This window comes from Mytilus californianus, unplaced genomic scaffold (assembly GCF_021869535.1).
Source record: "Mytilus californianus isolate M0D057914Y unplaced genomic scaffold, xbMytCali1.0.p SCAF_3, whole genome shotgun sequence".
In the NCBI taxonomy this organism is placed as follows: Eukaryota; Metazoa; Mollusca; class Bivalvia; order Mytilida; family Mytilidae; genus Mytilus; species Mytilus californianus.
Genome location: NW_026262679.1, coordinates 84424146 through 84568324, shown reverse-complemented (window position 1 = coordinate 84568324; position 144179 = coordinate 84424146). Strand labels below are relative to the sequence as shown.

Below are 144179 nucleotides of genomic sequence, written 5' to 3'. Positions count from 1 at the left end.
TCTAATATTAAATGTAATTATTATATATGTTAGCTGTTCGACTTTGATCTCTGTAGTGTTGATAAGCTATTTTTTGTCTAACACTCATTTTACCTTCATTGTTGTTATTAGTCGTGTCTCCCTATTGCGTGACCAGGTGTTGATTCCTCGGATGTTGAACAAATTGTTGTTGATGATTGAAGAAATAATATAAACGTAGTTTCAGATAGCGTAAATGAATTATAGCTAGGCTTTAAAATATTGTGATTTATTATTGCTTTTATTTTAACAAGCTATGAGTTGAAAAAAAAATCGTTTCTAGTGTATTTGTCTATTTGGTCAAAACTTTGTCTTCTTTTGATTTTTTTTTATCCTGATGTTATCATGTATAATTGTATTTTGTTTTACAATTCAATTTGCTTGAACTATATAGCAAATATCCTGACAAAAATAATATTTGTGTTTATATCATCAGAAGGGGAAAACGCTTCTCATTGCAAAATTATAACCAAATAAGCAAATAAACCTATGACAATTTTGTTTCTATTGGTACCAAGTTGCTTAAATTCCAGCCAGAATTGACCTCACAAGTTTTTTTTAAACGTAGTTTTATTGGAAATATATATGACGAAAAAAAACTGTATATATCCTTATCGTACCCTGCCCTTTATGAACATAAAATTACAGAAATGTATGTAATAAATTAACTAGGTGCCGAAACATTGACAAATTGTACTCCCGGGGACTAACAGTTCACCAGCAACGATATCGACCCTATGCTACAAAATATAAATAATACTTTAACTTTGGTGATTCCGAAGCACTTTTCTGGCTAAGAATCTTCCACCAGTTGTATCGATCGAGCACTACCCCCGCCCACTCCCCCGAAAAAAAAGAAAGCCAGCATTCTACATATATACAAGAAGCAAAATGACATAAAAGAATCTGAAGAGAATACATAAGCCTTAAACCACCTAAGATCAAGATTGAGTTGGAACCCAAGTTTCAAAATAATTTCTTAATTAATCTTAAACGGACAATTCAATAAATGCATATTATAAATCATATCTACATTCAGTGTCGAAACCCTGACAACTTGGGAAATAAAGTAATTTAATGACTGTGTGATTAATACCACAAATGTGTCTGTTTATGTCAATTATTCTGTTCTTTTTCACATTTTTGATTGAACATTTCATGCGGATTCCTTTGGTTTAACCATTATTGTCGTTGAGTACTTAAAATAAGTACAATGTCTATAGAAATCTTGGCAATCACATCTCTGTCTTTGTATTATATAGCGAAATGATTAATTCAGTAAAACTCGAGAATCCATAATATAAATTTTATTTCAGAATAAAAAAAAAGATAATAAACATCTCGTGCATATAACTCGCTTTTTATGACGCGTTATCACTAGATATATGACTCATCACGTTTTTTTAACAGGAGTAACACGGACGGTGTTGCCAGTGGAGTTTTTAAAACATCTGGGTGCATGAACGGAAGACATGTTTGTTTTTAAGTATGCCAGTGTCGACGTTCAAGCACTGACTACTTAGCTAATGATTCCTGCGGGGTCTAACATCCCTCCAGCAGTGAAATCGATTGTTATTTGGTGCGTTTGAAGTGCCTTTCTGGATTAACTTTTATTCGGAGAGATAAAAACCGCAAAATTTGAAAGCCAGTCTTGTTTAAATACCTAAAGAGCTAATTGACCAAAGTCCTGCAAAATCCTTCCAAGTTTCAACTTTTTTGAGAAAGTTTGAACTTTAGTTTCATAAAAATTTCTAACTTTATTAACTGACAATTCACGTCATGTACGTTATAAACTATTTCAGTGCCGAAACACTGACTAATGGTACCCGCGGTGACTTATAGTCCACCAGCAGCGGTATCGACCCAGTGCTTAAACATAGAAATAATACTTTTTGGTGCCTCCGAAGCTCTTTTCTAGCTTACCTTCATCAGGAACGCTCGAACCAACCTCAAACCCCCTCTTTCCTCCAAAATAAGGAGCTATAAAAAACCTTAAGAAATGCCAGATCCATCTATGATCAACTTTGACTGACGGAATTGTAACTTTAGCCTGATAATAATATATATAAATTAATTTACTGAAATTCAATAAATGCTTATAAGAAATCCCATCAGTGCCGAAGCACTTACAAGTAGCCAAAGGAATAATAAATGATTGTGTGATTTATACCGCAAAGTTGTCACTTTATCTTAATTATATTGTCACGCTTTTCAAGAACACTTTGTGCGAATTCATCTGGTTTTAACATTTCTTTCACACGTTTCTTTGTGTACTAAAAATAAGCGCAGTGTTTTTTTTTTTATAAAACTTGGACATCCGAGATCTCTGTCTGTGTTTAAGATTGAGAAATGTTGACAAAGATCAAATTACATAAAGTAAAGTGTTAAAAAAGGACATAAAATTCTGTAAAGACTGAGAAATAAGAATTTAAATGTCATTTAGCAAACAAAATAGCACATTATTTATGTCTAGAATTAACTTTATCATCCTCTTGATATGGTGCGTACTCACTAGTAATATGACTCATTTGCGTATTTGTACAGGATTAATACGGTCAGTGTCGTAGTGGAACTTTTGGATCACCTAGGTTCATTCATAGTTTTTAGTGGCGTTCGTGATGTCAATAATTTTTTTCTGTATTTTGATTGTATACTTTAGATTTGACTCTTCGTGTTCATTTCATTTTGTCTAGTGTTTTTATTTTTGTTAGAGTTGAAAATAATGAAAATAACACTATTCATTTGGTGCGTTCGAAGTCCTGTACCTTCTTGATCACAAAAGCCACAATAAAAAGAAATTGAAAACCAAGGAAAAATGAATAAATAATTCGTGGGGCGTTAAAAAGAGAAGCTGAAGATTCAAAAGGGATATTCAAACTCATATATCGCAAAACAAACTGGCAATGCCATGGCAAAGAATATAAACGATTAAAAGACAAACAGTATGCAAATCACAACATAGAAAAACTAAAGACTGAGTAACACGAACCACACCAAAAACCGGGGGGATATCAGGTGCTTTGGAAGGGTAAGCATATCCTGCTCCACATTAATGATGAATAGATACCTATAAAGAATATAAAAATTTACATAACTTCTACCTATTCTCTCTTAGAGTCTTTTCCCGTATGGGGAAAACAAAAATACAGCTTCTCTCAAATATGTATATGGTGAAATACCTTGAGCCATCAAAAAGAGAAAAATCGAGCTGTTAGCACAAAAAAAGAAAGAAAGAAGTAACTTTTCCTCCTATCCTATCCCTTTACAACTTAATGATTCTATTGGATCTCTGTAGGTTTTTTTATTCATTCAAAGATCCTGGAAGAATGATAGTTAGTCTCAATATATTACACAAAGAACACATTAGATAAAAATTAAAATGACAATAATTACCACGAAAGCTAATTTAAGAAAATCAATGCACATATATATGCAATTTCGTTATAATGCACATATGGGAAAAGAAGTTAAGTTGTACAATTATTTTTCTTTATTCTCAATGCATTTAAAATGTTTCTGACCAGTTTGATGAATTTTGATGAACCTAAAGTTGATAAAACTTGTCTCGTGTAATTTAGCCGCCAAATCCTCTCGATACATGGCACTCATAATTTTCCATTAAATCATTAAAAAACAGATTCTACCATTGGCTACAATATTTATCCGTTCTTGATAGCTAAATTTTAAAATTCACGGAGTTACATTCAGAACTACGTACCTTATTATTCGTACCGACTACCGATTATCAGGTTGTCTATTATATATTGATATTGTCAAATATCAGCTGCGAGTCACAATATGAAGCTTTTTGTCGAGTTACCTCAGCGAACGACTTCAAAAGGCTTCATACTGTGTGCGAGGAGCTGATATTTTACAATATAAATATGAAGACTCATTGGCAATCATACCACATCTTCTTATTTTTATAATCATAGGAACATCAAGATTGTGTAATGTATGTATTATGGGTTGTTTTCTGTATGACAGTCCGTATTTTCATATCTATACAAGACATTGGTCCGGGAACGTTTTTTTCCAACTTTTTGAAGCCCGAAATTTGTGTTAAAATTTTATGAAAAAATGAGGCAAAAGACACCTAATTTTCATTTGCTCATTTGGTAGATTAATGTCAATCGTTTAGAAAATGTATCACTCAAAGGGATGGAAATTTTATTTTGAATTCTAGTCACGAATTGGTTGATCTATACGATGTGTCTGTGTCTAAACTAACTAACGATATTTTTACCACGACTTAGATTGTGGTTTACCATCTACGTTGTCTGGTATGCTTAGTACTGAACGTGACCTATTCCCGAATATGACTGTTTTGCCGAGTGTAAATTCGCATTGCTATACGACGTGTCTCTGTATTTATACATTCAACTTTCATGTATTTAGTTATGATGTTTCTTTTGTAAGTCCTGTTAGATATTGTTTTATGTCTTATCGTTTGTGGTTTGAATACTGTATTTTCGGTACATTTCACATATGTCTTATTTGTCAGTATAGTCGATACTCGTGGTTCGTCTACAGTGTTTTTGTTTTATGTTGTTTTGTTTAAAGCAACTATATGCACAGGATTTTTTTGTTTATATACATTTTTGATGTAGAAGAAAAACCGACATGGTTAGAAAATACAAATAAATACACCATTACAAACACAATTCCATTTTAATATTCTTGTCATGGTTAGAAAATACATAAGATAAGACCATTACAAACTCAATCCCAATTTATATTATTGTATGTGTCTATGAATAAAACAAATCTATTTTATTTTTAGAAATTTACCTGTGTTAATATAGACGTCACAAAAAATACGTCACTCATTGCTGAGTGTTCTTGCGTTTGTTTGTACTGTACTCCTGTCACGTAGTGTTGTCATTTTAGCGGTATTTTTAACATTGCCATATAAGCGGGAGGTTTGACTAGCCATTAAACCAGGTTCAACCCACCATTTTTTCTTAAAATGTCCTGTACCAAGTCAGGAAGTTTGTTATCAATAGTCCGTTTCGTCGATGTTGGCGTTTGTTTTTGTTGCAGTTCAGTGTTTCTGTTGTTCCGTTGTTTTCCAATTATAGTTGATGTGTTTCCCTCGGTTTTAGCTTGTAACCAGGATTTGTTTTCGCTTAATCGATTTATGACTTTTGAACAGGGTATACTACTGTTGCCTTGATTTGAACCAAATTTTGCGGGAATATGTGACACTTTCATCCGCCTTTTTGCAATTGTTTTAGGTTAAATAAATGCAGAATGTTGCCATGGATACACACAAAATGAATTATTTTTCACCATTTCAACTTTTGAAAATCAAATCTTTGGAAGATACTGATTCCATACATATGCACATGTATGACACAAACAGTTGGCTTAATGTATTAGAAAGCCAGGAATAGAAGATGATTTAACATTTTGTGGTTCAATTTTATTTTAGTGCTATCTAAGGCCGGGTCAACGTATTTGACGCAACAAAGCCGTGATATGCAATTGTAATAAGGTGGATCATTGGTATATATTTTCTCAGATAGAATCTTTTTATACTTTGCCAGAATGTAGATTTTTCCATGCTTTTTTTCAAAAATATAATAAAAAGTATTGGTCAACGTGCTTTTTTTCAAGCTAAATTGCCCAAATTTGCATAGATTGTTCATGAAAAAAACTGTTTTGTCAATAAAAGGAAATCTATGAGATAGAATTTTGAAATTAAATATGAGAAGATAGGTTTTAGAATATGCTTTAAGAAAATATAAATAAAAAATGGTTTCACCGATCTTGTTTTCTTGCTACAAGTAAACATAGAAAAGTTTTTTATCATTCCTTTATAAAAAAATACTATTTAAGTTATCTCCCATTAAATGGCTAAGTTGACAATTTGATTCGAACAAACATCTGCATTTGGTATTTGATAAATCAGTCTGAATAATGCAATAAACCACTTATTTTACTATAGTCCGTTAAACAGTCTTACCCATTAATTGCCAATCTGTCTCAACATTTTCAGATTTAAGCAAAGAAGTAGACCTATTGAGAACTACTATTTTACAACCCAAAATGGCGGTATACAGATAATCTACCTTAAGAGCTGAGCAGAGTGATACGGACAGTTGGACGACCGATAATGACTGAACCATGATCCGCACAGATATTGATACGCTAGTAAATAAAATTATTGAAATGGTCTTTTTCACCCAAGGGTAAAAGAAAATCAGGACGATTTTGATAAAAAGTTTCGAAAATATGGGAGAAAATGTAAGTCGAAAACTGTCTATCATTCTCAGAAGACTGGGATCGAAAATTTTCTAGATCTGTAGATGAAAACATGAAATTTAGCCCCAACTATTCACAATATCACCAATACCGATAGTTAGGTAAGATGTTCTGTTCTATGACATTTTGATAGGAAACTGTATATCCATAACGCACCGAATAAGTATGATTAATAGTTATAATAGTTGTGTTGATCGTCTGTGTTAACTTTAAACCTAAGGGCATTAATATATCTGAAAATCTATAATAAATATCTATGTGGGCATAGCAGAAAAGAATTATCTTGTATCCATATAATACGGGGGAAAACTACACCATATTCGCCGTTTCTATGAATTTGATATATTACACTCAGATACGAGATAGGTGGGAACAGCTACAAGTAAAATTGTAGATCACGAATAATTCACAATATCGAATATGCAAGAGACAATTATAAATTTAATTATTTAAGTATGAACTGATAGTTTAATAAGTAATATTTGCACAATCTTGGGTTTCATATTAGAAAATAATGCAACATCTATAATATCTAAATCTAATTTGCTGTGAATAGTTTTCAGGCCTTTCCTATATATCTCTCTCGTTGGACCACCTCCGGGTACGGGATTTTCTCCCTGCGTTGAAGACCCATTTGGTGGCCTTCGGCTGTTGTCTGCTCTTTGGTCGGGTTGTTGTCTCTTTGACATATTCCCCATTTCCATTCTCAATTTTATCTCGTAAACAATTGGACTCATGTAATTCAAATTTGCTTTTGTTTTGATCATAGTTTCCTTTAGTCACAAAACAAGAAACTATTTATTCAGTCCTCGAACTTTTCTTCGATTTACTACTATATATGAATAAACAAAGGAGATGTGGGAGTACACGTAAAAAAACAGCAAACCAAAAAACAACAAAAAGACATATAGCCACTAGACATCTAGTGCAACATACATTCTTCAACAATAGACAGGTGTCTATACAATATGTCAAGTAGAATAGGGAATGGAAACGGGGAATGTGTGAAAGAGACAACAACCCGAACAAAGAGAGAATAACATAAGGCCACCAATGGCTCTTCAATGCAGCGGGAAAAAATCCCGCATCCGAGGCATCTAAATATAAAGCTCTATATAAAATCACGAAAACATGTCTCTTGTGAGTTGAGACATAGCTATATCGTATCGTTCTATCAATTCTCGATGATGTCGTATTACTTCTGTAGCGCCAGGGCTACACATCCTTAATGAGTCCGCATACTGTGAAACAAAACACAGTTCAATTAAGAAAGTATATTCTCGTTTGAAAAAAAAGAACATTATTCCTATTCACCAGATTCCTCTCTAAATTTAAAACATAATGGACTATCACAGGATGCGAATATGTCTGTGTGATTGCTTTAAACAATCCCCACGTGTCTATTACAGATATGAGTTGAGTGGGAATGAATACTATCGGTCAATAAATTGTATCACCAAAATAAGGCAAACATATTTATATGAATACCCCCTTATTTTTTTCAAATGGCTGTTAAACGAGGAATCATATGATAACTTATTTTAAGACACAGGATTGTTGTTTCAGTATAGACAAGTACAGTGTATTTTTGTTGAAGGTTGAAATAAACAAATCAAAATTAACTGAATTAGTATTTTTAGTGGGTTGTTTACGTTACATTGTTGTACTACATATTGTTCAATTTTTGAACATTTCTGTCAATCATTTGTTTATTATTTGTTTAATTTATCATTCGAACATTATACAAGGTTTTTATGCATCCCCGGGCATAGATTGCATTAGCCGCATTTGGCACAATTGTTTGAAATTTTTGTTTTTTAATGCTCTTAACCCACAGACACTTGTCTGTGAAAACAATTTCATATACCTTAATATTGATACATGAAATGTTATTCAGAGACAAGTGCCTGTGTTTTAAACTTCGTATTTGATCTGGCATTCCATCTGATTTGATTCGATCACCACTAACGAGTCTGATGTAGACAAAATGCGCGTCTGTCATTTCAAATTGTAATTCTAGTATCTTTGATGAGTTTTTGCCATTGATTATTTGTTTAAGATGTTTCAAAGTTTTTAACTAATTGTCACAAAGTGAAAACAACACAAAATAATATCTCTGATAAAGAAATAACCCGAATTCATATTACAGGTCAACGTTTCTGAGAAAGTTGGAACCTTAGTTTCTTAATTCATGAACGTGGATTTTTAAATAAGTAAAAGTTACAAATCATGTCAGGACCAAAGCACGGTAATCCGAACCGATGATACCTTCGGGAATCAACAGTACACCAGCAGCAGTATCAACCAATTGCTAGTAAACTAGATAAACACTATCAATTTCGTGCTTCCGAGGCACTTTTCTGGATTTGCCTTTAACAGTTACGCTTAACCCTTTGCTTTTGGAATCCTTAAGGTTGACCTTTTATAAAAAGTTAAGTATTTTGTAATGAATTGAACACCGTTCTTATTTACAATCTATTTGAAGCAAATAAAACTTGTTCGAGCAGTTACAAAAAAATGTATCAAGATTTTTTATTATATTAATCATGTATATAAATTGGACATGTGAATATTCCAATTAATTTTTGATGCATATTTTTACATCCCACACATCCAAACGGACGCCCTTTCAGCATCGGTTTTATTACGGTACGAGAGAATTTCAAGTGATTATATTTCTGTACTCCTTGTAATTAATGGGACATGTTTATTTAAACTGAGATTTTTGGTTAAATAACAAATTATAACGATTATGTTCAGTCATTACTATGAATAGAGATAGAAGCGATTTAACAAATGTTCTTTTCCTTCCATTCTTTTAGCACAACTAAATATCCTGTAAGAAAACTGAAAAACTGAATTATCCATTTGCTTAATTTTGGTCAGTAATTTGTTGAATATCGTTGCTACATGTATGAATTGTATTTAATAACTGTGTATTTTTTTCAAATAAACTATAATTTCAATGCTGAAGCAAGAATACTGACACAAAACATCATAAGGGGTGAACTTTTATTGTCTTATGGATAGTATTCATCGATATAGAAAATTAACCATCGAAATTAATCGACCCCTAAACATTGCCTGGGGTACAGAAATTTCGCCACATAGCTATATATAGACATCTGCCATCCGGCAGTATACACCATGCGAAAGAGGGTCATCCGTTTGGCTTTTAGGGATACATATATACACTGCCACGAGAAGGTCGTTAAATCCGATGCATCTTGCAGGGATTGTCACGATCTCTGCTAGTCAAAAAACCTTTGCAGCAAAATCCACGGTGGTCTGAAGATTATCGGTTGCAAAGCAAAACTTCTGGCCTTCTTCTACAAACTATCTTTTCTAGAGGCCGTTTAAATAAAGTTTCCATCCCTTTTCTCTGTTGATCCACTTTAAAGATCCTATCTATTGAATTTAATATTAATTTTTTCACGTCCTGAATACCGATATACATGACAAATATTTCCCATTTAACTCTAAGCTAACCGCATTTATTTAATCGAACGTCAATAGTTAAGAACCACATTATTGAACAATAACAATTTTGCATGGTTTTTGTCGTTTCAATTTCTATGACGTATTTACGATTCAAACTTGTTTATGGTTTTTAAATTATTATTGTATTACTATTATTTTAAAATTTAACAAAAATATAATGCTATTTATACAACTCCACGAACTGTATTTAAATAATTTAACTATATAGAGTGAATAGAAGTATACCAGTCCTACTACAAGTATAATAATACGACTTAGGTTTTGCATTCTGAAAAAAATTATAAAAGTGTTTTTAAGTACAAGGTTAATATGACTTTGGTGAACGAACCTCCAAACAAATATCGTGACTATTTGATTTTATCCAAATGCTATTGATATTAGTTCGCACGTCTCTGTTTCGATTTTTTTTTCTATCGAATACACTTTACAGAAATATTTCTTCTTTATTATTCCATCAGCGAATGTGATTTATAATAAGTGTTTACGATAAATAATACAACAGGTGTCTCTATTGAAGCAGAAACTGTCGATTACCCCCAGTACATATGTTTTTTTTCCGCTGTTGGTTTTTGTTCCTGTTTCTAAATTATAAGTTGACGTTGTATTATTTTTTTAACAGTCATTTGTATAAGATTTTGTTTTGTATGACCATGCTGTTGCCACTTCATGATACGTGACAATTTCCAAATGTGTTTTGCTTCTATCACATTTTGACCTTTGCTTACTCTCCCCTGTTTGATATGTGAGTACGTTCCTCATTATCCAGAAACCTAAGAGAATAATATGAAATAAGTAGGTGATAAATAGGTTGTGTCCTGTAACTGAACTCGGTCATAATTGTTATGGTAATTTTGAACTGATGTAAATGCCAGAAATACAAAACGTGAACATAATGTCGGTTTCCACAGCTGATAGATCCGAACGACATTAGAAGACAAAAATACAGATCATTAGAGCTAATTGTTTAAAAATCATATATATCAGATGTTTCGATCATTATAGCTAATTATTTCAAAGTCCTGTCATGTAGAGGAAAATTTCAGACTTGTCAACATTGTTATTCCTTTTTCAACTAATTATGTAAAAGGAAAAGAAAACTATGTTCAAAGTAGTTAGTAAAGGTTCTTCCTTATAACATCAATATTAAATGACATGGTGATGAACTGAAAACAGCAGCAATACACTCAGTACATGTGATTAATATTCATCTTTTCTTGATGCCTAATGTTAAAATTGACTAAATGTGATTTTGAGGAATTATCACTAACGGGTCCAGGGAACTGTAATTTCAGATATTGAAAAAAAATTAATTGTTTACTTCTTTAAATGTATTTAATTAAATGTAGTAACAGTTGAATAAATAATGATTCTGGTCGATATTTGTGCCTTGTCGTTAAAATTGTTTTATCATTTCAATTTCCAGTTGTATTTCGTAACTAATGTCTAAGGGCAATAAGTTAACAATGCGCTAATAAGTTTTGACAGGTTAAACTTGACTGAAAATCAGTACAGAAGATGTATAAACGTAACCTTTACGATCTTGTCTAATCCTTAAGTTGGTTAATTCTTTATTTAATTCAAAATTTTCGTTTCAAAAATATTTGTAGGACTATGGAATTCGTATTTGGTCTGTAAATTTATGGTGCAGTTCTGAGGGAACAATTAAAAAGAACGTTGAAGTGTGTATAACGTTGAATTGATTTGAATTCGAAAGTACTGATTATCAGTTTGTCTGCATATTGATATGGTAAAATATCAGCTGCGAGTCACAATATGAAGTTTTTTTGTCTGATGAGCGCTTCAAACGAGTTCAAAAAGGCTTCATATTGTGTCGAGCAGATACTTTACAATATCAATATGAAGACAAACTGATAATCGATTTATCGGGTTTTATTTGTGTATTTGCATGATAGAAACAAGTGTTTTTCTTTGTTTCACCAACAAACCAGAAGAGGACGTGATAAGTTCGGGTCAAACTTACCAATGTCGGTTCATTCATTATGACCTCGGTGATATGTCCGGGTCAAAGTTATTAAGGCCAGGTCAACGTATTTGACGTCATAAAGTCGTGATATGCAATTTTACGAAGAGCTGAGCAGAGTGATACAGACAGTTGGAACACCGATATAACGCAATCTTTTTACGACAAACGATATTATAGGCGAAACAATATGATTTAATTTCCGAGAAGTAGGTTGCTGTTTTGTTAACCTTCCTTACGTTGATGTATCATTCGGAACACTGTGAAAACAAGTTTACATATCTTTCCAAGTCAAAAATGAATCGAGTGACGGAAGAATAAACAAAAATACCTACAAGTTAATATTTTTTATGCTATCTTCCTACAACCGTAACAAACCATCTGATATGATGTAAGTGTCAGAATTCGACGAAAAGTTCTTTTTGATATCGTATGGGCAATGTATAAATGAATGGAGAAACTAGAAAGTAAATTGCAAAATTTTTACTTATTCGTAAAAAATTCTTTCATATAAAAATATACAATATATATACATCTGTACAACACGATAATAATGAATGAAAATACATAAAAACACTAATAACATATTACATAACATATTACATAATACAATAGCTTGGCCTAAAAAAGTGGTCAACTAAGCCAAGCCAAGAATGTCATAGTTAGACAGAACAAAAAATTTCTAAGTTAAGAAAAGGAGTTGAAAAAAGGGGACGGAGGGAGGGAAAATTGATAAAATCCCAAATAAAATCTTGTTTACATCAATATCGATCGTGTTGATTATCAAGAGTATGTAAAACTGTGACGTGTAGTGTAAATATTGCAACAAAAGATCTAGTGCAGGGCTCCCCAAAGGGAAAGGCAAAATTAAATTAGAATAAAACTAAAGATTTCCGTCATCTGCATAAAATAAGTTATTAAAATAACTTGCCTTTATGCAATCTTCTTACAACCGTAACAAACCATCTGATATGATGTAAGTGTCAGAATTCGACGAAAAGTTCTTTTTGATATCGTATGGGCAATGTATAAATGAATGGAGAAACTAGAAAGTAAATTGCAAAATTTTTACTTATTCGTAAAAAATTCTTTCATATCACAATACACAATATATATTCATCTGTACAACACGATAATAGTGAATGAAAATACATAAAAACACCAATAACATATTACATAATACAATAGCTTGGCCTAGAAAAGGGGTCAACTAAGCCACCAGGAAAGATGCAATAAAATAAGTCTTTCCTGCCCCACAAAGCCAAGCACTTGGTAGAAAAAAAACTTTGAGCTTAATGCCTGATCATAATTAGTTCCAATTGAACCATACAAGTATAAATACAATACCGGCCCAAGCAAGTACTGTTATGTTAATATAAAAAGTCCTTGTAAGCAAATAATGACAATAAACACTTCCACAACAATCTATCGTGCATAACTAAATAGATATTAGAGACACAAACAATCATCTATGTATTAATGTTAATGTATGCATTATAGTTAAGTATGCATAAATATAACATGCAATTGGCATTGAAAACTTAACGGCCCAAGCTGTTAAGTATTGTTAAAATAACATAGCTTCATGCGTTGAAACCTTTTATCTTTTATAATTGCTATTGCATAAAATGATATGTTTATTATATGATGACACACTAACTGGAGATTTACCAAAAATAAAATTCGTATTGAGTGCCAATTAACAGCCAAAGCAAGTCACGCAGAGATGCTGAAAAATTTGTATATATTCCTATAAAAATAATTGTACCGGCCCAAGCAGGTACCAAAAATGTCTATCAATTTAAATGGGATCTTATGTATTTTTGAAATGCGTTAGACTTCCAACGTCCTATAGAGCGTATTTGTGAATCGGATAAGCCTCTCTCTCGACAGCATCAGTTGCTGCTCCTATGCGGAAACTGCGTCCTTTGTATCTCGAACTATCCAGACCACAATATGTTAGGCATTTATGTAAAATTATGTCAAAGTATGGACGATGTAATGGAGTGGCATCAACAGAACAAAACAATGGTTCTGTGGGTACGGAATAGGGTCTCACTTTAAGGTACTCAACCATAGCTCCATAGCTACGACTGCTGATTCCATTGCGGTACCATGTGAAAACGAAATAGTCTTTTGCATTCCTCTAACGTTATGCTTAAATTTTCGGAAGCAAACCTGAACTTCTGCAGCATTGCCCTGTACATAAGACAATGAAACATCGTGCAATAGCAGAACATTATCATTTGGGGCATTTTTTATTGTCACCAACTCTCCAACTCTAGAGAAAGTTGAAAAAGCAAATAAGAAAATTGCCTTGAACAAAACTTGATCATATGTTCACTTGATAACTAATGTTATACTATGTAACAACTTGTTTAAAATAGGAATTGTAATTGGGAGGCGGCTATCAAATGTTTTTGATAATCTATATGTGCCTGTAACTAATTTTTCAACTAAAAACGACCGAGTAAATATCGATCGTGTTGATTATAAAGAATGTGTAAAACTCTGACGTGTAGTGTAAATACTGCAACACAAGATCTAGTGCAGGGGCTCCCCAAAGGGAAAGGCAAAAATTAAAGTAGAATAAAACTAAAGATTTCCGTCATCTGTATAAAATAAGTTATTAAAATAACTTGCCTATATGTTTGTATATTTACTGCATGTACACATTTTTAAAGCTGTTTTAGGCACAAGTAGTCTTAGGTTTGTAAGAAAAATGTCATTGTGCATGTTTTACAAATAGTTCTGAATATTATAATGAAATTGCTGCAATTAACATTATTGTATATTGTATGTCCTTGTTTCGTAGATTCCTGTAAAAATGTGTTAAGATAAGATTCTTTTCAACGTTTATCGACATGGTCTTGAAAATACTATTGTTGAACTTATAGAATGCTTCTTACATCATAATGAAGTAGAACTTATTGATATCTAATATGCATTCCGTTGGTTTTGATAAAATCTAACGTTTGATTTTGTCAGTTATTATAGACTTCCCGTTTTTGAATTTTGCATTGGAGTTCGGTATTTTTGTTAATACTTCTATCGACGAAACTTAGTCCGGTTCATGTAACAACATAGTTTTAAGGAAAAACAGCTCTTGGGTCATTTGGGGAATATGATTGTACAAAGACTATTCCATGGAGCAGAATTTGAAGTGATAATGATAATGAAGAATACGATAAAAGAAAAGGTATATCAGGACTTTAATATAGAAGTACGAGGTAGTCATTTTAGGTTTACTGTCATTATAATGAAAATCTTTCGTTACGTTAAATTAAAATAATAATTTCTTTGAAAATGAAAATAATACTTTATAAATTTGGTTGCAGTCGAAGTGCTTTTCTTGATTTATCTTCATCAGAAGCGATCTATAATAAGAAAAAAATCGATGGATGCATAAAATGTGATTACTTGTAGAGATACATGAACAAAAGAGACATCAAATGAGTTGCCAAATCCACATTAGAGTTACTTTTACGTGAAATAAGTGTTACAATAGATTTTTATAGTTATTAGAAACTCACTTCAATGTGGCACACATGTATTTTTGCAATAGTATTACACGAAATCTAAATAGATATATAGATGTTTGGAAAAGTACAATAAGATTATTTGGAATAGCCAGTTCTGGTAGTTTACAAATGTATTCAAAGAGATATTGGCAGTATAAACAAATTTAAATAGCATTTAAATTCATTTCAAGCCATCGTACTTTATACAGTTATTATGCATAGTTTCTTTAAAAAATATGGAGAAAACAATTACATTGGGTTTGAATATAACAAGTCTGTCTGTTTCCGTGAACAATCATCGAAGACTTAATAAGAATGGACTTAAGAACATATCAAATACTTTTGAAGTATTCTATTGATTTAGTAATTGGTGTCTTGTATCATCGCCCCTCTATCTGCCAATTTGAAATTATTAAATCGTTTAAAAAACAGTTTTATTTAAAAAAAAATCAAAAGATCAAAGTTGCATATCAGTGATCACCACCTTTGGATATAAATGATTTTTGTTTATTCAAAAGACAATAATTTCTGTTAAAATCTACGACGCCTACATTTCGTAGTCTAAAGCCCAATGGTTGTACAATTATAAAAAAACACACAGAAACCATTATATACAAACAAAAGAAGATGTGGTATGATTGCCAATGAGGTAACCGTCCACCAGAGACCATATGACATAGAAGATAACAATTATAGGTCACCGTACGGCCTTCAAAATGAGCATAACCCATACGCATAGTCAGCTATAAAAGGCCCCGAAATGACAAACTTTAATGTAAAAAAATATGTAGCACATATATAATATGGTTGTCATTTTATAGTATATGAGGAAAACTACTAAAGGGAATCTAAATGGTCTGACTGGCAGACTTTGTTGCAGAAATTACTATATGGAAGGATATTGATTGATTGATTGTTGGTTGCTAAACGAGGGGTTGCGAATATTTCATAATTGTTCAGGACGTTAAAAGGAAGGAAAGATCATACATACACGTGCACATATCATGTGTTGGAAACATATTTAGCGTAATATTTTAGGTATCGAAGTAGGAAGGAATACTAAAGTAGTAATTTGCAAAAAACTCCACCCAACCGTTTTGTTTCATTTGTTTTTCACATTGATTCATTAATAATATTAGCACAATCGAAATGCAAAAACAAGTAAACTATCTTGGACGAAGTTATTTCACATGTATGATTAACGTAGTCAATTTGAATTAGAATATAACCATATAAAACAACAAAATTTTCAACCTACTCTCTAAATGAGTAGAAAAAAAAAATACGCAAGGTAAAGCAGCATATTTTCTAAATTCAACACTAAAATAGGTTTCTGCTCACTAGTATAGTAGTTTTTTTAATTGTTATCATTAATTTTACAGAAATTAAATTTTCCTCCATTTTTTATATGTTCTATACTATTAATCATGCCAATGAATCATAAAATTTCACAACAATCACATTGTTGTTATCAATTTACAATTTTAAAAACCTTTCAGTAGGAATATAATGTTTTAACGATATTCCGAGTGAAGACATCATTTTCCTTCCTCTGCTTCCGTTGTAATTATTGTATAGAAATTTCGTAGCTATTACATCTCCTTGATAATTGAAATGACGCGATATAAAATTGAAAAAAATAAGTGAAATATGACAATTTTATGATGGCTTTTGGCATCGTTATTTTATGAAACTTCTTTTTGTAAAGATACTCACGTACACATACTAGTTTATTTATGGAATACTGTCTAGATAGGAGTAATCTCTGTTTATGTACAATGAATAAATTCTTATTTGTCTGAAGAAAGATTTCCAGACAAGTGTTCCATTGTTTTTTTCAATTCGTTCTTTGTATGTGGCTGTTTTTGGTTATCGTTTTTTGCAGTTGCAATATATATCTAAATATTGAATGAAACTTCGTGTTTCTGAAGCAATGTCAGAGTCCCTTATTAATCATTCTTATCTAAAATTTCCAATTGATAAATTAAAAACAAAGACATATATAGAAACTAGGGTTCTAACTCCTTCAGATAAAGCCGACCTTTGATGACTTTTGTTTTTCCTTTTTTACTGTCTTTTTTGTCCCTTTTGGTCTTAAAGCTTCTAAATTTTCTACGTACTTTTACATCCTTTTCTTTCAAATGTTAAAATTTGAGCGTTCCTGATAATAATCCAGAAATGCACATTTATTTGGTGTTATTTGAATAAATTACATTGTACTTGGAGAGTTTAGCATGACCCAATAATATGCACTAACAGGGTATTATTGTAGAAAAAGACCGACAAAAAAAAAACATTACCAACAATATGAACGTTATCATAAAAAAAAAGTATAAAAACAAAAATAAAATGACTTGTCCGGTTATACCACTAAATAATGTCCTTAAATAATACGTATAATACAGGTAAACATTTCTCATTTTCTCATTTAAATTGTTGTATTAAATCATTTCTTGATAAAGAATCTTATATAAGATTCGATCATTGTGTAACAACACTGGACATTAATTCTTTTCCGAATGTGTATTGGTAGAAAAGGAGGACACTAAACAGAAAATACAAAACTAGTTAATGGCAGAAAAGCAGAGAATACCATGACAAAAAAGAAAAACGACGAATCCATAAAACACCATTTGCTTTCAAAACGCTTGGGGTTGAGCGCTCCGGATGAAGGTAAATCCAGAAAAGCGCTTCGGATTCACGAAATGTATAAAGTGTATCTATAATTACACAGAATGCTAAAGTGGTAGTCAGACGAACCCCATCTTGCATCACCAGATTACCCAGTATTGTATTGATGTGTATGTTTTTGTTTGAAAACAATGCACTTTTAGAATTAAATTGACGTTGCAATTATTGTCATCAACTGGATATACAAAAAGTAGTTCCATTCGTAAAAGAGAGGCGAAAGATACCAAAGGGACATTCAAACTCATAAGTCGCAAATATTTCTTTTAACGCCATTGCAAAAACACAAAATAGAACAAAAGACAGACAACAGTATATAATATATAACATAGAAAACTAAAGAATATAACTGTTTATTGTGTAACTTCAGCTCCTAAGTGGCTGATATGTTCACCTTGTTCACGTTAAAAACCAATTTTAACAAGATTAAATGACACAACGACCTAATATCTGGTTTAAGTAGGTCTAAAAACGGATAATATTTGTAAAGCTAGACAGTAATGTTAGTGAGATGCCCACTAAAGTCGAATTATTTTTATTTCAAATCCCGCATCGATTTGTTATAAAAAAGATAACTGTAGATAATAAACCTGCTCAACTTCCTAACCATAATCTTACAAACGATAGGTCGGGTAACAGGTAATTAATGTAGGGCAGATTATACGGATAATATTTCTAAAGCTAGACGGTAACAAGAGCTTAATGTAACTTTATATTATTCTCTTAAACATTTATTTTCTTTTGATGTTTTGTACGAGATTTTAGTCAAATATGATATAAGTCTCCAAGTGCACTAAAAAAAATTATTAGGCACCGTCTTTCTTTAAAAATAATAGAAACAATATCGAGTCGTCGACTACCGCTAGGGAACGATAACGGTAGATAATTAACCTGCTCAACTCCCTGACATTATCTTACTTACGATAGGTCGTGTAACAGGTCATTACTGTAGGGCAGATAATACGGATAATTTTTCTATAGCTAGACGGTAACGCTAGTGAGTAGCCCGCTAGAGTCGAATCATTCCTATTTTAAATCACGCATAAAATGTTAGCATAAATAAACCAGACCCAACCGATGCGTATTTTTCAAAAGGCGTAAAAATTGTTATGATGGAAATCTAAGAAATTGATTGGAAAGTCATCTTTGTAAATATTATTTTATATTGACAGCTTTGCCTTCTTAAGTCAAGCATAAAGCACCAAAGCTGCCAATAAGTGTTTGTCATCATGGAATTATTGCCATAAGTTTTGATGGCTTTATAATGTAACGATAATATATATCAGTTAAAATTGATCCTTTCAACTACAAAAACTTTTTTGTAGGCGTCCTTGTCAAATATACTATCAACTACAACTTTTTGTTGGCGCCTTTGTTAGGTATGTTTGTTTGTTTGAATTTTTTTTTCAGTTGTGTTGTTTTTTTGTGGTGTATGTTTACACAGTTTTGGCTGCTGGATCCCAATTACTGTCACATTAAATTATTATCTCTGTGTTGGTTGTTCACCCAATTTTGTCAATATAACGGAATTATAAACAATTGTCATACAAATAAGAGGATTAGTTAGCTATAAAACCAGGTTTAACACACCATTTACTTCGGAAAATGCCTGTATCAAGTTTTGTCAGTTTTTATGGACTTCCACTTTTTTTTTATTTACCTTGGAGTTTGGTATTTTTGTTATACCAAGTATCAACCAACAATTTTTTTCTGTTTTATGATAACCAGTACTAGTTAAACAAATACATTTTGTTGAATTTAGCGTAAACATTTGACTGATTTACCTGGTACAAAAGTACTCCTAATTCTAAACTTAAATTTAAATTTCTATAGTTAGTTATAACAAAAATACAGAACTACAAGGCAAATTCAAAAAACGGAAGTTGATAAAAACTGACAAAATCAAACGTTATCAATTAACGTAACAAGTGAAAAACAACTGAGTATGGTCGGATAACCGAAAACTATTTTTTATCTACTTTCGGCTCACTTATACGTACCACTGTCGCGTTTGTCAGTGTTCGTCTTCGTGTAAATATAGCTTCTTTTTTACTGTCATTGAAACGTTTGGTGCCTCTGTATGATTCATAAACGGAGAAAAAAGTCATCTGATCACTAAATTTCTGAAAACTGACGTTTGACTGGCACACTCAAATGTGATAAAATTTGGTTACTGGAGTTTGTTTGGTACCAGCTGCCTCATTGACATCAACCCAAAAATTCCTTTTTTCCGTAAACAGGTTTCTTTTCGTTCATATTATATAGTTTGTTACATTTTCACTGCTTCTTTTTACAAAATAAAGGAGTAGGTATGCTAAGGTCCATTTGTTGCCTAAAAATTGAAGGACTACAACTTGAGATGATTGTTTCGTAAAAGTTATTGATATACGTATGTGCAAAGTTAAAACTGTAAGGGATTTCTCGTGCGGGAAGAAACAATATGATAATGAAAGGCAAATCTTTAGCAAGATGAAAGAGTGATACTTTCTCTTGAACTGTAAATGCAATTTTAAGATTTATAAAAAGAAAGTAAAGGCATTAAAAAGCCCATGTTACTCACCATGATCTTTGCGCATCTTCAACAATGGCCACTCAACAACATTATAGACGAGCATATCATTAATGATCCAATATTTTTTGTTTTGTTTGATCTTGTATTGCTGATCATTCTATATTTACAGTTACTGTATATCATCTGTAAATTTTGCCCTTAACGTAATAAATGAGAAAAAAAAGATAATAACATTTTAAGGAGTCATCCAATGATTTGGTCAAAAGGGTAATTTTGTATATCTGATCATCTTTGCAGTTTCTACTTTCTACCTATCTGTAATAGTTTTTAAGATAATTGGCAGAATGATACAAAATATTCAATAATTGTAATGTAAAGTCAATAACTCATATGAAGGGTCATCCAACGGTTTCAGCTATAACGTCATATTTGTAAATTTGTAGTGCATTGTTTTTTTTTATAGTTTTTACGTATATATTTTAGTTTTTCAAAATATTTAGCTAACACACACTAATCCTTCAGTAATCGCCAGTTAAGGGTGAATCTTCAAAATAGGTCATCCAATTGTTTTAGTCTTTTGACATTTTTGACGATGTTGTATGGCTGATCATTTTTGCTGTTTAAAGTTTCTACCTTTCTACCATACTTTTCGAGAAAACATAGAATTTGTCAAAGAAACAGGTACGTAAATAGGCTTCATCACGGATGTGTATGAAATTTTAAAATTAAGTAGATCATTAAAAACTGCAGAAAAAAATGATGAGATATATCAATATGAATATTCCGTAGAAAAGTACAATTGTTAAGAATGTATGTAAATATTGCAAAAATTGACTTTAAATTGGATTTTCTCAATAAAAATGTTAGAATTTTGTTTAATACATGTTTGTTATTGCCACAAAAGTTTCCATTTCACCCCCCCCCCCCCCTTTTGAGCACCTCGGTGCGGGGGACTTAGAAATAACGGGCGTGCGTCCGTCCTGTCTTTTAGGAGATCTAACCCGTACAATTCTTGCCTGATTTATATAAAACATATATCATATGCTTGACAATCAGTAATGACTCAGAGATTTTAAAAAATCAGTGCAAAAGAATTTTTTTTAAAGGAGTTGTGCCTTTTGGAAATATATGTTATATAGAAATTGCATTGTAAGTGCTCTCAAGCTTACATTTCCTGTAGGAAATAAAATCTATATCAATGTTTTAAATCAACAAAGTTTGAGAAGAGTTCGTAAATCAGTTCTAATAAGCTATTTTCTCAGGAGGTATGTCTATCAGCAATGTTTCGGACAAGTTCATAAATCAGTGCAGGACACTTATGTTCTCAGTAGTTACGTCCCTTGGAACTTGTATTGATTATTAGCGCTCTCGAATGTACAATTCGTGCTGGAGTTTTATGAAATGTTTATCAAAGTTTTATATCAGTAATGTCTGGGATCAGTTCGAAAATCAGCTCTGATCAATTATTTATATGGAGTTATTCCCCTTGGAAATATAAATCATATGGAAAACTGCATTGTAAGCATTCTAACTACTACATTTCTTGCAGAATAGTTATAAAATTTGCATGAAAGATTTATATTAGCAATGTCTGGGATCAGTTCGAAAATCAGCGCTGATCAATCATTTTTACAGGAGGTTTGACCATTTGAAATGTAATTGATATGAAGCATAGCATTGGAAGCACCCTCATGCCAACATTTCTTGTCGGATTTTTATGAAATGTATATCAAAGATTTATACCAGCAAGAATTATGAACAGTCACGACCAATTATTTTACACGAGTTATGCCCTGGAAATAGAGATTGTATGGAAAAAACAATGTTAGCAATAGCATGTCTATATGAAAAAGTAAAATAACAAAAATACCGAACTCGAATAAAAATTCAAAACGGAAAGTCCCTTATCAAATGGCAAAATCAAAAGCTCAAACACATGAAACTAATGGAAAACAAATGTCATATTCCGAATTGCGACAGGCATTTCCGTATGTCGAAAATGGTGGATTAAACCTGGCTTTATAGCTAGCTTAACCTCTCACTTGTATGACCGTCGCATAGAAGTCCATTATATTAACAACAAAGTGTGAGCAAAAAACACAGCTTCTTAATCACAATAAAAACAAACAACTATGCCAGCAAAGAAAAACCGAAAGTTTAAAAGACCCAAAATATATTTTTTTAATTATTGCCCTTGAGCAGATAAAATGTGTGCAATAGCAGGTGAATTCTACTATTTAATTGATAAAAATCAAAAGGGTCACCGAACTCGCTTGTTTTGAATTTCTTAATTAAAGGATACGGGATTCTACGGTTAAAGGGATTCATAGTATCTTCAATTCTTTTTTTGGAATATAGAGCAGTTCAAAGTATTTCCTGTTATGTCCTATTTCATGGGATAAAGGATGCAGAGCACACCCCTCCACCAACAAGGCTAAGATGCAACTTTTATACTGATTTTTAGAAGAACGTCTAAATAAAGATGCTAGACGAGTCTATGTAATTCCATAACCTGGTCTATCATTTTTTGGAATATACCCAGAAGGATGCTTTTAAAGAATTTCTATCAACGCCTAGGTTCAGTTATTTAATCGAATCTTCATTTGTTTTACAGTAATATCTGGAAATTTCAAAAGGAAATCAAAATTTATAATCTGCATATATTCGACAGTTTTAGAAAAAAGTAGTAAATTCAAACTACATTTTGTAATTAAGGATATTAATTTTTCCATACAGCTGTGTTCCTCTATCAGCCAAAAAAAAAAGTTGTTTTGTTTTACTTTCGTTTGTTTTTGGTAGATTTTAATTATAATTGCTTACATCTACTTCATTTGAACTTTGGTGGATTGTTGTCTCATTGGCTATCATACCACATCTCCTTATTACATAATCCGAATCTAAATTATAACATAAAGTTTTCTCTGAATACTTCTGTGGATAACCGGTGTGTAAAGACTATACATCCTTCAAGTTTCCGAATGACATGAGTTACTTCAGCTTGCATTTTGCTTTCGCAAGTTTTTTCACGTGATTGAATCGAACCTATGAAGGAGTAACACAGATTGGAATAGTCCTGCATGTCCAGGAATTAGTTTAAGAGTAAAGAGGTGGTTTTGAAACGTGTGGTACATTTTGGTATAATTTTTTTTTATATTTTGTTTTATTTTATGAAAGGTTTACGTAGGCAATTATATCCTTTTGGCTTATTTTAGTTAAGGATGTCGATAGTATACCACAAACTGATTGTCAGCATACAACTATTCATGCTAACGTTAATATATGATAGAAATTACGAAATACCAAAAACAAATAATTGAAAATACAATAATTGAAAAATACATACCCGCTAACCTAGACAATGTGATATAACTAAATCAAGTGTTCTTCAGCTTTCATGCTGTCAGTCTGATGCGATATTAGATGTAATTATCCAGAGCAACAGTCAGACAATATCTTAATAGATGTCTATAAATTGAGACAATGTGAGAATTCGATTTCAGGTAAGTGGCAATAGTCACTTCCTTTGTCCTTATGGTAAACTTGGATTGATATGGCAGCTTGTTTTGCAGTTTAGATATTTTGACATATGTGGTTCAACTGTTAAGGTACCATATGTACGGTTCATTTTTTTTTTTTGCAATTTAGAGAATCACGAAGAGGTCTTTGTGAAACGTTTTCTCGGAGTAAAATATCCAATTTTTCCACAATGAAATTCTTTTAAGATTCGATTCTTTGCAAACATTTGCAAACAAATCTTTCTAATTTTGGGGTCCTCAATGCTCTTCAATCCTGTACTATATTTGGCTTTTTAAACTTATTTTAGTTTCAAGCGTCCCTGATTAGTCGTTTGTCTACAAAATAAAACTCGTCTGGCGTACACAATTTTAAGCCTTGTATCAATGATGAGTTTATTTACAACCACTGGGTCGATGATATTGCTGGTGGATTTTTCCTCCACGAGGGTATAACCAGCCTAGTAGGTAGCACTTTTGTGCTTACATATATTATCATTGATATGGGCATTATTATAAATTAACTATTATAAACTATTCTACCCCAGGAATAGATTACTCTAGCTGGCTGCATTTGGCAAAACCTTCCTGAATTTTGTGTTCTCAATGCTTTTCAAATTCATAATTTATTTGGCCTTTTTAACTTTTGGTGTTTCTGAGCATCACTGATGAGTCTTTTGTTGACGAAATTTTTCGAGCGTCTGGCTGCGTACAACATTTTTAACCTGGTATCTATGATGAGTTTATTTACTAAAGTTTAGTCATTATTTTAAAAAGCAAAATTTACATAATTTTCAATATCATAGCGGAGAGGTGTAATTATTTTCAGATGATATTTGTGTTCCTCACATTGATGCCTATTAAATATAAAAAAAATGTGTTTTTATGTTTTGTATATTGATTTGTATAACAGTAAATAAAGAAGATTAGTACTTGTCATTTAAAAAAAAAGTACAAATTCTCCGGGAAGTACTAATTTTATAAATTTCCCGTTGTACAAATCACAAAACAAAAGATAAAACTTAAAATTTGCGGTGGTACAGATGAACACAGTTCTTATCTGAATATTTTGACGGCTTTTTTTTTAAAAAATTTTAGGCGAGTTTTTTGTAGACAAACGACTAATCAGGGACGCTTAAATCTAAAATAAGTTTAAATGTATTTGACATTTGAATCATTCAAGCGCATTTTTTGGTCACAGTCTAGTACTAAGTATGTATTGTTCGATCTTCACGTTTCTTATTTTTTTTTTTGAGTACTATGTTTGTAATTAAGTCGTTTTTCCTTTCGTATTGTGATGTCTCTTTTTCAGCGGCTCAAGCTGATTGATATTTTTGCTCCCTTTTAAGCCGTCCACATAATTTGACATCCAACGATTCGAAGTATAGATACACGAGAAGCTAATCTTATATCATTGCACGTCTTACACCTAAGTTCATAAAATATTCAAAGATCAGGAACACGAGAAGTAAATCATTACTCATTTCATGTCTTACAGCTGAACTAACTTTTTATATATATTTTTTTTGCACAACAAATAAATATATCTTTCACTTAAATCAAATGCAAATATTTTACTATTGTATTTCTATTTGCTGTTGAATATGCTAGTAAACAACCGAGAAAAGAATGAAACAAATTCTTAAAAAAAAACTTCTAGCTCATTTCAATAGTTCATAATTTAAAAAAGAATGTTCAATATATTGTTTAAGCTGGCTCACTTGATCTGCTTGTGTTCTAGAATGGAATGGATAATATTTGTATTGAAATTCACGCAGGTGAAAGAAGTTGTGATTTATACGACCCTTGTCCAACCAAACTTTCGTACAAATTATCATGTCTTCTGTGTAGCAATGTAAAATAAATATTATGATAATAAAACATTTGTTAAAATATATACGTTAAATGCCATAATGAAATTTAATGATATTTTTATACTGGTATCAAAATAAATATACTTGTTCATATCCATATGAAGCATGGGTTCCTTCTCCTTCTTGAAAAAAAACCACAATATGTGTATGGTAATATCTTTTGAAATAGGGTTTTGTTTTATTTATAGCCAGATAGAATGCAAAACAAATCATTGTCGAACTCATATCATATTGTGCATATATACATTAGTTTCAATTGATATTACGGACGTGTTGACGTGTTGCTAAATACTTAATAAAAACGTATGTTATTGGCGTAGACTATAACAATGGGCAATAATGAACTAATATTGTTATTGGTACACCTTATTGTAGCTAATTGGATACTTAAATTCCTGTTTCGCCAGCTGATTCTGATCGTACAAAAGTCTAGTGATGCAATTTGAAACACAAATACGAAGATAATATGTGAACTGGGCAATTATAAGGCCATTGTCAATGTCATGGTCATGGTCACAGTTTATGAGATAAGTATTAAATATAGCAGTTCTGTTTTTGACAGATGTTTGAAATTAAACTAAATGTATATTAAATATTGCTACAATAGTATTTATTTTGTTCTTTATGGTTTCTTGCTGAATAATAGCAAGTAACATCAGGTGATTAGGATAACCTATAGTCTTGCTTTGTCAAAATAAGTGGATAACATATCACCATAAGTAAAGGTAATAACTCAACCATTTACCGTACTGTTTCATACTTTATCACTATTAGCAAATAGCAGCGATTTATACTTAATATCAGTAAAAATAAAAACAGACAAAGTAACTTACTCTATAAAACCTGAATATAAGATATAAAAACACTTAACATATGTGAACAAGCACATCAAAATCAAAATATCATATCAAAGAATCCTTGAAATTGTTCAAAGAAACTTCTAAATTCTTAAGCCGGCTTTTTAAAATTTTAATCCTGGTATCTAGGATGAGTTCTCAATGCTTTTCAAATTCATAATTTATTTGGCCTTTTTAACTTTTGGTGTTTCTGAGCATCACTGATGAGTCTTTTGTTGACGAAATTTTTCGAGCGTCTGGCTGCGTACAACATTTTTAACCTGGTATCTATGATGAGTTTATTTACTAAAGTTTAGTCATTATTTTAAAAAGCAAAATTTACATAATTTTCAATATCATAGCGGAGAGGTATAATTATTTTCAGATGATATTTGTGTTCCTCACATTGATGCCTATTAAATATAAAAAAAATGTGTTTTTATGTTTTTTATATTGATTTGTATAACAGTAAATAAAGAAGATTAGTACTTGTCATTTAAAAAAAAGTACAAATTCTCCGGGAAGTACTAATTTTATAAATTTCCCGTTGTACAAATCACAAAACAAAAGATAAAACTTAAAATTTGCGGTGGTACAGATGAACACAGTACTTATCTGAATATTTTGACGGCTTTTTTAAAAAAAAAATGTTAGGCGAGTTTTTTGTAGACAAACGACTAATCAGGGACGCTTAAATCTAAAATAAGTTTAAATGTATTTGACATTTGAATCATTCAAGCGCATTTTTTGGTCACAGTCTAGTACTAAGTATGTATTGTTCGATCTTCACGTTTCTTTTTTTTTTTTTTTGAGCACTATGTTTGTAATTAAGTCGTTTTTCCTTTCGTATTGTGATGTCTCTTTTTCTGCGGCTCAAGCTGTTTGATATTTTTGCTCCCTTTTAAGCCGGCCACATAATTTGACATCCAAAGATTCGAAGTATAGATACGAGAGAAGCTAATCTTATATCATTGCACGTCTTACACCTAAGTTCATAAAATATTCAAAGATCAGGAACAAGAGAAGTAAATCATTACTCATTTCACGTCTTACAGCTGAACTAACTTTTTATATATATTTTTTTTGCACAACAAATAAATATATCTTTCACTTAAATCAAATGCAAATATTTTACTATTTTATTTCTATTTGCTTTTGAATATGCTAGTAAACAACCGAGAAAAGAATGAACAAAATTCTTAAAAAAAAACTTCTAGCTCATTTCAATAGTTCATAATTTAAAAAAGAATGTTCAATATATTGTTTAAGCTGGCTCACTAGATCTGCTTGTGTTCGAGAATGGAATGGATAATATTTGTATTGAAATTCACGCAGGTGAAAGAAGTTGTGATTTATACGACCCTTGTCCAACCAAACTTTCGTACAAATTATCATGTCTTCTGTGTAGCAATGTAAAATAAATATTATGATAATAAAACATTTGTTAAAATATATACGTTAAATGCCATAATGAAATTTAATGATATTATTATACTGGTATCAAAATAAATATACTTGTCCATATCCATATGAAGCATGGGTTCCTTCCTTCTTGAAAAAAAAAACACAATATGTGTATGGTAATATCTTTTGAAATAGGGTTTTGTTTTATTTATAGCCAGATAGAATGCAAAACAAATCATTGTCGAACTCATATCATATTGTGCATATATACATTAGTTTCAATTGATATTACGGACGTGTTGACGTGTTGCTAAATACTTAATAAAAACGTATGTTATTGGCGTAGACTATAACAATGGGCAATAATGAACTAATATTGTTATTGGTACACATTATTGTAGCTAATTGGATACTTAAATTCCTGTTTCGCCAGCTGATTCTGATCGTACAAAAGTCTAGTGATGCAATTTGAAACACAAATACGAAGATAATATGTGAACTGGGCAATTATAAGGCCATTGTCAATGTCATGGTCATGGTCACAGTTTATGAGATAAGTATTAAATATAGCAGTTCTGTTTTTGACAGATGTTTGAAATTAAACTAAATGTATATTAAATATTGCTACAATAGTATTTATTTTGTTCTTTATGGTTTCTTGCTGAATAATAGCAAGTAAAATCAGGTGATTAGGATAACCTATAGTCTTGCTTTGTCAAAATAAGTGGATAACATATCACCATAAGTAAAGGTAATAACTCAACCATTTACCGTACTGTTTCATACTTTATCACTATTAGCAAATAGCAGCGATTTATACTTAATATCCAAACTTAGTTTATAATCAAAATTAGATAATATCAGTTTGTTTATAGAAAAACATTTGTTAGTTGACACTAAATTAATTATGTGACTAACATAACAACTTCAACTTATGGAAAAAGAATAATGTAATTTGATGACTATTTTACTCTATACTTGTTTGAAACGAATAGGACTGAATTCAACATAAAACGGAAAAAAATCATTTCAAAAAGTAATAATCGAATTCGCATAATATTTGCAGGACCAAGTTTTGCATTTACGATTATTAGTAACGCACAGTAAATTGAAGAAAACAAATAATAATAAAAGAAACACCTTGTATAAAGAATTTTGCTGCTTTAAATAAACGTCTTACACCACATTTCTAATAAAGGTCGAGATGCTAAGCATTACACACGTTTAATGCGATAATGTATGAAATTCTTTGTTTTCAGATCGGACCACTTTTGTAATTTTGAACATTTGCATTATTGAATTGATAACAACGGAACAATTAGTTGCCCTAGATGTCGTACGCAGTATTCGTATCTCGTTATAAGACATAGTTGACAAGTGTAATGCTCGATGGGTACATTAACACTTCAAGGTATTATCAAATATGAAGAGACTGCCTGGCAGGTCTTAATATTCCTTATACAGTTTAACTTAACATATAAATTTCTGATCAAATATCAAATCATTCCTCAATACAAAAGCTAAAAATTATGAACGAAAAATTCCATTTTCAGTAGGTAGTATGTATATATCATGAACCGTCAAACAGGATTTGTCTGCTAGCTAAATCTGAAAATAGTGAAACATCACATCATTTCAACATATATATCTTAGTATTATGTTATGGAAATAAAAGACGAATGAACGTGAGCGTCAGGACAACGGCATCGCAGTTACCACACATCTAAAAATGGGGTATATTAAACAATTTCTTAAGAAACTCTTTGATTAATGTCATGTGTTTGTAGTCATTACTTTTCTGTCGATATATGACAATAAATTTATCAATAAATGCAATCCTTAATTTTCTGCTCAGTGATTTCTTAACTGTTAGTTTGTGTTTTCATCGAATTTCTTTTCACCATTTTGTTTTTTGTTTTCTGATTGTCCCATTTGGTATTTAATGTCTTTTTCAAATTTAAGTTATGTAGATATACTTGAGCCATCTATTCTTTAAGGAACGTCTGTTTGTCTGTAGATGTTTACAGATCGGTAACGTGGTGTTTTTTAATTACAGTTTTATTCATGACGTTGATCTGCAGTTTTATGTTTTTATTTCGTCACCATTTACAAGGATAAGCCGTTGTTTATGAAGGAAAATGATTAACAATTATGTATTTGATGTTTATTGTTTAACAAGATGAAGTAATGTCTATTGATTTATGAAGTATGAATGGATTTATGAGTTTTCTAAAGACGAGGAAATGGAAAACCTGTCTTTGTTATTATAAAATATTTCTGTAATTATTGAAATGTAGCAGATTGTCGATGATTTTTCTTTTAAAAACTCTAAAAAATATAATGAACTGTCATATATAGAAACTTTTTACAAATAAAGCTGACGTTGAAAATTTAAGAATGAAAAGTTTACTTGAAAGTCATTTTGAAACAAATTTAGATGAAGAACAGCTGCCTCTGCCCTTGCACAATGATGACTTACAAACATTTAACGTTTCTTGGTAAAAACATTTACGTTTCATAGTAAACACTTTTACTTTCTAAGTAAACATTTTACGGATGCGTCTGGTTAGCTGTAATGTCGTTTTAAAAGTCAATGTAAAGGCAGTCACATTGCTTGTTGCTTGTACTTGATATTTCTGAACAATTTTTGTTTTAAACTGATGTAGGTTTTTCAAAGAAATGTCATATAAGAATTAAGAAAAAGCTTTTTTTTAATTTTCTATTCCCAGGTACATTACTTCGTTTCAAAGATCATAATTTGTAATCAAATGTATTTACCTTTCCTGTTTGTAGCATTAATATTATGTTGCTTTCATGAGTTATTAGTACTTAGATATTATAAATCAGTATAATTCCAATAAGTATAGATATCAAAATCGCAAAAATGATTCCTACTGTGAATTCAATTGATTTTCTTCCAGACTTGAATCTGCCTACAAGTTTACTCCCTTATAGTTTATTTACTGACTATTAAACTGGATGAAATATTTTAAAAAGTAGTTATATGAATAATATGATAAGTGGGTATTTTTTAATATCGTTTAAAAGAATCACAATAGACTCACAATAGACCATACAGTAAAAATAAGAACAGACAAAGTAACTTACTCTATAAAACCGGAATATAAGATATAAAAACACTTAACATATGTGAACAAGCACATCAAAATCAAAATATCATATCAAAGAATCCTTGAAATTGTTCAAAGAAACTTCTAAATTCTTAAGCCGGCTTTTCAAAATTTTAATCCTGGTATCTAGGATGAGTTTATTTGTATGAAATCATGCCGTCCGATTTTATTATATACTTGGGAGTAGATTCCATACATCATTGTCATAAACAGGAAGACAGAAACTGCGCAATGTCTTGAGTAAAGCTCCAAATAATCCTAATGCAGAAAAATCTAAAAAAAAAAACAAAAAAAAACAGAAACATATCGTCCCATCTCAAACTATGAATCATCGTATTGTTTTAACTAAGGAAACCTTATATAAACACCATACAGGATGAATAAAACTTCCCAACTATAATCTTTATATATTTACACATATGTATAATAATGTTGACTGCTGTACCCCAATTTTTGACATTTTTACCTTTTCTGTCTGTTTCTTTTGCTCACACATTGTTGTCAATATAATGGAAATCTATGCGACTGTCATACAAGTGAGAGGTTTAGTTACCTATAAAACCAGGTGTAATCCACCATTTTCTTCATACGGAAATACCTGTACCAAGTCAGGAATATGACAGTTGTTTTCCATTCGCTTGATGTGTTTAAGCTTTTAATTTTGCCATTTGATAAAAGACTTTTCGTTTTGAATTTTCCTTGGATTTCGGTATTTTTGTTATTTTACTTTTTAATGAAAAACATACACATGTATAATGATATATAGTTGTATAATAAACAACATATAATTAAATAGAAGCGTATAGTCTTCAATTATTTATGGCAGTAAACTTGGTAAAAGAATCATATTAACACAAAGAGAAAGTGCCCATGTTTCGCATATTTTTTATTCTGCTTAAGAAATCGTCAAAATTGAATACGCCAATCAAAACACACTTAAAGTAACAATCAAGTACATATCCGCAAAATATATACTAAACTAAAGATAGGAAACATGCCGAGTTGCATAGTAATATTAAATTTCAAATTAAATAAACAAGCTTTCATTGCTATTTTACCATATGTGCACTCAAAGGACCAAAAACCATTTAATTTTAATTTATCAAATACTGCTTTTGAAACGCATTTGACTTCAATCCTTGAATTACGGATACGATAAATCCATCCATGAGCTGGAGCAGAAGTCTTTTCCTAAAATTAGGTGCTGTATAGTACCGAGAGTCCAAAACAATTAACGACAGAGTCAACTTCAAAGGAATAGTGGAATAAGAGCGTGCAAATGATGCCTCAGAATTTCATAGGAACTAAGGTTCAGTTGTGTATCCAAATGCTGATCGAAGACGTCTTTTGTAAATTAGTATTTATAAAACAGTCAAAGTAGGCTTTGGCCAGTCGAGGATTTTTGTTGATACGACTCGCACGTCTGGATCAAAATTCTAATCTCGAATTAAGTATGTGTCATAAATGTCAGTGAAACAGCAACCCATCAACATTCGTATGTTTGTATTATCGGAACTATGACATACCACTGATATATAAAAGTATATGTACGTTGTTGATATCACGCTTTATTGCATATTTCCTTCAATTGGCGAAAGTTCTTACGTAGATGAATACCAGACTCAGCGCTCTTCGTCCATAGTTTAAACATGAAATAAACAAAATTAGAATGTAAAATAATGAAAACTTAAATTGTCATTAAAAACAAACTCGATCTAACTCTAGAACAACAAATATAACACATGTTAAGGAAAAAACGCGATAATTTGATTATCATTTCTTTCTTTTTCCATCAATCAACCATTAAACATATATATCATGTATTAAATGGAGAGTATGAACTTTAAAATATTAGCAGTGTATTGATAAAGTATGTCTTGTCCATTGTTATTTTTAATAATAAATCTAGTATAAAGTAAACGCAAACGACCTTACAATGCTTAGTATTGGTATAAAAAGTATAAATTAAGTTCATCGCAACCCAACTATATGAATTATACTATAGTAAACATAATTTAACTAGTAAATACATTAGAAACATGTATCAAAATACTGACGAACATGTGAAACTAGCTACATGTCTTAAAATACTGGCAACTATATATGAAGCGAAAGGATTAATTACAAAATATTTATTCCAAACCAATCACCATGACGAAATAACAAAGTAGCATGAGTTTCATGACGAAGCATAACACAGTGCCCAATACATAATAACATATTTACAAAAGCAAATACACAGAGGTCATAAGTCCAAGCTACCACAACCTCTGCAAAAACAAACACACAGAGGACATAAGTACAAGCAATTACGCCCTCTGCAACAATTAAAATATCGTCCACATTACCCAAACAGGCAAATACAGGCAAATTGGTTTGTAATAAATAAGATAAGCATTCGGTTGCAATACAGGTAAGAGACATATCATTTTTATACCGTTCACATAAAGCAAACAAAGTACTCGTGCATACATGTACATTAAAATACTGATAATTATAGCGTATAGGCTAACTTTCAAAATTATGTGCTTCAAACCAAGCATCGTGACGAGATTGACGAAAGTAGCATAAGTTTCGTGACAAAGCATAAAACAATGAACATTACACAAAATCATATTTGCAAAAAGAAATACACAGAGGTCATAAGTACAAGCAACCTCGTCCTCTGCACCAATTGAAATATCGTCATCCTTACCCAAAACAAGTAAGGCAAATTGGTTTGTAACACAATAAACACTAGCTTAGCCTTAAAACTTAAACTGTCTGCCTCTTTCACATTAGAGTGTTTAATTGAATGGAATCGTTAATAATATCATATATAAGTATGTAACTTTTCATTCTATCATGTATATAATATATGAAATAGGTCTTAACCATTCATTGTTAATGAGCGTATGCCAATAAAATTTTGTATTTGTATTAAAATGAAGCATGTCTCATACAGATACATAAGGTGGATCTCATACGATCTGCAAATTTGGATTCCTATTGCATTTAAACGACAACGTCATATACTATTAAGGATTCAGTAACTTGTAAAAATTCAACATCGGATTTATCATCAGCTATCATTTTCCATAAGTATGGTAAATAAGTACATTTTGATCGCAAACGCACAGTGTCACCACCAACACCAAGATTGATTTTCCCCCAATATCTCTTTCACAAAGAGATACATTTGACCAACTGCTAAGTGTAATGCATAAAACAAAATCGTGTAATCTATCCGAATCGAAGCATGGTCAAAGAGTAACTGTACGTTTGTTCAGAATGTAAGCAAAAAATAGCTAAAACATAAAAGTATAGTTCGATTTTTCCTCAAATTGCAAAAAGGAAATCACTCCAGTCCAAAATTATCCATAAAATTAAAATTTTCACAAATAATTCTCCACCAATTGTTTGATAAGAATTACAAGTTAACACGCAAAACGCTGATGATTAAAGGAAGTGACCACAACGCACTTACACGTGAACTCGTGCTGACCCCGCAAGATCATTGACCAATAAGAAAGATGTAATCCAATCATGCACTGGTCATAAGTGAAATTTCTCAGCACGTGAAAACATGTTATCTAATTTCAACAGTTTATCGTTTAATTAAGTAGGACAACTGTGACCCATTGACCAGACTAGAGACATCATATCTTTACAGTATAAATAGCTCACTCTTAATTTAAGACTTAGTAATAAACAATTTATATAGAATTATCTTCTCTGCTGTCTGAAATGATTTTATTCAGCTTAATTTTCAATTAGCAAATAAAATTGGTTTTATGAGTTCTTCGTGATCTACTGATAATGATATTGTGTACATCTATGATATAATACACAGATGCAAAAATTCATACCTTATACAATCATGTATTTCCATTTTTTTTCTTCCTATAAACTGGTATGACTTACGCCAGTTTAAATAAAGATGTAAAAATACGTTTTTTAATACTTAAGTTAAAAATGTGACAAAATGGTAGTGAAATAATATGAGAAGACATCTTTAAAAACTTTGCACTTATGGTATCAAGACCTGTTGCTTTTGATTCATCTAGTGCTTTTAGTTGTAAAAACACAAAGTCATAACTTGTGGTAAAGAAAAATACACGTTATCTGGTACATGACCCGGTATGAAATCATCAAGTTTGTTAAAACAACAATGGTTGATGTTTGGATTTATATTATGGAATTTTACAGGACATAAAGGATTAAGTTAGTAACAGAATTTTATGCTTTAACTGTTTCGGGCCAATATTGCCTGACAAAAAAATATGATCTTTATTTCATACAATTACAACTATTATGTTTTGGGTCAGCATTGCCTGCCAAAACGTTTTATGATCTTTATTTCATACATTTACAACTATCTTGTTTAGGGTCAGCATTGCCTGCCAAAATGTTTTATGATCTTTATTTCATACATTTACAACTATCTTGTTTTGGGTCAGCATTGCCTGCCAAAACGTTTCTGATCTTTATTTCTTACAATTACAACTATCTTGTTTTGGGTCAACATTGCCTGCCAAAACGTTTATATGATCTTAAGTAATAAAATGCTATGCTTCTGTTTTTGGTCAGTATTGCCTGCCAATTTATGATCTTTATTTCATACAATTACAACTTTTTTGTTTTGGGTCAGCATTGCCTGCCAAAACGTCTATGATCTTTATTTCATACAATTACAACTATCTTGTTTTGGGTCAGTATTGCCTGCCAAAACGTTTATGATCTTTGATGTAATCGGATGAGGTCATTATTGCCTGCTCTCCTGATGTCTCTGCACATTATTAAGACTGTCAATGAGGAAATGTGATAGGCTACTATTTCATTGCTTTTGTTTAATTTTATGGCTCAGTTTAACTTCCTGTATATATACATGAATTGTTATGTTTATCAGCGTTGCCTATTAAATTTAAATTTGCAATTATTCAAATTATATATATATATGAAACGACATGATGGTTTGTTCAAATTATGTACTAAATGCTATGGTCTTTAGAGGTCAATATATCAAAAACCAAAGTTATAATATTTACCTAAACTGCTTATTATTTAAAAGAATATTTCTCTTTCGAGAAAGATATTAGAGTATATGTTAATAGTTAAAAATATTTACTAGGTTAAAAATTTACATCTCATGGACTTTTAACGCACCAGGTAAAGAAAAATTATACAAGAAATCACTAAAAGCTGTATTTGGATTTCAAAGATATTTTTCATTTTTCAACTTAATTACGACCGTACAATATAAACCTTTCTTTAATGTATGGCATTGAAATTACAGGTATGTTCAAAACAAGCTCTGTAGCATACCAGAAAGAAAATGAATATGAATATTTATTTCAATAACTTATAGGAAATCATTATGATATTTGTTATAATTCTTTTAAATCATATTTTTTTAAATTCTTTGTTTTAATGAAAAGTCAAATTTCCGATATATAAATATGCAGTGTATTTTAAGTGTAAGTTAAAAGTCCGCATCTTAGCTCTGCTTAGTAAGATTGGTAGCTTCCCGTTATTTTTTATAATAGTATTATTGATATGAAATATTACTATTAATATCGGATGCAGCATGCTGGTATTCACCCCTTCATTAAATTTCCAAAAGGCTGAATATTCAAAATTATAATTAAAGCTTAACTTTTTTTATCGAGTCACGAGTTAAGCAAAATATTTGGTTAAAGTCTCATATCAATTTGGAACACAACAAAAAATAAACTGAGAGTAAAACAATTCTAAATTAGATACTTATTTACTTATTTCAATTTAAAAACTTGTTATCCTTAAGAAAAAAGTTAAATCACATAAATACTGAATTCCGAGGAAAATTCAAAACGGAAAGTCCCTAACCAAATGGCAAAATCAAAAGCACAAACACATCAAACGAATGGACAACAACTGTCATATTCCTGACTTGGTACAGGCATTTTCTTATGTAGAAAATGGTGGATTGAACCTGGTTTTATATCGCTAAACCTCTCACTTGTATGACAGTCGCATCAAATTCAATTATATTGACAACGATGCGTGAATAAAACAAACAGACACAATAGGTAAAAATGTCAAAATGTATCTACCTTTATACAATTTCGATTGAAAAATGCCAAATGTAAAATAGAAAATGTCCGATATAAAACTTCATATTTAGAAAGAAGTCAGAGCTTTGTAAAAATGTTCTTTTACTTTATTTGAAGATGAAAGACGAACAACATTTTATTATTAGTTGTCCAGTATTCAATGATTATGGAGAAATATTTCAGATCTGTCAAATGAGACAATCAATGTTTTTAGTTAATTACTGTACTAATACTAATTGTCTGTACTTTAATATTTAGGGGATAATGTTATAAGGTGGGGTTCGTGTTGCTTAGTCTTTAGTTTTCTATGTTGTGTCATCTGTACTATTATTTGTCTGTTTGTCTTTTTATTTTTGGCCATGGCGTTGTCAGTTTGTTTTCGATCTATGAGTTTGACTGTCCCTCTGGTATCTTTCGTCCCTCTTTTATTAGATGTCTAGATGTAAGACGAAATATGAATACATACACTTAATAACGATGATTATTGTAACTTTATTGCTGTGGTCCTGTCCGGAATAAAATTTACACCTTTAATCATGTTTATCAGCAAGAGATAATTTAAAAGTAGGTTTATGATTAAATGAACTTTTAATATTTCACCTCAATGTGGAAACGTTTTACAAAAATATAGTGTTATTCTTGGTGAATGTGAATGTCATGCTTCCAAATTCTAGCAAGTAATATATAAATTGTATTCATGCCGCCAGAGCCCTCGGGTGGGGGATCCACTCTTTTAACCTCAGAGTGGATTTGTGGCAGATGTTTCTTCCCACCTTTGCTATTCTTTGTCATTTATTCAATTGATATGATTTTAGTTGATGTAATTTCGTATTGATTATGTATTATAATTTCATATTAAATATGTACTTTTATGTCAAATGTTTTATTTGCAAAATGTATTTTTTTGCATTTTATGATTTTGAATAGTGACCTTTTTTCGTCAATTTAGTTTTATATCATATAGCAAAACAACTCTGGCCTGTGTATACGTAGTATGTTTATGGTATCTAGCTGTCTGTCTTAAAACCAATTTTATTTGATAATTGAAATTTAAGCTGAATAAAATCATTTAAGACAGCAGAGAAGATAATTATTAAGGTATTAATTGTGTATTACTAAGTCTTAAATAAAGAGTGAGCTATTTATACTGTTAATTTATGATGTCTCTAGTCGGGTCAATGGGTCAGAGTTGTCCTACTAAATTAAACGATAAATTGTTGAAATTAGATAATATGTTTTCACGTGCTGAGAAATTTCACTTATGACCAGTGCATGATTGGATTACATCTTTCTTCTTGGTCAATGATCTTGCGGGTTCAGCACGAGTTCACGTGTAAGTGCGTTGTGATCACTTCCTTTTATCATCAGCCTTTAGCGTGTTAACTTGTAATTCTTATCAAACAATTTGTGGAAAATTCCCACCCACATACCTCCCTTAATGTTATCTTTATAATTAGATATGAATATATGTTTATTAGTGGGGCAGATTTTTCTCCCCACCTTTGCTATTCTTTGTCATCTATTCAATTGATATGATTTTAGTTGATGTAATTTCGTATCAATTATGTATTATAATTTCATATTAAATATGAACTTTTATGTCAAATGTTTTATTTGCAAAATGTATTTTTTGCATTTTATGATTTTGAGTAAATGACCTTTTTTCGTCAATTTAGTTTTGATATCATATAGCAAAACAAGCTCAGACTCTGGCCTGTGTATACGTGTGTTTATGGTATCTAGCTGTCTGTCTTAAAAACAATCTGAACTGAAAAAAAATCATTCACACTTAATACAGAAACAGCAAGCATTAAGAAAGAAAAGAAAGTCATAATTGGACTGTTAATAGTGAATAGTCAAGAATGAGTTTTAAAGTTTTTACAATAAAATTCTTTTGAAATTCAGATGTTTGCAAACAATTACTTACTTCAAAGTTTTACATATCTTTTTTATGTTCTTCTGCACTTCAAAACCTCAAAAATGTTAGTCATTGTTTTTAATAGGAACATGTTAAATCTTAAGCATGTTAAGGACGGAAAGTTTTATTGTTTACAGATCAGACCTCTAAAGATAAATGCTCATTAATCCCACGTAGGTTCGATCTTATAAACATCATTTTGTCCGCTTAGACAAACGTAACGTAATAGTTTCCTCTGTATTGTTTATTAATGGACCGAAAACTACTACATTTTGTTTCACATAAGCCGTTGTTGGATCTCTTATTTTAACTTTTTTGATTGATTAAATGTTGGTGTTTAACGCTACTTTCAGCACATTTGCCTATATCATTGCGGCCAGTGTTTATTAGCAAAAGAAATCGGAGTATCTGTAGAGAAACAAATAATTTCGGCAGGAAAACAGGCCGTCTAAGCAAATTAATATCAGAGTCGAACCTTGCCGAAGCAATTTCGAACTCACAATCTCAGTGACGATAAGCTAGCGATCACTGTAGATGACCTCCTTAATCTAATCGTCCACAAAACACCTATGTTATTACTTGGCTGTTAACGGAGGAGGGGGCTGGGGATTGCACGGTAAATTAGAGACAATAGTTGTGGCATTGTCTTTCTCTTTAACTAAAACATAATATCAAAATCATTTCACGGTTGTACCTCGAGATGTTTTGTTTTGTGTTACATTACTACGGGAATGCACATTTCAAAAAAGAAATATCGGAGAGAATTATTACTTTTTTAAATAGTAAGTACTAATTTTATGTATGTCCCGTTATCATATCAAAATACAAACGATAAAAACTGAAAACGAGTAGTGTTTATAATTACGGATGGACACAGTCAAAATTTGAATATTTTAACGGCTTTGTTAGTACATTTAACATTGGGAGCAGTAAAGCGCCATTGTTGGTCATAGTCTAGTACTAAGTATGTTTTCTGTGTTGTGTTTTGTTGACTGTTATTTGTATTTTTCTTCGGCTAAAGTCTTTTGGTATGTTTGTCCCCTTTTTAGCCGACAAGTTAACACTCAAACATTCGAAGTAAAGATACGCGACAGGTCACATCTTAATCGTTTGACGTCTTACAGCTAAGATATCATTAACTAATTTTGTAGAGGAATTCATTTTAAACGATAAATTCATATTTCTTTTCCTTAAATCAAATGCAACTGGTTTACTCCTTTTATTTTACTTGCTGGATACGCTCAGAAACAACCGAGAACAGATTGGATAAATTTCTTCAAAAACATTTCTAGCTGATTTCAATAGCCAAAAGTGAAAAACAGGAAACTGTTCAAATTATTGTTAACGATGATTCGAATTTTTTTTTTTTATTCCTTGAAGATAAGTATCTTTTAAAAAAAAGACGATGAAATAAAAAGTCACACATCTATATTTTGGCTCTCATCAGCTTTTCCTGTGTTCTAGAATGGAATGGAAATCATTTGTATCGAAGTTCACAAAGATGAAAGAAGCTAAGCAGTAATTTAAAGGACTTTTGTACAACCATACTTTCGTCCAAAGTATCACGTTTTCTGTGTTACAATCCAAAAGAAATACTTATGATAATGAACTATTCGTTAAATAACAAACGCATTCACTAATTTTAGATGTCATAATGCAATTTAATGATAATTATATACTGTGTGTTTTGCTGTGTGTTTGTTAATTCCTCATTGGCTAGAGGTATTAGGGGAGGGTTGAGATTTCACAAAACATTTTCAACCCCGCCGCATGTTTGCGCCTGTCCCGTCAGGAACCCTTAGACTTTATTAGTCTTGTGTGTTTTTTTTCTTCAAATTTTGGTTCATTTGTATGTTTCGGAATTTAGTTTGGTATTCAGTTCGCTGAACTAGTATACATTATTGTTTAGGGGCCAGCTGAAACGCCTCCGGATGCGGGATTTTCTCGCTGCATTGAAGACCCATTGTTGGCCTTGGGCTGTTTTCTGCATTTTCGTCGGGTTGTTGCGTCTTTGACACATTACCCGTTTCCGTTCACTACTCTATGTATTAAAATAAATGTACTTGCCCATATTCGTATGAAGCATGAGAACCTTCCCTGTTTTGAAAATAAAACACAATATGTACAAGGTGAAAAACATCATAGTCGATCTCTTATCAAATTGTTCATATATCGTTTTCAATAGATCTTATTGACGTTTTGCTTACACAATGTACGCTATCGGCGTAGACTATTTTAAAATAACGATGAAAGTAAGCGATACATAGAAAAAAATATTAATGGTACCTGAATATAGCTAATTGGCCTCTAAAATTTCCTGTTTCGCCAGCTGACTCCGGTTGGACAAAAGTCTAATGATGCCATTTAAAATACAAATACGATGATAATGATAAGGCCATGGTCGTGATCATAGTCACCATTTAAGTGAAAAGTATAGAATAAAACAGTTCTGTTATTTACAGATGTTGGACATTAAACTTTATGTATTTTTTATATTGCAACAGTAGTATTTATTTTTTTTACTTCATGGTTTCTTGCTGAATAATTGATGATTATATTGGCAAAACATTTGTGATTAAGTGATTACTTTAATGGGGACACCACCATGAGAGGCCTCAACAGTTTGTTTATATAAATAAAGGCAACAGTAGTATACCGCTGTTCAATAGTCATGATTCGATTAAGCAAAAACAAATACGGGTAACAAACTAAAACCGAGGGAAACAAATCAACTATAAGAGGAAAACAACGGAACAACAGAAACACTGAAAAGCAAACGCCAACAAATATTGATACGGACTGTCTGATAACAACTGCAGTATTCCTGACTTGGTACAGGAATGGTGGGTTGAACCTGGTTTTAATCTACCCAAACCTCCCGCTAATAGGGCAATGTTAAAAATGTCGCTAAAATGACAACACTACGTGACAGGAATACAAAACATTCGTTATTTGACACCATACGTGACACCATATTTTATCATACTCTCCAGACACCTAAGTATTATTTTAACGCAATTTAGATATTCAGCTACATTCCTCAATTTCGATCACTTTGAAATAAAGATTGTATAAAATCAATCTTGCCGTTGTAGGTTTCCCCATGACAATTCTTATCATTTTTTCTTTAAATGTCCTTTATATACATATTTACGTCATTTTCTTAGGAATAGTCTTAATTAATTACCATATGACCTTGTGTTGGGTCTAGAGGTTATACCATCTTGTAGTAGCAATCTGACAAAGGAACAAAAAAGGCCAAAAGGTTCCTTGTTTCATCCTGTATATAATCTGAATATAGTAAACCACACACACAAACATATGCATATTTTTTCTCTTCCTTTTCTTACTATCTTGTTTGTTTATACGTTTCTTAAATTACAGGTATTTGATTTGAATAATGTTAATATTTTTATGCTATGAAATTTATTAATTAAAGTTGTATATTAGAAGAAGACGATCTAAGTTAAACTAACTTGTGTCTAATACTTTTTGCGAAATTTTCGGAAATAAAATAGGTTTAAAGTGAGTAACGCAAAGATTATTGAAGAAAACGAAAACAAAAACAGATAATATAAAGAATTTTGTTGGCATAAATTAACGTCTAAAACCACATTTTAAATAAAGGTTGAGGTGATAAAAAATACATTTGTTAAATGCGATAATGTATGCAATTCATTTGTTTTCAGATCAAACTACATTTGTATTTTAAAAATATTTGCATTAATGAATTGGTAATAACGGAACAAAATGTTGCATTCGGTGTCCTAACCAGTTAACCTTACTCGTCATAAAACATAGTTGACAAAGTCAATGCACAGCGGGTACAATAACACTTTAAAGTATGATCCCTTATGAAGAGAGTGCCTGGTAGGTCTAAATATCCCTTCCACAGTTTATTTAAACATTACAATTTTTTGATCAAATTATTTTTTCAATATAAAGGCTAAATAATATGAGCGAAAAATTCCATTATCAGTGGGTAGTATGAATATATCATGAATCGTCAAACAGGATGTGTCTGCTAGACAAATCTGAAAATAGTGTACAGACCAAATAATTTCTTCATATGTATCTTAGTAATATGTTATGGAAATAGCAGACGGATGAACGTGAGGACAACGGCATCGCAGTATACCACCCACTCTAAAAATTGGGTATATCAAACAAAAGACACTACTTTATTGATGTCAGGTCATCAATAATATCTCTGTCGATATATGATAGTGAATTTATTAACAACTGCACAATCCTTAGTTTTCTGTTCAGTGATTTCTTAACTGTTAGTTTGTGTTTCGTAGAATTTCATTCAGCCATTATGTTCTGTGTCTGTTTTTCTTATTATCCCATTTGGTATATAATCCTGTTTTTTAAATTGAAGTTATGCACACATTTTCTTGGTAATGACGGCATACAAAGCTTGTAATCTAGGTTGGATTCATTTGAACTATCCATAACGTATGTTTGTCTATAGATGTTTACAGCTCGATAACATGATGTTATCTAATTTCTGTTTTATTCATGACGGATTCAGTCACATTGCACTGGTAGGACCTTTGATTTATCTTCAATTTTATGTTTTTACGTTCTTCATCATTTACAAGCTTTAGCCGTTGTTTATGAAGGAAAATAATTAAAAATTAAGTATTTTGTTTTCTTTTTTTAACAAGAAGAAGAAGTTATGTCTATTGATTTAAGAAATATGAATGACTTCATGGACGTTTCACTGGTAGTACCTTTTAACTTATCTACATTTTTATGTTTTGATTGACGAATTATTTTGTTTTTATTTTTAAACAAAAAAAAGTAATGTCTTCTGATTTAAGAAGGATTAATGAATTTATGAGTTTTCCAAGGACAAGGACATAGAAAACAATTCTTTTGTTATTATAAAATGTTTTTGTAATTAATGAAGTTTCTCAGATGGTTGATAGTTTGTCTTTCAAGTCTAAAATTCATATAATTATCTGTTATAGAAACCTTTACAGGTTAAACAATAAAAATCTAGAGAGAATCATTTCCCAGAATATTTTCAATGGCTTATAACTCGAAATCAAGGACAAGACCTTTTAATTTTTTCTGATATTTTAGTTCTGTTATTTATACATTATCAATTTATAACAATCTTTTAAAAAGCTTGTTATTTTGAAATTTTGAAACAAAGTAGCGAACATTCTTGACTGCCAATAAATATCTAGATGAACATATATGAATAACATGATCAGGGGATATTTTTTGGAATAACGTTAAGCAGAATCACAAGCGACACACACGACAATGTACAATGAAAATAAAAACAAACAAAGCAATAAACTCATCATCAATACTAGGATTACAATTTTGTACGCTAGACGAGCGTTTCGTCTACATAAGATAGCAACCACACACCAATCAGCAAAAAGTCCATATTCCCAATGATTTAGCAAATAATTTGAAGCCGTTTCCAATGGAATCAACTTACTCTCATATACCGGAATACAAGATATATATAAAAACACATATGCGAACAAGCACAACAAGAATCAAAATACAATATAAAAGAATCCTTGTATTGTCGAAATAAACGTCTAAATTCTTAACCCGGTTCAATATAAAATAATGCCTTCCTGTATTGTTCTATCGGCGTCGTACTTCAGAGTAGATCTCACACATTATTGACATCTACAGTAAAGGAAGATACAAACACAAAGCAAAAAAGAAACATTTAGTCACATCTCAAACCATACATTATCGTTTTGTTTTAACTAAAAAAAATCGCATGTAAACACCATACTGATTGAAGAAATCATTCCACCTAAAATATTTTAAAGAATACATATATGTATATTTATAAAATACATACACATGTATAATGATATAAAGATGTATGATAAACATATAACTTACATGGTTATAGAGTCATATCAACAGAACAAAAAAGTGTAACAATAAAACTTGCAATCAATATACCGTATATCGGTTTTTTTTCGCGTCGGCTTTTTTTCACGATTTGATAGTAAAATGGGCAGGTTAAATTTTCACTGTGTATTATTTTCGCTAAATGGGAAAATACACGCGAAAAAAACACTGTATATAGTATTGTTAGAGATGTAAACAACATATATCTTATTAATTGACAGATAATCGAATTTCAAATTTTACAATCTAAAATACACATAATTTCAAGGAAAGTAAATTATGTACATTGCGCCATGCTAAAATTGATGGCATATTAGAACATTTTTAAAGAATATTTGTGTAAATACCCATGTAAATGTGATTTATTTTAATTTAATGTTTACATTATTTGCAAAATGTTCGGGTAATCACAACAATGAAAAGATCGTCGCTAATTAATATTTTTGAACATGTCATTGATCAATGTGTTGTCAAAAGGTATGACATGTATGATTAGCCAATTTAATCATTATGAAAACAGACTTCTGAATCAAATATGCAAATTCTTGTGATCTATCGGTTAAGACAAAAGACGTATTTTATGCATAAAGTTATTTCATCTTCAGTGTGAAAACAGTTTACATATCAATTTCGTGTAAACTCGATAATTTACAGTATAATGTCTGCAACGTTTAAACAAAGATAAATCTTGGAATATGCAGGGAAATTTACGCGGGGTCAAATTTTCGCTTTCTTTAGCTGCCGCGAACAAAGCGAAAATTAGACACACGCGAAAACAACCCGATATACGGTATCAATATGTCAACATTATCATTCAGCGAATGACGTCCTTTCGAAAAGGAAATGAACGAGATTTGTTCTTTAATACTCAAAACAATCGTTTCACAGACGAACAGCCGAAATTCCCAACCTGATGCCAGAGATATCTAACGACACGAATATTTGAACAATATTTTATTGTTTTAGATCATCGCGATCGACAAATGTTATTGTTATTAAGAAATATCGGAGGAGCCTGTCCCCGCCTAGTACTATTTGGTTCTTCATTAGGATTCGGCAAAATTTTTTAACTCTCTCTCCCTCCCTCCGAAGCATAGCAAAGCACAAAAAGAAGCCTATTTTGAATTTTAAATCTTACTTATGTGCTAGTTCTCTTTTATATTGAAAGCATACTTAATTGTATTATAATAAATTTCAAATGAAATAAACTGGCTTTGAATGTTATTTTACCTGATGTGCACGCAAAGGACCAAATAAAGGCAACAGTAGTATACCGCTATTCGAAATTCATAAATCGATTGAGAAAAAAACAAATCCGGGTTACAAACTAAAGCTGAGGGAAACACATCAAATATAAGAGGAGAACAACGACACAACAGAAACACAACACTAAAATGCAACACACACAGAAACGAACTATAAAATAACAATGACCATTTTCCTGACTTGGTATAGGACATTTTAAGAAAAAATAGTGGGTTGAACCTGGTTTTGTGGCTAGCCAAACCTTCCACTTTTATGGCAATGTTAAATATTACATTAAAATGACAAGATTACATGACAGGACTACAATACAAATAAATGGGAGAACATACAGGACAGAGACACACACAAATAATAGCTATCAAAAGGTACCAGGCTTATAATTTAATACGCCAGACGCGCGTTTCGTCTACATAAGACCCATCAGTGACACTCAGATCAAAAAAGTTCGAAAGCCAAAACAAGTACAAAGTTGAAGAGCATTGAGGACCAAAAACCAGTTAACCTTAAGTTATCAAACACTGATTTCGGAATAGAAACAAGATAGCAATAAAGGCTTGTTTAGGGTATGACAAGTTTGCTTCTGTGTATCAGATCATAGATCTACAGAATATCATTATCCTCAAATTATCGACATCATTAATGAACTGAGCAGGTAATGAAACTCAATTTTAACAAAAACATATGTTAGCATTCAATACAGAAACTAGCAAGCATTTAGAGAAATGAAAGATAGTCATAATTGGACTGTGGAAAAGAGAATTGAAAAGAATCAATTTTAAAGTTTAGACGGAAGATCAAAAGTCCACCATATTAACAGCCGACATGTATATGTATCGAAATTGCAACGATTTTTTAAGCCTTTTTTTTTTTAGCTTTTAACGGCAAACAATATACATCTCTTTTACAAGTTCATATGTTGCACCATTCTTATTGAAAAATTGCCTTCATAAGCATGTATCATCCAGTTGAGCTGTTAAACCAAACGAAATGCCACAAAGGAATCATTGAGTTTTATCGATCCCAGTAGTAATTTTAAACAGTCGTAGAATTTAAACTCGTTATGTCCAAACTATAAATATAAGAATGATAAAATTTCTAAAATATATGACTGTGTAAACGCTCATTTTGTCTGCTCATTACTGATATATGGCACTCAAATCAAAACAGCCTCATTATTGATCTTTCCTGGCCATAGCAATATGTTCTAGCTAGACCGGAACCCCCCTTTTTTTAGGGCGGGGTCGGACATTTTGAAAACTAGTTTGTTGTGACTGAAGCAAAAGGCCACATTGGTTATAAGTTGATGATAATTGCTTAATCTGGCCATAAAGATCTATGTCTGGGGTAGAAAAAACTTAGTATTTCACAGGACGCGAGTGCTGACTGCTAGACTGAAGTTCAATTGGGCCGAAACGTCAACTAGGAGTGGCATCGATCCAGTCGTTATAAAAACGCATAAAAAAACAAGGCATATAGTTTAGTCCGACAGACGTGCCTTTGATCAACTCTTGACTCATCGGTGGCGCATACATAAAATCAGTAGGAAGGCCAAATTAATTAGGAAGTTTAAGCGTATTGAAAACGAAACATTGCAGCTACAAAAGAAGTACTGTTCATTTCATATATGTATGTAGTTCTAGGAGATAGTATTATATATATATATATATATATATATATCTAAATGGAACATGCTGATAGAACAAAATATAAGAAAGAAAAAATGTGAGAGAATCTTTGCATCAAATTAAATTAACTTGCTGATGGCTTGTCACTATGAATAAAAAGAATTATTAAAATAAATATGCAAGTCAGCGACTGTCCTGGTTTTAATAATTGTACACACATTTAGAATATCATTTCATAATCACCCGGAGTCATTTGTCTGCAGATTAAACACTGAAGGATTATTTATTATGGAATTAAGTAATTGATAAGACAGAAATGAAATCCCGTGGTGCATGTTTTTACATTAACTCTACGTAGATATATATTTATACAAATAATTTTACTTATCCATCTTGCATTTCTGTGATTTTTAACCTTTATGCACTTGCATTTAATCTTTCATATGAGAACAAAATGGTTAAAATATATGTTGTAAATAATATTATTTTACATAAATATCAACGGCATAATGAAAGTCGAAGCGCTTATATAAACTAGCAGCATTAAGTTGCAGTTAAAGAGGCGGTACGATTTTGGGCCAATTTAAACCTAAAACAATATTCGATATTTAACTCTTACCCCTATAATCCGTATTCGGATCGTAAGTATTTTGTTCTGCTTAAATTTGATTCAAACCTCAAGTTCATGGATGACTTATTTCAAAAAGTTCGGAATTAAAACGTTAATCTCAGCTACTCTTAAAAATTTCTTATTTTTTTTTGTATCAAAACTATGTTGTTTTTTTTCTTCAAAAATACGACTTTATTTCTAAAGTCAAAATTAGGAGTTATGAAATTATTTAGATTGGTCAAAGAAACTTGACAATATATCGTGATTTATTCTGTGGTGTATTTGCCTTAAAAATTAATATTATTTATGTTTACTTTCCCCTCAACACTTCTAACAACTAAGACAAATAGTAAACATAGTTAATTGTAAGTCTGTTTCGGTGGCTTAAAACTACTTCTCATACAGACAAAAATTAGCAAATTGAATCCCAGAGATCAAAAAGCTTATATAGAAGCCTTCCTTTTTACCTATTGAAACAGCGTTTGGCAATTAAATTGTCTTTATCCCAGGATTATGCAAGCGAAAATATTTCTTTACCGTATTAAATGTCATGATTTCACTAAAGGTCGTGTCAGAGTTGTTTACTTCATTTCGTTACAAATCGATTTGGTAGAAAAACGACATCACCGAAAGACAAAAAGCAATAGTTACTCGGTCTGTCAGGTAATTTTAGGGATAAAAAATGTCAAATGATTTCACCTTTTCTATCGAAAAGCTCGAAAGTATCTATTTTTTTTCAAAAACACCGTTTAATGGGATGGGTTAATGAAATACAGTTTTTATTTATATTAATAGACCATTCAAGCATCAAGTTGTATAGAAAGAATATACACAATTTTTTGTATACTTTTCTGACACTATTTCCATATAAAATGTTCAAATTATGACCTCTTCGTGAAAATTTTATAATCTTTTGTTACTTTTTCTCGTGTTAAGTGATATTTATTCAACAATATTGAAAATATAAAATGGGAAACTGGTGTTTTTAAAACATTTAGTCATTAAGTCTAGATAGAGTCATAGTAAGGAATTTACAAACAAAAAACAAAAGAGATATTATTTTGGGCTTTGTTTGTGGGTACAACTGCACATTTGTCATGGAGGAAGGACAAGTACCAGGAAGCATAAGGGTAAATGAAGGTAGATGTGTAGATGTTGCACTATTGTGAATAGCCCCGTTCAGTGTTTTTGATTCTCATTTTTTCCATTGATCTTACAGACTAAACCCATTCGGAAAAAGTACACATGTCTTCTTTTAACGTTTTTCCAATCATCTGGTATAGTCCTCGACTTATTAGCATCTTAAAGTTTTGTTTTCAGTTTGTGAACTTTGGCGGTATTTTGGTATTTCTATCCTTAGCCTAAAAACAGTTTCCGTTAAGAAGTGTTACTATTGTTAATGTCATAAGATAATTGATAACGTAAGCAGCCGTATTATTAGTGAATGGAGAACTAGCTCGGTTGAAATTAGGTGGTGTAATCTAGATTTAATTCCCTATTATATAATTGAATTTTCTGTGTTTATCCAAAAATATCACTAATATCAAATATTACAGAATGGGATTTTCAGATCTGCAAACACCTATATATTTATTTTCATTAATATTGTATCTTTCTTTACCTCAACCATTTCAAAAACATAAACGCACACTTTTCCAGTTTTAAACTTGTTGTTAAGTGCCTATATAATACCAATAATAACGTTCTGTTTTTCAATGTCGGTATCTTTTTTGTTTGTTTGTTATAATGTAAAATTGCCAGGACCATGTTAGGGTTTGTTCATTAGTAATCAATTATGTCATCATTTTCATCCCATCGTCAATTTTGTACGTTGTATGCATTTGTAAATTTGTTAGAATTGTGAATTTCAATTTTGACCCCTTTCCTCAAAATTTGCAACAGTGTAGCTGTCTGAAATGCTACGAACATGACTGTAGTATTTGTGAATACACAAATGATTGAATATTAAGTAAACACAAATTTGAAAGATAAATCGGAATTGTTTTTAACTTTATTTTCAGTCTGAAGTTGTGTTGCTAACCGTTTTGTGAGAAGTATATATCAGTGTACATGGACTTATATTAGTGTGCATGAACTGTAGGAAATAAAGTAAGTTTACTATGAGTGACGAGCCCCAAAGATATAATAGAATATTGTTCAAATATATTCGTATTTCAAGTATATGTTTTATGTGGTTTTGATTTACTTTGTCCAGTAACTGTATCGTGATAAAAGGTACATATATAAACACATCAAAGACTCCAGACTTATAATTAAAAACGACAGATGCGTGATTCGTTATCACAAGACTAATCATTGCTGCTCAAATCAAAAAGGTTGAAAGGGTAAATCAAATACAATGTTAAAAAGCACTTAAAACAAAAACCATTCAATTTCAGGCGAAAATTATCTTTTTGATGTCATAAGTAGTTTTGTATGTTGCTGGAATGCAATGTTTGTTCTTGTTCAGGGCATAATATTGCCCCGGGCCGACAAACACAAAAAGTAAAATCACAAAAATACTGAACTCCGAGGAAAATTCAAAAAGGAAAGTCCCTAATCAAATGGCAAATTCAAAAGCTCAAACACATCAAACGAATGGATAACAACTGTCATAATCCTGACTTGGTACAGGCATTTTCTTATGTAGAAAATGATGGATTGAACCTGGTTGTATAGCTAGCTAAACCTCTCACTTGTATGACAGTCGCATCAAATTTCATTATATTGACAACGATGCGTGAACAAAACAAACAGACACGTACAATAGGTAAAAATGTCAAAAATAGGGGTACAGCAGTCATCATTGTGTTATCATCTCAATCACTATAAAAAAAAACAAATGTAACGAAGAAGCACAAAAAGGCATACATGAAATTTAACATCCTCATTTTGCTTTATTATTATACGATTTTATTTATCTATGTAAAATTGCGCGTTTGAAATTCGCACAAGTAGACATAAAATAATTTTGTCGTTCAAAGTATGACGGGATACATAAGTACAGAGTCACGTAAAATGGATATCACAAAAAACAGACTTAACAGTAAAAGTAATATTAATAAATAAAAGAATATTGTTGTTCAAAGTATGACGGGATACATAAGTACAGAGTAACGTCAAATGTATATCACAAAAACAGACTTAACAATTAAAGTAATATTAATAAATAAAATAATTTTGTCGTTCAAAGTATGACGAGATACATAAATACAGAGTCACGTCAAATGGATATCTCAAAAACAGACTTAACAGTAAAAGAATATTAATAAAGACAAAAAAAGGATACTATAACACGTTATTAAGATGATAAACAACGTCAGTACGCAGAATCTATACTTCAAGACCATCGTGTATTATTTGTGAAGTTGATTCGGAATATTTATCAACAAGGTCTTTGTACCTTTCGATGAACGTTTTTAGAAAAAGGACGAGACGTTCTTTGACATACCCCTGGTTCATCAACTATCTGCTCAGATACTGGTGTCTTAATTTTACAATGACTTGGAAACAGATTTTTCTTTGTTTTCAAGAATTGATATTTTATTTCATTTGTTATATATTTTATTCACTAAATTACAGAATACACTTGTACAATAATTATTTGTGTTATTGCGAACCCAATGAAAGTTTTCCACAGTGCCATCTCTATCTTGACCAGGTATTTAAACTTTTGTAAGTTCACCTGTCCTATTGAATGAATACAATAGCTATTTTTCTCCATGTAGTTTATTCACTGGTACCTTTAAATTTCTTCTAAGAGAAATCTATCACTCATTGATTAATTTACCTGAGTGAAAAAATTTTTTTATTTATAGACAAAAATACTTTTTTTATACTCATTAACTGCGTGTGATGATATATTTATTCAATATTAATAATATATTTTCATTCAGTTTAATATAAACATTGATTCAATCATAAAAAGTTGATTTCAAACAAAAGTTTTATCAATGTTTCTATTGAAATTTGATTTTTTTTTGTCTAGTTATAGAATACATTTAAGAAGATCTTAATTTGAACATCATAATTTTCAAGTTTTTATTCATGTCAAACAAATTTTTTTTTAAAAGGAACAATATTGAAAGTTTTGTCAGAAATCAACTTTTTATGAGTGAATCAATGTTTATATTAAACTGAATGAAAATATATTATTAATAATAAAGGAGCCTGTAATTTAGTGATTGATGTTTGTTTATGTGTTACATATTTGTTTTTCATTCATTTTTTGTACATAAATAAGGCCGTTAGTTTTCTCGTTTGAATTGTTTTACATTGTCATTTCGGGGCCTTTTATAGCTGACTGTGCGGTATGTGCTTTGCTCATTGTTGAAGGCCGTACGGTGACCTATACATGCTATAGTTGTTAATTTCTGTGTCATTTGGTCTCTTGTGGAGAGTTGTCTCATTGGCAATCATACCACATCTTCTTTTTTATATTTTATTAATGTTTCAACTTTGCATCACTGTTTACATTCAACCGATTGAAAATATATTATCAATATTGAATAAATATAACATCACATGCAGTTTTGAGTATAAAACATGTATTTTCCACTATTTACAAGATTTTTTTTTTACTCAGATAAATTAATCAATGAGTGATAGATTTCTATTAGAAGACATTTAAAGGTCCAAGTGAAAAAACTACATGGAGAACAATTGCTATTGTATTTATTCAATAGGACAGGTGAACTTACAAAAGTTTAAATACCTGGTCAAGATAGAGATGGCACTGTGGAAAACTTTCATTGGGTTCGCAATAACAAACGAAATACATATGTTGTATGTACATCATGTGATGTACTACTTTTTGATCATTCACACAACTCCACAGAACTCCACATTATTTGATTGTACGTAATGTCAGTTTGCTCTAGCAGCCAAACACATCAAATCTGAAGGGAGACATTTTTTGTTATTGCTTTTAAACTGATGTTTAAACAGATTTTACGATTAACAAATTCTTACTCACACACAATCGTGTACATTTATTTGCTCTTACAACAATCAATCAATATGTAAAAACAATGGACCAGTTGAAAAAAACCTCTTCTCAAGGTTATCATTCAATACGACGCACTTCCATTTTGCTAACATTAGACTGATCAGTGGCTCTCCAATCAAAACAATAGGGAGGTCAAATAAACAACGAAGTTGAAGAGCACTGAAAACAAAAAACATCCAAACAATATTGTGCCAAATCAGGTTATCTATACTTCGAAGGTTTGATAGATTTAAACGTGTTATTTAAATTTTCAGAAGATTACCGTACTATTGATATGTTATGTCAGCAAAACAGTTCGTCGTGTAGTGTGTGCGTCACTCTCTTTGCACGTCAAGAAACAGTGTGCGAACAGTGTAGCTGTCTGAAATGTGACGAATATAACTGCAGTATTTTTGAATACACAAATTATTGAACATTAAGTAAACACAAACTTGAAAGATAAATCGAGATTGTTTTAACTTTATTTTCAGTCAAAAGTTGTGTTGCATAACTTTTTTTGAGTATATGTCAGTGTGCATGGACTTATATAAGTGTGCATGAACTGTGGGAAATAAAGGTAATTTACTTCAAGTGACGAGCCCCAAAGATATAATAGAATATTGTTCAAATATATTCGTATATCAAAGATAGCTGTCACGTTAATATGTTCTCTATTTTGTTTGGTTTTGATTGACATTGACCAGTAGCATTATCGTGATAAAAGGTACAGATATATAAACACATCAAAGACACCAGACTTATAATTAAGAACGAAAGATGCGTGATTTGTCAACAAAAGACTAATCAGTGCTGCTCTAATTAAAACTGTTGAAAGATAAAATCAAATACGAAGTTAAAGAGCACTGAAAATAAAAAAAAAAAATCCACTTCGGGCGAAAATGCTCTTTTTGATGTTATTAGTAGTTTTGTATCTGGCTGGAATACAATGTTCGTACTTTTCAAGGCATAATATTGCCTCAGGCCGAAAGGCACAAACTGAATTTCACAATGACGTTTTTATTCCCTGAGGGTATCACTAGCCCAGTAGTCAGCACTTCTGTGTTGACATGAATTATCATTGATATGGTAATAACTATGAATTAACTGTTTACAAAACTTTACATTTTTGAAATACTAAGGCTTTTCTACCTCAGGAATAGATTACCTTAGCTGTATTTGGCAAAACTTTTAGGAATTTTTGGTCCTCAATGCTCTTCAACTTCGTACTGTATTTGGCCTTTTTAAATTTTTTTTATTCGAGCGTCACTGATGAGTCTTTTGTAGACGAAACGCGCATCTGGCGCAAATACAAAATTCAATCCTGGTATCTATGATGAGATTATTGGAAACAGGATATTTCTTTGATTTCATGAATTGATATTTTTTGTTATTACATTTGCTGTATATTTTTTTTCACTAGCATACCAAAGACACATATATAAGAATTAGTTGTTGTGTTTACAAACGTAATACATATGTTGTATGCACATTATGTGATTGGCTTCTTTGTAATCATTCACACAACTCAACACAACTATTTGATTGCACGTAGTGTCAGTTTGCCCTAACAACCACATACATCATATCTGAGAGGAGCCATTTTTTGGTATTGCTTTTAGACTGATTTTAAAACAGATTTTACGATTAATTAATGCTTGTACACACACAAACATGTGCATTTATTTGTCTTAGCCTGAACACGTCAGCTTTCGCGGTAAATAAATATGTAGAATAGGACTAATTGACAGTTTTATTTGACTGGAATACCTTAAGAAAAATCATTGGAGCTATAGTCAGCAACGTTTGAAAAATTTACTCATTTGAAACAATCCTCCTGAAAATACATTGAATATTTACCACAAGGTATAAACAGAACCAGCAATCAATCAACATGTAAAAACAAAGGACCGTTTGGGAAAAACCTTGATCACCTTATAATTCAATACGACGGACTTGCGTTTTGTCTACATAAGACTGACCAGTGGCTCTCCAATCAAACCAATTGAAGGAAAAATAAATAACGAGGCTGAAGAGCACTGAAAGTAAAAAAATAACATCTAAACATTTATGTCAAATCAAGCTATCTATACTTTGGGGTTAAAAAAACTTTGGGAACCAACTGTGATCCTCTTCTTGTCGATTTTATCCTTTATTCATATATATTTATATATATATATATTTACGTATGAGGCTGACTTCATGCAGAAGCTTCTTAGGAAGAAAGAAGAGAATATAGCATTATCCTTTAACTTCACTTTCCGCTATAAAGATGATGTAATCTCACTAAATAATTCAAAGTTTGGTGACTATGTTGGACGCATCTATCCCATCGAACTTGAGATAAAGGATACAACAGATACAGTAAATTCTGCCTCATATCTTGACTTACATATAGAAATTGACAATGAGGGTCGGTTGAAAACAAAACCTTACGACGAAAGAGATGATTTCAGCTCCCCAATTGTGAACTTTTCATTTCTATGTAGCGCTTGCATATGGAGTATATATCTCCAAGTTGATACGATATTCCAGGGCTTGTATTTTGTATCATGATTTACGTAATAGAGGGTTGCTGGTCACATGTAAGATATTAAACCAAGAGTTCTAAGTAGTTAAGTTGAAATATGCCTTCAAAATTTTACGGACGCCATCACGAGTTGGTTGACCGTTATGGAATATCTGTTTCACAGATGAAAACTAATATGTTCAAATTGTGTGAGGTGTGTGTCACTCTCTCAAGGAACCTTAGCAACAATTGTCTAACGTTTTCGTGAGTGGCATGTAGCTAGGAAAATCCCCTTATTCAACATTCATAACTTGTATTCCATTTTCAGTTCAAATGTCCCGCCCTTCATCACAGTGGACCTTCCTTGCTAGACCAACTAATGGTATTAGTTGTTAATGTTTTTTTCTTCTCCTAAATATTTATGAAATACTTGTTATTTGACGTTAGGCAATCAATCATCACAGGAGTCCAGACTACCGGGATAGTTATACTTTTGTTCATGAAACGTTCTCTAGCAATGACATCTACCATTCGGTTGTGAAAAATAATCAAAGAGAACAGGCTTACAATTAAATATGATAGAACTGCGTTATGTCTATATAAGACTTATAAGTGGTGCTTAAACCAAAATAATTCGAAGGCCAAATGAATAACGAAGTTGATGAGCAGTAAAAGAAATATTTGCAAAAAAACTGTGCCAAATCAGGCCAATGTCATCTATTCCTAATGTTTAGTAATAGTAAATGTACAGAAAATGACCAAATCATTGATATGTCATGTTACCACATGCGCATTGACAACGTGGTCGGGTATACCCACATAGACGAAACAAAGAGCTTTCCCGCTATTTCTGGTGTTTCCACAACAAGCAAGCAGGAATATCATACATTTGACAAATGTGTACTGTATATAAAATGTAAAATATTTACAGACCTGCCTGCCATTCAAATCATTGAATATAAATTTTGTATTTTCATCGTTCTGTTACCGTATTTCAACCTTATTATTCATAGATTTACCACTGCAAATATTGAACTTTTTTGCATTGAATAAATAAATGATATATAAAAATAAGATGGGGTATAAATGCCAATAAGACAACTCTCCACCAGAGACCAAATGAAATAGAAGTTAACAACTATAGGTCACCGTACGGTCTTCAAGAATGAGCAAAACCCATACTATACATATACATAGTCAGTTATGAAAGGCCCCAATGACAATTCAAACGAGAAAACTAACGGCCTAATTTATGTACAAAACAATGAACGAAAAGCAAAAATATATACAGCATCAAATGACAACCACTGAATTACAGGCTCCTGAATTAGGACAGGCACATACAGAATGTGGCGGGGTTAAACATGTTTGGCGGTTACCAAACCCTCCCCCTAACCTGGGACAGTGGTGCAACAGCACAATATAGGACAATCTGTACAAAACAATAAACGAGCAACAAATATGATACACAGATACGAAAAAAGAACCACTGAATTACTGGTTCCTGACATGGGACAGCCACATATAGAGTGTGTCGGGGTAAAACATATGTACTGCAACCCAACCCTCCAGATAACCCGGAAAAGTGGTGTAACAGCTCAACATATGACCAAACTATAAAAATCAGTTGGAAAAGGCTTAACTCATCAAATCGATACAAAGCAGAAAACAAGTAACAAAAACACAGACCAGACGTGGCATGGGTATTTATACATCCTCACAACAAAAAAGACACGAAGTACAGATCTGAGAGTACTCTCAGTTACTGACAGCTAGTTCATCGCCAATATGAATTGCGAAATAAACTTGTATTATTGCTTTGAACTCTGGTAGATAGTTGTCTCATTGGCAATCATGCCACATCTCCTATTTTCAAAAGTGTAGTATGATATTGATTTCATTGTAAAAAATCCGTTTTTTTTTTCAAATTACTTTCATCGGATCATAAAAACCACAAATGCTTGCATATTAGTCAAAGTCATACAACGTCAACTTTGCCTGATTGAGTTTTTGCATAATAATTGATAAAATAAAAATCAATAATACAAATTCCTCAACCAAGTCATGTAAGTAACGAAATACTGACTAATGTACAAATGGGTACCGTAGGACTGACGTTTTTGAGCACAAACACCGATCCAGTGAAAGTACAATTTAAACTTTGTTGGTGCTAACAAGTCGCCATGTTTTCAAAAGCTTATCAAACTGTAACAAATTTAAGTTTAACCAACCAGTATCTTCAATTCTTATTAAAAGACGACAACTGAAAAATTTAATTCGGCATTATGCTTATACGTAAATATACCATCATACTCAATTAGTCCTTTCTCTTCTGATGTTTATCAGTTTACTGCGTATGATGAAAGGTCATACCATTGCATACCATCATCTGGTGTTTAAGTTCAACAATACTTCAGAGCTTGACAGTTTCAACACTATACGCATTTACTGCACGTCTTCGTTGTTAACACATTTTAATCTCAGTTTATATAATGGCTACAACCTATGCAAGACAGTTTTGTCAAAAACATTGTTATTCGACAAATCTGCTACCATTTTAATGCACATGTCACCTTAGATTTATAGAAATCATAGGGTTAATCTTTTGAAATAAAATAGTCGTCTATCATATAGAAATAAAAGAATTTAATTTAGTTTTGTAACTTTTCAGCGTTGGAAAAGCAACCAACTGTTTTCAAGCAAGTTGCGCTTCTACTCTTCAACTGTTTCGGTTTTTATAGATCAGTGGCTCTCAAATACTTGGCTTTGAGCGTGCCTGATGAAAATTTATCAATTAAAGCGCTTCGGACGCATGAAATTTATAAAGTGCTATTATTTCATTTTTTTTGGGGGGATCTTTGCAAATGTGTTACTTCATTTGTATTCATAATCCATAAACCTAAGAAAGCATTCAGTTTTTGATTTTGTTTTTTAATGCGCCAGTGACGTGTTATTATCATACATATCTCGTTATTCATTTAAATTGCTATTGTCTTAGACATTAATATAGACTGCTGATTATTAAATGGAACCAATAAAATAATCGATATAATGTTTATATCAAAATAAACAATTATACTATTTGACCTTGAAAAATAGATTCTGGGGTGCAATTTATTTTAAATGAAAACTTTTACGAACATAAATGGGTCAAACTTATTGACAATGTTTGAACGAAACACGCAAGACATTAATCAAACTGAATTTTTTTTATTATCTTTGAGAAGGAATTTATATAAACGTTCATGATTTTCTGTACTGGTTGATGGTGTATTTGAAAAATCACCATCTTCGTCTACTGTCACAATGTCTGTAGCTTTTGCGTTCTTATGAAGCGGACTTGGCCCATCACATACATTCAAAGGAAAACTGTTTAACACTCTAGGAGCATGGCGATTAATTTTTTTAAAGCAGTTAAAATGTAATAGAAGAGCAGTTTTTACCGCCCTGTTTTTAGAAATATAAATACATGGATGATATATGACAGATGATTTTGCAATCAAAGCAGGAATAGTTGCTACAAACGGAGACATTCCTTTTGTCCAACCAATCATGGATGCTACACAGTGAATGGCATAAGGTGACCAGGCTAAACTAAAAACACCTACAATAAAGTAAATTGTGGGATTACAAATGCTAGTGCATAAATATCTAAATCATCAGCCTATAAGTACTATAAACGATGCTGATATTTTAGTTTTAGATGCATAATTTGTTTTATTAGTTGTTATTGGCTTTGAACTATAGCTGTCAGTAACTGCGAGTACTCTCAGATCTTTAATTAGTGTCATTTTGTTGTGGGGATCTATAAGTACCCGTCCACGTCCACTATGTGTGTTTGTTAGATGTATTTCTATCTGTATCCATCAGATGTGTTAAGCCTTTTTCAACTGATTTTTATAGTTTATACTTCTTATGTTGTACTGTTACACCACTGTTTCAGTTTAGGGGAGGGTTGACGCCTTCAAACGAGTTTAACCCCGCCACATTCTGTATGTGCCTATCCCAAGTCAGGAGCCTTTTAATTCAGTTGTTGTCGTTTTTTGCTGTGTATAGATATTTGAAGATGTGGTATGAGTGCCAATGAGACAACTCTCCATCCAAGTCAAAATTTATAAAAGTAAACCATTATAGGTCACAGTACGGTCTTCAACACGGAGCCTTGGCTCACACCGAACAGTAAGCTATAAAGGGCCCCCAAAATTACTAGAGTAAAACCATTCAAACGGGAAAACCAACTGTCTAATCTATATAAAAAACGAGAAACGAGAAACACTTATGAACCACATCAACAAACGACATCTGAACATCAGATTCCTAATATTTGTTTTTTTCATTTTTTTGTACATAAATTAGGCTATTAGTTTTCTAGTTTAAATTGTTTTACATTTGTCATTTGGGTCCTTTTATAGCTGACTATGCGTTGCAGGCTTTTACTTATTGTTGAAGGCTGTACGGTGACCTATAGTTGTTAATTTCTGTGTCATTTGATCTCTTGTGGAGAGTTGTCTCATTGGCAATCATACCACATCTTCTTATTTTTATATATGTGTAGTTTGAAGAAACATATTATTCACTCCCCAAGTCGTACTTTTTTAGTATTTGATATGGAGAAGAGGTAGCATCTCTGCCTTTGTAAGCTATGTCCTAAATATTTCATATTCAAAATGGTACGAAACTGAAAAGTGAAAATCGGCAACAAAGCGAAAGAGATGTGTTGTTTTTTATTTATCATGATATTTGTCTTATATTTGTTTACTTGCTTAATAAGCGGTTCTTTCATTTAATGATATAATCTGAGCCATTTGTTTTCGGAACAAAAAAATCAATAATTAGTGATTAAAATAGTGTGGTAAACAAAGATTCAAATATCTGAAACAATGGCTTTAACTGTTTTAACAATACCTATCATTAACAGGATTGTCTTTGTTACTGCCATTTCTCTCTTTAATATTGTCTTTCGATGAGAACTGTATGTGTTGAAGTTCATTGATCTGTGCTTTTCTTTCATCTAAAAAATAAAAGAAGAAAAAATTAATTGACAGATAAATCTTTTTTCAATCTCACTTAAACTATAAAATGTATTAGTAGTTTGATTTGTATATATCTTTCAGTAATCACGAAGGGCATTCACCTTCGTTGTGTCAAAGTACCTCCCATGCTGTTCGTAACAGTATGAGAAACTTATTTTCAAATTCAATATGCTTAGAAAAGGAAGTAATAAGACAGTCAAGATGAAAAATAATGACGTAAACAAGTTTTTGATTACAACTAAATGTTCTGCTTATGTTGGGTAAAAAACGGAACAGTTGTCTCTGAAGTGCCAGCTATTGAAATAACTGTTTACACAACTTTGAATTAATCGAAATCCTAAGGATTTTCTACCCCAGGAATAGATTTCAGAAGTTGTATTTGGCGAAACCTTTGGAATTTTGAGTCCTTAATACTCTTCAATTTCGTACTTTATTTTGCCTTTTTATCATGTTTATTAATCCTGGTAAATAGGATGAGTTTATTTATATATTTATCAATAGAATTAATATTAAACAAAATTTTCTTGAAGTTTTTCGTAATTAAAACACGAATATCAACTTAGGTAAATTCGCGTAAACGTCAACCCATTTGTTCTATACCTGTCGCGAAAGCAAAAGAAGGTCTTCCATGTTGTACTAGAGAGTACCTACACTTTATATCAGAGAACATATGGTTTCATCAAATTGGTATATGTGTATAAGATATCATAGCATGAAGAATATTTTTTTTTTTAATGTATATATATTTCAAACATAATATCAGGCGCGCAGCTACGTTTACGTCAAAACGCCCGGGCGTGCACATGAATTTTGGAGAAAATATATTTTAATCCAAATAAATAAGAAGAACTGGTTAAAAGCACAGGAGTTTTATAATGCTTTCTTCAATGACTTGTAATTGAAGACAAAAGTGACGAAATTTACTTTTTACTCAAATGGTATCATATTACATATTTGTTCATTTTATGTCAAAGTCTGTATCTACTGTAAATTCTATTCAGTTTACTCTTGTTTGAAGCAATTCATTATCTGTTGAAATACGATAAGTGGCTTGCATTTTTATGTTACACCTGACCATCAATGAAAATTGATTATTTCAAATTTGCGCGTAAAAGGGTGAGAAAATTAGATAGATTAGATAAAGTCCAAATAATTAATAGAACGACAACATTGAGATGGAGACTTGCTTTTTATACTATCTCTACAAAGTTTTGAATATTTTGTCGATTGTTTTACCCCACATCTCCTTTTAAACATATTTTAAAGTATCTGGTTTGGATTTTTTTTTTCTCTAAAACAAATGGCCATTAAATTCTAAATCCACACAATGAAATTTGTTTCCAAAAAAACCAAACTGGACTATAAAAGTGAGACGAAAGATACCAAAGGGATATTTAAATTCATCAGTCCAAAAAAAAAAACTGACAATACCATGACAAAAATAAAAAACGATGAAAAGACAAACAACAGTACAAAACACAACGTCGAAGACTTAAGACTGAGTAACACAAACCCCAAACAAAAACCGGAGGTTATCTTAGATGCTCCGGAAGGGTAGACAGATTTTGCTCCACATGATTCACCCGTCGTGTTGCTCATGTAAGTACGAACCCTCTAATAATTCTAATTCGGTAGGTCACATTGGAGGAAAAGATGACGGGATAGTGGTTACAGCAAATTGGAACATATCCGTCGTCACCTGTAAAACAGAAGCCCACCTCCGGGTGCGGGATTTTCTCGCTGTATTGAAGATCCATTGGTTGGGCTGTTTTCTGCTCTTTGGTCGGGTTGTTGGCTCTTTGACGCATTCCCCGTTTCCATTCAAAATGTTATTCCATAACGGTCAACCAACTCGTGATGACGGCCGTAAATATTTTGAATGAAAGATTTCAACTTCACTATTAGGACCTTTGGTTCAATAGCTTCCTTGTAAGCAGCAACCCACCATCAAGGAAATCACGATAGGAAACGCAAGCTCTGGAATTTCGTATCAGCTAGGAGATATATACTCAATATGCAGTTGCTGCTGGTATGTTGCTACATAGAAATGGAAATTTCACAATTGGGAAGATGAAATCATCGTAAAGTTGTTGATTTTGATGAGTTTTTAATAATAGAAATTGTATCTCTTTCTCGATAACGCGTGATCATCAGAGGGTTTCGTACCTCACTAGGGTGTCCTCTGTCCTGGACCCGCTGGGGCCCCCAGACCCCTCCTCGAGGTTCGGGCGTGAACGTAAAAATGGCCTAGCTACGCAACTGTAATTTATGTCTATTACGATTGTATAAGTACGCGGCCATCGCATAATGTAGTCTGATTTTGAAAATAAGAAATAATTTTGATTTGGCAGATGTAGGGATGTAAAAATGGCAGTAGTAGCCTACACAAAAACGATAAAAATTGATAAATGATTAAAGTATCTATTTCACACATATGCCATTATCAAATTTTTGCCTCACTTTCAGATTCAATTTAAATTGAAGTAGTTGTTATATCACTGTACATAACAGAAGGCAACATAATATGAATGAAAGAGGGACGAAAGATACCAGAGGGACCGTCAAACTCATAGATCGAAAACGAACTGGCAACGCCATGGCCAAAAATAAAAAGACAAACAGACAAATAATAGTACATATGACACAACATAGAAAACTAAAGACTAAGCAACACGAACCCCACCAAAAACTGGGGGTGATCTCAGGTGCTCCGGAAGGGTAAGCAGATCCTGCTCCACATGTGGTACCCGTTAAGTCTTCAAAGTCAAATGATTAAATCGGTTTTGTAAATTTCTTTGTTTATTTCGCACTGTAACTTTATCTATGTTGTTTGCGAACTCGTACAATCATTTATCTTCAATTTTTTTTTAATTTTTTTTTTTTTTTTTTTTGGCAGAGGTAACTAAAAGGTCCATTGGGTATTATGTTCAAATTTGCTATCAAAATAAAATGAAAAAATAGGAAAGAGAAGGAAATAAATTGATAAAAATCACTGTAACAACTGGTCAGGAGTTGTTTTTTTATAATTCTGCACAACATAATTGCAAATTCAAAAATATTGATTATGGTCGAGGATCGGTCATTGTATTTCACGCTACTATGCTTATAGTGTTGCGGACAGTTGAATGGTGGTTGTGTTAATAAAACAACTTCTCTTGTATGAGTTTGATAATGACATATTTTACTATTAAAGAGACCTACTGGCCAAATTTTTATATTATTGTTCGTATAACAACAAGAAAAAGATAGGATACAGATTCATCAACCAACTGTGTTATTTGGTTTTATAATAATCTATTTTTGAAGAAAAAGGCAGCGATACACATGTAACTACTGTATGAGGTAGCGACACATATGTGACTACTGAAGGAGGTAACGACACATATGTAACCACTGAAGGAGGTAGCGATACATATGTAACTACTGAAGGAGGTAGCGATACATATGTAACCACTAGAGGAGGTAGGATAAAGGTTAGCGTACTGCAGACTACAATCCTATATGTATGTACAAGATAAAAACAGAGATGTGGTACAATTGCTAATGAGACAACAGAGTCCAAATGTCGTTTAAATTAAGCAATTATAGGTCACCGTACGGCCTTTAATTATGAGCAAAACCCATAGCTAATAGTCAGCTATGAAAGGTCCCGACATGACAAAATTTGAAACAACCTAAAAGAAATAAAACACAACGGTATGATTTATAGTATGAAAATAAACGAAAAACAAATATGACCAATAGCAACCAACGGCAACCACTGAATTACAGGCTCTCGGTTTAGAAGAGGTGCATATAGAATGCGGTGGTGTTAAACATGTTTGCGAGAGTTCAAACCTCCCGTACCTTGAACAAGTTCATTTTTGCATTGATATCCTTCAATAAGTATGATATCATCATATATTTAGTTGTTTCAGTTTATAACAACTTTTATGTAGAGAAAATCAGTATTGCTTTTTTTTCTTTCGTCAAAAACGAACTGTTATCTATAGTCCCCATACACAAAATATGAGTTGAGCAAAATTAAGTTCCCTAAATACATTCTCTGTGTATTTATTTTGTACTGTGGAATAAGTAACATTCACTAAACCCTGAGCCTTATGCACAATCTTTATGGAATGCCGTACTTTGACTTATAATTGTTTACTTTTTACACATTGTATAGAGAGTTGTCGCATTGGCACTCATACCACATCTTCTTATTCATATTTAACGAAACTATAAACAACTACCATACTAGTGGAAGGATAAGCTAGCTATAAAACCAGGTCTAATCCACCATTTTCTTCGGAAAATGCCTGTAAAAAGTCAGGAATATGGCAATTGTTTTTCACTTGTTCCGTTGGTTGATAGCGTTTGATTGATGTCAGTTTTTATGGAGTTCAACTTATTGAATTTGTCTTGGAGTTCGGCATTTTTGTTATACAGTTTTTTTCTTATTTGTTCTAATCGATAAATAGATTGAACTTAAATGAAATGAGATAAGGAACAAACATTATTTTGATAGTTATGACAATGCAAGAAATAAAATAAGCCTTGAGGAAATTCAGACAACTGTCATACACGTGGGAGGTTTAGCAAGCTATGGTTTCACCCCCCATTTCCTTTAGGAAATGCCTATACCAAGTCAGGAATATGACAGATGTTTCCATTTGTTCCGTTGGTTGATATAGTCTAAAGTTTGATTTTGACAGGTTTTATGGACTTTACCTTTTTTGAATTTGCTTTAAAGTTCGGTATTTTTGTTAATTTTTTTTCCAGACTGTTTGTGTTAATTTGTTCTTGTCTTGAATATGCATGAAATGGTAGCTATTGGACGTTACGCAAGCAAAATCAATAAATCAAATTTAATATCTCTTAGATTCCTTAACAACCTAATTTTCAGGAAGACAATACGGAGGGAAGCATTAGTCTACTGAATTTAAAATATGCGTTTAACAGGTGCAAATACATTGATTGGATCTAACGAGTCGCTTATTAGACAATATACTTACTGAAAGCTCAATTACTTGGGCATAGCTGACTAGCATTATGTTTTATATTCTAAATAAAGCTAAATAAAGCAAGTCAATGTACTTGAATAGAAACATCAATACACATTATTACGCAAGATAAGATTAGTGATCTAATATCTCAGAAGAATGTCAACGCGGAAAAAAAGTTTACCTTTAAAACACGACAGGATATTTATGAACAGCATAAAAAAAGCTTAACAGTTTGAAGGAAAAGAATGTTTGATAAATAATATCGCACTAGTTTCTACAATTAACAATAAGTGATAACTTGCACAGCCGATCTCGTGACCAATTGTCTGATCTTGAACTTGTCGAAATTCAAGTACGCCTTAGTGATACCAAACGCATTGCATCACATACGCTTCACGTCAAGCAGATAAATAAATTTAAACGTTATGGTGTGCAAAATAACCACCCTTTAAACAGACCTTCAAATTCAACTAAAAAGTCTTGCAATCGTAGATTTCATAGAAAAGGTCAATTCAGGTCAATGCCAACAACACGGTTGTCAATTTGTCAACAGTCTCTTTAACTGAGGATGAAATTAAAGTTTTATCTGAGGATTTGAATGTTTGCCCTTCGCCCAGTAACATAGATAATATGAAACTGGAGGATAACCTGAATAAATTTGTCAGAACCCTCAGAATTAAAGAATACTTTGGTGACAAAACAAAGGACACCGATGAAGACTCCGACAGTTCTGACTCGGAGGAAGAAATCAGAATTCCGCGCTTTAAAAAGAAGAGTTCATGGATTCAAAAAACCAAGCAAATCTTCTACACTGGAAGAAGCTATCGACAAAATCAAATCGGATGTTGTTCATCTAGCTAAAAACAAGAAATCGTCGTTTTATAACACCTCTTCTGACGAGACAATCTTTGAGAAACCGAGATGATATTGTGATAAAACCAGCAGACAAGGCAACATTTTAGAACCACCCAACGAATGTTTAGTCCCGCTGCTTTCTCTGTTTCTGAAATGCAACAATTTCACTTTCAATGGTGAACATTATCTTCAGATAAACGGGACAGCGATGGGGACGAAAATGGCACTATCTTACGCTAATATTTTCATGGACAAATTAGAGAAACAAATCATTTCAACATCTTTATCTAAACCTCTGTCTTGGTTCCGTTTCATCGATGATGTTGACATGAGATGGATTGAATCTCAACAAAAACTGATTTTATCAAACATGCAAACAACGCCCACCAGTCAATTAAATTCACACATGCAATTTCCGACTCTAAAATATCTTTCTTGGGCACAACTACATCTATATAGGACAGTGTCACGTCAACAGACCTCTACTGTAAACCTACAGATTAACATCAGTACCTTTCTTCCCAAATCTATACAATTTGTTTTTTGTTTTTGTTTTTAGAATTGTCAAAGGATCCTATATCTAATTTTAAAGCTGTATAATTTATGATCTCAATGTATCATTACTTATGGTTACAATATCATTTATTATGAGTGATTATAAGTGATTGCTGAGTGAATTGCTGAAGTTGAACAAGTAACGTAGCAGAAAAAAAAAACATTTTGTGACTAACCAAGGTGGAATGTTTTAATTGCATACCTATTTATGATATCATGTAATTTACTTCGCGTTTGAACTGTTTCTCCTGACTATACTAGATTTCTCATTGCTAATAAAGTTGACCTTTATTCATCATTCACCGTATTGTACCGAACTCCAAAGTAAATTCATAAATGTGAAGTCCATTAAACAAAATTAAAAAACTATATCAACCAACAGAAGACTGAATCAATAAAAAAAATAAAAGTCAGCACCTGGTAGTCTTACATGGTATTTCTTTCGGTCACACCTACTGGATTAAGCCTTCACATGTACACTTACATTCCCGATGATATCACCAGCTCAGTTTCTCTGTACTGACATGATTCATGACAAAACTTTTCATTAATTCTATGTTGATAAATTAAAAGATTATTGAGAACATAAGGTTCCAACTCCCTTGGGTAAAGTTCACCTTTGTTTAATATATTACTAGTTTTAGGTCCCTGTTGGCCATGTAGCTTTTCATGATGCAGGAAAATCCAGAAAAGCGCTTGGACGCATGAAATAGATAAAGAGTTTTCTTTTCTCATTTTCGTTGTTATAAATAAATGATATCAGGTTCCTATTCTTTTTTTGTTGTCCATATAACCCAAAATTCAAACAGGAATAATTCGAGTATTTCTCAACATTCATTACCATCATATAACTTTTTCATCCTGTTGTTTCATTTGCTGTTAAATGACAATCAATGACATATATTTTAGATGATGATCCTTCAACATATTTTTAATGTTGATCCTTGATCATATGTTCAATGCTGATCATTGGAACACTTATTCATTAATACATGTATGTATTATCCATTATTTTAAAGGTATGGGCAAAAAGTCACATTATATTGAATATAAGAATTCTTCCAAAAATAACCTTGAACTTCAACACCTTTCTTGATTTAAATATAGACAATAATAGCACAAACAGGACCACCTTCAAAACATGAAGACTGTTACTTTATATTGTCAGATGAAATAATGTGTAATCGTTTTAATCTAATTTTAAATGATGAATATAAATCCAGAAAGCGCCTTAGCTTGAGGATAAAACTTATAAGGTAATAATGTGTAATTGTTCTAATCTAATTTTAAATGATGAATGTAAATCCAGAAAGCGTTTGGACGCATAAAATTTATAAAGTGTTTTTACAGCACTGAATTGATACTGCTGCTGATGGAATATCAGTCCCTGTGGGTATCTCCAGCTCAGTATTCAGTACTTCTGTACTTACATGATTTAGAAACAAACCTTTCTTTAATCAAACCTTTCTTAAATTGTCCGTTTATAAATTTCGAAATTATTAAGAAACTAAGATATCAACTGCCGCCTCAGGCAAAGGTGACCTTAGATGGATTTGGTTATTACATGTATTTTTTGTCCTTTTTGATCATATAGCTCTTCAACTGTTCCGGGTCAATCATTTAATTAAAGTTCAATATTATCAAAGACCAAATAAACAAACAAAAACAAGAAGGTATAATTACTTGATTAATAAAAAAAAATAAGTATAGGTTTTATGACGAGTGAGAATTTGGTATCGTTTGATATCAACTCGAGTCATTTAGTTTCAAGGTAATAATTAGAAAAAAAATATTTTTTTAGTTCATTATTATTTTTGAAATTTAAACAAGAGGCTCACAGGGGCCTGTATCGCTCAACACCCTTTTGTCAAAAATAAATTGATACAATGCAATAAGATTTTTTGGTGGAAATGTGAGGTAGGTATTTCTTGACAATCTGAACAGTTTTGCTCCAGTCAGATTTTCTCTATCTAATATGGTTTTCAAGATATAAGAACATTGTACCCTAACTTACTATCTTTAGCCATGGCGGGCATGTTTGCTGACTGTGAGCAAAAGAGAATACAAAAAAACTTTATATTTAATTCCTAAAAAGATTATTCACCTAAAATTTTGTTGTAATTGGTTAAGTAGTTTTAGAAAAAATCTTTGAAAAGGTATATGACGGACACAAAAATTAGTCAAAAGTTGTTGTTAAAGGCTAATTGTTGAAGGTCGTACGGTCACCTATAGTTGTTAATTTCTGTGTCATTTGGTCTCTTGTGGAAATTTTTCTTATTGGCAATTATACCACATCTTCTTTTAATAATACTCCTTAAGGAAGTATTCAATTGTTTAAATGTTATTAAAACTTTTGTAGATCTTGATTTTCTGATTATTTTTGTTGTTTACAGTTTATACCTTTCTGTTATAGTTTTCGAGATAATGGGTAAAAGCACTAATTTTTGTAAAACAAAAATCGCCATTTACAGGCAATAATTTCTTACGGATTTGATAGATAATTTCTTGTATGTTGACATTTTTGTAGATCATGTATTGCTGATCATTTTTTACAGTTTCTGACTATTATTACAGCTTTTGAGACAAGAGGTAAATCAGGAAAATGAGCCAAAACTTGTCTTTTAATGGTTTTAACCATGATTAAAGCTTAAGGTGTCATCAGATATTTTAAGTGACAATAGGAAGTAGATATCTATATCTATATATTGTGGTTTTCAAGATATAAGACAATTAATGTCTTTTACCTCCTGTGTTCTAGTTGTAGCCACTGTAGTCGTGTTTGTTGATTGAATAGAATTACAAAAATGTACAAAATGATCTTAGGATCATTCACCCCAAGTTTGGTTGAAATTGGTAAAGTAGTTTTAGAGATGAATTTATTTGAAACGTTAACAACGGACGACAGACGGACGCCAAGTGATGGCAAAAGGTCGTATTGTATTTTAGGCTACATGAGCGAAAATAAGCATATGCAACTATTCCAGTCATAGTTACGTTCGATAACTCTGCATGTTACTGGTTTAATAAGAATTATGTTAAATTTACTGGTTACCCGTGTGATGATTAGAAAATTGAAAAATATAGATATTTCACCTCGGTTACCATCCATTCTAGATTTTCTTTTATTGATATAAAATAATAGCATAAATTAATTTCATTAAAAGTCGATCAATACTAATCTACATGTACACAGGTCTTGTCAAAACTTACATCGTGATTAGGTGCCATGTTTGTTTTCTTTGATCACGTTGATGACTTAATATCTCCTTAATCTAGCTATGTCCTTGGGTATTATTAAAGTGACAATAACGTGTCATACTTAATTGCAATATCAACAGTGAAATCAAATTGAATCATTTGCATGGGTAAAATTAGTGTCGAACATCTTCTACGTTTGAAAATTATTTGGTCGCCATTGTTACGTAGCTTCAAAATTTCATCAAAACAAACAGCATGTATCCACTTTAACAAAGAAAAACAATGTTTGATTCTATGCTGCTTTAAGGTAAGACAATTACTAAAAACGCAAGCATCCAACATTTAAAATATTCGATTTTCATCGTAAATATCTTACAAAATATATCTTCACAAGTCGGCCCAAGCTGTCAATGTAAACTGCATGGTTAATGCATATAAATCTTTATTTTGAGTGCGAGAGACTGTTTCTAATAAATATATTAAAGAAAAGGTGAAATAAGAAATTTCTTAAATACAATAAGACAAACTTTAATAAAAATTTGAAATATTACTTTTTGATAAATAAGTAAATGAATACCGGCATGTCGTTACGTTGTTCACTTCCAACAGCGGCCGCCATGTTTAAAATATTGCTAACGAATGCCAAAATGTCAACTTTTCAATCAAATTTTAAAGCAAAAAGTTTGATACCTAAACTGATATGGTTTACGAATTCATTTATATGAATCTGTTGTTGATCTTTTTAGGGGTTGGAAGGATATTAGTAATAATAAATAAGTTGAGAAAATTGATTATATAATAAGGTCCCATTGCAATTTTATCGAGTTTTAACGGAGGCTGTGTGGTTATGTCACCTCAATTTTCAAACTTATTTTGAAGCAAGAAATCATATATCTGAACTGAAACTTAAACCATTTTTAATTGTAAAAGTGAATGTACTGTAAAACGCGGGGTTGGGAGGTAAAATACACAATGCAACAAAAAAGTTATGACCGTTTAATCTATGTACCCCGTTCATTTTCATTGATAATCAATCGGCCATTAATGATATACAACTGAAGTGTAAAAGTCACGTGATGACCGCGATAGTTGGATATGGAGAGTATATATCAAGTGATGTTCAATTTTCTCGAGTTATCAAACATACTTCTTTTATGGTAAATATCTTTGCATTTTCAGAAGCTTCACTTCCAATGTAAGACCGCTTACGGTATTAAGAATAAAGTGTCAGTACCCAATACTATTATCAACATGGGGCGTTTCCATGTGAAACATTTGAGTGTTTTGTGTTATTGAAGAACTCCGTTGCCAAGGAGGAGATGAAACCTTTGAAAAGTAAAATCACAAAAATACTGAACTCCGAGGAAAATTCAAAAAGGAAAGCCATAATTGATCAAACAAATATCCAATGAAAATGATGCAATTTCGTAAATGATTGCAGCATAGACCAACCGAACTAACGCATTTTCGTATCGCTTTTTGTGTGATACGAGAAATATCTTTCATGCAGCAAATAGATAATAGACCACAACCATATGAGATTATAAATGAGCATTACAGAGACTTCAAAATATTTTATAATATGATGCATTTTCATCAATTGTGTTATATATTTAACGCCATGGCGTAAGCTTCTGAAATATTGAAGTATTGAAGTATTTATACATCAATGGCTTAAAAATTTTGAGTCGGAACGTTCAGGATGGGAATTCCGCAATGGAATTATTTTAATCAGAAAATTCCAAAGCAGGGACGTCTCATTTACACAATAAAACAATCGATGACAATTCAACGGTTATGCGATAATTTAACAGTAGTAACCTGTATTAAACTTTATAATTGAACTTTCCCAAGTAAACGGAGAACCTCAATTAACGTGTTGTCCCCAATCAAAACAAAAACCAAACAAAATTGTTTACTTAATTAAGCACATGCGTAGTCTTCTCAAACTTATGTAATAAGTTATTAGACGCATATTTTTGTGCTATTTTATAACCTGGGCGTCCGTGGGACATGGCCTTATTACAGTTGCTGCGTCTTGTCATTATCAAAATTATCAGCTGTCAATAATTATCCTAAATCGTGCTTTTTGTCAATATTTTTAACCGGAGATTGACTTCCGTTTCATTCGTTTCTTTGCCTAATGGTAAATCGTGAGAGGGCCGAAAAGAAATTATGCAATAAGGGTCATGTGAATGATACGCTAATGAGATGAGACCCGAAGAGATCAAAAATTGTTTAGATAAGCAGATGTTTATCTGGTTACAACACTAAATTTTCAAAGAAGCCAATTAACTATCAAATTAATCGCGTGTCAATAGATTTGAACCGGTAGTTACATCATGTAAACCACTGGAAACTACTTGTATGCAGACAATTGAAGGTGAACAAGGTTCGATGCCCTTGTCAGGAAAATTATTTGGTTGACATGAGACTGTACTATAGTAGTCTTAAAGTTGAAAGAAAACAGAGTGAACCTAGAGAAACTAGAAAAAAGACGAAGTTATATAACAGGTTGCACTGTATTTATTCTATACGAAACAGAATTTTTACATCTTATTACTTTGGATTCTGAGTATTTGTCATTGTAATAAAACGACATGATTTCATATATGTATACGTACTTTTCAAGAAATGTACTGTCTAATACTATAAAGATAATATATATAAATTTGTCATTTGTGGAATGAATGCCAATGAGAAAACTATCGACCAAGGAGCTAGGTAAAATGATGGTAACAACTACAGTTAGCTGTACAGGTCTTATGAGGTAAACCCACGTAGTTATATATACTATGTTTAGATGGAGAAGGTACACCGATTGTTTATTGTATATTATGTACTTATAAATTATAAGGACGCCATCACGAGTTGGTTGACCGTTATGGAATATCTGTTTCACATGTACAGATCCAATGGATATGTTCAAATTGTCGTAACCACAATCCCGTCCTCTTTTCACCGAATTAGACTTATCACCAGGTCTGTACTTACATGAGCAACACGACGGGTGCCACATGTAGAGCAGGATCTGCTTACCCTTCCGGAGTACCTGAGATCTTCCCCAGTTTCTGGTGGGGTTTGTGTTGCTCATTCTTTAGTTTTGTGTTTTGTGTACTGTTGTTTGTCTTTCGGTCTTTTTCTTTTTTAGCCCTGGCGTTGTCCTGGCGTTGTCAGTTTATTTTCAACTAATGAGTTTGAATGTCCCTTTCGTATCTTTCTCCTCTCTTGTAATACCCTTACTCGAGACATGTTCATATAAGAATGACAATCGTTCTCCTTGTATGAACTGCAAGTACATAAAAAAAGAGATGTGTGAAGAAATATTCAATCTATTCGAAAAAGGATACTTTAATTGGAACACATACTAATAAGTAACTATGCAAAAAAGAAAATCAATACTATTATACCCACGTGCGTCATAAAATCATGTTTACACAATTTTAATGTAATCACGTCCTGATTCAACTCTTAATGACAACATTGTAAACAATGATATCGGATTGTTTGTGAATTTTGGATTGTGTGTTACAGCTATGAAAATCTTGATCATAGTTGATTAATTTTCGTATTCAAAATTGTCAACATGTAGGTTCAGTCTGTTATTAACAGATTTCTTTTGTAACATCAATACTTTGATCCTTCATGGAATATTCTTAGACAGAACCTTTGTTATGGTCAAAAGAAAGTATGAAGAGCAGGATTTAATTTTTTGGGTCATTTTTACTTATAAATGGACTTTTATTTATTTTTGCAGTTAACATTTATATACCGTCAATGTTTTTTCAGTCAACAATACTTTTGTCCATTCTTCATTGATTATTTTGGAAATTTTCTCATAGTTGAGGCCCAGACGGTGTCCTATATTTGCATACATCTAATTCATTTGAACTCTATATGATAGTTGTCTTATTGGCAATCGTACCACATCTCCTTATTTCTATAATGGTTAGGACAGATGCTTCATCATAATCAAAAGACAAAGTTTAGAGAAAATTAAGAAATATCAATTTTAAATGTTGAACCGGTAGTTACATCATGTAAACCACTGGAAACTACTGGTATGCAGACAATTGAAGGTGAACAAGGTTCGATGCCCTTGTCAGGAAAAATTATGTTGTTGACATGAGACTGTACTATAGTAGTCTTAAAGTTGAAAGAAAACAGAGTGAACCTAGAGAAACTAGAAAAAAATACGAAGTTATATAACAGGTTGCACTGTATTTATTCTATACGAAACAGAATTTTTACATCTCATTACTTTGGATTCTGAGTATTTGTCATTGTAATAAAACGACATAGTTTCATATATGTATACGTACTTTTCAAGAAATGTACTGTCTAATACTATAAAGATAATATATATAAATTTGTCATTTGTGGAATGAATGCCAATGAGAAAACTATCGACCAAGGAGCTAGGTAAAAGGATGTTAACAACTATAGTTAACTGTACAGGTCAAATGAGGTAAACCCACATAGTTATGTATACTATGTTTAGATGGAGAAGGTACAACGATTGTTTATTGTATATTATGTACTTATAAATTATAAGGACGCCATCACGAGTTGGTTGACCGTTATGGAATATCTGTTTCACATGTACAGATCCAATGGATATATGTTCCAATTGTCGTAACCACAATCCCGTCCTCTTTTCACCGAATTAGACTTATCACCTGTCCAGGTCTGTACTTACATGAGTAACACGACGGGTTCCACATGTAGAGCAGGATCTGCTTACCCTTCCGGAGCACCTGAGATTTTCCCCAGTTTCTGGTGGGGTTTTTGTTGCTCATTCTTTAGTTTTGTGTTTTGTATACTGTTGTTTGTCTTTCGGTCTTTTTCTTTTTTAGCCCTGGCGTTGTCATTTTATTTTCAACTAATGAGTTTGAATGTCCCTTTCGTATCTTTCTCCTCTCTATTAATACCCTTACTCGAGACATGTTCATATAAGAATGACAATCGTTCTCCTTTTATGAACTGCAAGTACATAAAAAAGAGATGTGTGAAGAAATATTCAATCTATTCGAAAAAGGATACTTTAATTGGAACACATACTAATAAGTAACTATGCAAAAAAAAAAAAAAAAATCAATAGTATTATACCCACGTGTTGTGTCTTAAAATCATGTTTACACACTTTTAATGTAATCACGTCCTGATTCAACTCTTAATGACAACATTGTAAACAATGATATCGGATTGTTTGTGAATTTTGGATTGTGTGTTACAGCTATGAAAATCTTGATCATAGTTGATTCATTTTCGTATTCAAAATTGTCAACATGTAGGTTCAGTCTGTTATTAACAGTTTTCTTTTGTAACATCAATACTTTGATCCTTCACGGAATATTCTTAGACAGAACCTTTGTTATGGTCAAAAGAAAGTATGGATAGCAGGATTTAATTGTTTGGGTCATTTTTACTTCTAAATGGACTTATTTTATTTTTGCAGTTAACATTTATACACCGTCAATGCTTTTTCAGTCAACAATACTTTTGTCCATTCTTCATTGATTATTTTGGAAATTTTCTCATAGTTGAGGCCCAGACGGTGTCCTATATTTGCATACATCTAATTCATTTGAACTCTATATGATAGTTGTCTTATTGGCAATCATACCACATCTCCTTATTTCTATAATGGTTAGGACAGATGCTTCATCATAATCAAAAGACAAAATTTAGAGAAAATTTAGAAATATCAATTTTAAATGTTGAATTTAAATATTTTTTTTTTTTTTTTTTTTTTTTTTTTTTTTGGAGTTACTACTTAGATACATGTAAAGCCTAAGGTTAAAGTTTGCATGCATCAATAACGTATAGGCATCAATGAGTTTGTCCATATTTTAAAGAAGTTTATAAAACTTGGACAGAAGCTGCTTCACAATCAAGAAATAGCATTTGAAGAAACAATTTTTATTTTTGTTTTGTTTTCCGTATTCGGCTGATAAATGGCTAAAGTTTTGGACAGTCACAAATACATAAAAAAATAAGATATCGAGGTAATCTATTTTGTACCATCAAATCATTTGAAAAAGCAAATAAAATACCAACAAGTATAGAAAAGAAAGGTTCACAAGGTCATTATCAAGGTCAAGGATAAATTTTACAGTCCCCATTTCCCAAGAGACTTAATTTTATACTTGGTAGAATTTATTTAGCATCATATCTTTTTGACCACACACTATAGCGTCATTTAAATTTCTTGATTTTTGGAAGAGTTTCCTGGACTTGGATCATTTACAACAAAGCAGTCTTGTAACTTTTTTGGTCATATACCCCTAAAGCCAAAGAGATATCAGATTGACCAGTGATTTTAGCCTTATAGAAATGTATGCTTGTCACTGAATTTGTGGGATTGGTAAGAACATTCAAGTTAAATTGTGTACTTAATTTGGTCTTTTAATTTTTTATTCGAGCGTCACTGACGTGTCGTTTGTTAAACAAAACGCGCATTTGACGTAGAAATTATAAGCTTTGTGTTTTTTATGAGTTTTTTTTTGTTTTTTTTTGTTTTTCACAAGGACTACTTTTGAAATGATTGCATTTAAATTTCCAATAATGAGGTAAACGTAGAACACAAACTTAAGCACTACAATTATATTGTTCATCTATATCTATACTGTACCAGACATCCTGGCAATTTTATATTACTTTCATAGCTGAAAAAAACTATATCAGTATTTAGATTAAATCAAATAGCAAGTACATGTGCAGTGTAAATATCGTTTGAGGAAGACTATTAAGTTATAAATATTAAAGGAAACAATGGCTATTTCTCCACTCAGAGCTACCAGCTCTTTGATTATATTCATTTTCAGAACTATGATAATGTAGTCTAAGTCTTTAGGCTATATACTTTGGTCTAGAGATCGTCATTAAATTTTACATAAACAAGATAAGTTTTTTTCACTTCTATATCGGTTATTTGCAACAAAAATATACGTTGCATCCACCGATTTACCTTCGATGGCAAAAAGAGGTTTATTCCCTTCAACTATCCATTTCGTCGGCATACTTTTATTTTTGATTGTAGCGAGACTACGTTATTTATAACCTTCATACATGTACATCTGAAGCGAAAAACTAGAAAAGAACGTTCGGATCCTTCGTATCGTTTAAGTCAATACACATGAAATTAACTAATTCCAACAATTCCGCATTTCCTTTTGAAATCCAATTAAGTAACTCAGAGAGTGTCATCAAAATGGAATTATGGAACGGAATAAACGGATTACAAATTTTCGGTGTAGTATCATTAAATATATACTGATTGACAAATTATGAAGGTTAAGGGTGATTCACTTCCATAAAAAGTGTCTGTCTATTCAAGAAAATCCCAGATGTCGTTGGACTAAAATTATATGGCTGTAATAAACATGACCTATTATGGTTTACCATTATCCGTTTGTCGGATGGTATCGTGGTTGCATTATCGCCATGACTGCGGGAGTTCGTGTTTCCGAACCCTGGACAGGTCAAAACAAAGGCTTGAAATTTGGTATTTGCTGTTTCTCTGCTAAGCAAGCAATATGTAGGAGTAAGCCTCGGAATCAGAAAAAAAAAATGCATCGATTAAATAATGAGTATGGTGTTTAATAAATTTTTCTGAAGACTGTAAAGATCAGGCTCAGTTTGTCGGTCCAGTACAAATAAGTGTTCATATTCATATCACTTCGACAGGTTCTCGTCCTGAATATGCCTGCAATATTTGCCACTAGATATTACACACTAATCCATCAGTCCATCTATCGATATATTGGTCCGTCCACATGTCGTACAAAAGATATAGAAGGTTTTCAATAAATTTCTTGAAATTTTATGTGATTTTGAAATGGTAGCAGAAAGCTTCCCCTCATAATAATACACATGTCACCCCAAATACAACTAACATCAAACGATGAGTTAAAAAGTTAATATCCAAACAAAAATTGCAATGATGATTAGTTATTAAAAGCACAAAAATAACATGAAGTTAGACGAGATTTTTAATTTCCCATGAAACGGAAATAGTAATCTTTACGTCGTTCCATATACGATATTACAATGCTTAAATGCATTACTGTCGAGGTTTTTGTCGATGTCATATCGTTTGAAGGGTTTGAAAATCGACCGATTGATACACTTTTGGTATTTTATAATTAAAAGATTATACATTTTGTACCTATCTAATCTATGTTATATCTATCAACAAAATTAATGTTGCGTATACTAACCAGTTTATATAATAACATCAGAAAAGGTACCAATACTAAATATGATACATACAGACTAATATATCGGCTTCTCCATATTGGGTCGGGTTTCATCCCGAGACCCCAAATCAGTCAGAGACGTTAGTCGACGGCTGAAATGAGTCGAGGGATGATACCCAGGCCGATATGGAAAAAGCCATGTATTAATCATTTTATCAAATACTACCGATGTACGAACGCACTCAGACTAATAACCCCATATTAGCCCGACCACGTTACGTCAAATAAGGCTGATATAGGTTATCAGCCTGGGTGTGTATTTATGGCTAGTTTACTTCCGCTCGTTACACATATACAAAACAATCATATAAATGCTAAGTATATGATAAAAATGATAATTAATCTCAATGGATATAAGAATTATCATGAAATGCTTTATTTTATGGAATTTATTATAAAAGAAGTCCAATAGTTTCAATAAGAACGAATGTTGCACTACAACATCCATAAATCTTACCCCATCACAATAAAACGAAGAATTCTAGTTTGTAGTATTCTCCAAATTACAGATCCTGTAAAATTAAGACGATCATGCATTATAGCTTTAAAAAGGAAAGAACATTTAAAAATAGACCGATCAAAATCAAAAACTTACTGTAGTCCCTATGTTTTTAATCAATCGGAACACTCTGCGATTTTTTTTTTAATGAAAAGCTAATTTCCAGACATTACTGTTGCATATTACAGTTCAGACCTATCATATAGTTTAAAAAAAAAACACAATCAAAATGTGATTGTTTATAAAGTTCAATGGAAGCAAATGTTGCATACCGGGGGTAATTGCGATAATATACAGTATGTAAAAACTCATCAAATATACAAGTCTTATAATTTATAACGCCAGACGCGCGTTTCGACTACCTCCGACTCATCAGTGGTTCTCGAACCATAACAGATAGAAGGCCAAATCAATAATGAAGTTGAAGAGCTTTGAAAACCGCCCAAAAATGGTAATCATGTATCAATTGCCCGTAAGCAAAGTTCTGTGGAATTCTAGACCTCAGATCTCTGTGCGCATAGAGAAGATGCTATGTTTCATTTGTACTTGTATGCAGGAAAATGTGTTTCATATTAAAAAAATGTTTTGCATCATTCTCCCCGCAATGCTCGTAATGCATTCTGTTTGACACTGAGAAGCAATCAATCATACATCGATCTTTTTATATATTAACTAAGTAGGATTAATACTAATGAAAATATAATTTTGAATAATTTTATATTGTGACAGTATTCTAGTCAAGTATGTAACCCGATCTACGTGAAATGTGAATTTTTTGAAAATTCTCAGTTTTTATATTAATTTATAAACTTTGTAAACATTCATTTTATCCAATGTTTCGCACCCAGTCAGATTAATATCAAATAACATGAAAACGACAAGTAAAGAGAAAAAGAAACATAATTTACATTTCGACTCAGGCAAAATTAATGAAAACCAAAGTATGAGGTGTTTAAGCATAGCAACACATTAAAAAAAGTATATAAATGGTAGATCAGAATTTGGGCAATGGAAAAGAAGGCAGAATTGAAGTACACTGTGAAACTATTTGCTGCTTAATAAGCTACGTATTTAACGTTCTTGTAAGATGAACATCTAGTGAACTCGAGTCTGTGTGTGTATCAAAAGTCAAGTGTACAATATATTATACTAGTAACAGACTGAAATTGGGGAAAATGTCATCATATAAACCCTCTCTCTGTATCCAACTATTATAAATGTATTAGAAAAACAAAAGATATGGGGTATCCATCCATGACACGAAATCAGTACATACATAAATACACAAAAAGCAAACGAACAACGCCTTTATTGCTGTTCTTCATCTTAAAGTCACAGTGAGGCCTTCAGCACGGAAAAGGTCATCATTGAAACCATCAGTCTGTATCAAACTATTATATATGTATTTCTGTAATACTCTTTGCCTTCAATGTGTTATATTGGTTGGATTTCGGTTGCTTTGATTAAACTTTTTGTATTTAATTCATTCTATTTTTATGAAAATAAGGAAATGTGGCATGATTGCCAATGAGACAACTATCCATTCAAATGACGAAGACAAAGGCAATCATAGGTCATCGCATCAAGTTTACTCTATCTAATTACATAGTGTTTAACAAAAAATATATTTAATATTACAAACTTCCCACTAGGCCTTTCTTTACTAGAGAATATACTTTTGAGTGACTTTGATATTTTTGTTAATTAAAAGTTGACATTTACTTTAATGGATTTTTCTATGTTAAATTTCCGATGCATAATTCAAACCTTTATATAGCAGGATTAGTTTGATGTGAATTTATGATGGATGTACAATTTTGAAACATATGGACAGAATATGCTGCTAAATAAATGCCCAAAATGAAACGCCCTTTTAATATTAAAGATCCTTAAGTGAATAAGCTCACACCCACTCCCCCATCCAAAATATAACTAGAAAGAGCTAAACGTGACGTGCTGATATGATTTTTTCTGCACGTGTTTATTTATAGTATGCTACTTTTTTTGTTATGATTTCAGACAAAATCAACAAGGAATTTCTTCCCATCATTTGCGATCCAATTCCAAGTTAACGAGAAACGACAGATACCAAAAGAACATTCAAACTCATTAGTCGAAAACAAGCTGATCCTGCCATGGCAAAAAAAAAAGAAAAACGAACAAAAGACAAACAACATTATACAAGCCGCAGTTAACATAGAAAACCAAAGACTGAGCAACCGGTAAGGTTTCATTCAAATAAGAAATATTTGATTTAGCACTTTCCAGTACAAATTTCGTTTCTTTTTGGTAATATCTATGACCTAGACCTTAAAAGGTAGTATATTCATCTCATTGCATAGATATAGAACTATATATCCATGTACAAGGTTGCAATTTGATTTAAAAAAAATGAATTATCATTCAGAAACTTTTTTTTTGCACAAAAATCGGTCTAATTTTAGTTATTTTGACCTTGAACGTTAGACACAGTGAACCCAACATAAATACGGATCTTCTATCATCATATGGGACCATTTATCCGAGTAGGGATGCAATCCCGTCTAAAGTATTTGATTCAGCATTCGGAAATCACTGACCTGCTCAAATTTTGATGTTTTTTTTGTCATTATGATCTGACATAAGGCCTAGTGACTTCAATTTTTTTTATCCTATGTGACGATATATCAATATAAGATTGTAATCGGATTTAAAGCACTTGCGTTAGTACCATAAAATCGAAATTACTGGCGGACTGACTGACTGAATGCACAATGACGGACAAAGGGGCCAAAAGCCACACATGCGCTTTACTTGGTAACATGTTCATAATAAATATTCAGCTTGAACAGATTGTTTTTTATCGAAAGGTAACAGTCGACATCACAGTGTTAAAAAAACAACCTTGCTTTAAAAAAAATCTGTGTATTACTATTATTATTTAGACTATCTGCCAAAATATGCAAATAATTGAATTTTTCGAGCTTAAATTAAAGCCTAATTGTAGGGATAAGATGAAATATAAAAATAAGGAGATATGATGTGGAATAATTGCAATGAGACAACTAACCGTTTTAGACCAAAGGACAGATGCGAACCTTACAACCTTTAACAATGAGCACTTATTATATCATTATGCAATTTACTTTAATGGATTCTTCTTAATTCCTTTTTATGATATATCAATAATGACATTTCTGTTTAGGTAGAAAAATGAAGTTGCTAGTTTGCCTACTAATTCAAGAAGCATGTAATATTCTATAACAAACGGAAAGCAATTTTAGAACCTTTCAATTCATATATCGTGATTACCAGTTCTAAAATTCAATTACACAAATACAATATCTACTGTTTTTAATAACTAATTCTGGATACATGCTAACATAGTCATAGAATAATAGCCAATCTACTAAATCACCTTTATTTGTAACAACTGATTACGAATTCGTTCTAACAAACTGCATTCGTTATTTTCTAAAAAGAAAAGTTATACAAACTGAAAGTTTATATTTAAAATTCTAAAGTCGTTTACGTGTAATATCAAATATTGAAATTAGATGTTAGATAAACAGCGGTGTGTGATCGTGTCCGTCGGGTTTTGAACAAAATGATTCAGGTCAGTTTTACAGTTTGAAGAACAAAATTTAAAGGTATCATATAACACTGTGCGGGACAAATTTGCCATTCCAGAATTGGCAAATTTAATTTTGCTGTTTTACAAGATAACAAAAATATTTATTAGCCAAGTGATAGATAATTAAAAACAATAAATTTCCCCATATGTCCCAACATGTCACTGTTGTCACTGTTGTCACAGCTGATTAAAAGTACATTTCCCATTGGAAATTTAAGAATTTCTATAAGAAATATTAAAAGTTCTCTTGGGAAAATTTAAAGTTTCCAAGGGGACACATTTTTCCCATGGGAACATTTCTTTTTCCCATGGGAACATATAATTTTTTGCCATGGGAACATTTATTTTTTCTTTTATCATTTTTCGGAATTTGTAAAATAGCTATGAAATAACGAACGAACTGACGTATAGACAGGTTTTTCCGATGATCTGCCTTAGTTTGTGACGAGACTCCCAGGCGTCGTCGTAGTAGCGGTTGCTGGCTTACAACCGTGAAAAAATATCAACAAGATTTTACACTTAGAAAATGATAACTGAGGTATAATAAATACATATATTTCCGCATATAATTAACATAAACACAAGAATGTGAAGGCATACTTGACCTCGACAAAATTATAAATGCTGTAAATAATAAAGTAATTAGATAAGGAATGGACATTAGAATTATAAGTGTATTGCAGACCAGGTGTCTTGTCCTTAAAATATAACTGTATTTGGTACGTTACACCCGGGGCATAATATATACGAATACTAATCCCAGGTTACATATCGATTATAATCATTTGGTAATCATAACATTGATTATTATAACACATACATAATTAAAAATAAATTGTCTTGCCGGGTCGAATGTGATATATTAGAAAAACCAGTTGCAATTTTATCAAATCCTAGAAATTTCGGTGGTCAGACCGATAATGAGACAGTCCTAAAATTCAACAATCCTCTAATCCGACCGTCCTATCATTCGACAGCCCGTTTTCCCCGACGCGCAGTTACTTGTCTCTGCTGATGTTAATAAACTTTTTAACAGAGACGAGAGTTTTGCGCTTGTGGTCGGTAGGTTCTAGTAAACTATTTGATTACCAAGACCTTTGAAAAATCCTTTTTAATGTTAAACAAAAACCAATTTATAATTCATGCACAGAATAATCTACTGATGAGGAAAGTTCAAATTAAGTTTAAACAGAAGTTACTGTATACGTCGTATAAAGAAAGTAAAGTGAATATACTTTAAACACACGTACAGGCCTACATATATCATATATATTGACCATTAAGATGAGGCTTATAGGGAACGGCCATTAATAGTAAGTTTTGCTAGGATTTGTTTATGGGTGCAGCTGTTTGTAAAACCTTTAAGGTTTTCAGCAAGAACTGGCACCCAGGAATAAAATATTTTACAAGCCTTACTTTTCGAAATATGAAAGCGCCGTCCAAAATAACCAAATATCAAACTAACGTTAAGTGTTAACCTCATCAATACGATCGAGCAACAGCTAATCTGCCAAATCGTAAAAATTAAATTTGTGTAGTAATTCCACTAAAGAAAAGAAAACTTAGTTACATAAGTATACAATAAGGCGTTACTGTCATTCATAATATTTCTATACGCTGACGTGGTTCCCCCCTTTTATTTAATTTTGAACTCCTTACTCCTCTGTTAACAATATTTTTGTCTGAGTTGATGTTGTCGAAATTAATGTCTGTCCATTTTGCAGCATAAAAATAGTCGTCATGAATAAAAAAATTCGTCTCTTCATACTGGGTTGATTTGCTTACAATTAAAATTACATGTAGCCTGGGGTAGGTTTCCCTTATGGCGCTTCATTTATGGTTAATCCAGACTTTTTACCGCTTCCACTACAAATTTTGTCTAGTTTGGGGGCCCGCGACCCCTTCCCCCTTTTCAAAATCCTGGATCCGCATCTGAAGTGTGGATGTTCTATACAAAAAAGAGACAGATGCACTGTAGTCATCGGATTAATTTTCATAGATTTATTTAAGTTTTTTTACAGTAGTTTCACGACGTGTCAACATTCGTCTGCCAGTGTAATTTTAATTTCAAAACAAGTTTTATTTAAAAAAAAAACGGATTGTGTGCAGTCGGTGCACCATCCAAAAAAAATGTCCGGACCATACAAAACCCTGTTTATGCAAAGTTTTTCTGTTTATAACTTTGATCCACTCAAGTTTTGTTGGCTCGTCAGAAGGCATCAAATGAGACTTATACATGTTATATGGAATCAAACAAAGGCAGTCATTGTGCAACTCGTTATGTAATTCAAATATTGATTTATTTTCCACATCTACGATTATTTGTACAACTATCAACTGCACAAGAAATGCCTCCACCTTTTTTATATTTTTCGGTATCCATAGTTTATAAAATTTTCGTTTCGATAAAATAAAAATACACTAAATTAAAGGCATTTGTATCATACTTTTATATTCAAAAGTCTTTTTCTGTAAGTAAATGATTGATAGAAATATATTGATTGTATTGTATCATCGTAGATTGGTTGGTTACTGTTTAACGTCCAGCAGTAAGTATTACACATCGATGACCTCTTAGATGATCAACTGATTCAACAGAACATTTAAATTTGAGTCAGTGAAAATGCAGTTCATTATGCTACAATTGTAACCTTTAATTCAAATCTTTAAACATATGTGTCGAAGAACATATAAAAGGCATTGCTTTGTTCTAAAATGAAACAGTGAGCGTATGACGGCAATAGATTATGTCTACCAGATTGCATTATTGTAAATTCGAGCCAAATTAATCTATTCTTCCAACTTTACTCATTAATACTGCGTTCTTGTGGAAAAGAAGAAAATGCCAATTCCGATTGATCTTTTTAGGTTGTTGAACAAAAAAAAACCATCCCGAACTCGTGGAGAGCCAGCTGTATTGACTACATTGCTAATTGTTAAGTACATCAGTAGTATTCTTAAATCAAAACATGTATGCTGCTGTTTTCCAAAATAATAATTTGAATGTTAAATTTAAGGAAAGCTCTGATTTTACAATTAAATCTTTCTCTTTCGCTTTCTATTGCTATCATCCTGCATTTCATGTAATATTGTTCGCTGAACGGACAACGATCAGAGCTATGTCTACCTTCGTTTTCTATCTACAACCCTTGAATTTATGAATTTATGAAATTGACATTATAATTATTATTGATATAATTATTCTTTTTCATCGACGTAACTCAATTTGTGTGTACTTTTGCCACTTTATTAAAAAAGATTTTTTTGAAGTTTATTTCATTCATTCGATCAAATTTCCTTATTCAATTTGTTACTTGACTAAAAAAGAAATTTCATTTTGTTTCATTTTCGCAAACACCTTTGAAAGTCTTTGTTACATTCGTCTTTTATGATCTCTCAATTAAATATAAAAAACGAATCCAGATTTGCATGTACAATTACGGGTGTGAATTAAAGATTAATAATATACAGTTTGAAGGAGCATTATCGTCTTTTTCATTGTATATCACCAGAAAGTTGAAAAAAGGAAAAATATACAGTCACTGCTATTTCTCATATTGCGAGATAAGATCAAATTATTCTTGTTTGAACATTTTTTTTTATATAATTATCAAGCCTTCTACATTTTCGGCTATGGATAAATTGTTTCCCTATAAGAATAAATTAATAAGTTCAACCTCAACATATCTTTATGGTCCTGTCCCCAAACTGGAACTTTGCCAGCGGTAATCAGGGTTATCATTTGCCACGTATTAATGATTATGTTTTTATTTTTTTAAAGTGAATTTATTGTTGATGGTTAATTTGTCATAATCTCCATTTAAACTATTGGTGATTCTTAAAATGACTACATCAGCTATTTTGTGTTGTTGGATTGTCGTCTCGTTGATTTATACCTTTATCTCCTCTTATTCATATCTATTTCCAAACAATGTTGGTGACAGACTATTTGTCAGTTTTTTTTTATAGGAATTTCATACAGGCCGAGGCAAATAATATATTTGAAATCCTTCCATGACACAATAACGCCTTAAATATATATTGTACTAATCATGAATCCAGCATTTAAAAGATTTATTTTTATGGAACAATTGAATAATATTTAAACGAAAGAAGCAAAATGTACACACATATTGCGAAAGAATATTTTGTTTATCACAACACACACACACACACACACACACACACACACACAACTTTATTTAAGAACTTACTTCTCATTGCTTCATATTTTTACTGGATAATCAGAGTTTCGTGGAAGTTGCATGTTGAATGCAACTTTCTATGCGAAACCATATGTATATCTTGTTGAAACCTGCATACTACAATAATTGAACATATATCCTGTATTTGCATTTAACTTTTTTCTCAAATGGAAAAACATGTTCACATTGAAAATTATGTTCCCATGGGAGGAAAAATTGTTCCCATAGGAAGAATAAATTTTCCTATGGGAAGTAAAATTGTTCCCAGAGGAAAAGTAAAATTCCAATGGGAACTTTTTGTATTCTTGTTTTCCCATTGGAACTTTAAAGTTCCTATTGGAACTTTACATTTGACCATGGGAACTTCTAATATTCACATGGGAATTCTTAAATTTCTCATGGTCAAATGTACTTTTAATCAGCTGTAGTGACAACAGTGATCAGTGACACATTGGGACACATGGGAATTTTTTTTCTCTTTTTAATTATCTATCACTTGGCCAAAAACATTTTTGATATCTTGTAAAACAACAAAGTCAGATTTGCCAATTCTGGAATGGCAAATTTGTCCCGCACAGTGTTCTATCATTATCTTTATTTCTTAGTCCTTGAGTTAGTTATCGTAATTGTATGACTCGTTCGTCGACAAATTTAGATGGAAATAGACATTGATAGTGTTGCACAAGAATTATGATTATTAATTGGTATAATATTGAAAAGTTACAAATGCACCTTAAGTTGGCCGCATTGTGTGGCACTAGTGGAGCAGATTTTGTACCTTTCCATACCATATTAATTCATCATCAGTTTAAGTGTGGTTTGTCTGCCAAAAATGTATTTTTAGGTAAAAACTTATCGCGCTTTTCTAGGAAATAATCTGTCGCGTATTTCTAAAAAATAATCTGTCGCGCTTTGTTAATATAAAAACAAGGAGATGTGGTATGATTGCCAATGAGACAACTATCCACCAAAATTCAAATGAAGTGTATGTAAGCAACTATAGGCAAACGTACGGCCTTCAACAATGAGAAAAATCCATACCGTGTAGTCGGCTATAAAAGGCCCCTACATGAAAAATACGAAACAATTCAATTGAGAAAACTAACGGCCTAATTTATAACAAAACAATTTACGAAAAACAAATAAAACAGACATGAACCAACGACAACCACTGTACTACAGGCTCCTGACTTGGGACAGGCACATAAAGAATATGGCGGGGTTAATCATGTTTCTAAGTGCTTAACCCTCCCCTAACCTGAAGAGGGTTTTCTATAGAAAAATATTTCTTTTGGTAAGTTTTTTTCCGTCTTTCGACTACATATTTTTATCGGTATCTTTATTTCAAAATCAGATTAGGTTGGGTCAAATTTAAGGGCGAAATAAACATAAGTTTAAATGAACGGCTGACACTTACCTTGATAATAATTTTGGAATAGACAGTTACCATTATGGCTAAAGGTAATACTAATCCCACTATCAACATAAAAATGTTAAAAGAAGTTGAATTCGTGTCGTTGCCGTCCATTTTTAAGGAACATGTGATGTTATATCCTTCAAGTTGATACTGGTTCCATCCAAGGAATGGCATTACAGCAATCACTAAACCGTACAAATGACATCCAAGCAAAATGTATAGGCACACTCGTTTTGTTACTATATTTCTTGATTCTTTTTTTATGACTATGTATTTTTCTACAGCCATGCTGGTCAAAGTAGCGATGATTGCGAGGCCAAGAAAGAATACTATAAAGGAATGCATCTGGCAAACTGAATCTCCAAAAATCCATTCTCCTCTAACACTCGTTGCTGCAGTAAAAATTGTACCAACACTTGATATAAGAAATCCATCAATGCACATCGATACTACAAATGTATTGTTCACATTTTGGAGATGTTTATTGACTAAAACTACATACACTATAGCACCATTCACGGAGCACCCAATGAACGTCACCAAAAACATAACAAAGGCTATACAATAAAATATGGCATTCATTATATGTGTTATAGTAAATTAATCAAAGTATACATATTCACATAGATGTAAAATATGTGTATTCATCGTTTTAAATAAATGTAATTATTTGTTTACACAAATCCGATCTTGTAATAAACATATGGCTTCGTCTTTACTCATTATGGTTTAAAAAGTAAAACGCTATAATTTAAATTCGAAAATGTGACGCTAAAAACCTAATTGCACATTCAAAGTATGTATAAAAGACACAATTTACTTAACTTCTTCACCGTATAAGCACTTGCTTTAAAATGAAATATTTTAACAATTCAATGAGGCTGATGTATAATGAAGGGTAATCATGCAATTATGCTATGGCATTTATATTTATAACACTTCACTGCTTATTGATTTGGTATGTTGAGATATATATTGACTACATTTCTTTGTTTTTAATACATCATAATTAAATAATTCACTTGGTGGTATGGTCAGCATTTCCCCGATAGATATCATTATATATATTTAAAGTCTACCAAAGTTCAATTGAAGTTGATGAAAGCATATATAGGCCACCGCAATGAAAAGACCCATACCGTATAGTCGGCTATAGGCCCGACATTAATCATCATCTGGCACGGAATTACCGGAAAATATATAATATTAACATACCGTCCGGTCTGCAGTACGTCTCGACCAAAACCTTTTACTGGATCTTATTATCAATCTCTGGATGTGTTCTGTATGAGGATAATTTCATTTTTCAGCTTTTATTTATGATAATATTTTTAAAGTAAACAAATTTATACAGAAATGATTTTTTTAGTAGTTTTTGATAAAGGTTTTACTTTAACTGTTGTTGTTGTACAAGTTGTTTTATTTTTTATTATTATTTAACAATATCCATTTTTCATGCGAGTGCTGACGTACTTAGTACATAATTAGCTACTGAAATTGACCCATTGGCAACCTCGGTTACTAGGCTTGAGAGACCCTATGGGACTAATGTCATAGAGTCATTTTATATTTTTGTGAAAATTTAGTTTTCAGCAAAAAGGAATAAGTTTAATATATTTTATTTATTTAAAGTTAATTTCGAAGCTGCTATTGTGATTAGAAGTATTTTTGATTTATATTCGTTCATAATTGTTGAAGGAAACCATTTTTATATTCTCGATAGATTTAGAATAAGAAGTTCATTTTTAGCAGATATTTATTTTGGCATTTGTCACTTTAGATTTTCTTGTTAAGCTTTATTTTTATCAATATAAGATGTTTAGCGACAAGCTAAGTGGACACAATTAGACATTGTCTTTTTTCTAAGTCTATTTTCCTTTAAACACAAACAAGTTGTTGTGTAAACAACATACATGTATGTCTTAGACTAGGTAACGTGGTCAATTAGGGTTCTTTGTTCTGTCCAGCAAAGATCTTTCCACGCCCCTTTTTACCCCAAAATATCAAGGTAACTAAGGTGGTTTGGGTGTTTAACGAATCTGATTGGTCGAACCTGAAACAGTAACGCGAAATTGAACAAGTGAATTTCGGTCTCAAAAGATGCACTTTCTTACAAAACCATTTCACTGTGTTTATCATTTACTGTTTCAGATGAGTCAAGTATTTTATTTATTCAAAGTTAATATACTTCGTTTAATCATTTTCTTTTAGTGTTTCTTTCATTATTTATTCAAATGAGTCGTAAAAACTTCATAAAGTTTCGTTTCCTTTTTATTTATTACAGTTGAAGTTAAATATATATGAGTTCTGCACGTAAAGAATTTCAGATCAAATTATTATTTCTTTACAAGTGTAAATAGATGTAAATATTTTTTTAAAAAAGGTTCGTTTATTCTTCACAAATGTTCTGTACTTAAGGGTATTTTTAAACGCGTAATAGAATTTAGTTTTACGCTCGCATATTGGAAATGATAATTTAATTTATCGCTTGTTCATACTTAATAAGAATTAAGGTCAGTTCCGCAAGGGTAAGATGTTGATTATTTTAAGAAACGCTTTATGCGTAATTTCCACATGTGTAGGTTAATTTAGTAAGTAATTATTTATCGCAAACTAGTCTTGTAGTTTAGCCCTATATCATCATTACGAGTCATGAATTTTTGATAAAAGCAAGCATATATGTCTGTTTTAAAGCTAGTTTCCCCATTTCACATGATACTGTTTTATATTCATGATATTTGGATAATCACGTTTAGTTTCGTAATGCTAGGTTTGTCTCGATTTCGATTATTCCTATATTTCATCATCAAAAGTATTCCCCCTTTGAAGTAGAATTATAGAAAATATTTCTCAACCAATGCTCATTGTCGGAATTGGCTAATTTTGGGTTAATAGGTTTTGTATAGTTTAAGTTTTTACAAGCGCAATATACATGATGTATGCTCTACCATGTTTATTATTCAAAAGATAAAAGTATTCAACATAATTATACATGTTCATTGTTAAGATAATATGTATTCAACACTTTATGCTGTTCGGCACATGCTTTATGCTCTCTTAGGTTCAAATACTAGGACACGCATTATGCTCATACGTTTAATATTTAGTCACCATCTTGCTCATATATTTGAATGCTAGATAAGCTTTTATTTATTAGAAGTATTATAAGCATACGTGTTCGTCTTTTAATATGCATATGCTCATGCATTTACGTAAAGAATATTAATTGATCATTTATATTGGAAAATTATATGAATTATATGTTTCTATTATTTGCATTGTATACTATTATATTGTTATTAATTAAATATGACTTTCACATGCGCTTTTGAAGAAACAAGATCTTACAAAATCATTTCACTGTGTTTGTCATTACTGTTTCAGGTCCTTGCTTATCCCCCCTTTGTCCGCAAGGTGTGCTGTTGGTTAAGTCCAAGTCTAACAGTCAAACGACAGTTAATCTTACCCTGCAAGTCAATTCTGATACTAACATCCGACCAACAAAGGTATCGATAAAGTGGTAGTAATACAATACACGATATCAGTTGTACTGTACAAGATTCTCATTAATACAATTAATGTCTCTTCGTACTTGATGATTTATAAAAAAGAAGATGCGGTATGAGTGCCAATGAGAAAACTATCCATCCAAGTCACAATGTGTAAAATGTGAACAATTATAGGTCAAAGTACGGTTTTGATTGAGAACTTAATATTCAAAAATCAAAACCCTTGTACACACATTGATGAGATAACCGGTCGACGTATAAAAAGACATTTCAATAAAATATTTGGTTGTCCATTTTTAAATTTACATCATAAGGATTGCTCTAGAAGAAATGACAATAAGAAACTGTTAGATAAAAAAAATACAAATACTACTATTTCTAACTCGTACTCTTCCGTACGACGGCGAAGTTTCGAGTGCACATGAACAATCATAAAATATAAAATGATAAAAAGAAATACTTTCCAGTCGCAACACTTAGTAAAATGTGAAGTCTAAATAAACAGTACAATAAATTATTACCGGAAAATTTTGTATCAATTTTGTATCAAAAAAGAAAAGATGCGAAGCTGATTCCGGATTTTTTGTTAACTGCTTGTACACAGTGAACTTTTCAGGTCAACTTCAATTGAGCTTAGAATTTCTGCACTATCTTATATTTGTTCGCAATGTACATTGAAAGTATAAAAGACGACTTGACTTTTCTAATTATGATATTTTGGCCAACACGTTTTTGGCCAAAATTTTTAGCTCTAAAATTCTGTGATGTTACTTGGTCACTTAAGAAAAACTCAATTGCATACTTGGTAACTTGAATCCGACAGATATTAAAACTTATCACTATATTTGTTTTATAACATTCAATATTACTTTATGGAGTTGTCTGTTTCACAAATACACTAGTTGGTCTTTTTCTCTTCGTGCCTGATTTTATAAATTTATTGTAAAACTCAACCAATAGACCCTCACCAATGTTTTCTTCAGGCTCCCCTTTTGTTTTTTTTTTATAACCTACCCATTTGACCTTATAATGGTTTTTGCCTTGCCTACGCTTTTTTGGCAAGTAATTTTTCTGCTATGAATTCATTATCTTCATCATTAGTATCACCATTTTGTGGAAACACTCGAGGCTTTATTTTGTGGCAACCCTCGAGGCTTCATTTTGTGGCAACCCTCGAGGCTTCATTTTGTGGCAACCCTCGAGGCTTCATATTTTGTTGCATTTGTGCATCATTTTGTGATCTATCTATATTGTCATTTTGAACATTATCTATATCACCTACTCTATCTCTATTATTTTCAACAACATTTCTTTGAATTTCAGGAATATCCCTATGATCTGTCGGACCAATAAAAGGTTTTATTCTATTTGTATGTATATATACGAGACTTAATCAACTTATGATCTGAACATCGTCTTAATTTACATGTATTATTTAGTCCAACATCTGTTACATAAAATGGACCGTCTCACTTTGGGTGTAATTTCGGTGATCAATCAGGGTATCGAGATGATTCTTAGCAGTTTTAATCATACCATTTTTAGGCTTAACAGAAATGTCAAATGGCAAGTTCATTTCTTTGCCAAACAACATTTGAAATGGAGAATAACCAGTTGATTCAGTATTAGTAGACATACGTAAGGCCATCATAACGCTAGTGATTAACTTGTGCCACTTTTACTGCAGCCGGTTGTACGAACGTGGCATTAGCCTAATGGGTCATTAAGTCTTCATTAAGCCTTTATGATGCATTAGGCTAATGAGGACTTAATGACTCATTAGACTAATAACACGTTCGTACAACCGGCTGCTGATCTTTAGCTACTAGTGTACGTAAAGTTATGGCGATCGTTCGGTTCATTCGTTGAATTGGTTTGAGGATGGTACGAACTGTGTGATACCTTTGAACTTCAAATAGTTCACATAGAGCCTGAATTTATTTATATGAAATTTTTGACAAAGCATCCGCATTTGTATTCTTTTTACCTTCTTTACAAATAATGTCGAAATCATAACTTTGCAATTCATGAGCCCATCTACCTAAACGCGAGTTCGTATCTTTAGATTTGTGTAACCAAACTAAAGCTTGGTGGTCAGTATATACTTTGAATCTAGCATGAGATAAATAAACTTTGTTTTACTGCTGGTGGAGATTTATTTCCCCGAGGGTATCACCAGCCCAGTAGTCAGCACTTCTGTGTTGACTTGAGTTACAATTGATATGTTCATAATTATAAATTAACTGTTAACAAAACTTTGAATTTTTGAAATACTAAGGCTTTTCTACCTCAGGAATAGATTACCTTAGCTGTATTTGGCAAAACTTTAAGGAATTTTTAATCCTCAATGCTCTTCAACCGTACTTTATTTGGCCTTTTTAATATTTTTTTATTCGAGCGTCACTGATGAGTCTTTTGTAGACGAAACGCGCGTCTGGCGTAAATATAAAATTTCAATCCTGCTATATATGATGAGTTTATTTAGTGATGCCTTCAAGAACTGCCAGGCATCCTTTTTCAGTAATTGTCCAGTTTAATTCGTTATTTCTCAACGCACGACCACTGTATGATATTTCTCTTTCTTTTCCATTTTCATCTAACAGTCCAAAAATGTAGCCAATGTCGAAATCTTAACATTTATCAGTCCAAACATATCCTTTCTCTTTTTGTAAAAGATTTTACAGAGGAACTGTGATTTTAGCATAGTCCTTCACAAAGCGCCTATAGAAATTACATAGGCCCAAGAACTGTCTGACCTCATGTTAATTTTTAAGCCTCGGATAGTTTTTTTAAACATTGACTTTGACACCGTCTTTTGAAATAATGTGACCTAGGTAGTTGACTTTCTTAACAGCAAAGTGACAAGTTTGTGGTTTAAGAGTAAAATTTGCTTTTTTGTAATCTAGTAAAAACTTCGTCAAGATGTTGCAGATGCTATTTAATGTTTTACTAAAAATCAAAATATCTTCAATATATGCAAGCAAATATTTCCAGTGCAATTATCTCAATATTTGTGACATGACCTGAACAAAACCTATACTGCTGTTACGTAGACGGTAAGGCATTCTATTCCATGCATAGATTCCAGAATAAGTTATAAATGCTGCTTTTTGCTTAGAATCTGGGTGCAAGTGCACCTGCCAAAACATTTTTTCCCCTGAGTATTCTGCATGTCGATTGGTCCGGAATTGCAGCATCGAAAAGTCATCATCTAAGAGAGAGGCGAAAGATACCAAAGGAACATTCAAACTCATAAGTCGAAAATAAACTGACAACGCCATGGCTAAAAAAGAAAAAGACAAACAGACAAACAATAGTACACAAAACACAACATCGAAAACTAAAGACTGAGCCACACGAACCCCACCAAAACAGGGGGTGATCTTAGGTGTCCCGGAAGGGTAAGCAGATTCTGCTCCACATGTAGCACCCATCGTGTTGCTCATGTTAGTACAAACCCGGTAATAAGTCTATTTTGGTAGGTCACATTCGGGGAAAAGGGGACGGGATTGTAGTTACGACATTTGGAACATATCCGCCATCATCTGTGAAACGGATATTCCATAACGGTCAAACAACTCGTGATGGCGTTTGTAAAATTTACGAAGGGATGATTTCAACTTCACCACTTGGAACTCTTGTTTTAATAGCTTCCTTGTGAGCATCAACCCTCTATCAAGGAAATCATGATAGGAAATCTAAGATCGTAGAAAAGACCAAGAACATTTAAAGTAAAACATAGGTAGACCGTGATAGTGATATGAACTCGAATTTTTAATGACTTTGTAAAAATATTGACAGAAATAGAACAATTGTATAAAATTATGTATATAAAACAATTTATTTTAAATTGACCGAGATATTTTTCAGCCGAAGAGCCAGCACATCAAAACGACAGAATTACCTAGAGATGTGTCAGCTTAGAAGGCATAAAGATAATCATAAAATACTTTTTGAAACTAATGGATTTGAACAATTAAGATTAAAGAATTCTTCCTTTATCCGGTATATTTTATTCTTCATTAAAACACAGATCACAGAAAGCTTATGTACTGAGTAACGAAATATTCACGTGTCAAATTAAGTCCAGTTCTGCTATATAAAGTCATGCAAAATTAGTTGGTTCATTAGACTGTGAACCAGAATAAAAATGTAGTTAGAAGACTAGATTGTCTTTGAAGGGTCCCGTTGCCATGCTGAGTCCTAGCTATGGTTCCCAAACAAAATAACACCAATAAGAGCAGACAAAGATAAATATACAGATTTTAAAGACGGGACCAAGTTCCAGCATACTATATTTATTTTGGCCAACACTTATGACTAAAAAACGTTTTCGCTATCGCTCGGGATAAAATAATCGAATATAAATGCCCAATCCATGGTTAAATGAAAACAAATCTACGGCTATCATGAATTATTTCTTAATTAACATTCAGGCATTAATTCTCAAAATTAAACAATCAAATGATATATATATATATATATATTTCAAAATTTTCGCGTTCTATAAAGTAAATGTAGACTGTGACATTAAGAGGTCCAAAAAGGAAAAATACTTTATAACCAAATTCAAGCCAACTTTAAATGCGCAAGGTTTTCAATAGCGTTACAATTTTTTACAATAGAACGTTTTTTACTCGTTATCTCTCTTTTATAATTGTATAATGATGTTACATACTTAACTACTGTCTACCTTTGTCAACTCTTTGAAATTCTAGAATTATACCAGTTTAAATCGCAGGGTGCTATTCATTTGGAATAGATAAATACGCAGCCACGGTGTAATTACTTAAGTTTAAAAATTATACCAGCTCAAATCGAACTGCTATTCATTTGGGATGGGTAAATACGCAGCCTCTGTTGTAATTTCTTTACCATCGTCAAATTTGAAATTTTAGTATTATACCAGCTCAAATCGGTCAATGCTAGTCATTAGAATGTATTTCTATGCAGTCTCTGTTGTAATAACTTCACTTTCGTCACTTGTGAATTTTTGACGTTTATACAGTTTGTATTTCATTGAAATGTAAGCCAAACGGGACACTATGCTGACAACACTGTAATTCAGGCAAAGTCTGACTCTGAACTATAAGCTGTCTTAAATGTCATGTATTTGTTATGCAAATGTTTGAATTAAGAAGTAAATGTGGATAAGGCTAAGATTGATTTTTAGAAGAAAAACATGTACTTTGAGACTTTCTTAGTCTTGCGTTTTTTTAAATTTTTTATTTAGGTTAATTTGTATGTTTCGGAGTTTAGTGTGGCATCCATTTCGCTGAATAAGTATACATTGTTGTTTAGGAGCCAGCGTAAGCCCGCCTCCGTTTGCGGGATTTTTTCGCTGCGTCGAAGACCCATTGGTGACCTTGTGCTGTTTTTTGCTCTTTGGTCCGTATGTTGTCTCTTTGATACATTGCCCGTTTCCATTATCTATTTTATTTCAAACTGAATGATAATCTTGCATTTACTCATGATGGTCCAAGTTAAAGATATTGTTACATATCTTGATATAATGAATTTACATGTCTTGGAAATTTTTTGCTTCAAATGGTTCATTCTGTAAAAATAAAGAAAGATTAGTTTGTCAAGCTAGAAAGGCTAGTATCTTTGTATTATGAAAAAAGATAGCAAATACCTATTGGGTTTTACCCCCTATTTTTAAGTATGGTTGTGAGATTTGGTGTTTTACCAATAGCAGTTTAATAGAACCATTTTGACTGCAATTTTATACATATATAGTTAGTTTGGAGAAAGATACACCATAGTGTATCATGTAGGTGAACTAGGAAGATTTCCTATTGATATTTTCGTCAAAAGCAGATATGGTTGCATTCTGGAAAAGCAAGATCAAATTGTTGCTACTTTGTACAAGTTATAATATATCATGCATACAAAAGAAATTCCATTCTAAATTCAAAATGGATTGTTTGTATTGAAAAAATCTTAAATAATTGTGGTCTTTCATGGTACTGGCTTTCACAAGGTGTACCAAAGAATGGAAATGTATCTAATCTAGCCCAACAATGTCTCTGTGATCAGTTTAATCAAACATGGTTTACAACTGTTTATGATTCAGTTAAGTATTCAAACTATTCAATTTTCAAAACCGTTCATAATTTTGAAAGTTAATTTGTTGATTTGCCATATGATCTGAGAAAAGCATATTATAATTATAGGTGTATGGATCATAAATTGCCAAAAAAGGTCCTTTTTGGGGTGTCGAACGTGATGATCGCATCTGTGATTTATGCAATTTATGTGAAATTGTTGATGCATTTTGCTGTCTGTTTGGAAGGATTGTGTAACGAGAGCCTGAGGTGGTGGCTGCTTGTTACTGAACTGTGTAATGCCCCTGACCACACAATGGACGATATTCTGGTTGATAATGACAGACTCGTGTCCCTGGAACTCTGAGTATGAAACTCTGGCGCAGACTTACACTTGAGACTCTTGAAATCACGATGAATACATTTGTAATTCAATAGTTCAGCATGTAATACTTTTATTACGGATGGACTGTGTTCAATGTAAAGTCCTCAGTCTAATCTGATTCATCAGAATTATAAACAAGTATTTATACAAAATTAATTGACAAGAACAAACCTAACATATAACAACTATTCTGAGTGATACTGTTCACTGTCAAAGAATATTTTTTATGCTATTTTTAGAACTTGGCAGGTTGAATGTGATTGATAATCTGATTTTGATAATTACAAATATGTAAGAACTTAAAGTTGTAAATAAGATAAATTATCACTAATTTGGTAACAGATTAAAACATTTCACCCAAACTGAATTTCAAATTAACTCATCAAAGCCATCAAAACATGTTGATTAAAAGTTATGGATAAGAAATGTAAATGGAAACCAAAATATAAAATCATTAAACCAACGAATTTAATTCCAAAATGTCAAACTTGTGAATTTAATTAAAAGGTCCAAAATATGCGAGAAGCAAGTGTAAGCTTGGTCATATTACCCTGAAATAAAACACCAAACGGGCTTGTTTGTATTACATTGAAAGAGGCGAAAGGGGATTTTGCTGAGGGATGTTTTTAGATCCTCTTGTCGGCAGCGGAATGAACAGAACACTAAGATGCTATTTTGATAAAATTGTCTTTTGCTGGTTAATGAAGTCCATTTGGTGACCTTTAGTTGCTTGCGTTCTTGTCCGTTGTTTTTAAGGACACATTTGACTCATTGGTAATCACATGACATCTCCTTATATTATATCAAAGGCGAAATTTCAAGACATCTGTTCTTCAATTTTGAAAATAAAAATCAGAATTTATGCTTGAAAGTAAAAAAAAATCAAACTCCTACTTATTCGCGACTCCATGAATAACATTAACGTGTACACCTTAAGTTGACATTGACACGTTGATAAGTAACCACTGTGTAATATATTATTGATTTTTTTGTGGTTCTCATAACAGAGCATTCTCTAAAATGGTATAATTTAGTATCGTGTTTTTTTTGTATCTTTAGTGTCTTTTTATTTTTGTGTAGCCAAGCCAAGACAAAGAGCTTGAATACTATTTGATACCAAAATAAGGAGATGTGATATGATTGCCAATGAGACAACTATCCACCAGAGTTCAAATATGTGGACAGAGCAATTATAGGTCATTGTACAGCCTTCAACAATGAGCAAAACCCATACCGTATAGTCGACTATAAAAGGCCCCGAAATGGACAAATGTGAAACAGTTTGAACGAGAAAAATCTGCCTTATTTATAACAAAACAATTTAAGAAAAGGAAATATGATAAACAGTGAACTACAGGCGCCTTAGTTTGGACAGGCACATACAGAATATGGCGGGGTTAAACATGTTTGTGAGAACTCACCCTCTCCTAAACATTGGACAGTGGTGTAACAGCACAGAATACAAACAAACTGAAAAATCGGTACTACGCACAAAAACAACTAACAGAAAAACAAAGGACACAATTAAAGCACCGATATACGAGTACTCGCAGTTCAAACCCAATTACAACTAAAAGATAAATCAAGTTCTCCCAGACTAAAGTATCAATCAGTACACATCCAACGGACAAAAAGGAACCGAAAGAAATAGTTTGTAGGTTTTCAGTTAATCAACTATGTAATTGCACTTAAAGGTTATAACCGACGAAGGCAAAGATGTTCTAAATAGATTTTACTTGATTTGATTGAACATCGATTTTGTTGTTTTGGTTATTTTCAGTGTTGTAATATATTGCCTCTTACACTTTTACTCTCGAACGTGCATTTTGAAGGTTATTTTTAGAAACACGTGCAGCGCGTGCTGAAATCGTTAAACGGTTCAAGAGTTTGTATGGTCCATGTATTTTCACAAAAAAGGTCGATTTTTACAATATCACAATTTCAGTAATATTTGTACGCATGTATTTCCTTTCGTCTAAAATATTGGTTAAGATTTAAAAGGTGGCATGAGCTAAATAAGTTTAATGAATCCTGGCAGATATACATTCTTTATTCAATGGGATGTGTGGATGTTTCGTTTCGGTTTGATAAAACATGAATGCGAGAGGAAATTCAGGTTTCTTGTTCACATTAAGTTAAACATAATTTGTCCGATTTTTTGTTTTGTTTATACATCAATGATAGAGTAAAAACAACATTGAATTTTGCCTTAATATGACACCAGAGGCACATTTATACCACTACAGACATGTAAGCCATACACTAATCGTTAAATTGACTCTCTGTTTTCTATTTTCTTTAGAATTTGGTACAACGACTTTTTTCTGCAATGATATATAATCTTGCAGTATAATCTAGTAAGGTAACATTTTTCATTATTTCAGATCATTTTGCTCATTCAAAAAAAAACCAAATTTTCTCGCAGTGTTTTCGTTATCGAATTCTGATAATTTAATTTATAGTAAGTGTAATCAAATTTTTCAATTTGTGTTTGAAAATAGTATTACCATTGAACGTTCAATATCAGATTCAAAATCAACAAATTGTAGATCTCGAAACCATACAGATGTTTTTGTTGAATAGTTTAGATAATACCGAGTCTTTTGCTTCAGAAATGCCGCAAATACTGTTAGCCACAATCTGAAAATCTTCTTTTCTTTGTATTGAATTGCTTTGTACTTTCATCAGGAAGTTGAAAAATTTCATGGAGAGAATAAAATACTAAAATTTCGAAGAAATAACCATTCAGATTTGTTTTTATTGAAATATACTTAGTCAGGCAATGTACTTCATTTAAACATGATTATTTCTACAAATTGCTTTAAATTTGAAGCCGTGTAAAGATTGGAGTATAGCCATTGAGAGATTCTATTTTTGAAGGACCTCCAAAATAATTTTATTGAAATAGTCTAGACAAATTTTTCGTTAGCAACCGTTTTTTGTTCTGTACGCTTTTCCGTTTAAAATGTACTAATTAAGATTGCTTTAAAAGGTAAATATGCACTGCGTTTGTTGACCTCTACGAGAATTGTAACTACTGTTTTATCGTGTCCTTGGGTCACACTGGCCGCTGTGTTGTTTCCTTCAATATCTTTTGCTTTTTATTGAACATCGTTTTGGAAAATATAATTTCTTATTGTATGTCTTCGACTAGTGGCATGTATGACGCAATTTTGTGAAACGTATTCTAACACCGGAAAATACAACGGATGTGCCATGGTTAGTAGTTGTAGAAGGGTATTTATTGTTCTATTTCCGGATGTTATGTTCGTTTTTTTATTGGAATTTACATTGACTTAAGATTGTTTGTTTACATCTGGGATTAATACATATATTTATTTATTGCTCCCAGTTTAATACATACTGATTGATAATGGTTAATGTTGCTAGTTCTGTAGGCTCTTGGACGTTAAGTTCTGGTTGTTTATAGGTTTCGGCATTACACAAACAGTTTCCAAAGGAAACAAAAATTACAACATTCATCCAGAGGTCTATATTCGGCCTTGAGCAATAAATGTCCAAGCCACGTGCACACAATTATGATACTTATTATCAGTAATTACATCGTAGTCACATTTTATCTGTACCTATTGATTCATTCGAAAAGGTATCATGCTAAATTTAAAGTCTCCAACAATTGTGTATCACGGGCGTTTTGCATACATTTTAGGGAAGGTCTTGTGATTTATAGTCTAGTATTGACGGAGTGTACCTAGTTGTTTCTTGAGAGCTAAATTAGTTTGTACAATTGGTTACACATACCTAACATGCCATTGACAGTGTCTAATAAAAAACTTAACTCTCGGGAAGTAAAGCGTGACTGACTGACTGTGTAGGTTTTGGTCTAGTTAATTACCAGGCTTCTCACGAACGAATTCAAAAGATACTCAATTTTATTTATTATAGACACAATTAACAGTAAGACATATAAAAACAGATATATAACATAGAACTTACTAGTAAGACATGTAAAATTAGATATGTTTCATAGAACAGGATAAATAAATTAACTAGCAATCATGCCAATGTTAGTAAGCAAATTAAGCGACACGCCATCAGAAATAAATATCTAATACAAGCCAGAACAGATCAAATTACACATTTGAGCTAACCGCCAAGCCAACGACCGCCAAAAGCAAACAACTGTGCTAAACAATCATTTTTAACGAAACTGATATAAAATATTAAAGAATACAAGTTAGTTTGCAAAAATTTGTAACAATGAAAAGCAACGCAAGCATAGAAGAAACAATATCTATCAGCCATGAAATTTACTTTTTATCCATACGAAAACCAATATCTCATATGATTAGAAACAGCACTCTACAGTGTGAATACTACTCATTGAAAAGAGTCCCTTACATGTAAAATTAAATTAAAATCATTAGTACATGACATAAACTATCAATTTGTACCAAAAAAAAGAATACAATTACATCATACCATGATAAAGGCACTATAAACAAAAAGAAAATGTAGTGCAATACCAATTTTAGTATGAAAGAAACAATATTCACCACAGACTAAAATACCAAAAGAAAGCATGGAGGAAACATGAAATTCAACCATCTTTAATTTTCAATTTCAAGTTACTACAAATTAAATGAAATGAGCAATCCTTCTGAAATATGAGCCTTACTGCTTTGTACCTTCTAAATTGAGATGAAAACTACCATCCTTATATGCAAATTATTCCACCTTTGTCTAACCATATTTGATGAAACATCTATATGCATAAATTAGTTCCACTTTATAATTCAAACCTAAATTTAATAAGGCTATGTTAAAGTCCGATATTTTCTGACCAGTTATCTCATAATCCACAGGGCGGGAAAGAATACCAGACAATACAATAACCGTACAAGAAAAAACAATATCAAATTAGCAATAAAAATCAAGTTACAGGCATCTTCGCTAGCCAAGGGTTACGATCAACTTTCCTCCTCTCCACCCTTGGCAGATTGAGATAGAATTTCGGAGACACAGTGTTATGATTTTCATTGGTTGCAGTCGAAACTCGCTGCATTCAATCAAAACACGCCTATAACATGATCACGTGTAAATGTAGAAAGTGTATGTAAACAATTGCCACGTGCTTATTGTGCAACAAGTCCTTACATCCGTAAACATACGACTATATTTAGTGACAATTTGAATGTTTTTAATCAACTTATAGAAGTTCCTGTGTATGTTTCTTGCACAAATGCACAAATGCATGAATGTCAACGTATATTTTCGTTTCCTGCTTTACCAAGTGTGTAGAATCTAGACGCTACCGTGTTTTTACCTCCAAATTGAAGAGTTCAAGTGCTACCATTGGTCAAGAATAATGTATTCGGAATGGGCGTGACTTTAATCTACCAATAGATGGCGCAACATTGTTATCACAAATGTTGGCTTAATTTGCCAAGGGTGGAGAGGAGGGAAGTGGATCGTAACCCTTGGCTAGCGAAGATGAGTTACAGTAGGCAGACTTAAATTGATCAATATATAACAAATGAACATTTTTTGTATCAACATGAATAGGTAAACAATTGTAACATTCCTAAATGTTTCCATTTTACATGTGAGGCTTAATCCTGGTTTGCCCATATTTAATCATACCAATTATCTATAAGTAAAGAAAACAAAAAAGACAAAAGTGTAATGAGCATACAATAGTATAGTCTGTTCAAAGGTATATAGTTTGTCTGTGTTTTCTATATATTCAGGTATTTTTCATTTTGTAGTTCCATGTATAGATAAATAATAAATAAATCAAATATTTTTTTTCTCAATAATTTAATATCTATAAAATCGATTCATTTAACATACAACTAATGACCAAAATAATGCATTCATTTATAAATGTGTCTTGAATAATTCATCAGTTTCTATATGATTATGATATAAATACATCAATATATGATAACAGTTTTCTTTTATTGCAAACAAACATAATTTATATAATTTATGAATTAAATTTATACATACATTGCACAAGGAAATTAGGAAAGCACTATGGTAAAAATAAGCACATGGGGCTCTATATGTATAATGAGGAAACATACAACATTTTATATATATATTTCAAAAGTCACAAAACATTATATTTACAGTCACAAAACATTTGATTTACAAAGTCACAAAACATTACATTGATAAAGTCACAAATTACAATATTTCCCAAAGCCATTCAGCTCAAATGAAGAAGATGGGATGAATCGTCAGAGTAGTCTATCACGTTGATGAGTCATTGTAGGTATCTGTCTTTCAGTAGTCTAAAACTCTTATCGTCTTCTTTTGGTGGTCGGGGTCATCCTGCTGCATACTGGATAATGGTACATTCTGTTAGTACCTGGGTCTTCTTGAGTAACTCGATGATCTCGTAGATGTTGGGATGGGCATGTTAAAGTCTCATCTTAATTTTGTTGTGCCAACCTTTCAGGTCGTTGGCGATGTCCTTTGGTAAAGTAGTGGTTTCATAAATAGTGGTATCCTTCAACCTAAACCTCTGTCACGTAATCCATAAATGATGTGGTAGCAGGTATGTTGCCAATTTCACCAATGTCTTCAAAAGTTGTAAGCCAAACATCGTCAACAAGGTGGAGTGGAACGAGAGTTAATACTGCGCTTGTCGTATAAGTCGAGTGATGTCTTCATTTTCTTTATAGTATGACTGTAGTCCATATTTATGTGCCTTTCGCCAAATACAATGGGTAAACTGGATTATTAAAAGAAAAAAAATGCTAGCCTGGATGCAGATTACTGTTCAAGTTATGCCATTTGTAAAACTTGACTGTTGAACAGTTGCATTTATATTTTATTTGTTAGAATTAATCATTTTTTTTCTATCAAATTTTAGAACAAGCTATTTATTAAATTTAAGAAATAGATAAGGTGAATTAATAAATAGACATTAAAATTTTATCGATAATTTGTCAAAATAATAAACATTTTTATATTTCTTTTTTGATAATTGTCAAATTCAATACATTTTCCAGGTAAGTTAATAAAATATTTTTGCACTGATTTCTTGATTTAATAGTAGAATTAAGCATCTTTTACAGGTAAAATAAAGGTAAAAAATATGACTTTAAATCAGACATAAACTATTTTCTCGCTGTGTTGAAGACCCATTGGTGGCCTTGTGCTGTTTTCTGCTCTTTTGGTCGGGTTGTTGTCTCTTTGATACATTCCCCATTTCCATTCTCGACATTATAATTGTTAAAACAACAATAGAAGTCCCCCAACACCCACCTACCGCCGGAAAGCAAATACATTAGCGTTGTCTAATGAGACATATTCAGGTGGCAGAAACCAATTATTTTACAAATCTTTAGAATTCAATTGTTGTGTGATTTAATTTTCCTGAAGAAACGTTCAAGCTAATATTCAAATAAAATTCATGGTTTCGGGTAACTAAGATATGTGCGTACTTATATGCATATATGTATATGGAAAACTTGTAAATGTGGGTGTCTTACCAGCACGGAGATTTTAAAAGTTATGAATGCATTACAAATAAGACAAAACATGTCCCAAGTCAAGAGCCTGTAATTCAATGGTTGTCGCTTGTTGCTGTGTAAAATATTTATTTTTCGTTCATTATGTTGTACACAAATTAGGCCGTTATTTTCTCGTTTGAATTGTTTTACATTTGTCATTTCGGGGCCCTTTATAGCTGACTATACGGTATGGGCTTTCCTCATTGTCGAAGACCGTATGGTGACCTGTAGTTGTTAATTTCTGTGTCATTTGGTCTCTTGTGGAGAGTTGTCTCATTGGCAATTATACCACATCATCTTATTTTAAGACCCCGTTCACACTAACATTTTTGAATCGATCTAAATTTATTTAAATCCCGCGATTTAACGCCAGTACTTTAAACCTTCCATCCTTTATGGGTGGATTATACATAGATAAATAAAATCGTATAATAAAAAAGCAAAATGAGGTTGTTAAATTTGATGTATGCCTTTTTGTGCTTCTTCGTTACATTTGTTTGTTTTTATAGTGAGTAAGATGATAACACAATGTTGACTGCTGTACCTCTATTTTTGATATTTTTACCTTTTGTGTCTGTTTGATTTGTTCACGCATCGTTGTCAATATAATGGAATTTGATGCGACTGTCATACAAGTGAGAGGTTTAGCTAGCTATAAAACCAGGTTCAATCCACCATTTTTTACATGAGAAAATGCCTATACCAAGTCAGGAATATGACAGTTGTTATCCATTCGTTTGATGTGTTTGAGCTTTTGATTTTGCCATTTGATTAGGTACTTTCCTTTTTGAATTTTCCTTGGAGTTCATTATTTTGTGATTTTACTTTTGAATCGATCTTAAAAAAACAGTTAGCGTTCACATTATCTTTAATCCTAACGGTATCTATCGGTCTAATCTGAACCATTGCGTTCATACTACAAGTAAAATTGCAATCGATCAGACCTAATTACCCGGGAAATTATAAACACTGTGTATAAATAGAAATAATTAGTCAAATTAATGTGTTGATACACATGAATTACAAGTTCAAATGTTGATACTGCTGTTCGTATAGTTTTCGTTAATTTTCAGCCCTTTTATGTTGGTCCTCCATTTCGTAATAAATTGCAGAATTACCTAGAGATGTGTCAGCTTAGAAGGCATAAAGATAATCATAAATACTTTTTGAAACTAATGGATTTGAACAATTAAGATTAAAGAATTCTTCCTTTATCCAGTATATTTCATTCTTCATTAAAACACAGATCACAGAAAGCTTATGTACTGAGTAACGAAATATTCACGTGTCAAATTAAGTCCAGTTCTGCTATATAAAGTCATGCAAAATTAGTTGGTTCATTAGACTGTGAACCAGAATAAAAATGTAGTTAGAAGACTAGATTGTCTTTGAAGGGTCCCGTTGCCATGCTGAGTCCTAGCTATGGTTCCCAAACAAAATAACACCAATAAGAGCAGACAAAGATAACTATATAGATTTTAAAGACGGGACCAAGTTCCAGCATACTATATTTATTTTGGCCAAGTTGAACACTTATGACTAAAAAAAGTTTTCGCTATCGCTCGGGATAAAATAATCGAATATAAATGCCCAATCTATGGTTAAATGAAAACAAATCTACTGCTGTCATGAATTATTTCTTAATTAACATTCAGGCATTAATTCTCAAAATTAAACAATCAAATGATATATATATATATATATATTTCAAAATTTTCGCGTTCTATAAAGTAAATATAGACTGTGACATTAAGAGGTCCAAAAAGGAAAAATACTTTATTACCAAATTCAAGCCAACTTTAAATGCGCAAGGTTTTCAATAGCGTTACAATTTTTTACAATAGAACGTTTTTTACTCGTTATCTCTCTTTTATAATTGTATAATGACGTTACATACTTAACTACCGTCTACCTTTGTCAACTCTTTGAAATTCTAGAATTATACCAGTTTAAATCGCAGGGTGCTATTCATTTGGAATAGATAAATACGCAGCCACGGTGTAATTACTTAAGTTTAAAAATTATACCAGCTCAGATCGAACTTCTATTCATTTGGGATGGGTAAATACGCAGTCTCTGTTGTAATTTCTTTACCATCGTCAAATTTAAAATTTTAGTATTATACCAGCTCAAATCGGTCAATGCTAGTCATTAGAATGTATTTCTATGCAGTCTCTGTTGTAATAACTTCACTTTCGTCACTTGTGAATTTTTGACGTTTATACAGTTTGTATTTCATTGAAATGTAAGCCAAACGGGACACTATGCTGACAACACTGTAATTCAGGCAAAGTCTGACTCTGAACTATAAGCTGTCTTAAATGTCATGTATTTGTTATGCAAATGTTTGAATTAAGAAGTAAATGTGGATAAGGCTAAGATTGATTTTTAGAAGAAAAACATGTACTTTGAGACTTTCTTAGTCTTGTGGTTTTTTTTAATTTTTATTTAGGTTAATTTGTATGTTTCGGAGTTTAGTGTGGCGTCCATTTCGTTGCCAAAAGAGGTCCTTTTTGGGGTGTCGAACGTGATGATCGCATCTGTGATTTATGCAATTTATGTGAAATTGTTGATGCATTTTGCTGTCTGTTTGGAAGGATTGTGTAAAGAGAGCCTGAGGTGGTGGCTGCTTGTTACTGAACTGTGTAATGCCCTTGACCACACAATGGACGATATTCTGGTTGATAATGACAGACTCGTGTCCCTGGAACTCTGAGTATGAAACTCTGGCGCAGACTTACACTTGAGACTCTTGAAATCACGATGAATACATTTGTAATTCAATAGTTCAGCATGTAATACTTTTATTACGGATGGACTGTGTTCAATGTAAAGTCCTCAGTCTAATCTGATTCATCAGAATTATAAACAAGTATTTATACAAAATTAATTGACAAGAACAAACCTAACATATAACAACTATTCTGAGTGATACTGTTCACTGTCAAAGAATATTTTTTATGCTATTTTTAGAACTTGGCAGGTTGAATGTGTTTGATAATCTGATTTTGATAATTACAAATATGTAAGAACTTAAAGTTGTAAATAAGATAAATTATCACTAATTTGGTAACAGATTAAAACATTTCACCCAAACTGAATTTCAAATTAACTCATCAAAGCCATCAAAACACGTTGATTAAAAGTTATGGATAAGAAATGTAAATAGAAACCAAAGTATAAAATCATTAAACCAACGAATTTAATTCCAAAACGTCAAACTTGTGAATTTAATTAAAAGGTCCAAAATATGCGAGAAGCAAGTGTAAGCTTGGTCATATTACCCTGAAATAAGACACCAAACGGGCTTGTTTGTATTACATTGAAAGAGGCGAAAGGGGATTTTGCTGAGGAATGTTTTTAGATCCTCTTGTCGGCAACGGAATGAACAGAAAACTAAGATGCTATTTTGATAACATTGTCTTTTGCTGGTTAATGAAGTCCATTTGGTGACCTTTAGTTGCTTGCGTTCTTGTCCGTTGTTTTTAAGGACACATTTGACTCATTGGTAATCACATGACATCTCCTTATAGTATATTAAAGGCGAAATTTCAAGACATCTGTTCTTCAATTTTGAAAGTAAAAATCAGAATTTATGCTTGAAAGTAAAAAAAAATCAAACTCCTACTTATTCGTGACTCCATGAATAACATTAACGTGTACACCTTAAGTTGACATTGTCACGTTGATAAGTAACCACTGTGTAATATATTATTGATTTTTTTGTGGTTCTCATAACAGAGCAATCTCTAAAATGGTATAATTTAGTAGTGTGTTTTTTTGTATCTTTAGTGTCTTTTTATTTTTGTGTAGCCAAGACAAAGAGCTTGAATACTATTTGATACCAAAATAAGGAGATGTGATATGATTGCTAATGAGACAACTATCCACCAGAGTTCAAATATGTGGATATGAGCAATTATAGGTCATTGTACAGCCTTCAACAATGAGCAAAACCCATACCGTATAGTCGACTATAAAAGGCCCCGAAATGGACAAATGTGAAACAGTTTGAACGAGAAAATTCTGCCTTTTTTATAACAAAACAATTTAAGAAAAGGAAATATGATAAACAGTGAACTACGGGCGCCTTAGTTTGGACAGGCACATACAGAATATGGCGGGGTTAAACATGTTTGTGAGAACTCACCCTCTCCTAAACATTGGACAGTGGTGTAACAGCACAGAATACAAACAAACTGAAAAATCGGTACTACGCACAAAAACAACTAACAGAAAAACAAAGGACACAATTAAAGCACCGATATACGAGTACTCGCAGTTCAAAGCCAATTACAACTAAAAGATAAATCAAGTTCTCCCAGACTAAAGTATCAATCAGTACACATCTAACGGACAAAAAGGAACCTAAAGAAATAGTTTGTAGGTTTTCAGTTAATCAACTATGTAATTGCACTTAATCTAAATTCTGACTTAAAGGGTATAACCGACGAAGGCAAAGATGTTCTAAATAGATTTTACTTGATTTGATTGAACATCGATTTTGTTGTTTTGGTTATTTTCAGTGTTGTAATATATTGCCTCTTACACTTTTACTCTCGAACGTGCATTTTGAAGGTTATTTTTAGAAACACGTGCAGCGCGTGCTGAAATTGTTAAATGGTTCAAGAGTTTGTATGGTCCATGTATTTTCACAAAAAAGGTCGATTTTTACAATATCACAATTTCAGTAATATTTGAACGCATGTATTTCCTTTCGTCTAAAATATTGGTTAAGATTTAAAAGGTGTCATGAGCTAAATAAGTTTAATAAATTCTGGCAGATATACATTCTTTATTCAATGGGATGTGTGGATGTTTCGTTTCGGTTTGATAAAAACATGAATGCGAGAAGAAATTCAGGTTTCTTGTTCCTATTAAGTTAAACATAATTTGTCCGATTTTTTGTTTTGTTTATACATCAATGATAGAGTAAAACAACATTGAATTTTGCCTTAATATGACACCAGAGGCACATTTATACCACTACAGACATGTAAGCCATACAATAATCGTTAAATTGACTCTCTGTTTTCTATTTTCTTTAGAATTTGGTACAACAACTTTTTTCTGCAATGATATTTAATCTTGCAGTATAATCTAGTAAGGTAACATTTTTCATTATTTCAGATCATTTTGCTCATTCAAAAAAAAAAACAAATTTTCTCGCAGTGTTTTCGTTATCGAATTCTGATAATTTAATTTATAGTAAGTGTAATCAAATTTTTCAATTTGTGTTTGAAAATAGTATTACCATTGAACGTTCAATATCAGATTCAAAATCAACAAATTGTAGATCTCGAAACCATACAGATGTTTTTGTTGAATAGTTTAGATAATACTGAGTCTTTTGCTTCAGAAATGCCGCAAATACTGTTAGCCACAATCTAAAAAATTTTCTTTTCTTTGTACTGAATTGCTTTGTACTTTCATCAGGAAGTTGAAAAATTTCATGGAGAGAATAAAATACTAAAATTTCGAAGAAATAACCATTCAGATTTGTTTTTATTGAAATATACTTAGTCAGGCAATGTACTTCATTTAAACATGATTATTTCTACAAATTGCTTTAAATTTGAAGCCGTATAAAGATTGGAGTATAGCCATTGAGAGATTCTATTTTTGAAGGACCTCCAAAATAATTTTATTGAAAAAGTCTAGACAAATTTTTCGTTAGGAACCGTTTTTTGTTCTGTACGCTTTTCCGTTTAAAATGTACTAATTAAGATTGCTTTAAAAGGTAAATATGTACTGCGTTTGTTGACCTCTACGGTAATTGTAACTACTGTTTTATCGTGTCCGTGGGTCACACTGGCCGCTGTGTTGTTTCCTTCTATCTCTTTTGCTTTATATTGAACATCGTTTTGGAAAATATAATTTCTTATCATATGTCTTCGACTAGTGGCATGTATGACGCAATTTTGTGAAACGTATTCTAACACCGGAAAATACAACGGATGTGCCATGGTTAGTAGTTGTAGAAGGGTATTTGTTGTTCTATTTCCGGATGTTATGTTCGTTTTTTGATTGGAATTTACATTGACTTAAGATTGTTTGTTTACATCTGGGATTAATACATATATTTATTTATTGCTCCCAGTTTAATACATACTGATTGATAATGGTTAATGTTGCTAGTTCTGTAGGCTCTTGGACGTTAAGTTCTGGTTGTTTATAGTTTTCGGCATTACACAAACAGTTTCCAGAGGAAACAAAAATTACAACATTCATCCAGAGGTCTATATTCGGCCTTGAGCAATAAATGTCCAAGCCACGTGCACACAATTATGATACTTATTATCAGTAATTACATCGTAGTCACATTTTATCTGTACCTATTGATTCATTCGAAAAGGTATCATGTTAAATTTAAAGTCTCCAACAATTGTGTATCACGGGCGTTTTGCATACATTTTAGGGAAGGTCTTGTGATTTATAATCTAGTATTGACGGAGTGTACCTAGTTGTTTCTTGAGAGCTAAATTAGTTTGTACATTTTAGTTAGACATACCTAACATGCCATTGACAGTGTCTAATAAAAAACTTAACTTTCGGGAAGTAAAGCGTGACTGACTGACTGTGTAGGTTTTGGTCTAGTTAATTACCAGGCTTCTCACGAACGAATTCAAAAGATACTCAATTTTATTTATTATAGACACAATTAACAGTAAGACATATAAAACAGATATATAACATAGAACTTACTAGTAAGACATGTAAAATTAGATATGTTTCATAGAACAGGATAAATAAATTAACTAGCAATCATGCCAATGTTAGTAAGCAAATTAAGCGACACGCCATCAGAAATAAATATCTAATACAAGCCAGAACAGATCAAATTACACATTTGAGCTAACCGCCAAGCCAACGAACGCCAAAAGCAAACAACTGTGCTAAACAATCATTTTTAACGAAACAGATATAAAATATTAAAGAATATAAGTTAGTTTGCAAAAATTTGTAACAATGAAAAGCAACGCAAGCATACAAGAAACAATATCTATCAGCCATGAAATTTACTTTTTATCCATACGAAAACCAATATCTCATATGATTAGAAACAGCACTCTACAGCGTGAACACTACTCATTGAAAAGAGTCCCTTACATGTAAAATTAAATTAAAATCATTAGTACATGACATAAACTATCAATTTGTACCAAAAAAAGAATACAATTACACCATACCATGATAAAGGTACTATAAACAAAAAGAAAATGTAGTGCAATACCAATTTTAGTATGAAAGAAACAATATTCACCACAGACTAAAATACCAAAAGAAAGCAAGGAGGAAACATGAAATTCAACCATCTTTAATTTTCATTTCCAAGTTACTACAAATTAAATTAAATGAGCAACCCTTCTGAAATATAAGCCTTACTGCTTTGTACCTTCTAAATTGAGATGAAAACTACCATCCTTATATGCAAATTATTCCACATTTGGCCTACCATATTTGATGAAACATCTATATGCATAAATTAGTTCCACTTTATAATTCAAATCTAAATTTAACAAGGCTATGTTAAAGTCCGATATTTTCTGACCAGTTATCTCATAATCCACAGGGCGGGAAAGAATACCAGACAATGCAATAACCGTACAAGAAAAAACAATTTCAAATTAGCAGTAAAAATCAAGTTACAGTAGGCAGACTTAAATTGATCAATATATAACAAATGAACATTTTTTGTATCAACATGAATACATGTAGGTAAACAATTGTAACATTCCTAAATGTTTCCATTTTACATGTGAGGTAAATATATTCAGGTATTTTTCATTTTGTAGTTCCATGTATAGATAAATAATAAATAAATCAAAAATATTTTTTCTCAATAATTTAATATCTATAAAATCGATTCATTTAACATACAACTAATGACCAAAATAATTTTATATATATATTTCAAAAGTCACAAAACATTATATTTACAGTCACAAAACATTTGATTTACAAAGTCACAAAACATTACATTAATAAAGTCACAAATTACAATATTTCCCAAAGCCATTCAGCTCAAATGAAGAAGATGGGCTGATTCGTCAGAGTAGTCTATCTCGTTGATGAGTCCTTGTAGGTATCTGTCTTTCAGTAGTTGGAGTTTGGTGTCTAAAACTCTTATCGTCTTCTTTTGATGGTCGGGGTCATCCTGCTGCATACTGGATAATGGTACATTCTGTTAGTACCTGGGTCTTCTTGAGTAACTCGATGATCTCGTAGATGTTGGGATGGGCATGTTAAAGTCTCATCTTAATTTTGTTGTGCCAACCTTTCAGGTCGTTGGCGATGTCCTTTGGTGAAGTAGTGGTTTCATAAATAGTGGTATTCTTCAACCTAAACCTCTGTCATGTAATCCATAAATGATGTGGTAGCAGGTATGTTGCTAATTTCACCAATGTCTTCTAAAGTTGTAAGCCAAACATCGTCAACAAGGTGGAGTGGAACGAGAGTTAATACTGCGCTTGTCGTATAAGTCGAGTGATGTTTTCATTTTCTTTATAGTATGACTGTAGTCCATATTTATGTGCCTTTCACCAAATACAATGGGTAAACTGGATTATTAAAAGAAAAAAATGCTAGCCTGGATGCAGATTACTGTTCAAGTTATGCCATTTGTAAAACTTGGCTGTTGAACAGTTGCATTTATATTTTATTTGTTAAAATTAATCAATTTTTTTCTATCAAATTTTAGAACAAGCTATTTATTAAATTTAAGAAATAGATAAGGTGAATTAATAAATAGACATTAAAATTTTATCGATAATTTGTCAAAATAATAAACAGTTTTGTATTTCTTTTTTGATAATTGTCATATTCAATACATTTTCCAGGTAAGTTTATAAAATATTTTTGCACTGTTTTCTTGATTTAATAGAAGAATTAAGCATCTTTTACAGGTAAAATAAAGGTAAAAAATATGACTATAAATCAGACATAAATTATTTTCTCGCATTTAATATGCAAATAAAATTCATGGTTTCGTATAACTAAGATATGTGCGTACTTATATGCATATATGTATATGGAAAACCTGTAAATGTTGGTGTCTTACCAGCACGGAGATTTTAAAAGTTATGAATGCATTACAAATAAGACAAAACATGTCCCAAGTAAAGAGCCTGTAATTCAATGGTTGTCGCTTGTTGCTGTGTAACATATTTATTTTTCGTTCATTATGTTGTACACAAATTAGGCCGTTATTTTCTCGTTTGAATTGTTTTACATTTGTCATTTCGGGGCCCTTTATAGCTGACTATACAGTATGGGCTTTCCTCACTGTTGAAGACCGTATGGTGACCTGTAGTTGTTAATGTTTGTGTCATTTGGTCTCTTGTGGAGAGTTGTCTCATTGGCAATTATACCACATCATCTTATTTTAAGACCTCGTTCACACTAACATTTTTGAATCGATTTAAATTTATTTAAATCGCGCGATTTTACGCCAGTACTTTCAACCTACCATCCTTTATGGGTGGGTTTTACATAGATAAATAAAATCGTATAATAAAAAAGCAAAATGAGGATGTTAAATTTGATGTATGCCTTTTTGTGCTTCTTCGTTACATTTGTTTGTTTTTATAGTGATTAAGATGATAACACAATGTTCACTGATGTACCCCTATTTTGATATTTTTACCTTTTGTGTCTGTTTGTTTTGTTCACGCATCGTTGTCAATATAATGGAATTTGATGCGACTGTCATACAAGTGAGAGGTTTAGCTAGCTATAAAACCAGGTTCAATCCACCATTCTTTACATGAGAAAATGCCTGTACCAAGTCAGGAATATGACAGTTGTTATCCATTCGTTTGATGTGTTTGAGCTTTTGATTTTGCCATTTGATTAGGTACTTTCCTTTTTGAATTTTCCTTTGAGTTCATTATTTTGTGATTTTACTTTTGAATCGATCTTAAAAAAACCAGTTAGCGTTCACATTATCTTTGATCCTAACGGTATCTATCGGTCTAATCTAAACCATTGCGTTCATACTACAAGTAAAATTGCAATCGATCTGACCTAATTACCCGGGAAATTATAAACACTGTGTATAAATAGAAATAATTAGTCAAATTAATGTGTTGGTACACATGAATTACAAGTTCAAATGTTGATACTGCTGTTCGTATAGTTTTCGTTAATTTTCAGCCCTTTTATGTTGGTCCTCCATTTTGTAATACATTGCACATGTAATTTTTTCCGCCATACATGCGCACAACTTTTTTTCGGTTCAATCGTACTTGTTTAGATAGATCTCTGCGTTCACATTTAAAGTTAGATCGGTTCACTTTAAATCGATTCAAACTAAACTACCTCTTTTTGGTGTTTTAGTTTAGACCGATTCAAGATCGATTCAAAGCGTTCACATTCGGCTTAAATCGATCTAAAGTGAACCGATCTAGTTTAAATCGATCTAAAGTGTGATTGGGGTCTTATATGTGATGCCCTGACACAAATCTTATCGTCACCTGCATAATCCTGTTAATGTCAGGGAAGAGTTAAAGACAAATTTCAAGAAATAAATTATATTCAATGAATTAAAGCCTTGTCAACACATATCAAAATCTCCAGATATTTTTGTTTACATGAATTTAGATATCCACCATTTTGATTGGATAAAATCAGGAGAGGGAGACCCCAATTTTGACTTCTGATTGGTCAAATATGTGAAGGAAATCCCCAGCATGTGTATGCAACTACTTACTAATGTACTACAATAACCTAGAATTTACATTCATTTGGTTTTTTTTTTTGTACTCCACATGAAACAATCATATATTTCATTACTTAACTATTGAAAATTTTCGGCATGGGGCACATCTGCCACCTTGAAACTATCACAAATGTTCTTGGCTCTGAAAAGCAACAAATAATACATAACCTAAACAAAATTTCAAGAAGCATTTACCCATTCTGAAAACAGCATGCACAAGTAGTTCATAAAATAAATCTTCAAGTCTGAAACCAGATTGCCATCTTGATCAAATATCCGCTGTTCTGTTTTGAACCCAAGGAAAATGAAAAGACTTTACTAAGTATTTCAAAATAGACTTAACAACATGATGTAGAATTTTTCTTCAACAATTTAAGTATCTCTAGTTCAATCAGAACAATATTTTTCTATTGCAAAATGTACACTCAAAACTTTAAAACCCAATTATAACTGCAATAAATCATAATTAATCTATATGAAAATTCAACTAGATAAAAAAAAATGAAATTGAACATGAAAACTTTCTTTTTTTAAAAAACAAAACTCCAAAGCCTTTAAGGATAGCATGAATCTCCAATATTTCATCTCACTGAGACCAATCCGCTGAAGCCAGCATAGAGACCCCGTTATATAATTTCAAACTGTGATATCAACATGTTAAATCTTTCCTTGCATATAAAAGAATAACATGCTCACGTTTGTCACCTGGTAAACTACAAAAATGTACGCATCCAAGTACTTAATCCTTAAACAAAGCCTGCATTGTCAGACACGGTTTGGATCAGTTTGACACAAAATGTAATTTACCTAACAATTAAATTCACAAATCTAGAAAATCTCTTACTCCGTCTACTATAATTTCTTTTTCTTTATATCTAGAATATCACCTGCTGTATATCCAACAGAAAAACTAAATTGCAATAAGTCAAATAATATTTGAATACTTTAATCCACTAACATAGATCTAAGAAATTCTATTTTTTAATTTTGGAAACACTGGTTTTTTACAACCTGATAAATTGACAACCATAACAAAACCATTTTTATCTAAAGATCCAAAATTTACTGCACAACTTAATAATTTTACATTCAATTCACAAATAACACTATCGACATTTCTTGTGATTATGACTATACTCATTCATTTTTAATTCAATGTTGATTAAAATAAACATGGTTCATTTCATCTTTTTTTTTCTTTTCGAAAATAGCTATTCTATATAAGTATCATTTATGACTTGATTTATTAGTTTCTGAACCATCCTTTGATTAAAAATTTTCTAAATGCCTTTCATCAATCACAATTTTATTCTCATTTGATTCTTCCTTTAGATATTCAGAATCAAAAGTATTTATAGCCTTTGAATTAACATTTCCAATTCTGTGCAAATCTATTTTGCCTTCAATGTCTAAATAATGTCCATCCTTTGTAAATTAACACTTATTCTTTGATACTAAGGACAATACCAAACTTTGTTACAATTTTTTTTCTGTAAATTTTTCCAAAAAATTTTTAAAAAATACGATGTTTTATTCAACACCCTCCTTTTCTTTTAAAGATAAAAAAAAATCTATGCATTTGGAATTGAAAATTTGAAGTTTTTAAGACAGATTTAAGAACTTTTTTTCGTAGATTTCATTTGCTTTTAATACGAATGTTCACACCTCTTCAATCAGTAATATTTCAGACAATAAAAGAAATAAATTTGTCATATTTTTTATTTTCATTTATAGTTCAACAAAATCTGTAACGTAGCCCATTTACTGCACCTTAAACTTAAATCGTGCGTCCGAAGCATTTTTCTGGATTTACTTTCATCAGGAACGCTCTAAAATGAACTTAAGTAAACAGAAACTGATTTATGTTGCAAACACTTGTCCTACCTCCATGACAACTATGTTGTTGTCCCCGCAGATAAAGCCTCAAACAACATCGTTTTTGTGTGTAAATCACATTACATATATTGCATGATTAATGAATTAGGTATTGATAATTCACTTGGAAACTTAACATATACTCCCAGGACACTTACCAAAAAAGGAAATCCTGGATAATCATAGGTCTGTTCTATGTTCCTTTTGAATTTCAACCAAAGATGAAGAACTGGATCTTCCATCACTATATTGGATACCTAAACTACATAAGTGTCCTTACAAATAAGGTTATATTGCTGAGTCTTTCAAGTGCTCAACGAAACATCTTTTTAAATTATTAAAATCAATTTTATCAGCAATCAAAACCGGGCTTCAAAGTTATTGTTAAACTACCTATTCTAGAGGTTGCGTGAATCAGTGGATACTAAAAAATTCCAAAGATCTTTTAGAATACATTTACAATTTAAGAGTCTTTCATCTTGCAATAATATTAGGACAATTGACTTTTCTACATTTTACACAAGTATTCCCCGTTCCAAACTAAAAGACAAATTGAAAAAGTTGGTCCCTCTTTTGTTTCATAAAAACGAATGGACAACGTAGATACAAGTATCTTGTTTCAGGGAGGGATAAATCTTACTGTGTAACAACTCACTCTCATTCAAATACAAAAATCTCATTCTGACATTATGACGATGCTTGATTTCTTAATTGACAACATATTTGGTACGAATGTAGGGCGTGTTTTTCAACAAACTATCGGCATTCCCATGGGAACCAACTGTGTCCTTCTTTTGCCGACTTGTTCCTTTATTCATATGAGACTGACTCCATACAGGAACTCCTCGGGAAGAAAGAAATGAAGTTAGCAGTATCCTTTAACTTTACTTTCCGCCATATAGATGCTGTTCTCTAACTAAATAATTCTAAATTTGATGACTATGCTGAACGCATCTATCCCATCGAACTTGAGATAAAGGATACAATTAAGTCTGCCTCATATCTTGACGTACATCTAGAAATTGACAATGAGGATCGGTTGAAAACAAAACATTACGACAAAAGAGATGATTTCAGCTTCCCAATTGTGAACTTTCCATTTCTATGTAGCAACATTCCTGCAGCGCCTGCTTACGGAGTGTATATCTCCCAGTTTTTACGATATTCCAGGGCTTGTATTTCTTATCATGATATCCTTGATAGAGGGTTGCTGCTCACAAGGAAGCTATTAAACCAAGAGTTCCAAGTGGTGAAGTTGAAATCATCCCTTTGTAAATTTTAGGGATGCCATCACGAGTTGGTTAACCGTTATGGAATATCCTTTTCATAGATGATAGCGGATGTGTTCCAAATGTCGTACAATCCCGTCCCCTTTCCCCCGAATGTGACCTACCGAATCGGACTTATTACCGGGTTTGTAATAACATGAGGAGCATGACTGGTGGCACATGTGGAGCAGGATCTTCTTACCCTCCCGGAGCACCTGAGACCACCCCAGTTTTTGGTAGGGTTCGTGTTGCTTAGTCTTTGATTTTCTATGTTGTGTTTTGTGTACTATTGTTTGTCTGTTTGTCGTTTTCGTTTTCAGCCATGGCGTTATCAGTTTATTTTCGACTTACATGTATGAGTTTGAATGTCCCTTTGGAATCTTTGGAAACAAAAAATAGACGTTTATATTCTTAAATTGAGAAATAGAGAATGCTAAACATGCATGTGACAATGTAGTGAAAAACTTCAGATATGAGTGTAGTGGTTAAAAGAAAGAATCTTTTTTTCATCAGAAAAAATTACATAGGAGAGGCAAGATTTTCGGTGACAGCATTTTGCGTTTTAGCCTAGTTAATATGGAGTATTTATCCAATTCTGATAAAAGAAAAAGGACATTAGTTTGCTTTAATTTGTCTCTCTTCTTCATATAAATAGTATATATTATGTGTACAAATATAAAAGAACGCAACGTGCTGTTGAAAGCACTATATTTACATTCAAATATATCAAAATGTCCATCAAAATGTATTCCTTCATTGCATTTAGAAGAAAAACAAAAGAGATTCCCACAACAATGTTCATTTTAAAAACAAGGAGATATGGTATGATTGCCAATGAGACAGCAAAGTTCAAATGAAGTGGATGTAAGCAATTATAGGCAACCGTACGGCCTTCAACAATGAGAACAACCCATACCGTATAGCTGGCTATAAAAGGCCACACTAATGTTCATTTGTACATTTATAATCATATTTCAGACGCACAAAATGCACCCTCAATAATGATGTTAGTAAACAACAAAGGCTCACACACGAACTATAGAACAGAGGTGTAGGCAATTCAATGAACTAAAATTCTAAGGTACAGTTTTTCTAGAACTAAACGTTTTTGCTTTTCAAGGAATCAATTTAGCCTTTTTGATGCAAAGCGTCCGACGAACAGACATACACAAGGATCACACAATTCCACATCATATTTCAGTTTGAAATAAACATTACAAAACCAAGACGTTTGTTAAAAGATGAAAGACAATAAAAAAATCCTTTTATTTCGAATACCATGTAAAAAAACTCATCGTCCGCCAGACGCGTGTTTCATCTACAAAAGACTCATCAGTGACGCTCGAATAAAAAAAAAAGTTAACAAGGCCAAATAAAATACGAAGTTGAAGAGCATTGAGGACCCAAAATTCCGAAAAGTGTTATCTAATACAGCTAAGGTAATCTATTCCTGAGGTAGAAAATTCATAGTATTTCGTTAAATAATGATTATGACCATATCAATGATAATTCATGTCAACACAGTAGTGCTGACTGCTGGGCTGGTGTTACCTTCGGGGAGAAACCTCCACCAGCAGTGGCATCGACACAGTGGTTGTAAATAAACTCATCCTAGACACCAGGATTAAAATTTTGTACGCCAGACGAACCGTTCAAAAAGCATATTAAAAAATTATTATATTTAAATTTCCCTGTGAACGTTGTTTTATTTAACGCCATTTTGTCCCAGTTTAGAGTTGTCTTTTTGACACTGTTCCTACATCTTTTTTTTTATTAATATTGTATTTATATTGTGTCATATATCAAACTTATTCGTTCAGCGTATGTTTACTTGTTTTTGTTTAAATGTCTTTTTGATTAAGTTAAGCCATTTCTATTGCTATTTTATAGTGTGTCTTTTTATGTTGTAATGCTACACTACTGTCTCTGGTTAGTATGAAGGTTGGCACCAGTTAAAACGTTAAAACCCGCTGCATTTTAATGCACTTGTTCGAAGTCAGGAGCCTGTTATTCAGTGGTTGTCGTTTTTTGTTGTGGTTCATAAGGGTTTCTCGTTTCTCGTTTTTTTTATATAGATAAGACCGTTGGTTTTCCTGTTTGAATTGTTTTACACTAGTCATTTTGGTGCCCTTTAAAGCTTGCTGTTCGGTGTGAGCCAAGGCCCCGTGTTGAATGCCGTACTTTGACCTATATTTGATAACATTTTATACATTGTGACTTGGATGGAGAGTTGTCTCATTGGCACTCATACCACATCTTCTTATTTATACTGAATATTTTTGTTTTGTTCTATCTGATTGCACATCGCTCTTCCTAATAGAAGTACCTCAGTTTTAAATACAAATTCTTTCCTCAAAATGAGGACAATCACCATTAAACGTGTAGCTAAGAGCAGAATTTGAGTAAGTACGGATGCAAATATAGGTAACCTCTAGCAATTGTCCAAATTCATTTAACTGTCGGTAATGAACTAAGACATAAAAGTGTAAAACATGATATCCCGGGGATGCGAATTTAATGCAAGATGAGTATTCTTCTTATGAATATAATCTACTTGACTAAATAAAGAGAATCAATATGATTGTACTAGATGAATTATCTAATCGTAATTTGCTAAAGACACAATTTGTAACGTAAAATGCCAACTGGAACACAACATTGTTTTATATTAGATCCAATACTCCAATCCCTTTGAAGACGTAGTTCATGAAGCAATAACACCATTTTCAATATGAATGCTTTTGTATTAAAAAAAAAAGCAAATTGCACGGTCAATAAAAATGTACGTTTTGTTTCTATTAATGAATAAAATATTTTTACGACACTCTTGTCTTTTTTTTATTATTTACTTTCCGAACTATGAATAACAATTTTGATGTTGCAATCCACAATTTTAAAAGGTTACAGTCTGTGCGTCCTAATTTCTATTACAATTCAATGAACATTTTAGAGGTTTTCCGAAAATCATGATTAAGAGAGTAATCAGAATGTCCCATGTTAATAGCATTATTATTAAGTCACAAATGTATTGGTCAGAACTGCATTTTGGGGTCCAAAATCAATCCTGGTCAAGGTTATATCATTTGTATCTCAATGAATGAAATGCACGGTGAAATACAAATTTTCAATAAAGACCTACCGGGCAACATTCCTAACTAATGACCATAAAATGTGACAAAATATTTCAGAAAGTAAAGGGATTCCAAATATGAACTGTGAGTTTTTAATGATTAATTCTTGAAGATTTATAGAACTCAATTGGACTATAATACATTTCTAGAAATCCAGTGATAGAGATACTAGATTTATGATTTAATACCCCAGTCGCACGTTTGGTTAACATATGACCCGGCAGTGCCCTTAACGTTTTGAACAGTGAAAATGTCAAAATCATTTACAAAGTTCAAGAGCATTAAAAACAAAAATTATGCCAAGGTGATATAACAGTGATATAACAGTATTTAATGGCACCAGTCATATATTGCACACGTTACATAAACAATAATTAATGGCCATTTCATCAAATTTTATCCATATAAATTATTTTTATTAATATTAGATCGACCAGCTTCACCTAAGAACACCATTGGTAAACATTAAATATAAAACCCACATGTATTTATGGCATGCCAAACCTCCCGTTTTTATGGCAACGTCAAACACAACACCAAAACGACAACATCACATGACAGGACCACAATACAAATAAATGGGAGAACATATAGGACAAAGAAACACACGAATAATAGCTAACAAAAGGTACTAGGCTTAAAATTCAATACTCCAGACGTGCGTCTCGTCCACACAAGACCAACCAGTGACGCTCAGATGAAAAAAGTTTGAAAGCCAAATCAAGTACAAAGCTGAAGAGCACCGAGTACCAAAACTTCCAAAAAATTGCGCCTAACACGGCCAGGGTTTTCTGCCTGGGACAAGAACATCCTTATTATTTAGAATATTTTATAATTTTGCAAACAGTAAATTTTATAAAATGACTATATAATAGATATACATGATAAAACCAAAGTGGGGACTAACTACTAATAACAATTTTGATGTTGCAATCCACAATTTTAAAAGGTTACAGTCTGTGCGTCCTAATTTCTATTACAATTCAATGAACATTTTCGAGGTTTTCCGAAAATCATGATTCAGAGAGTAATCAGAATGTCCCATGTTAATAGCATAATTATTAACTCACAAATGCATTGGTCAGAACTGCAAGGTTATATCATTTGTATCTCAATGAATGAAATGCACGGTGAAATACAAATTTTCAATAAAGACCTACCGGGCAACATTCCTAACTAATGACCATAAAATGTGACAAAATATTTCAGAAAGTAAAGGGATTCCAAATATGAACTGTGAATTTTTAATGATTAATTCTTGAAGATTTATAGAACTCAATTGGACTATAATACATTTCTAGAAATCCAGTGATAGAGATACTAGATTTATAATTTAATACCCCAGTCGCACGTTTGGTTTACATAAGATACGGCAGTGCCCTTGACATTTTGAACAGTTAAAATGTCAAAATCATTTACAAAGTTCAAGAGCATTAAAAACCAAAATTGTGCCAAGGTGATATAACAGTGATATAACAGTATTTAATGGCACCAGTCATATATTGCACACGTTACATTAACAATAATTAATGGCCATTTCATCAAATTTTATCCATATAAACTATTTTTATTAATATTAGATCGACCAGCTTCACCTAAGAACACCATTGGTAAACATTAAATATAAAACCCACATGTATTTATGTTCTCAGGTTTCACATCGAAACATATGTTAAAGTATTAAGTTATCAACAGTTTTGTGTAATTTGATGTGTTATCATTTACTTCGTCATATTGATAAATAACATATGTTCTCAGTTCATGTTTAGGAAATTAAAAATTATAAAAGAGGAGACAATTGTTTCTCTCGAGCAACTCCATGAGTCTTGTTTTTTTTTTTGGTTTTTTTTTTGTCTTACTGTTTTTCCGATTATTCATACAGGTAGTATTGGTAACCTCGAAGACGTAAAGTTGACATTAAGATATTGGTATATAAACTCATTATATATATACATGTATTAGGATTAAACTTTATTAGATCAGATACAACGTTATAGTTATTGGTTAGGTATAATACCGAAGACCACAAAAATGTCATTATGATAAGGTTTTAACAGTAGAGACTACATTAGATCATAGTTATTACACCATAGACCACTTGAGTAAATAAGTATTTAACAGAGACATTATTACAATAAGGGTTAAACATCGGAGGTCACATCATAACATAGGTATTACACCGGAGACATATTAATACATCGGTATTTATCAGTAAACCACTCTTTAATATAGATATTACACAGGAGATAGATGCGCATCAAGGATTTTGAAAAAGGGGAACCCAAGGGCCCCAAACTAGACAACATTTGTAGTAGAACCGATAAAAAGTCTGGATTAACCATATGAAGGGGGCACACTGAGCCCCTCTTAATCTGCCCCTTGGAGACCACATACTTTTTTGGGTGTTAAACGTGAGTACACATTATGATAAAGATATTACTATATAGGTATAACACAGGAGACGACATTTTAATACAGGTATTACATCAGAGACCACACTATAATATAGGTATTTCACCGGAGACCACACTTTAACATATGTATTACACTTGGGACCACACTGTGATGTAGGTATTACACCGGAGACAATACTATCGTTATTGTATATATATTTAACCCCAACCCTCATGATGATATAGATTTTATACCGGATACTACATTATGCTATAATTGTGAAATCGGAGGCCATTTTATTATCTAGACTTAAATCCATATTATGATAAGGGTATTTCATCGGAGATCAAACTATAATAAGGGTTATAAACCGGAGTCTACATTTTGATATGTTTCATACCGGACATAACATAATAATATAAATATTACGCCGGATACCATATCACTAAAGGTATTATGTTAGAGGCTACAATTTTATATAGGTTTTACACCAGAGAACAAATGATCATATTGCATTAAATGGGGCTCCGACTAAACTAAAGGTATCACAACTAATCATAACCCGTTATAATGTAGGTATTACACCACAAACCACAATATAACATAAACAATAAGGGTTTTTAAACCAAAAACCACACTGTGACATATGTATTTATCCGGAGACTACATAATAACATACGTATTACATCGGAGAACATAACATAATGTATGTATAGATCTCACTTATTAACATACGATTGTTATCATACACTGCCATAAATTACTGTAGATATATCTTAGATATTTTCATCTTGATGTTTAAGCTATTTGAACGATTTAAAACGTTATATTTACATACATCTACCATTAATTATTTCAACTCAACCATATTGAAACAACTGGTACGACAATTGTTTGGATTGAATAGCCTATAATCTTCATTTTCGTTGGTATACATGTTATGCTTCGTACAATAGATGAGAAGGAAAAAAAAAACAATTAGTGGTCATCTGACTGTTTTATTTGTTATTTTTTAAAATTGTTTATGTTGGGTTTTATGAGGATTGGGATATTTGCTGCTATACATTTTTCCCTGTTGATCTTTGTCGTTTTTTTTAAATTAATTTCTTTATTTTGTGTTTAGTTTATTTTATATTTTGTTTCAGTTTTTTATACTTAATTTTTATAAGCTACCGTCCTTGACAGTTACACACGAAGTAAGACAAAGTAATACATACAGAACAATCTTTTTGTAATATCTTCTAAGTCACTTGGACAAATAATAAGTTAATAAGTTAGAGGACGAGTGAGCCTACATAAAATTATAGGATCAACTTTTATGAATTCTAATTCATTTGTTGATAATCATTATTTGACAACATACACTGACTATTCAAATATATATTGGAGCTTATTGTCATTAAGTCTTACTGGCATAATAATTGAATCCTCTTATCGTTTTAGAAGATAGATAGGGAAATAATTGACTTAAAATATTTGATATCAGGGTAAGATTTTAAATGTCCTTGAATCTTTGTACTTTGTCTATAGAGTTTCTTTATGCCATTTTGTTTTTCTTTATTTATAGTACGGTGACAAGTAAGGTAAATTTAAAAATTTAATGGACCGAAATACCTCACGGCTAATTTTTGTCTCATTCTGAAGATAAATATAATATCTTTGATTAAGGCATGTCGTAGAGTGCCAAAGTGGTGCAGATTTTTGAAAAAAATGGTCAAAGGTCAAAAGGGGGGATTTTAAAAAATCTCAATTTTTGGACATTTTGGACAATTTCTCGGTAGTCCCTCATAATCATATCTACAGAAATTATCGACAAAAAATATTTATATTTAGTATTTAGTGGTGCAATAATATATGACAACACATAAAGATATTTTTGGGAAAGTTTTGTTAACATGCCATAAAGAACAAAGGAGAAATAAGTACATTATAGTTAGCACCGGTCCATGATTCAATGAAAAAATGATGAAATTCAATATTATTTTTTTAAACCCAAAAGAATATTGGAACTTAAAAAATAGTCTTGATGCAAAAATATCAGCATAAACACGATAGTATATGCATTTTATTTTATGTTAATAGGTCAATCAGTACGAGAACAATTGCATATTGAAAATGTGTGTCCCCATTTTTATAAAACAACACAAACAATGGAATAAAGAGCATACTCTTGACCTAAAACGATTTTAAAGCACGATATATATCAAACAAACAAGATTCACAGAGATTATGATAAAAATATATTTGTGTATATTTCTGTAACTCCTGACATCAATATACACGTCCATTTGAAGTGGTAACGGAAAACTAAGACAAAAATGTGTCGATTCGATGTCAAGTTATACTTTCAAAATATTCGACAAAGTCTTCAGATGGTTTACCAGCCCACCAACCACGTCAAGGTCGGAGACCACTGGCAATTCTTCGTAAAAACACAGCAAATCATAAGTCAAGGGAAAATAGGAAAAGGGAGTGCAACACGACTTATTGAGGTGAAAATTGAATAGCAAAACTGCTATATGATAAGCATTATAAAAAGGCCCGTAAATGTTAATTTGTATGCTTTTTCAAATTTTTATATATTATAACTTCTTGCATATTAGTTGTACCACTACTTTTTGGGCAAATTGACTACTGATGATATATATAAGAAAAGTAATATACTTTGACAGACGGTAAGATTGAAAAAAATGTCACATACATTTGAAAATTGTCCTATTCACTCAATTCATATGTTCATGTGATATTAAAGTTTGATGTTGAATAAAAGCTTATACATAACTGTTTCATTTGATAACAACTGTTTGATGGTTTATTCATTCGTGAATTTATTATAAGCGTTCCCGTGTTTGAAAATGAAAAAGAAAAAAATCGGAAAGTCACACTTTATTGCGATTTTACAAAAAACTGCACCGTGGGAAAACTCTACGACAGGACTAAAATGAAAGTATAATGTTTACTCTATCTTTATGTGAATTTTCAGCCATGAGGTATTTCGGTCCATTAAACTCTTTAAATAAGCGACTTTTTCTTGATTTTTCACTTCACTATTAGATAGTTATTTGTTTTTATAGTGATTAAGATTATAACACAATGTTGACTGCTGTTACCGATTTTTGACATTTTTACCTGTCTGTTTGTTTTGCTCACACATTGTTGTCAATAAAATGGAATGCTATATGACTATCATACAAGTGAGAGGTCTAGCTAGCTAACAAACCAGGTTTAATCCACCATTTTCTTCATAAGGAAATGCATGTACCAAGTCAGGAATATGACAGTTGTTTTCCTTTCGTTTGATATGTTTGAGCCTTCATTTTGCCATTTGATAAGGAACTTTCCATTTTGATTTTTTTTGTTTTTGAGTTCGGTATTTTTTGATATTTTACTTTTTACTAGCACAGAGATCTTAAAACTTTGAATGCATTACAAAAACGACAAACAATGTGATGCCCTGATACAAATCTGATCCTCACCAGACCTGCATAATCCTGTAAATTTTAGGCAAGAGTTTTAGGCGAATTTTAAGAAATAAATGATGTTCAATGAATTAGAGCCTTGTCCACACCTATCCCTTCCATCAAAATCTCCAGATATTTGATTACATAAAATTGAATTCCCACCATTCGATTGGATGAAATCAAGAGTGGAAGACCCAATTTTGACTTCTGATTGGTCAAATATGTGAAGGAAACCCCCAGCATGTGTATGCAACTACTTACTAATGTACTACAATAACCTAGAATTAACATTCGTTTTGGGGTTCTTTTTCGGTCCACATGAAGCAATCATTTATTTCATTACTGAACTATTGACTTTTTTTAGTTTGGGGGCAAATAGTCATATCATACTTCAACCCTAACGGGAGGGATTGTGTTTGATTATCATAATATGATGTCATACTCTTTCAATCAGTTTAATTGAGGGCTGGAGCTGCCATGTCAGTAACTGCTAGTAATCCTTTGTTAATTTATGTTAATCATTGTCAATTTGCTTTGTTTCTTCTGTTACATGTTCTAAGATCGAACTGGGACTTCTTTTAAACTGAGTTTTACTGTGCATATTGCTGTGAGTTTGTTTATTCTACATTTGTTTGAATGTTAGGGGGAAGGTTGAGATATCAGAAAACATGTTTAGCTCCGCCGCATTTTTGAGTTTGTCCCAAGTCAGGAACCTCTGGTCTGTGTTAGTCTTGTATGATTGTTTGAAATTTGGTTCATTTATATGTTTCAGAGTTTAGTGTGACGTCAATTTCGCTGAACTAGTATATATTATTTTTTAGGGTCCAGCTTAAGCCTGTCTCCGGGTGCTAGACCCATTGGTGGCTTTGGACTGTTTTCTGCTCTTGGTCGGGTTGTTGTCTCTTTGACACATCCCCTTTCCATTCTCAATTTTTTAGACAATTTCAAGTTTACAATATCATTTTCGAAACAAATGTCACCTCTATACTCATTAAATTCTTTTCGGAACTTAATTAGATTTTCTACTCGTAAATGACGCTATCATAAAATTAACTTCGGAAGATTTTATCAAGAGTGTTTTTCAAATCCATAAATTCTTAATCTGTTTTAAAATCAAAGGAGTTATCAAATGGCTTTCCCTGGGAAATACATATTTTTTAATCTTGATAATTCTTCTAAAATAGGATTTAATGGAGAGAAAAAAAATCATGTTAAGGAAGATCTCAATTATAAAAATAAATACATAAGGCTTACATCTTTATGTAGTTTGTGATCAAATGAATTGATTTAACAAAAATGTTATACAAAAAACAAAGTCATCCACCGAACTTTAATGTTTTCAAAAGTGCCTTGAGCAAAGGCTGACTTGCAAAATGTCTGATGAACCACTTTCAACAAGTTCAGCTGTGTATCTCTAATAAATCATCAATCATAAGTAAACTGAAAAAGTCCAGAATAAATCTTCAAATCTGGAATCAGAATACCATCTTGATCAAATATCTGCTGTTCTGTTTTGAACCTAAGGAAAATGAACAGCCTTAATTTCAAAATAGACTTTACAACATTATGTAGAATTTCTCTAAAACAACAATTTAACTATCTCTAATACAATCGGAACAATATTTTTCTATTTGCAAAATGTACACTCCAAACATCAACACCAATTATCACTGCAATCAATTCAAATCAATTTATATGAAAATTTAAATAATACAAAAAAGAAGATTGAAATTGAACAAGAAAACACTCTCTTTTCAGGAAACCAAACTCCAAAGCCACTAAGGATAGCATCAATCTCCAATATGTCATCTCTCTGAGACCAATCCGCTAAAGTCATCATAGAGATCCGTCATAACATTTCAAACAGTGATATCACCATGTTAAATCTTTCCTTGCATATAAGAGAATAACGTGCCCACGTTTGTCATTTGGTAAACTACAAAGATGTACGCATCCAAGTACTTAATTCTTAAACAAAAAGCATTCATGGTCTAACACGATTTGAATCAGTTTGATAAAAAATGTAATTTACCAAACAATTTACTTCACAAATACAGAAAATCTCTCACTCCGTCCATTATGATTACTGTATATCCAACAGGAAAACCATATTGCAATTTGTCAAATAATATTTGATCACTATAATCAACAAACATAAAACTAACAAATTACTTTTTTAATTTTGAAAACACTAGGTTTTTACAACCCTGATAATTTGACAAAAATAATAAAGCCCTTTCTATCTAAAGATCCACAATTTACTGCACAACTAAAGAATTTACATTCAAATCTCAAATTACACATTTCTTGTGTTTTAGACAAACTCATTAATTTTTAAATTCAATGCTGATTGACTTGAACATGGTTCATTACATACTTTTTCTCTCTCTCTGAAAATATCAGTTCTGTTAATATCATTAATAACTTGACAAGTATTAATTTCTGGACCATCCTTTGATTAAAAAATTTCTAAACACCTTTCATCAATCACAATTTTATTTGCATGTGTTACTATTTAGCTATTCAGGATAAAAAGTATCTGTGACATTTAAATTAACAATCTTAATACTAGAAACATCCTTTTCTAAAACTAGTAATGACATATGCGGACAAGCAGGCGAACTCTCTGTTTGTGTCAGTTCAGCTTTAACGTCCTTGGCACTAACATGCTGTACAAATCAATTGTGCCTTCAATATCTACACAATGTAAACCTCAGTTCTTTGATACAAAGCACAGTACAAAACGTTGATGTGTAATTATCCCTTCACGTAATCGATATCCCGGGGATGCTAATTTTGTGCAAGGTGAGTGCTTCTCTTCTAACGAATATAATCTGCTTACATTTGATTAAATAAATAAATGGAGAATCATCAACTTAATTAGGATTTTACTAGGTAAATCAATTCATCATTTGTTGCTAAAGTCACAATTTGTAACAGAAAATGCAAACTGGAACATAAAACAGTGTTATAAAAGAGAGGCGAAAGATACCAAAGGGATATTCAAACTCATAAGTCGAAAACAAACTGACAATTCCATTGCAAAAAAACAAAACAGACGAAAAGACGGACAATAGTACACAAAACAGAAAACTAAAGACTGAAATCCAGCCCCACATTAAATATATTGTTATTCCAACCCTTTTGAAGGCAGTAGTTCACGAAGTAATAACACCGTTTTCAATATAAATGTCCTTGTTTTACAAAATGCAAAATGTATGGGCATTGTCAAATAAATACGTAAGTTTTGTTTCTCTTAGTGAATAAAATATTTTAACGATAATTGCTTGTTTGATATTTTTTTTACTTGCCAACCTATGAATAACAATTTTGATGTTGCAATACACAATTCTAATATATAACAGTCTGTGCGTACAGGGACTCAAATAATTACCATTATATTTCAATGAAAATTTTCGAGGTTTTCCGAAATTTATGATTCGGAGAGTAATCAGAATGTCCCATGTTAATAGTACAACTATTAACCTACAAGTATATTGGCATGAACTACATTTTAGGGTCCACTTAAAATAATCAATCATGGTCAAGGTTATATCATTTGTATCTCAATGAATCAGATGAACGGTGAAATACGAACTTCCTTATAGCCCTAACGGGCTAATTGTGGCAAAACATTTCAGAGAATAAAGGAATATAAAAGCAGCTTCCAAACATGAAATGTGAGTTTTTAATAATTTATTCTTGAAGATTTATAGATCTCAATTGAACTATAATATATTTATAGAAATCTGGTAGAAAAAACTATTATAAGATACTAGATTTATAATTTAATACCCGAGACGCGCGTTTGTTTTACATAAGACTAGTCAGTGGCCTTAACATTTTGAACAGTTGGAATGTCAAAATCATTTACAAAGTTGAAGAGCATTAAAAATTAAATATGTGCCACGGTGATATAGCAGTGAAATAGCAGTATTTGATGGCACCAGACAGATACAGTACTTGCAACCTTAGGCGTTACTAATTTAGCGATCAGTCAGCGGTCATCGATCAGTCACCGATCAGTCAAGTTCACGTCAAACTCACGTCACCATTCCGTCAGACTTATAGTAAAAATATTTGACTGATCGGACGGATCGGACGGATCGGACCGATAGACCTTTCTGACGGATTGAACTCTACTACGTCACATGATGAACTAATGCAAATTACGGAATCTTAGTTTCGTTTCATTTAATTAAAATGCACTTATAATATAATGTTATTTAATAAACAATGTTTAAATGTCACCAATATGTGCTAATATTAAAATTTCAAGTGTTATTCGGTCATTACAAGTGTTATTTGGATAATAACGGTGTTATTTGGTCATTCGAGGTACCGATTTTTATCGCGATTGGGATTTTTTTTCCGAAAATGCTCTGGAAAATGAAATGACATGATCATTTATTGCCAATTTCTGTGTATTATTTTCAATATTTTTAAGTATTGTTATCCTTATAATTCTTATAAAAAAACTTATCTGGAGGCCTTTAAAATAACTAGTTATAAATAACATTGCTGCATTTTTTATAAAAAAAAGAAATATTGGTAATTTGTTAGAGTTTAAAAACTGGGAACAAGGACGTATGTTAGTTATACATCCTTGCTGGGAAAGACTTTTAGTATCTTTTCTCTAATAATTATTTAATTTTGTGAAAAACAACCCATTATTGCAATTGACATTGCATTATTTCTGATATAAAAGAAGAAATATTTGCATTTTTAAGCAACGAGAACAAATATTTAGTATCTTTTTCCCTGAAATTCAGCATAATTTATGAAAAAGAACCAATTCTGAACTACAAAAAGTACAAAAATCCAATGGCGGTCAATAATTTCCATTAAAATAAAGAAATGATAGCATTCTTTTTCAACAAAAACAAAAGTTTATGCATATTTATTCTTCAATTATTCACATTTTATACAAAATTACTTATCTAAAGCCATTTATAATGACTAATTGCAGTTCACGTTGCAATATTTCTGATAAAAAAGAAGAAATATTTGCATTTTTAAGCAACGCGAACAGAAACATAGCATCTTTTCCCTGAAATTCAGCATATTTTATGAAAAACAACCAATCCTAATGTACAAAAAGTACTGAAATCAAATGGCGATTCATAATTTCTATCAAAATAAAGAAATTATTGCATTCATATTCCACACAAGCAAAATTTTAAGCCTTATATATTTAAAATTCTCATAAAAAATCTTATCTTGATGCCTTTGAAGTAACTAGTTACAAAAAACATTGCATTTTTTTTATCAAAAAAAGAAAAATTGGCAATTTTAAACAATGCGAACAACATTTTAGTATGTTTTCTCTGATATTCTTTTAATTTTATGAAAAACAACCAATTCTGAACTACAAAAAGTACAAAAATCCAATGGCGGTCAATAATTTCCATTAAAATAAAGAAATGATAGCATTTTTATTCAACAAAAACAAAAGCTTATGAATATTTATCCTTCAATTATTCACATTTTATACAAAATTATTAATCTAAAGGCATTTATAATGACTGATTGCAATTGACGTTGCATTATTTCTGATATAAAACAAGAAATATTTGCATTTTTAAGCAACACGAACAAAAATTTAGTATCTTTTCCCTGAAATTCAGCATAATTTGTGAAAAACAACCAATCCTGATGTACAAAAAGTACTGAAATCAAATGGTGGTATCATAATAAAGAAATTATTGTATATGTATTCAACACAAACAAAAGTTTAAGTATTATTCTCCTTACATTATTAAAACTCTTATAAAAAAACTTATCTCGAGGCCTTTGAAATAACTAGTTACAAATAACATTGCATTTTTTTTTATCATTAAAAGAAAAATTGGCAATTTTAAACAATGCGAACAATATTTTAGTATATTTTCTCTGATATTCTTTTAATTTTATGAAAAACAACCAATCCTGAACTACAAAAAGTACAAAATCTAATGGCGGTCAATAATTTCCATTAAAATAAAGAAATGATTGCATTCTTAATCAACAAAAACAAAAGTTTATGCATATTTATCCTTCAATTATTCACATTTTATACAAAATTACTTATATAAAGGCATTAATAATTACTGATTGCAATTGACGTTCCATTATTTCTGATAAAAAAGAAGAAATATTTGCATCTTTAAGCATCAACGAACAAAAATTTAGTATCTTTTCCCTGAAATTCAGCATAATTTTTGAAAAACAACTAATCCTGATGTACAAAAAGTACTGAAATCAAATGGCGGTTCATAATCTCTTTCAAAATAAAGAAACTATTGTATATGTATTCAACACAAACAATAGTTTAAGTATTATAATTCTACTTACATTTTTAAAATTTTTATAAAAAACTTATCTTGAGGCCTTTGAAATAACTAGTTACAAATAACATTGCATTATTTTTTATTAAAAGAAGAAAAAATAGTAATTTTATACATTGCGAACAAAATTTTAGTATATATTCTCTGATATTCTTTTAATTTTATGAAAAAACAACCAATCCTAAACTACAAAAAGTACAAAAATCCAATGGCGGTCAATAACTTCCATGACAAAAAAGAAATGATTGCATTGTCTATCAAAATAAGAGAATATGAAGTTATACAGTATAATACGTGAACAGTAGTTTATATATTTTTTTTATGTGTTATTGCGACCAAGTTGATTACAAATTAACAAGTAAAGGTGTCTTCGTAGAGGTCCTCGTTTATCGAATGTAAATACTGTGGAGTTCGTTTTACATAAGAATTTTAATTATATACGTATCCGTCCGATCCTTGCACATAATTACTTTAATGATCGATCGCTGACCGTTGTCACGGTAACTCCCACATAGCTAATTTGACGTATCTGACGGATTCTATGGGTCATCGATCACCGATCAGTCATCGATCAGTCAAACATCCGTCACCGATCATTCACCGATCAGTCAAGTTCGCGTCAAACAGTAACGCCTAAGGTTGCAAGTACTGTATTGCACACGTTACTAATTAATGGCCATTTCATCAAATTTTACTCACATAAATTATTTTTATTAATATTAGATCGACCAGCTTCACCTAAGAACTCTATTGGTAAACATTAGATATAAAACCCACATATATTTATGTTCTCGTGTTTCACATCGAAATATATATTCAACTATCAAGTTATAAACAGTTTTGTGTAATTTGATGTGTTATCATTTACCTCGTCATATTGATAAATAACATATGTTTTCAGTTCATGTTTGGGAAATTAAATATTATAACAGAGGAAACAATTGTGGCTCTCGAGCAATTCCATGAGTCTTGTTTTTTTGTAGGTCTTACTGTTTTTCGGATTATTCATACAGGTAGTAAAGGTAAACTCGAAGACGTAAAGTTAGCATTAAGATATTGGTATATAAACTCATTATATATACATGTATTAGGATTAATCTTTTTGGACCAGATTCCACGTTATAGTTATAGGTTAGGTCTAATACCGAAGACCATAAAATGTCATTATGATAAGGTTTTAAAATTAGAGACTTCATTAGATCATAGTTATTACACCGTAGACCACATAAGTATATAAGTATTTAGCAGAGACATTATTACAATAAGGATTAAACATCGGAAGTCACACCATAACATAGTTATTACACCGGTACCATAATAATATATCGGTATTTATCAGTAAACCACACTATAATATAGATATTACACAGGAGATAGATGCGGATCAAGGATTTTGAAAATGGGGGACCCAAGGGCCCCCAAACTAGTCAACATTTGTAGTGGAACCGATAAAAAGTCTGGATTAACCATAGATAACGCTCCATAAAGATGAAGGGGGCGGCACCCTGGGCCCTCTAAATCTGCCCCTTGGAGACCACATACTTATGTTGGTGTAAAAACGTGAGTACACATTATGATAAAGATATTACTATATAGGTATAACACCGGAGACGATATCTTAATACCGGTATTACATCAGAGACCACACTATAATATAGGTATTTCATCGGAGACCACACTTTTACATATGTATTACACTGGAGACCACACTGTGATATAGGTATTACACCGGAGACAATACTATCACATATATATTTAACCCCAGCTCTCATGATGATATAGGTTTTACATCGGATGCTACATTATGCTATAATTGTGAAATCGGAGGCCATTTTATTATCTAGACTTAAATCCATATTATCATAAGGGTATTTCATCGGAGATCAAACTATAATAAGGGTTATACACCGGAGCCTACATTTTGACATGTTTCATACCGGACATTACATAATAATATAAATTATACGCCGGATACCATATCATTAAAGGTATTACGTCAAAGGCTACACTTTTACATAGGTTTTACACCAGAGAACAAATTATCATATTGCATTAAATGGAGCTCCAACTTAACTAAAGGTATCACACCTAATAATAACCCGTTACAATGTAGGTATTACACCCGAAACCACAATTTAACATATACAATAAGGGTTTTTACTAGGGCTGTCAACGAGTACTCGAGTACTCGAGTATCGCTCGGAAGTGCCGAGTATCGAATACCAAAATGATACTCGACTAATCGGTTTCCTGTTAGAATGTTGTTTCTTTCTTTAGCTTAAGAATCCCAAATGCTGTTGTTTGAGTAAACATTTTTCAATAGATATTAATTAATTTCTTGATCAGATTATTGCCAGTTTACCTAATTAGTACATGTAATAAATGAGCTAGTAATTATGATATAACATTCCTTGGACTATTATCTAGTCCTACGTAATAATGTTGAGGGTTTTACGTTCATAAGACAACGGCCCACAATAAATAACATGGGTATAATTTTGTGTTTTCATTTTGTAAATGTTTTACCGAGCGAGTACTCGAGTATCTCTCAGTAAGTCCAACGATCACTCGATAAGTAAATCTTCACCGAGTTGACATCCCTAGTTTTTACACCAGAAACCACACTGTGACATATGTATTTATCCGGAGACTACATAATAACATATATACATCATTACCAAGTGATATTACACCGGAGAACATATGTGTATTAATGTCCATTAATTAAAGTTTATATAAGTGTTTATGTCCTCGCAGCTGCCATTTGTTACTTTTTTCTTAATCTTTACTTATTTATTGATGTCTGCAAATTGTTTTACAGCAGTCTACTTTATCTGATAAATCAGGCGTGTCAACCTTGAGGTCACTCCTCCCCAACATTGTCTGTAGTTATCAGAAAGTTTGTTTTAAGTAGCAGTTGAAATTTTGTAAAGGAAATCGATATACATGTTTATTTTTGTAACAATTTTATTCTGTATTTATTGACCCGCCATCCACCCCTAACACCTCCGAGATTGTGGTTTGTGCTTTGGCAACATGCTATGAGGGCAATGTAATAATGGATGTTACCCATTCTTTACTTGTCACAAAATTTTTACCTGAGTTCTCAGGCAGCCCTGAATAAAACGGGTAACTAGGCAGCCCTCTTGTCGGGTGAACGAATCATTTGTTTGTCCATTTGACAGTTCTTTTGGATACATGTTTTAGTGCGCAAATGTTTTTTTCATTCGAGGTTATCCGTCTCAGGTTGCAAAGTGAGCCCATACCCTCTAAGCATGGGCTGGGCCAGCACTCAACATGCAGGTATATAATTTTAGAGTAGGTATTAAATATACTTGAGTTACCTATGTTTGACATGGGATGGGCCAGCGCTCAACATGTCACGCATAGAGCGGTATAATATTTCGAAGTAACACGTGTTCTTCGAATAATGCTTTGAGCTCTTGTCAATTTTCTCTATTAAAGGCTCTCTTTGCTATTAAGTTCACATTGTTTGAGGTTTCATTTAATACTGTACGAGTTATGTTTCTGTTAGATGTATACTCAAGCGGCTCATAACTTTCTCTTATGGTCTAAGTTATTTGAAGTCACAGTAATACATCTACAAGCTACACTCTATCGTCTATTACAGTTGCAGCGATAGATGCTCGAATGATGTGAATTTAAGTTCTTTATTGAGATATGTATGTTATTTATTTTTTAAATACATATCAATCATAAGCATGTTGCCCGTAACGCCAATTTTTATAATTTTTATATTTGTATTTTATTTATTGTGTTTTTAATTTGTTATGTAAATATATATTTTTCATTTTTGATTTATTTTGATTTTTTCCATTGGATTATTATTATTATTATTATTATTATTATTATTATTATTATTTAAATTACTTCATCAGACGTTCTGGATCTGTTTACATAACAGGTTTGATTAGTAGCGCGGAGATGCTTCTAACACACATTAAATCTTAAATCAGCTGGGGGAAGGTCATCGTCCGTTCATAATTTTGTTTGAAAGAAACACGGCACATAAATCATAATATAGTATAGATCTCATTTAGTAACATACGATTGTTATCATACGCTGTCATAAATTACGACGGGTGCCACATGTGGAGCAGGATCTGCTTACCCTTCCGGAGCACCTGAGATCACCTCCAGTTTTTGTTGGGGTTCGTGTTGCTTAGTCTTTTGTTTTCTATGTTGTGTCATCTGTACTATTATTTGTCTGTTTGTCTTTTTATTTTTGGCCATGGCGTTGTCAGTTTGTTTTCGATCTATGAGTTTGACTGTCCTTTTGGTATCTTTCGTCCCTCTTTTTACTGTAGATGTATATTAGATATTTTCATCTTGATTTTTTTCAGCTATTTGAACGATTTAAAACGTTACATTTACATACATATACGATTAGTTATTTCAACTCAACCATATAGACACAACTGGCACAACAATTGTTTAGATTGAATAACCTATAATCGGTTTACACGTTATGCATCGTACAAAGCATCAGAAGGTAAACATAAAAAAAAAAAAAAAAGGTCATCTGACTGTTGATCTTTGTCGTTTTTTTTTATTTAGTTCTTTATTTTTTGTTTAGTTTATTTTAATTTTGTTTCAGTTGTTAATATTCAATTCTTATAAACTATCGTCCTTGACAGATCACACTATGTAAGACAAAGTAATCCATACAGAACAATCTGTTTTGTAATATCTTGTAAGTCACTAGGAGGACACGCGTTCAAATAATAAGTTAGTAAGTTAAAGTACGAGTGAGCCTACATAAAATTATAGGATAAACTTTTATGAGTTCTAATTCGTTTGTTGATAATCATTATTTGACAACATATGCTGACTATTAAAATATATATTGGAGCTTATTGTCACTAAGTCTTACTGGCATAGTATTTGAATCCTCTTATCGCTTGAGAAGATAGATAGGGTAATAATCCACTTAATATATATTTTATATCAGGGTAAGATTTTAAATGTCCTTGAATCTTTCCAAATGTTAACAGTGTCACAGCTTCATTTAAGGTACCAATTTCACTGCACCGGATGAATATTTATAATCAGTAAATGATGTTGTAGCGGGTATGTTGTCAGCTTCACCAATGTCTTCTAAAGTTGTAGGCCAACATCCTCAACAAGGTGGGGATGGAACGAAAGTTAATACTGCGGCTCGTCGTAAAAGTCGAGTGATGTCTTCATTTTCTTTATAGTGTGTCTGTAGTCCACATGTATGTGCCTCTCACCAAATATACTGGAAAAAATTGATTATTTTTTGAAAGAAGAAAATGCTAGTTTGGATGCTGATTACTTTTCAAATTATGCCATTGAAAAGCTTGGCTTTTAGTTTACTTTCTACATTTTTTTTCAGAATGTACCAACAATTTAAAATGTTATCGATAATTTGTCAAAATAATAAATATGTTTGTATTATTTTTTTGGAATATTTTCCAAATTCAATACATTTTCTAGATAAAATGATAAAATATTTTTGCAGAGTCTTCTTGATTTAATAGTAGAATTAAGTATTTTTGTCAGGTAAAATAATGATAAAAAATATGACTATGAATTGGGAATAAACTATAATTGTTAAAATAACAATAGAATTCCCCCTCCCAACAGCACCCATCCACCCCCGGAAAGCAAACACATCAACATTGTATAATGAGACATATTCAGGTGGCAGAAACCAATTATTATACCAATCTTTAAAATTTTATTGATTTGTGATTTACTTTTCCTGAAAAATCATTCAAGCTTATATTCAAATAAAATTTATGGTTTCGGGTAACTAAGATATGTTCGTGCTATATGAATACATGTATATGGAAAACCTGTAAATGTGGGTGTCTTACTTATATTTGCTCTTGGACTTTGTCTGTAGAGTGTCTATATGCCATTTTGTTTTTCTTTATTTATATAGTTATTTGTTTTTATAGTGATTAAGATTATGACACAATGTTGATTGCTGTACCCCAATTTTTGACATTTTCACATGTTATGTCTGTTTGTTTTGCTCACACATTGTTGTCAATATAATAGAATGGCCTATGACTGTCATACAAGTAAGAAGTTTGGCTAGCTATAAAATCAGGTTTAATCCACCATTTTCTACATAAGGAAATGCCTGTACCAAGTCATGAATATGACAGCTGATTTCCATTCGTTTAATGTGTTTGAGTTTTTGATTTTGCCATTTCATAAGGGACTTTCCGTTTCGAATTTTTCTTTGAATACGGTATTTTTGATATTTTACTTTTTACTAGCACGGAGATCTAAAATCTTTGAATGCATTACACATAAGACAAACAATATGATGCCCTGATATAAATTTGATCATCACCATACCTGCATAATCCTATTAATGTGAGCGAATTTTAAGACATAAATGATATTCAATGAATTAGAGCCTTGTCCGCACTTATCCCTTCCATCAAAATCTCCAGATATTTTTGTTAACATAAAATTTAATTCCCACTATTTGATTGGATGAAATCAAGATTGGAAGACCCAATTTTGACTTCTGATTGGTCAAATATATGAAGGAAACCACCAGCATGTGTATGCAACTACTAATATACCTACAATAACCTAGAATTTACATTCATTTGGGGTTTTTTTCTAAGTCCACATGGAGCAATCATTTATTTCTTTACTGAACTATTGAAATTTTTTCGGCGTGGGGGCAATTGATCATTGTCATTTTGCTTTGTTTCTTCTGTTACATGTTCTCAGATCGGACTGGGACTGGGACTTCTTCTAAACTGAGTTTTACTGTGCGTATTTCTGTGTGTTTGTTTATTCCACATTTGCTTGAAGTTTAGGGGGAGGGTTGCATTTCCGTCAAAAACTTTGGTTTTAGTGAACATCATTCGTGCGTTTAGGGGCATCGTCACTTCCTTCCCATGTTGAGCGAGCGGTTAAAAAAATATGATGCTATATAGCACGAACTATTATGCAAATTAAATTCTAATAATTGCTAATCAGCACTGCTGTCATTAGGGAATTATGATTTAGTACCTACGGAACAAACAGTATTTCTAGAATAGCCTGCATAATGACGATCACGAAAACGCTTTATGAACTTTAATAGTGCAGGGGTACGGGAGGTCCCCTCTATCTGGTAAATGACGTCATAAAGGCGCGCATAATTGACGAACTTTTCCGGTAAAGGACATAACTCGAAAGTGGTCTATTACCGGGAGCTGCGAAATAACTATTTCACAAGGCCAACTCACCACTAAAATATACTACAAAGAGAAAAAAAATCCCCTTTTCGACGGAGCTGTTCATTTGGTTCAATTTTGGAATGTAAATCCAAACTAGTTCTCTATGATCCTCTATTCTTGTGTGTTTAGTGAACACGGATATATCAAACAGAGAAAACATTCGAATTTAGATTATTGCTTGGAGACCAAATCATTATTTAGGTAATACACCGGAGAACACACTTCAATATAGGTATTAAAGAGAGACATTACTATATATGTGTCACAACGCTGAACATTATGATAAAGGTATAACACCAGAGACCACATTATGATTAAAATCAACATCGGAGACCACTGGCGCATTACACTTTGCTTTACGTTATGTTATCAAAGGTCGATGTAGATATTGATTCGTTCAATATATACAATCTAAAATAATTGAATTAAATGCAATATAGGTATTATATTAAACACTTTTCTATGTTGATGAATCGTGGCTCACACAAACATTCCATGATATTTTTGTCAATGTTTTTGTAATCTTGATGATATGTCACCATAAGCAGCAGAAAGAAAACAAAACTATTATATGAAATCATAGTTTACCTTTTTTTTTTTAGAGCTTATTGTTTATGTTTTTATTGAATATAGATATAAGAAGATGTAGGTTTTTATGGGGTCGTGTAATTTGATGCTTTGGTTATACAACTGATAAAATGATGTTGTCCTTGACAGTGTCACTAACTAAAACAAACTAATCCATTCTTTTGTAATATCTTGAACATAACTTGAAGACACGCGTTCAAAAACATAATAGCTTTTTTATATAAAAGGAGTGAGTTGACATTAAATTATAGGTTTAACTTTGATCCATTTGAGTTAATTGTCATTTTTTTGTGGACATTTATAGAGGATTAAGGTATTTCCATTGTTTGCTTCTTTATATAGTTTTTTTTTTTATTTGTTCTTTATATCCTTTTCCTTTTATGTTTATGTCTCATGACTGTTCCTGTTATTATAAATAAACTGTTGTCCTTAACAGTTACTCTAACCAAGACAAACAAATTCATACACAGCAATCTTTATTTTGTAATTATGGAAGTCACATCGAAAACTCGAGTTCGAATAATCATAATAACCTCTAAAGTTAAAAAGGATTGAAATCACAATTGATTAAACAAGAATGTGTCAATAGTACACGGATGCCCCACTCGCACTATCATTTTCTATGTTCAGTGGACCGTAAAGTTGGGGTCAAAACTCTAATTTGGCATTACAATTAGATAGATCATATCATAAGGAACATGTGTTTCAAGTTGATTGGACTTCAACTTCATAAAAAACTACCTTGACCAAAAACTTTAACCTGAAGCGGGACAGACGGACGGACGGACGAACGGACAAACGAACGAACGAACGGACGCGGACGCACAGACCGAAAAGCATAAGATGGGGCATAGATATTATCTTTTATCAATAGCGGTTTATTCGTTTGTCATCAGTATTAGACCTGTAAATATGTGTATGAAATATAAAGTTTAGGAGATGTGGTATTATTGCCTATGAGACAACTTTCCAACAGAGCCAAAATAAATCGGATTTAATCAGTTAT

General features: G+C 31.8%; 1 protein-coding gene and 1 pseudogene across 1 annotated transcript; both read right to left on the bottom strand.

The window, feature by feature from the left end:
• Positions 1 to 13492: 13492 nt before the first annotated feature.
• Positions 13493 to 14233, bottom strand: LOC127733670 (uncharacterized; annotated as a pseudogene).
• Positions 14234 to 26703: 12470 nt separating this feature from the next.
• Positions 26704 to 89207, bottom strand: LOC127733669 (visual pigment-like receptor peropsin). The gene is made up of 4 exons (XM_052242984.1): positions 88748 to 89207; positions 61032 to 61137; positions 59674 to 59730; positions 26704 to 26717 (listed from the first exon to the last, which is right to left on the bottom strand). Exons 1-4 carry the CDS (start codon positions 89189 to 89191, stop codon positions 26704 to 26706), a joined length of 621 nt encoding a protein of 206 aa, XP_052098944.1. The 5' UTR covers positions 89192 to 89207.
• Positions 89208 to 144179: the final 54972 nt, after the last annotated feature.

Coding starts and splice junctions, on each gene's coding strand:
- LOC127733669 (XM_052242984.1), bottom strand. CDS start 89,191: ATGTGCATTGATGGATTTCTTATATCAAGTGTTGGTACAATTTTTACT. Junction 61,138..88,747: donor ATTCCAAAATTATTATCAAG/GTAAGTGTCAGC, acceptor TTTATTTTTTAG/ATGAAAGAAAAGCACAGATC. Junction 59,731..61,031: donor GACAATCCTGTTAATGATAG/GTATTGTTAAAA, acceptor ACTTTATTGTAG/GTGTTTTTAGTTTAGCCTGG.